This window comes from Dreissena polymorpha, chromosome 10, assembly GCF_020536995.1.
Source record: "Dreissena polymorpha isolate Duluth1 chromosome 10, UMN_Dpol_1.0, whole genome shotgun sequence".
NCBI lineage: Eukaryota > Metazoa > Mollusca > Bivalvia > Myida > Dreissenidae > Dreissena > Dreissena polymorpha.
Window position 1 is genome coordinate 34,919,962 of NC_068364.1, and position 129,408 is coordinate 35,049,369.

General features: G+C 34.2%; 1 protein-coding gene across 1 annotated transcript; it reads right to left on the reverse strand.

The window, feature by feature from the left end:
• Positions 1–3,515: 3,515 nt before the first annotated feature.
• Positions 3,516–80,237, reverse strand: LOC127849039 (collagen alpha-6(VI) chain-like). The gene is made up of 16 exons (XM_052381763.1): positions 79,875–80,237; positions 21,041–21,129; positions 20,167–20,190; positions 18,417–18,986; positions 18,076–18,108; positions 17,123–17,363; positions 15,445–15,611; positions 14,755–14,907; positions 13,236–13,301; positions 11,677–11,703; positions 9,044–9,625; positions 8,500–8,754; positions 6,777–6,803; positions 5,366–5,549; positions 4,223–4,418; positions 3,516–3,701 (listed from the first exon to the last, which is right to left on the reverse strand). Exons 2-16 carry the CDS (start codon positions 21,114–21,116, stop codon positions 3,516–3,518), a joined length of 2,787 nt encoding a protein of 928 aa, XP_052237723.1. The 5' UTR covers positions 21,117–21,129; positions 79,875–80,237.
• Between the last annotated feature and the right edge of the window lie 49,171 nt (positions 80,238–129,408).

Below are 129,408 nucleotides of genomic sequence, written 5' to 3' on the forward strand. Positions count from 1 at the left end.
AACAAAACACCACTTTATTTCAACAAGGTCGCTTCAATGACTGTTCTGGATGTTACCAGATTTGTTTTACCATCCGTTATCAAAACAGCAACATTTGGAATGTTGGCTATGTCGCCATTTTCTTCTGCAATGTTCATTGTCATTCCCTCAGAGCCGCTGTCGTGTTTGTGTTACCGTACTGGGATGTTATCAATAGCCATCAGACCTTCTACGTTCGATTTGTAAGAATCTAACGAGAACCTCAGCTATGGTTTGCTATTGAATGTGTCAAATCCGACTCGGTCGATCAGGAAGTTATGTCGTACTCTTTGACGAGAGCTTTCACGAACGTTTCCATGTCGCGGAAATCGATATAACCCATACTCGAAGAAGAATCAAGAAAGAAAAGTCTATGTTGGGGTAACTCCGTCACAAGCTGGAACGGATTACAGAATTCTTAAAATGGCGTTTTGTTATGCGAAACTAACACGTTCAAATAAAAACCATAATCGATTGAAATATGTTTTGATTCAAAGTGATGTCCAGACCTTTTTCATAAATAGGTGCACGTAGATAAACTTTAACACTGTTTGATTTTTGCGTAGTGCTTCATATTTTTGAAAACACAATGAATACTTCGAAGAATGGAATTTGAAGTTTGTGTGCTGTGTTGTTAGTACGTGTATGTTTGTATTGTCTTGTAACAAAACAAGTGTACAGCAAAATAAATATGCACATACAAACTGTCGCAATCAATACAATTAAGTTTACCACTATACTTTTACGACCCTCAACAACCGTTTGAAGACTTACCTGCTATTACCCTGTTAAATAAAAAGTACTTTCGAGTCTGAGGGTCTTGACTGATGTTTTACAATACAGTGACTAAATACATACGTCAGAAAAAAACAAACAACGTTAATTATTCAACTAATATTACAACAGAAGCGTATGCATGCATGTTTGAAGTCGATGCTTACGACGATAATGAACATAATTCTGATGATATTGATGATGATGACGAAGTTACACATGAACATAAAGACAAACCATGATGATTATGATGAGTAGAGAAAAGTTATTGTTATATCAAAATTAATAAATTTCTAATAACATTCAAACAAACAGCGTAAATAAAACGTAACATGTCATGTTTGGTCGTACGAATGCGTACACACCTTTTAATTGTCAGTAAAATAATACATCATACAATTTTAATAATATTACATATGTGTTTACATTGTTAACATTACATTTCTGGCAAGTTTATAATGCAGCAAAAATAAAGTAAACCGTATTGCATTAATAGTGTATATCACATTCAAATTTCACATAAATATAACAAGAAAGCGTAAAAGGTAAAATGAATAAAAAATGCTTTTATTCTAACTTAATGTTTTCACTTACCTTTGCATGAGCACGCAATACAACAAAATTACTTTTATAAATATAATTATATAAAATATAGCGATAGGTTTGAAATAAAGCATTAAATCACAGTAATATACTAGTATAAATTGCCGCTAGTGTATACTTATGCGGAAAGGAGAGCAAGTAAACGTATAGATACCGGCGAGATGTGGAAACGTTAATTTTATCAGCATCGCCTCGGTTGTTTGCTCAGCCCCTGAAAAAAATATATTGTACAGGAATATCTTGCGTGCAATTTCAAACCGGTTATGAGAACATGAGTTAAATTGACCGTTTCAATGCTGTAAACCGGTTAAAGCCATATGCTTAACATTGACCGTTCCAAATACATATTGTATGAGAATGTGTTTGCGCGCGCATTCCGACCGGTTTAAAGAAAATGAGTTAAATTGACCGTTTCAAGGTTGTAAACCGGTTTAAGCCAAATGCTTAACATTAAACCGGCTCAAGCAAATATATTCATAGTACATGACAAAACAATTATATACAGTTCTTAAACAAGCAAATAAAGAAATTCCTATTTGATATGGATAGCTTGGTTGTGTGCGTATCCAACTTGAAAAGTTCATGGTTTTCTGCGTCGTCATTGTTATATTCCGTAATAAACTGAAAGTGCAAATCAACAGAATACAAGAAACCTTAAACTAATTACGATGTCTTGTTTTATTTGATGTACCTATGTTTATTACTTATCATTCGAGAGTAAAAACATTTAACAATAATTGAAAATTCAAATTTTGTCTAAAAAACACAACACAAGTAAACTTGCTGCGTGTTTCTCAGATGTTGGAAGGTGTTGCTATGATGCGATTTAAGAGAAAGGAGTGAACCGTACATACATTAATATTCCTCATAGCGGTTACTCTCCTTTGTTGTAAAACGTTCTTTTTATTTCCTTTTGATTATTTGTACGATTATTGTACAAATTACTAGTATTAATTTTAAATTGCTGGTGAAAATATATCTTAAGGCAGTGGCACTTGGAAGAAATACAAAAGCACAAATGCATACATGCATAATATACAAACCGTTTTGATGGGTTCTTGTACGAACTTCTATCGAACATTGTATTTTAGATTGATTTTTTTTCTAGACTCAAACTCTGGAATAATGATTTTTAATAAGATAACATACTTGTCATGGTAGTTTGTTTCGCCGTCGTTCTAACGCCTTGTTCCGTCGTTATAGCGGGCGTGGGTTGTTTCGTAGTGGCTTGTTTCGTCGTACCAGCGGGAGTGGGTTGTTTTGTAGTGGCTTGTTTCGTCGTTACAGCGGGTGTGGCTTGTTTCGTAGTGGCTTGTTTCGTCGTTACAGCGGGCGTAGGTTGTTTGGTAGTGGCTTGTTTCGTCGTTACAGCGGGCGTTGGTTGTTTAGTAGTGGCCTGTTTCTTCGTTACAGCGGGCGTGGGTTGTTTCGTAGTGGCTTGTTTCGTCGTTACAGCGGGCGTGGGTTGTTTCGTAGTGGCTTGTTTCGTCGTGGGTTGTTTCGTCGTTATAGCGGGCGTGGCTCTTTCTGGGCGCCTAGTAGCTTCGGACGTCATTACTTTCAAAGGGTCCGGCTGGCGTGACCGCGTTCTTACTAGAAATACAATACACAGATTGCATCCATCATAACACCGAATACAGAAACGATTGCACTTAAATAATAAACAGTCGAAACAAATGTCAGACGTTCAGCAAAACAAAGCAACGTTCAAGTGGAAAAGATACGATGTGTGCATACATTAAAGGAAAGAATACATTGCTGATTACCCTTATATATAACGTATTCCATATAACCATATAAAGTAACGAACATAAAGTCAAAACACGTCGTTATACCTGTTTGCGTTTTCCTATTTTACTCAAGATTTAGCACTTGCCATCCAAATCAAAGATATTTATGCATCAGCTTCCATTATTTTTTATTTGCCCTTCAAATGCGGCGACACTAGAACCCACGTTTATAATGTATTACATTGTGTCTTAGGTATTTTACATAATTGAAAAAGCAATTCGGCGCTTACTTGAATGAATAACTAGCGAATGGAAAAGAAATCATAACCGTTTTTGTTTTCTGAAGTGTGATATTCCTATCTTAAACAACTATTTGAAGTAGATGGCAGTCTACGTACACGCTCGAATTTTTGTTTGCAGATCCGCCTCGGCGTCATTCAGCATCCAAACGTTGTCGTAATTCATGACGTTAGCCTGCTTCGATGCCAGATTTACAAGCTCTGACTTGTCCTTCATGCCAATGCCAAGAGCAAAGACCTCAATCTCGTCCTCGACTAGTCGTCGCTTTGCTTCTATCTGTTTTAGTATAAATATGTTTTGTGTGAGGCACTGCAATTTGGCATTGTATACTGGGCAATAGCAATTTGCTTCGGTCATTTTCCGATGTATTTTTGTTAAGTCTTGAATCTGTCAACTTACAAAATTAACATAAATTAATGCCCTACGAATAATAATGATTTGATAGTATTGTCCGTTATACGTGAATTTATTTCGGGTTAAACGTTAGATCCTTCGGCAAGTAAATTCAGCAATTCTTATTGTAACTCTATGGAACGTGTCGAACAAACAATTTGTAAACGAAACAAGTTTCACTTACATTAACGTAAATTGTGTATAAAAAGTAGCCGTTTTTAACTGTACAACATGGTATGGTTACGAAAGCATTATTATCATTGAATTGTACGAAGCTTGTTGTTTCTACCAAAGTACGTCTAATGGATGACTCAAATCGAAACTGTGAATCTAAACGGAGTATAGACCATAACGTGTTTGGACAATGACGATAAGTTCCACCAAAATTACAAGCGCATTCTCACCAAGAACTCGTTGTTTTCATTGGAAGCCTGGTTGGTCAAAAAAACCGCGGCTGCAGGAATGTCATCTCGGCGTCCGTGCATTGGCGTAAGCATTTGGCGCACAAGGCCTAGAGCCGCGGAGGCGTCTGCGGTTGCGGACCTTTGATCTATCGTAAGTCCATCAATTTCTTTCTGTATCAGCTCAATGGAAGTATACCTAAAATATAAATTTGTTATATTGCACAATGCTTTTGTAATATCGTAAATAACATTTACAAAATTTGAATCACCTTTAGTGTTGTATAATGTCAATTTACCGTTTCCTAGCTTTAACCTTTTTACGCTCAGCGTGTGGATTAAATGTATTGGTGTTTACTGTACTCAAGGCAAAGGAAACTCGTCTTAAATAAAATACTATCAATTTCTAACATGAATTTCGCTACAAATAATGCTTCTGCAGTTTCATAATATCAATTCTTTTGATAAAGGTTTGAAGTTTCCAATCATATACTGGTTGATATGAAACAGATTTTCTAAAATAAAATATTGAAAAACAGCACGTTATGGTTTATATTAAACAAAAGTAACGAACACAGTTGTTAATTGTTTTTACAAAACAGCACAAACTGGCTGATATGAAACATAATTTCTAAAACAGTTCTAAATATGTAATAACAAACCGCACGTACTGGTTGATATGAAACAGAAGTTATAAAAAAACGTTATAAAAATCTTAAAACAAGGTATTGGTTGATAAGAAACAGAAGTTCTAAGCACAGTAAAAAAGTTTTAAACATGCACGTATTGATAAAAAAGGATTTCTAAAATAAAAATGCCACAAACAGCACGAACTGGTTGACATGAAACAGAAGTTGTCAAAAATGTGCTAAAAAGATCTTAAAAAAACAACACCTAATGGTTGATATAAAACAGAATTTCTAAAAACGTCTGACAAGATCTTAAATAAATAGCACGTGCTATGAATCATAAGTTCTAAAAACTGTTTTAAAAAGTTTTTAAATAAACAGCACGTACTAGCTGATATGAAACAGAAATTCTAAAAAAAGTTCTAACAAAGTTAATTAAAACCAACAACAGTCCAAACTGGTTGATAAAAAAAGAAGCTTTTTTAAAAATTGAAAAAGGTATTAAAACAGCACATACTGATTGATATGAAATAGAAGTTCTGGGTCAACACCGTAGAAGATCATGCCAAGCTGAACTTTGCCCGATTCAACATCGGTGGTTGCAACGATGTTCTTGAGGAACTCTTGAACGACTGCAAACTCGCCCTGGGACACACGGTCCGATAAATGAATGGCAATAACCAGGTCAGCGGCATTGCTGTCTGAAATGTTATGGAAGAGTGAAACGTGATCATAATCGCTGATCTTCACATAGAAAGTTCTGATTTGATGTCGTGATGACATTTCCTCTTTGTCTGATTTTTGACGTCAATATAAATTGTTTTTTTGTTGAGTAAAACATGATAATCGCTTATCTTCATGGAGAAATAGGTGACAAATTTTTGTTTAAAAATAATTGACAAAACATAAATATTGCGTTTACCAACTACTAAAAACCATTAAGAATATACAAAATATTCTAACATGATTATCGCTAATCGTCATAGAAACAAACCAAGAACGAAATCATTTACACCGATTATGACATGATGCTCGCTAATATCCATAGAGACATGTAAGACGAAGCACAAAAATACATATTCCTAAGGCAATAATTTAACAAGGATATTAATAAGATGATGTTCGCTGATCTTTTTGAATACAATTAACAAAATATGCGTTATCAGATCTCGCCATATACAATTAGGAATGAAACAAAGATTGTAGCATGATGCTGTACTGTGATCTTAATACAATGTTAACAAAGAACACATTCGAGTTTGGAGACGGTGAATAATATACTGAATGAATTTATATTTGTCGGCATAAAATTTATTGGTTTAAATTTTGTTTCACATACACGGAATTCATGTATTTCTTTTTTGAGGAGACAAATTCGCATGAGTCCTTTTAAAATTATTTTGTTTTAAATTCTTTTATCAACGAACTCAATGGACAATGCTCAAAATAACAAAAGCACCGCATAGCGGGTGCCAACGCTAGGCTGTGGGTGCAGTTTTGAATAAATGAAAGCTTGTCAGAAGTGACCTTGACCATTGATCTAGTGACCCAAAAATGGGTGTGGCGTGTAGAACTCTTCAAGGTGCATCTACATATGAAGTTTTGAAGTTGTATGTGGCAGCACTTTGAATTTAGAGCCTATGTTAAGGTTTTAGCACGACGCGGACGGCGGACGACGAGCTGGCTATGACTACCTCGGGTTTTCTCCGAAAAAAACTGAGCTCAAAAATTTTTTTTTAGTAATTAGGAATGTAATTTAAGATTCGAACTTGATACTCGCCGATCCTCATATAGAACAACAGCATATTTGTTAACACTGGTTTAAACAGTAAACCCTTTTTTACGGGAAAGTATAGACGATACATATTATAGTTCGTTTTAAACACGTCTAAACCTTAAACATTAAACAAGTATTTCTGTTCACTCACCTGATAGCGGGATCGCTGGCAAAAATGCTGAAATATATTCATAAAGTGAATAGAGACAAAGTTCATATAAAAACCATTCAATTTACAAAATTTATTTATTCAAAAGATAACACATTTTTATATTTTGTTCTATAATCAACATTTATATATATTTTAATACATTTTAACATAAATAACATAAGTTTGTATATTTACGAGTTATATATTATAATGTTAAAAAACTGTAAAGCTGAACACAACAGAAAGAGATGTAAATGTAAAGAAAACGAGCACATGTACATAAATCTAGAAAAATAAATTCAAATTTAAAGTAAATATTTTACTAAAAAAATATCATATGTACCTTTTCATTTATTACAAACTATAGACAATAGACTATTACGATACGGGACGATATACACTACAGACAAACAGGAATACAAAACGTTTCGTGGACACATGCAAACTTTGGCACGCAAACACATTCACATACACAGCAGAAACAAACGAAGTTTATGTTTCAACAACGATACGCGTTGGTGTATGAGTGTTGCCTTACATGCACACATGAGCGAAGATATGCCCTCCTATAGATAAAAAGCACGCGTTTTTTTAATTAAAATTCTTGCAATGCACCTGAATGAAATTTACATATTATGAGGACTTCAGTGTCTACTGCCACCACAAAGATATTTAAGTACGTGTCTGTGTTAATGAAATTTCAGTTTAAGAATGGTAAATTGTAGACAGTTTTGAGACACAGTTCGTACGTGTATTTTCTCAGGTAGTTTTCGAAAAACCACACACATAATAGTGGTTCACTTTCCATGCAATACCCCATACGTTTTCAGTGGAAAATGTTCAAGAATGAGTAGGCTGCAATATACGACGAATCGTAGAGTACCAGCATTCCTACCTTCATGAAATTAATAAACCAACGAACGCTGATACTTTTTTGGAATAAAATGCTGAATTGCCCATCTATTTATTAAAGACTTTCAATTTCCAAGTTGTGAGTGGAACTGTCTTGTGTAGGTTCCGAAGTATTCGGACGAAACCCAGCTCGTCCGGTATGGCGACCAAACTCACAATACAGGCCTTTGGACACAAGTGATAACGAAGACTATTCCGCATCTCCTAAATGGAGCACAAAACAAACGATACGTCCGGCTCGTTGGCTACGAATGTATAAGTTTATGTGATAGAACTGCGCATTCGGCTGCAATCTGTTACGACCGTAGTGTATCTCAGTATTCCTGCCTAAGTAAATTAATATACCCACATAAATTGGTACTTTGTTGCAGTAAATGCTGCAGTTTCAGCCAAAAGTATAATACAGTAAATTTAATATTCGATTTGTGTGTGGTCTTGTGTTGTTAGGGTACCAAAGTACAAAGATGAAACTAACCCTGTCCTGTTCGGCGACAAAAGACCAAGCTCACATGCGCAGGAAGTGCGAATTGAAGGTGAGAAGCAAATCTATACTATCTTAAGATATCTTGATTATATCATACATTTTGTACCTATTAGGAATACATGTAATGAAATCGTGCATGAGATAAAAAATGGCTGAAGTTAAGATCCGCTAAGCATTTTAATCTGTACTACTTTGTTATAACTATTTTGGAACCATTCCATGTGCAAGAAGGAAATAAGTACATAATGCAGAAGTATTTGTCAAACTGATGCGATAAGAAACAATCGGAAGTCCATTGTTTCATTTTTCATTCCGAAAATGACTTACTCAATTCCGGAATAACGTTTGTTACATCTGGAGCTCTGGTTGAAGTAGATGGTTGTTGACGTCTTGATGTTGATAGTGTGACAAACTCCGCAATTGTATTCGATTTCTTTGTTATAGCTTTTGCTTTTGTAACGCCCGCAGAGGGTTTTGGTGTCTTTGTTGGCTTTGGTGGTTTCGTTTGCTTAGCAGTTCCTTTTGGGTTCTTGTCATTGTTATCTTTTGTATCCGTTGATGACGGAATCGCTAACTTCTCAACTAAATTGTATGAAGTTGTGTCAAGATTCTTGGAAATATAATTATATTGCATATCGTGCGAAAGAAGTGGTCAAATAAAAATATGTACATTAAATATTTGATTATCGATGATTCAGTTAAAGTTAAATTTTTAATTCAATTGTTTTTGAAGAGTTCGTTTAAATGATCAAAGTTATATGTTTGATGAAATGATCTTTATGATGTGCGTTTAAAATCATGCGAGGAACATTTCTACAAAATGATAAGTAATTTGTAATAATTTGTAATATTTTATTTTAAATTATCTTACATATTTTGAATGACTCTTTTAATTTTCTCTGCAAATCCCCCGACGTTGTGAGATCATCGTATGTTTTTCCCATAAATGAATGTTTATTGACCGGCTCAGTGGCCAATGAACTGATTTCCGCAGCATCGGCACCGTTGATGCCAACGGCAAAAATCGTATTATTCTTCGTCTTCATACCAACAGACCTCTGTGACAAAGAACGGGCGTCTTCGTCCGACTTTCCGTCCGATATGATCAGTAAGAGGTTTGGTACGTCCTTTCTGTCGCCTTCGGACTCTAGAAGAACGGTTGTCTCCAGCGTATTAAGCAGTTGCATGAATTCCACGCCTTTTGATCTGTATTGCTTAGGGTTGACATTCTTTAATGCCTTTTGCAGTTTTTTGCTATCGGTATGATCTTTCAATTTTATATTCACTGTTGTAGATTTCCCGAATGTTACTAATGCAACTCTAACCGCTCCAGAGTCAATGTCTAATTTGTCTGTTATGTCTTTCAATAGAGCCTGTAGATGCTTCTTTACATATTTAAGTTTTGTGTCATGTCGGACATGAACGGCTATAACAAGATCTACCTCTTCGCTGTCTGAAAATACAATAGCATTGCGACATTCTTTTAGATTCTGCTTTTTAGATGTTTCTAAGAATGAATGAAACTAAAATATTGATTTACATGTTAGCTCTTATTTTAACAACAAAGAAATTGTTCATGCTTGTGCATCTAGAAACTGCAAGAATAACGCAAATATCACGACAATGTTTCGTTTTAATAAAACACAAAATGCATGTCAATGAGTCTTATATTTTGACACATAAATACTTATATTTTTTTAATGAAATCACAGGCATTTGAGGCGGAATTTATATTAAATAAAAATGTCCGGGCCGATCAACTTACAAAACGATCTGATTTTTCTGCTTAGTTTTGAATAAACAGATTTTGATCTTAACATATCCCGATAAGTGTTTACACTGTCGACAGAATCGTCTCCAAACCTACGCCTGATAAGAATACTTTCTTTGTCATTTTCAAGATTTTGTCCTACAACTATCTGATAAAGCACGATATCACTAGCATTTAGTTGATCTAGTTCAAATCCCAATTGATCTTCGTCCGCTTGCTTTGATGTCTCATCTCGAATAAGGACAATTGCGTTCGGATTTTCGTCAATGTCACCGTTTTCTGGCAAGAATAAAGTCTCTCTTACGAATTTCAAGGCGTTCGGCAAGTTCGACTTCTTAGTCTTCTTCGGCTTTACTTTCTTAAAAACTTTCCCCAGTTTCCTCCGGGAAAAACGGGTTAAGTTGTAGACAGTTTCTGATTGATTATGATACAAAACTAACCCGAATTTAGATGTATCCTCGTCGGCTTTAAAAACCATGTTTGTCAAGAATTTCATAAGATATTTTTTAAATTCTTTTTTCTTCGTCCTTTTTGACGTATGTATAAGGAACACCACATCCGCTCTATCGCTTGCTAAAATATGTGGTAATGTGACGAAAATCATACGTTTGAATACAGCGTATAAAACATCTTTTAAATGCAGATGCATTCATGCCAATTTTTGTATTGAGAGATGGAGATAAAATAGAGGTACCATGGTTTAGATACATAAGCACGATAGTAGTGTTCACAATTCAGAAAAATAAGCTTATCGTACTAATATTTTCGAAATAGACTCATAAGTATATGAGGAATTACTAAAGAAGTACAGCGCTTGTATTGACATAGAACGATGAGCACTGAGTAGGAAATTGTAAAATTGTGAGATGATTCTGGTTGAAGGTTTTAAACAGATGGAATTTTTGGGAATACGTGTTAAGAGATGCATGTTGTGAGGGAAATGTTTTCCGGAAAGTATAATACGGTATCATTTACTAGCATTCAAAAGGATATACTGTAAATGTTGTTGAGGTCGCCTTTTTCTCGAGAAAACGAATGTTTAAATAAATACATGTTTAAGGGGAGACGTCACAAACATGCTTTCATTTATTCACAAGTGTATGGCAGAATGTATGGCTATATCGGAACGTCATGCTATGCAAGAATGAACAATGAACAAAACGTTCATTACAATAGAGATTTACACTTAACAAAGTCATGAGCTTTAATTTAGCTGAACACTATATCTGCAACATAAAAATACACATTTAAACACAACATATGGTACTAAGATTTATGTAAATGTCAAATGCATGAGTCGGTTGAACGTTTAGGCTTCTCAAAACATAAGATTTGTTATAATAAGTCATTGTTATTATCTTTCAAGAGATGCCTATATTTAAAAATATTTAAAAAGGTAAACTTTGCATAAATCTTAGTAACTTTCCATGACAACCAATTTTTTTTAAAATAAATATCGTGAGGCTCATACATAACATAAAAGACATCAATGACATTTATAAACAGTGACGTGTTAATGTTGCTTTACGAAAAAATGTACTTGGCTAAAATAATTTTTTAAGACTTTACGACTCGAAATCTAAGAAATGTATGTAGGCTTTACGAATAATCTAACCAATATTATGTTGATATGATTGTTGCTGGTTCTTGTTTTTACCCGAAATTGCTAAAGTTTCATTTACTGACAAAAACACATTAAATGGGCCAAACAAAAACCATGCACAGTAACTCACTTGCAGTTGTCATAGGTGTTGTTGTTTCTGAAAGATGATATGATTTATTTTTACACGTGTCTCTCTTTCATTTTCTTATTTTCCCCTCTACACAAATAATGAATCATTTTGTAACTACTTTAAGCTACGATTTCAATAAAGTCTACGACATTCATTTGTTTAATTTACAGAACTGTCATTTAGAAGCATTCTTCTTTTGAAGATGTTTCAACTTTCAGCTTCTATGTCAAGTAACCATAAGGGTAATGATGGATGCAAAAATGATTTTAAAATCCATTTACCGATTTAATTAGCCCCCCCCCCCCCCTTTAATTCATTCTTACGTAAAACGTATACAGCGCATGTTCAGAAAAATGGAGGTTGGCATGTGCTAGAAATGTTCTGACGGGAGGAGACAAATAACATAAAGACAGGTTATTTAATATTCTAATGTCTTTCTATTTGCTCTATATTTTAGTTTTGTTACTGATATTGCAACTTTAAGTCGTTATAGGTCTCCTCGTCATCGTTGTCTGTTTGCTAAACCACAAAAATCTTTGCTATTATTATCTTGTCAAGGTAATCATTCGGGTTAAAACTCTCGTTGTTTTCTGTATACATTTCTCTAATGTTTCGCCTGTTAAAAATGCAAGTTATGAATGCATTATTATGCATTCAATAATATTTACCTTCACCCATATTCTAAATATATAAAGTATACATACATATAAGCCGATGGATTATTTGAAGGGTATGGCTTGTATTAAAAAGCGTGATTTGTTTATACAGCGACATTGATAAGAAAGTGAATGTTATATACACTATGCAAAACATGTTTAGCAACATAAAGCTCTGGATCTTATTCGAAGGCGTATAATTGGGTAGATCTTGATCCAAAAATACCCATACATAATTTTATTATATTTGAATATGGTCACAATTATCGTATGTGTTAAACCACACATTCTTTCTCTATTGTACATTCGTTCGAAAAATGCGGAATTTCTTTAATGTTATGTCTGAGGCATTCAGTTAAAAAACGGCAATACGTTCGATACGGTTGCTAAACGTACTTTGAATAGCGTATATGGTTTTGCCACACGTAATGCACTTCTATTTAGAGATTCCATAAAGAGATATTCAATTTAGAGATATTCAATTTAAGGATATTCCATTTAGAGAGATTCCATAATAGAAATATTCCATTATATATATACTTATTTTGAGATATTCTATTAAGAAATATTTTACTTACAAATATTTCATCCCATTTAAAGTTATTCCATTTTTAAAGTGTCCATTTTGATATATTTTTTTAGAGATATTCTATTAAGGTATATCATATTGAGATATATTCTATTAAGATATATTCTATTAAGAGGTATTCCATTTAGAGATATTCCATTTAAAGATATTCCATTAAAAGATATTCCATTTTGAGATATTGTCCAAAGAAAGCTTCATAAATCCAATTCTTAAACAATCATATACGGATGCAATTCAATGACGTTGCATGATGTGAGCAAAACCATTGTTCACCATGGTTTCAGTACATACAGAATCATGAACACGGCTCTTACCAAAAGCTGGAATGGTCAATGAAGTTTGTTCAGCTGGAATAACGACGGGAAAGCCTTCTGTTCGCACTGAAATAAAAGGAGAAGGCATTTTTTAAACCATGATTTAAATAAAAACAAAACTTGTACAGCGTTAACGGAAATAAAAAAACGTGTATCGTTGTGTATTTATTCACATTTAAACCGTGCGACAAAGCTGTCATTAAATACTTTGACTAGAGTTTGATGTCTTTTAGAGTTTAAAAGTAAATACTATATCTTATATATTGAAAGGGTGTGACATTTTTTACCAAACCGATGCTAAAGGTTATGGTAACTACACATCATAGAATCACCTATTTAGTTCTGTGTTTTATATTTACTCACCTAATATTGTTTTCAGACTTTAAGGTATTGCAGTACATGTATTATGATTTAAAAACAGCAATGTGCCATTCAAGCAGAAATGAGTAAAAAGTATGTGTGTTTTAACTGGAAACATGAATTTAAACAAAAACAACAAACATACATGGATTGTCAGTATCATTTTGACCAGAAATGCCAGAAATACTATTTGCACGATATCTTTCTATACTATTAAAGTTGAATAGTCTAGGCACTAATAATTTTAAACATCAACCACAAAAGTAAATGCACGGTCAACTTACGAGAAATTTTAGGCAAAACTGTTTACTTATCTTATTTGTGGCGTCTGCGTTTAAGGAAGACGAGTTTTATTTTTAAACGATAAACATCAAGTGATTGTTAATCCAAACTTTTTAAATGTTTTAATCGTAAATGTTTTTATAAGTAACCGGTGCGCTGTTCTTGCCTTTCAAGTGAATCCTGCATCTATTGTTATATCCAGCGTCAGTTTGTTTGACAAAATGACTCCTCACTTTAGAACTATGAACAAAGTCCTCCAACACTTTTCTAAACATTCAAAAGATTACGTGTATTTTTTTAAGGAATTATTCGGTTATTGTAGCCTTACGGTGTCTAAACCAGATCGTGACCTTGACCTGTATTCACCAAACAATCTTAGTCTTAAGTCTTAGAATAAAGAATATCTTTTAAATTTGGCTATTCACAATTTGCTTTAATGTTGAGTCAAACTTAGCGTAAACTGTCCATATCAACATCAGTCTTCATGCAGAACATTCTGTTAAGGTCATTCTCACCAATTGTAGCGTGTATACATTCATACGCTGAACGTAGTTGAGTTGATTACAGGTCTATTCTTTATTCTGAGAATGGGTTGGTGAATACGGGCCATGATATTTGTTCACTCACGTGCAACAAAGCTGTCATAGAGCGCCCTGACCTGCTCTTTGATTACTCACGTGCAACAAAGCTGTCACATACTGTCGTGACCTGATCTTTGATAACTCGCGTACAACAAAGCTGTCACAAAATGTCTTGACCCGATCTTTGATAACTCACGTGTAACAAAGCTGTCATATAGCGTCCTGATCTAATCTTTGATTACTCAAGTGCAACAAAGCACTCATAGAGCGACCTGATCTGATCATTGATTACTTACGTGCAACAAAGCTGTCATATAGCGTCATGGCTTGGTCTTTGAGATACTTTGTATCGTTGACCAGCACAGTGAAGCCAGATGAGGAAGCTACGCTTGTCATCTCCTCAGCGTATGAAACATTCACTCCAACCACGAATACGGCCGCACCGGCAGCTGGAAAGATAAAATACTATTGAAAAGTGTTTGTTCACCAGTTTTGTAATGGGATCGTGGACCTTTGAATTGAGACAACTCGAGTCGTTTTGCTAAAACTGGGACATTGGTTTTCCAAACATGCAGATCAGGATTACAACCATAAAGGATGTCATAGAAACGAAAACAATTAGGAATGGACTTCTTGAATCAAAGGATCTGCGGGTGTTGCTGACTTTTTTCTTAATTCTGTCACAGTCATTTTCGTTGGTTTTTCACAAACAAAACATCCTAGCTTGTCGGACTTTACTGTTAATGAGCTTTTCAACAGACCAAATTAAATGCTATGTATCGATTACTTATGTCATTATTCCGTTTAAACGATAATATTTTGAAATTACTTGTATATGTGAATAAGAAGTATACCCAAACGTTTCCCGGAGTATGGCTTCCTTTAAGATTATTTTTGGTACTTTTCAGAATTCTTAAAAGTACCCCGGGTACTTTTTAGCCAAAAACGACAATTGTATCAATTATTATCATCAAGATAGACTGTACCTTTAGCCTTCTCGACAGCTGTTATGGTTCCTCCCACGTCTTCGTTCGAGTTTGCGTCCGTTATGAGAATAATCAGATTTGGTACCTCAGCCCTGTCGCCTCTAGATTCCGTAAACAACGAAGTCCTGACTGTATCAAAGCCAGAAGCGAAGTTTGCCGGCTTGGACCTAGAAAATAAAAATATGAGCCCTAAAACAAACCCAGTTTTATATGTTATTCGACTTCTTGGATCAAGAAAGCCAAAGGATGCTTTCTCAAACAAAATCAGTTGACAGTGATATATGACTTCTTGAATCCCGGAAAGAGTACGTCCACCAAAAGCCATACGAAGCGATTGAACTGTTTGGATCGAGAAACCAGATGAATGCGCTCACACAACAAAGTGAGCTAGGAGAAAGGTTTGTCTGCTTGAATCTAGAACACTCACTAAACGCCATCTTAAACAAAGACAGTGTGAAGCAATGTTTAATTCTTAGATCTAGACACCAAAAGATTCCCCGCTAAAACAAAGCCATTCAGAAGCGATATTTGAATTATTTGATCAAGAAACCAAACGAATGCGCCCCCAAAGGCACATAGAGAAATGTTTGTCTAAAATGATCTAGAATTCAACACTAATGTTGGAACAATGTGTGTCTGCTTTGTTCTATGCACAAAAGTATTGTTTCTACACCAATGATCAGTATAAAGCGATATTTTTCCTTTAGGCATTAGATAACCAAAGATTGAAACATTGTCAAAAGCCATTTAGAAGCGCTATTTGCCTTCTATGATATATAAAACTAAAGAGTGATTTAAAGACAGTACTGCGGTCAATAAGGCAGCATGATTCCGAGGGTCGTCAACTTAAACTGTACTCGTGTGAGATTTTAAATATCAACAGGTTAAATAAGTGAGACAAACATATGCAATTATATTCAAATTTTCGAAATTCAGGTTTATACGTGGACGTCGACTATTGTCAATTATACACTTGTGTTTTGTGTTTCATGAGCCACGTTGACTATAACTATTTTCTGAAGACAATAAGATACAAATTCACATGAGTTGTAATTATAACGTTCCTAAATTTCAGAAACATAAACCCTGAATATATTATTATAACAAGCATACCTAATGTTATGTAATTTTCTCAATTATTTGTACGTGGATTCGTCCATGCAGATGTTTCAAATGTTAGCAAATGCTCAACTAGCTGAGCTTAAACATTTTTACAATAAGTCAGCGATGAAATATTTAAAAACAAAAGCTTTTGCAAAGACGTTACTTATAAGCCATTACTGCTTATCCATAGACATGGCAGCGACGACAGTGGCTAATTTCAAAGGAAAATAATTTTAAAAAAACGTAAATGCCCAGAACTTATACCGTAAAAACATTTTAATTGGTTGGAATTAAATGTCGAAGTTGTTTAATGAATATATTTGCTCACACGTTAATTCGTGCATTTCGTAAATTGGAAAACAAAATTTGTGTCGGTCCTTTCCGATGTATTTTTGCTTAATTGGTTTAATTAACAGTTGGAAAACGGAAATTAAACATTCGTCACAACTTTCGTTGAGTAAAACAGTTAATAAGGGACACACTCATGGTACTCGTATAATGCAGCCTCAGGCGCAGAAAGACCTAATAAACTTCGAAATACACAGGCACACACACGGTGTTTTAAAAAACAAACCTGTAAGTGTAGCTGATCTTGTCGATTGCTTCGAACACTTCCTCTTGACCGCTATGGGCGTTGAGGTCAAATAGTACAGTGCCCTTTTTTCTCAAAATAGCCGCACCGACTTTGACTTTATCGCCATCTAGACCAGAATACTGGAGGACGGATTTCATGAATCCCAAGATCTGATCATGCGCTGTTGACGTCATCGTATGTGAGAAATGGAGGAGAAAAGCGACGTCTAGCGACTCTGTTCCTGAAAATAATACACCAGCGTTCTGGGAAAACTAGGCTCAATGCATGTGCACATGCTAATACATCCGGGACGACACTTTCCGCTCGAATGGATCTTTCATTCAATGATTACTCTTCTAAACAAAAGTAATTCTAGTCTGGGCGGAATGTGTCGTCCTTGATTAGCCTATGTGGAATAAAAAGCATAATCTGGGATGTAACTCTACGCACATTAATTTAGCCCAGTTTTACCAGAGCGAGACTCAATTGAACGTGAGTGTGTAGGTGAAGGTATTGAATTTCAACTTTTCAACTTAATTAAATAATGTATAAGCGCATACTTTTCATGCAAAGAAGTTTTGCATTAAATGTTGATCATTATATTTTATAGTATCAAATAAACATTTTAACATAAAATCGAATGCATTCATATTTTTTTTAATGAAATGGTCCATTATACACTATTTGCTTTGCTTTGCGACTAATTGACAAAACAAACATCAACAAGTATTTTAAACATATGCTGATAAAACTGTGTGTCATTAGAATAATACATTAAAAACAATAAAAGACATATGTGTTTACTTATTATGAACCATCACTTGTCGCGAACAGATAAGATACAGATAACAAGTTTACAAAGTGCTATGTTTTCACGGCTGGTAATGGACATTGCGCACGTTATTTAATAAGCCAGTTCAATACCGGTTTAGGAATGTAAAAAATTAACATACCTGTCGCAGGGACATTATAGGCCTGTTCCGCCCCTGTGTTAAAAAAACGCAAAATATATACTTTAAAGATAAAAAAGATTAAATATACAAGGAAAAAATAATATATAATGAAAAACTGATATATGAACGTAATTAAAAAAATCTCATATCGTGTGAAAGAAACCCTATTGAGAATAGGCATTATTGAGAAAAGCAATACTTATAATTTGACATGATTTCTATGAATATTTTAGAAAATTTAATTTTTATAATAAAAGTATCATAATAGCAAATTTACCAGACGTAAATTGCATCATACTCAGAACTACGCCTGAACATTCATTGCAAAAAAGAGTACTTACAGTCAAAAATCTGTACAAATAAAACATCCTTCAAAATGTCAAATTCGGAAAACGACGTCACTTGAAACGAATGATCTATGGTCGGTTTGCTAGCGAGTTGATTTAATTCATTTGTGCCATCTTCGTCGAGATTCACGCCAATTACAAAAATAGTTGATCGAGCGACCTTCAACGCATCCGATTCTTGCAATGTCCGAAAACTGTTCCTGTCAGACGCCCCGGTCATAATAAGAACAATAACGTTTGGTACATCCGGTCTATCTTGGCGGAGAATCTGAGAGCGAACTTTTCCCAAGGCGTCTGCAGTGTTCCGTTCTCCCTCCTCGAATTCGGAAATGTACACGGCGTTCACCATTTCACTTTTGTTCGAATAGTCGTCAAGGTCAAACACGACTTTTGGATGTGTGCTGTACGTGATAAAAGCGGCTTTGACCGCTCCAGAATCGACATCAGCGTTGTCGAGGAAACCGGCTATGAATGCTTTAACAACGATCTCATCTTCCGCTGTTTCGTTGTTGAACGCAGAAGTGTCCACAACAAATACGATGTCTACTGGATTGGAGCCAATATCTACAAACCACACGTTATACTATTGATATTAAAGCATGACATATTAATGTCAACATTTGAACTACTTAATTTTCTATATAAATATATCATTGCCAATAATTTTACTGATATAGTATTTGTAATGTTTATATATTTGATATAATTCACATTTAATAAATATTACATTGTTTCACCTATTTCAAAAATCTGTATGATAACATGAAGAGACGAGAACATATTTTGTTAAACATTTAACAATTTGGTACACTTCATTTTTTCATGCATTAAGATTTTATAAATTGGGAATTGTTATCGACTTTGATGGCGAGGTCAATTAAACAAAGACGCGTTGTTTGAATACACAATTAAGAATACTTTAAAGGAGTGAATTTCTTGGAGGCATGCGATTATTCCAAAAATAATGATACTATATTGTTTCTACACGGTTAATCACGAACATTAATATTGATAGTTAAGTTTATTCAAAAGGTCAAATCATGCTATTCGATATTTAGACTACACGAAAGACATATATACAAGACATTAAAACCACGTGTGTACAAAACATTCACTAACAAAGGCGTAATACACAAAAATCATTTCCAGTTAACTAATAACAAAACAAGATCAAAGATCCAAATAAGAAATATATTTATCTGTAAATGACACGCTTTGTGAACCAAATTAATAATTGCCTGTTTAATTTATAAAATTTATGTTAAAAAAGGTTTTTATGCAAGTGCAGCTGAAGTTTCACTTTGTGTATACATGTGTATTTGATTTCCGGCCTGTTTTTGTTTGTTGAAGTTTCACTTTGTGTATACATGTGTATTTGATTTCCGGCCTGTTTTTGTTTGTTGAAGTTTCACTTTGTGTATACATGTGTATTTGATTTCCGGCCTGTTTTTGTTTGTTGAAGTTTTACTTTAAGTACATATATGATGTATGTACTCCTGTGTGAGGCAGTAATGTCTTACCTAAATGTCATCAAATGCGGACAGTGCTCAGCTGCAAACTTACTTGAAAATAGACCGTGCATACACCACTTTAGATTTACTCGTTAATTGTTGTTCAACGTTTGATAATGTGACAAACAAACACAATTAACGCCAAACACTACAACACAAACGATTGAACGCTACACGTTGTTTTAGACAAATTATAGTAACACTGTTACATAGGTTAGGGAGGGATATCTTACCAGAATATTCGGGAAATCCGGGCGCTGTAACGATGCCATATATCGATAATTCAATCATAGAAACAAGCGCCAACCCTCAGTTAGCGCAAAACGAAAGCACGACGGCAGTGGTTTTGTCAAAGAAACGGTAATTGGGACGCTGAATATTACAATGTTAACTTTGTTTAAACGAAAACAGCAAATATTTGTCAGCGCAACAAATCGATACAAAATCATCGAAGCGATTATCGTAACTGAAAGAAAATATGTAGCTTGAAATAATCTAAATTATCCATGTTGAATGTGAAATGAATGAAAATACACTGAAAAGGTATGATAATGGGTTTCATGAACTGAAATTATTAAAACAACATCAATTTAGTTAAAGAAGTGTATGAACGGTTAGTAATATACCAAAGCAAGTGATCGAGCATGAAAGCAAGGTGTTTGTCTATAAATATTCTATAATAAAGATGTATGCTGAAATTTCAAGAAGAACATATAACGCAACGTGTGTATCTGACAAGTCATAGTCAATAATCAACATAAATTAATATGTAGTTCGTTATTAAAAATAATTCTGAACTGCGAAGCCGTCATTTTAAATATTAATAAATAATCAAAACAAAATTAAGCAATATTCATGTGAAAAATAACATTTATATGGAGTTTTTTTTATTTATTTGAAAAATATAACAATTTTAAAATAAATATATAGCCATCACTTTTACTTAAAAAAAAGTCTTCGTATGGTACTTTTTGTTAACATTTTGAAAAACATGGCTAATCAACTACTGAAATATAACGCATTTTAAATCCAAATAGTTTTCTGGGCGAAATATTACGATATCTCGAAAATTATTTCTCCTACAAAGAATCACAACATCGAACTCACCACGTTGAGCATCTATGACGTCACTCAGCAATGCAACCATGACGACGGCTACGACCAACCAAGTTCGTCCGCCCATCTTGTCAAAATTGCTGGAAAAAGAGACACAGTACTTAAAATCATTGATATTCGTTGACATAATATTTCGTTGTGTTTCGAGAATTATTTTTTCGTGGACAAGTAAATTCGCGGATTAATTTTTTTATTAAAAAAGAGGTCTTTGCATCGGTCATTTTCCGATGTGATTTGTTAAAATTTGATGATCAGTCAACCAAGGAAATAAAATAAAATAAATGTCCCAAGATTAATAATAATTTTCGAGTACGACTTTGTATGCTCGATAATTCCAAAAAAGGAGAGAAACTATATAAACATTTCTTTCGTTTCAATCCTTTTCTTTTACTGATTGTAGTGTGCATGATTGATTGAAATAAATATGTTTACACTTATTCAACGGACGGTTGCAAACGATGATGCTGACGGTAAGGTTTAAATCTAGGACTTGAATTTAATTTATACGGAATTATTTGTAATTTAGATGAACATTAAACAAGAGGGCAATAGGACCTAAGGCTTTGGCCTGATATTTCATAGAACTGAACTGTTATAAACAACGCTATAAGACATCGAAATACCAGCTCAACTAAGAAACTTAGCATTTAGGCTTTGTTATGATTTGCGTTGATTGATTGATTTTTTTGTTCGTCTGTTCTTACGAGTGCGCAATAATGCTATTGTAATGCATAACATTATGTATTATAACAATATCGGCAGATATTTACTTTTGTACTTTTCGTTCAACACTTTATCAATTCAGCGCTTATTAATGCTTATTCTAAATACGATCATGTTCTTGATGTTAAACGGTGTCTGTGTTACATGTATCACGTTGCACGAAAATCTTTACTGCAGACTGGAGGACTTGAAAGGCAAGTCTACCTTTGCGCAAAGGGATCCAGCATGTCCATCGGAATGATAGACAAGAAGATTTTATTTTGATACGGTGAGAAGTTTTATGACACATTTATTGTTTTCAGCACAGTAATAATTCCCGAGCGTATACATTATAGAACCATTTGTACACATGTCCGTGAAGCATTCACATGATGATGGTAATATTAACGGGCCATTGACACGCGCAAACAGTGTCGGAGATGTTATCAACCTTTGATAACTGACCACTACGCGATGTTATCAAACTAATGTATTTTACAGAGTGCCCACAAGTAAAATAGCAGAAAAATAAAAGATTGAGTATCACATGTTCAACTGTATGAAACAAAAGCGAATACAACATCAAATACAGATGGTGCGTGTGACTCAACGCTTTGCGACTGGCCAATTCAGCGAGCAGACAGATCATATATGAGCAACAGACGAATGACATCTGTTAAACTTTTATGACATATATTAAAGTGATATTATGGGCATTTTTCACTGAATTGAGCTGAAAAGAATTAACAGGTCAAAAGATTAAGTTAAAATGTGGATACTGACCAATTATCTGAAACTCATCTTGCTCCCAGTTGTTTATAAAAATATATTTTATATTCGATATTTTACGTGACTCACCCAGTCCTGTAAGCCGAAATGATCCGTAAAACAAAATTGTGTCTTTGTGTCGTATAAACGAATCGGCACTAAAACTAACTTTCAAATGCATTATTTTTCTCTTTCCGGGATATTGTTTTAGTATGTTTATGCTGCATTAACAAATGTAAGTGTATATGAAGTGAACACACCAAAAATAAACAACGGTTGCGATAGACACCTATACACTGTTAGATGCCCATAATATCACTTTAACCTCTAATATTCAATTGAATGAAAAAGTTATTATCTTCCTACCTGATAATAATACAAAACTATATGATAATTCGAAACTAGAAAGATTGGTTTGTTTTATTATACGGTGGTAAATTTCAACAAAATTAAACTCAGCCCAAACCCTTACATATTCGAGCGTTTAAGTTCAACACGTATATAAATATGGTAAATATAATCGTTATCTCTTCCTTCCTTTCAGACGAAATAGTATTTCCTCAATACAAAAATTATAACAGAACCACATTGTGGAATCTTATCATTTAATATCAAGAGATGGAAGTCATCATTAAGAATCTTCGATACACATCGAATCTCAATTCATAGCTTCATAGAAAAGTTTCATTTCAATTAAATGGTTACGTTTTGAGGTTATCTCCGACACTCAAAAGTTTCAACATGTTCCACTTAGATAACTCTTGTAGCATGTGATAGCATCAATGAGATTTATGATTGCGTACCTGTATAAATCTTGGTGTTAATGTGTTTATCGTGCATTGGTATCGACATTGGTATGGGGATTAACTGGAATTAGATAGTTATCGAATATATAGCATCACTTTAATTTTCGCTAATAATAATGGTTTTACAGTGCGCGCAATACAAAGCATCGACAACATCAATTACAAACATGAAAATATTAAACAAAAAAACAACAACCAAGCATTGACCATACGGTTGGTATTCACCCGGCTTAGTTTGGAAATCTTAACCCATTTATGCCTGGTGGACTCTCCCATCCTTCTAAATTGGATCAATTTATTTCCAAAATTAGGGATGTCTAGTATATTTATTTCTATATTTAGAATATTTCTTACAGAAATTCCTTTAAGCAAACAGCGCAGACCTTGATGAGACGCCTCATAATGCGCCGTCTCATCTGTGTCTACGCTGTTTGCCAAGGCCTTTTTCTAGACGTTATGCATAAATGGGTCAAGTGAATTAAACGTTTCTAGAAAAAAACAAAATGTTTACTGCTTACACAAAAAATAGTTTTTTAATATAAGCAAGAAAATAAAACAAAACAAAGAAGCTCTTTTTAAATAATTTATGGAAACTGCATGCACATAATTAAGCCAAAATAAGGCCCAAACCAAATATATGTTTTATCGACAGTTTTATAAGGTTTAGAATTCTGATGTATTTGCAGCTTACATTGCGACCACGTATGTAACATATTTTGACATAAATATTCCACGAAAACAGCTCCAGGCATCCCACTAACCCGTATGCAATAACAACAAATATATGTGAACTCCTTAATTACAAACATTACTCAGTTACAATGGTATCGTAGCAAACAGACATGCAGAAGGTTTTATTTCGTGTATGAGTAAATAAAAATGTTGTGGTTCGTGTCGGTTCTGTGAAAGTGACTGTGTCAATAGTTTAATGCATAGCTGCTTTAAATAAAAGTGACATAGAAAATCCATGTTTGTCATTTTTTTCTGAACAAATAGAATATTGCAAACAGAAGTGTAATCGACCTGGAAAAAGTGTTACTGTAAATTCGCAAGATGATAGAAATAACTATGCTTTGCACGATGGTATTGTGATAAATACCATGTAATAATATAATTATGGTGTAAAATGTTCTTAGCGTATCAGTAACAACATATTTATATATATATAAAACAAAGTATCTATTAGCCTTGTTGTATTTAAACAAAAACGCTGTATTTATTTTTATATCTAGATGGTATTAAAACATCTGAAAATAAAAAATGGCCGCTGATGAAGACAAAAAATAAATACAGCGCTTTTGTTTATTTATAACAAAGACAAATCAATGACAGTTTTTATTCTGGGAAAAATTACAGGAGTTTGCTTGTTTGCTCAAAAGTACAAAAACGTATTCAACGTTCTGAGATTTTCTTGGACTAGGTAGTCTTGCTTAATTAATGATGGATGTTTGACAAGTGTAATTTCGTCGTGCGTTCCTCTTTCACGTCTGGAATGTTGGTACATTATGTTTTCACTTCTGTTTATGTCACTATTTCATTGCAAGGTAAGGTTGCATTTGTATAATATTAAGACCTTACCATGAAACTAGTGTAAACTAGTGCATGCACAATTATGTAGTAGAAGTTTTCTGAAACAGCTTCACGTCTAGCGCTCGCTCGACATTTTTATTAACGTGTACATATTGATAATGATCTTTAGAAAATATAGTAGACAAGTTATTAATATTCAATACGAAGTGAGAACAGTTTGTATATGCATTGCCAGAAAAGCAAACTATTGATATTAGTCAGAATAAGTATAAAAAAATGGGAGCATATCAGCTCGGGTTTAATTATATCTAACGCACAAGTACACCAAAAATAATTAACGTGTCGACTGAACGTCAGCATTTCTGAGCCAATGTTCGAAGATATCTTCAAGGGTGAGTAAGAATCTTCAGTGTGTATGAATGCTAAGCGAATAATTCTAGAAAACACAATTAATCTGTTTAATGTAAAATAAGTGGAGAACACATGCATATTTTTTTCTCAGCATTTGCTGTGATGAAGTGCATCTCAAATTGCACACACATGGAATAATGTCACAAATTCAAAGTTAACAAGAAACAACACGTTTTCTAATTGTATATTTCGATATAATTAAAATATTCAAACCGATTAATGTTAAGCAACAAAGATGAGTGTCAGTTTATATTTTACTAGTTATGCCGCAAACTAAACATAATTGTTCGATAATATACATATTTGGCTTTAAAGCACATTTACCCTCAAAATCAACGACAAGTTCGTTCAATATTTCGAAAAAATAAAATTATCACAGACAAAACCAATGTTCCGTTTAGCAATATTCAAAATTTCAACGTAGATTCTGAGTATTTATGTTACTTTAAAATAAAGATTTGTTTCCACAAAAAGCATAATTGGTAAATAATTTTTTTTAAGTTTTATTATACTAATAAAATGTATAGCGTACCATACGTAAATTTCCGGTGCGTATTTCATACAAAAACTTCAATGGTTCAAGTCCCTCGCCAAAAATGTCAATGGCAATTTCAAAGTTCATTGCGCCTGACATGCGACGGTAATTTAATGCACATCTGCTAAATCGTTCAAGCATTTTGGCACACGAGCAATAATTGAATGCCTCATTGCAAGATTAAGAACAGTTAAACATTAAGAAAGTTATGCAATTTATTATGGACGATGGTATTGGTGCTTGGTTTGTGCTCATGTCAAAATATTTCAAAATTCGAACAAGTGTGTATATTTTCAAAATGCAACAAATAATTGCCACATTTAATTTAAGTATTGTAAACAAATTTCTATAAACAAAAGACCAGCAGATGACTTCAAAGATATCAGTCTTTAAAATGTGTCTCGAAGCTCAATATTTCTATATGTAATCAATTCCATTTACAAAACGAGAGATTCGGTTCGATAGCAGAGCGTTGATTGCGATTACATTAAAAATTTTGATATATGCTGGTGATGAATCAGAATGTATACTGGCTTTGCAATCGGAACAATTTCGCTCCAATTCGTCTAAGCGATAGGTTTAAGCGTTCTTGATAACACTCATTCACAATGTCTCGATAAGAATGGCTTTTAAGAGAATAACGAATATATGCAGTGCGTGTGTGCGTATAACTTCTTGTTGGAGGTGTTTTGTGTTAATATTTTTGAAGAAAACGGACGTACAGAAACAAATTAAATACTTGTAAACATTTTCATTTTATATCACCTTCCATGTAGTGTAGTACATGATTGGTTGGGTGCATTTTATATTGATATTTTGGGAAGACGAAGGTCATTATATTGTGCATGATTATATACAAAGATAACATAAACATGTAGCACATTACTTGGCCAATTATTGCAGAATATCTTACACAGAAATTGCATCGCAATTGCTCATAGCAAATGAGGTAAATTGTCCAGACGTGCATTATGTTTGTGCTACTTTTTTTCATGTCGCACTAATGTGTTTCCCGTCTCATATTTCGCTTTCTTTTTTATTTGTGAGCGAAGTTCGCAAATAATTCAGAAGCAATTTTGCAAATCAGTATGGGCTTAGCTACGGTAGGAACCGTAATCCGTGACTGCTGTGTGGATAACTCCAGTAAACTTAAGCAGACGATGAATTCTAAAAGCGTCTGCTTTAACCACCGCATCTACCTGTTCTCACTGGTACAGTACATAGAGTGTATTTAACAACTTGTAAGACAACGTTGGCCAGTTTAGTGTTTATCATTAAAATTGGTACATATTGGCTGCTTTCAGGGAAAACTGGGCTTAATGCATGTCAAATAAGATTAGCCGGTGCACACTGATTAGCTGTATCAATGATTTGGGAAAAAAAACCACACATCTCGACCTGTTTTTAAGACATACTCTTTATAAATTTGAGTGATCATTCAAACTTGCGATATAAAAAGCTATAACATAATTTTGAAAACTGAGTTGCGTCTAAGATTATACAACAGCGAACAAATTCAGTGCCTTCAGCGCTTTGATTATTAAATGCGAATGTATAAGTCAATGAAACCTGTTCATTTGACGTATGTCGGACCGTATTTGGTACAAAAACGAATATGGTACATTTGTACCATATTCGGCCGAATATGGTACAAATGTACCATACTCGGACCGAAGATGGTACAATTTTCGACCGAATATGGTACAAAAATTGTACCATATTCGGTTGGAATAAGTTTTTCTATGCTCGCCAAAACGTATTTGGTACATACCAAAAAAACTCATAAAAATGAAAATGGCCTACGTATATGGTACATAAATTATGTATTTCTTAATAAATGAAATAGTCTGCCGATGTGTAAACTTTTTTTCAAACTCAAATACATTGTATTAACCTAATATTGGAAGTGACAAAAGTATCATCATCATCATCATCATCATCATCATCATCATCATCATCATCATCATCATCATCGTCGTCGTCGTCGTCGTCGTCGTAACTAGCAGTAACAGAAACAGCTAACCTAACCACACTTTACATGGATTTTGCTGGTTGTGTAACTGTTTCGCCGGCTAGCTCAGTCGGTTGCGCGTCAGATTGGCACGCAGGCGGCCTGGGTTCGATTCCCGGGCGGGCCAGATACTTTCGTTGAGATCATTAATTGCAATTTTCAATTTTTTAAAACTTTTTTTTTCGAAAGTGTATTTTCACCAAAATCCGATTTAAGAGATTTTGAGCTCTTTTAAATGAATATATCTCTCCAAAAATAAGGATGTTTGACTGGCTGCTTTAGACAGGTGTGACTGTATTCCTAAACATTACTTTGTAAAGTTGATTTGTCGTTCCGACGTCATATTGCTGAGAAGCCGACAAAGCTTTGAAGTTTCCGATTTTTTCTTTGATAACGTGCCGCTTTAAAAAGGCGGGAATTTTGCACACGAGTCTTACTCAGAAGTCAGTAACCATATTTGACTTGGCGGTCGGCAAGAAAAGTTGTGATTTTCGACTAGAAAGAATTGAAATCCAAACTTTCTTCAAACTTCAAAAGAATTCTTGACAGTAAGTACTGTACATAATTTTAATTTTCAGTTGTCTTAATATGCATTGATGTTTTAACATGCATTGATTTTTATGTTTTATGCCCCCCCCCCCTCAGAGTGCATTTGCAGTTGTCCGTCCGTCTATCCAATTGTCCGTGGCATTCCTTCCGGGTGCGTAACTCCTAAACTGCTAAAATATTTAAGCTACAGTCATTTTTTCGAAAGTGTATTTTCCACCAAAATCAGATCGAGCTCCTGTAATCTGTAGATTTGAACATTTTAAATTTTATGGAGTTTATAGGTCTTTGACCTTCGAACCCTGCCTAGTCGTGACTTCTGGTGAGCGACCTAGGCCCCCAGGGCCCCTTCTTTATATCCCTTCCATCCACGTAGCATTGGTTTCTACAGACCGTTTGTCCGTTGACCGCCATAAGTTTGCCCGCTATTTTTCCCCTGAATTTGAATTCGGTTGGATTTCAATGAAACTTTACATGAAGTACTTGCTACTTTCATTGCGCATATTGCCCGGAAGTTCGGATTGTAAATTTTAGCGGAGCTATCAGACGAGTGATTTTAGCTCAGCTCATGTCGTGAGACATTCGTTTTCGACACGCGGTGTTCAATACAAGCTCTATTAACTAATGAAGTATAAATGTATAATAACTTATTATATTATTTCAGATGAAGGAAGCAATTAGGAGAAAAAGGAAGCAATTAGGGTGCTTGCCCAGGTCGATAGATGTTTAAACGGATCGTTCGATGTCCCTGTGAAGAAACGGACACCTGAAGAGAATAATTGTTTGGCCATGATTAGAAAACGTAAGGACTTCGAGCTTGGTGACCGGGGTTCTTTATTGTGTGGCGGAAAGCAAGTCCTTGTGAAAGAAGATCTTCCTAGATTTGTTGAGAAGATGTTCATGGAAAACAAAGGATGTGGAGCAAGGGTTATTTACAACAAACTGAAAGTAAATTACACGGGGTTCTCGGAACAAGCTATCCTTGAAATACTGTACAATAGCAAGTATTACCATGAGAAGTATCCGAGATTTACAAACAAGCCAAAGCCAAAGACAATTACAGAAGAGGAACCAGGCAAAAGATGGCAGATTGACATAATTAACATGAAAAATCAAAGTGTTAGCTACAAGGGGTCCACATACAGTTATATTCTACAAGTCGTGGACGTTTATTCTAGGTACGTTATGCCAAAACCCCTGAAAACGAAGAGTTCGCGTGAAGTTGCAAAGGCATTAGAGGACGTGTTGATGGTTAACCTTGCCCCTGACATCATCCAATGTGACAACGGACTGGAATTTAAAGGCCCTAGTATGAAACTTTTGTTGAACAAGTACAACATCAAAATGATCAATAGTAGGCCGTATCATCCTCAATCACAGGGCAAGTGTGAAAGGTCAAACAGTGTTATAAAGGCCAAGATTCTATTTGCAACAAAAAGTAAACGTGGATTTAACTGGGTCGAAGGGCTTCAAGATTTAGCCTATGCCATAAACACAAGTTTCAAACGAGTTCTTGGGGGTCTCACGCCCTTTGAAGCCTACTACGGAAGAAGTCATGTTTTTACCAAAGAACGTCATAGTTCTCGTGAAATAAAGAAAACCATACGGCGAGCAAATAAAAAGGCTTACAGGTCGCTGTTGAAAAACGCAACTTCCCCAAGCAAGTACAAAGTAGGAGAGACAGTATTAATTCGCTATCCCTTTCGAAAATCCAGGGTGCCAACCAAAAGATATGTTATCGAAGGCAAGGTAGAAAAAGTAAAACGAAATGGTGTTTATATCGTGTCATTTCAAGTACCGAACAAACCCGAACTTGGATTCGTAAGCAAATCGGTTGGGGTCGAAAACATGACTAGCCTAACTGTTGCGTTAGAGAAACAACGAAAAATTAAAAAACATTCATTAAAACAGAACCGCTCAGAGAAACAAAATCACAGAACTAAGTACTATCATGTTTTAACACACCATGAAAATCTGCAGTTGTTGGATGGGGTGAATATTGCCATGGACCCAAATCCGGATGGAAATTGTCAATTTGCTGCTATATCGCATCAACTTGGTAAAATTGGTATATACAAAGACGTAGATGCTTTACGTAAGGAAGCAGTCCATCACATTGTAGAAAACAGATATTTCTATGAAACTTTTGTCTATGATGAAACATTTGATGAATACGTTAAGAATATGTCTAAGAATGGGACATACGGCGACAACCTCACGCTCATTGCACTTATGAGAGAATATAATTTGCAGTGCCTGGTAGTTTCTACCCGAGGACTAGAACACTCATCAATTGTGTCAGCAGATGGAAAGTTCGATGGTGATGTTGGAACAATTGCATTGGGGTATTTCCCAGAAGGATTTGGCATGCATTACGTTAGTATCCGTATCAATCAACGCGTGTACAAGGACATAATATCACGCTTAGAACAGTCGTATGACAACGGTGACTCTGGCGACAGCGCTGCGTCTGGCGACAACGCTGCGTCAGGCGACAACGCTGCGTCTGGCGACAACGGTGACTCTGGCGACAACGGTGACTCCGGCGACACCGCTGCGTCTGGCGACAACACTGCATCTGGCGACAACGCTGCGTCTGGCGACAACGGTGACTCTTGCGACAACGGTGACTCCGGCGACAACGGTGACTCCAGCGACAACGGTGACTCTGGCGACAACGGTGACTCCGGCGACACCGCTGCGTCTGGCGACAACACTGCATCTGGCGACAACGCTGCGTCTGGCGACAACGGTGACTCTTGCGACAACGGTGACTCCGGCGACAACGGTGACTCCAGCGACAACGGTGACTCCGGCGACAACGGTGACTCCGGCGACAACGCTGCGTCTGGCGACAACGGTGACTCCGGCGACAACGCTGCGTCTGGCGACAACACTGCATCTGGCGACAACGCTGCGTCTGGCGACAACGGTGACTCTTGCGACAACGGTGACTCCGGCGACAACGGTGACTCCAGCGACAACGGTGACTCTGGCGACAACGGTGACTCCGGCGACACCGCTGCGTCTGGCGACAACACTGCATCTGGCGACAACGCTGCGTCTGGCGACAACGGTGACTCTTGCGACAACGGTGACTCCGGCGACAACGGTGACTCCAGCGACAACGGTGACTCCGGCGACAACGGTGACTCCGGCGACAACGCTGCGTCTGGCGACAACGGTGACTCCGGCGACAACGCTGCGTCTGGCGACAACACTGCATCTGGCGACAACGCTGCGTCTGGCGACAACGGTGACTCTTGCGACAACGGTGACTCCGGCGACAACGGTGACTCCAGCGACAACGGTGACTCCGGCGACAACGGTGACTCCGGTGACAACACTGCGTCTGGCGACAACGGTGACTCCGGCGACAACGGTGACTCTGGCGACAACGGTGACGTCTCTGTGTGTTCAGCCCTGAAAGAGCTTCAAGATATGATAAACAATAGGAGGGCACAGAAGCGAACGACTTTTCCATTTCTGATGTTACCACTTCACATTCAAGTTGAAATTTTTAAGTTCTGCATACAATCAAACCCGTCAATCCAGTTTGTGTTGGCGAAGGTCGGCAAACCCTTTAGAGATTTAATAAGGTCAATGAGTTTGCAAACACCTAGAATTTACATTCGGCCGGATATTGGACTAGATACTAGTAACAGAAATCCTGTTAGCGTTCGTTTCCTATTAACAAGAGCGGGCAGAAACAGCGGTCTTATTTCGGCAATAAAAGAAATCATCAAGGGGCCAAAATGGGCAAACGCATGGCTGCGTTTGCGTGTTAGTGGAATCGGTTGGTATGATATCATAGATGTCATGTACAGACATTACAGGTGAAATATACATGTATATCGGTGTTTGGAAACCTGTTATGTTATTTTTGTGATTGATGATTATGTTCTTCTACCGGAAATTTGTTGTCATTTGCTCATTTACTGGTAACTTTTTACGAAGCACATTTGGGATATTTTGGCTGCTACTAAAATGAATGTATATATGTATATTATGTCTTGTCAAAATGCTACAGTTGGATTAAAATTTAAATGCTGTTCTATGTTCTTCAATATTACTTTGAAAAATCCTGTCAGTATACCAATAAATGAAAAAAGTACAAGTTTGTTGAATCTCTTGAATGAAACAAATTATAAAATACAAAATGTAAAATGAATATGTGATGATGATGATGACAAAACATTTGTGATGATGATGATGGTAAAAAAATTGTGATGATGATGGTGGTGGTGATGATGATGACAGTGGTTATGATGATTGGGGTTTGATGATTGTGGTGATGATGATGATGATGATGATGATAATGATGATGATGATGATGATAACAAACGTTTTGGGATGATGATGACAGCGATGTTTATCGGACGATGATGATGGTTATAATGATGATGATAAGTTTTTAGATGATGATGACGGCGATGTTTATCGGCCGACGATGATGATAATGATGATGATGATAACAAAATATTTGTGATGATGATGATGGCGATGTTTATTGGCCGATGATGATGATGATATTCTCATCGTCGTCATCATCATCACAACATCCTCATTATCGACCGAAAACATCGCTGTCATTATCATCACAAAAAAAACTTTTGTGATCACCATTACGATCATGATAATGGATATGATGATGTTGGTTTTGATGGTGATGATGATGGTGGTGTTGGTAAAGATAACAACGATGATGATCATTGGGGTGTTGATAATTGATGTGATGATGATGATGATGATGATGATGATGATGATGATGATGATGATGATGATGAGATAACGATGATGATGATGATGATGATGATGATGAGATAACGATGATGATGATGATGATGATTACGATGATGAGTGTGTATCATATTCGGAACGAATGTGGTACATTTTTCATCCGAATATGGTACAAGTTTGTACCATATTCGGTCAGGCATTTTACCCCAAAACTGCAGATACGTATATGGTACAATTAGACAGTTGTACCATATTCGGCCGAATATGGAACAAACTTGTACATATTCGTTTTTGTACCAAATACGGTCCGACAGACGTATGTATATCAGTGTATAACATTTAAAAAAAGAATGCACACTTTTAAAACTGTCCTACATTTACATAAATGAATGAAGAAAGTTAACCTGTTAATTTCTTCACAATAAACCAGAATACCAACACCATTTGATAATCGTATGTCAAGGTATTATGTACATACCTACCTAAAACAAGAAACCGTTGGAGACGGGTGATGCTCCCCAAATGTGTTTTGTCACAATATTGCGCTAAATATTCAGATAAAAAGAAACGTCTTTAGGGCACAGTAGTTGGGGGGACAATAATTTTTTTATAGAAAATTTCAAAAGGCCACTACTCTGTGAAAAATCATCCGATCAGAACCCGCTGATAATATGCACATCTCCTCTTGGTAGTGAAGCTTCCCATAAAGTTTCATTGAATTCCGGTCATTAGTTGCTAAGAAATAGCCCGGACAAAAATTGGGCACGGACGGAAAGACAGACAGACGCACACACGGACAGACGAAGCGGCGACTATATGCTTCCCCCAAAATAAATTTTGGGGGAGCATAATAAAATAAGGACCAATCGTCCTTATTACCGACAGACGGACAGACCGACAGTGTAAACGCACTATAATCATATGTTTTTCGCAGCGGCAAAGTTAACGAATTAATTTATTGTGTCTTGTTCTGTGAAAATTTGGCGTGCGTAAAGTATCGTCCCAGATAAGCCTGTGCAGTCCGCACAGGCTAATCAGGGACGACACTTTCCGCTTCGATTGTATTTTTCGTTTAAAGGAAGTTCCTTTTTACCGACACTCTATTTTAAGCGAAAAGTGTCGTCCCTGATTAGCCTGTGCGGACTGCACAGGCTTATCTGAGACGACACTTTACGCACATGCATTTTGCCCAGTTTTCTTAGAACGCGAAACAATGTTTTGTTAAACGTTTCCCTTAACTCGAGCATAAACAATTCAATTATAACTATTAAACAATATTGTTTTAGGCATTCATTACACAAGCATTGAATTCAGTTATCGTCAAACTCACGAAAATACCATGAAACCGTTAAAGCCAAGTTATGGCGCATAATCGCCTTTTTGCATAGGTATTATGGTAATCATTTGCTAAAAATAGGACCCAGCACGTTTGAGAACTGTTTTGCCAAAACATAGCAGGTACTTAGCAAAAACAACACACAATTTATGATTGCAGTTAAAGTATAGATCGTTCAGCGCAATTCTCAAACAGGTAATTGTGACATAGAGAGTTCAAGAATTGTATGGGATTGCATTAATATAACGATTGCCCATGTTCGGCATGATAATACAATTTTACGAATTTTAGCATAATCATAAACTATTGACTTTGTTAAAATGTATGCTTTCTTTGTCAATTTTGGCTTTTTGCCTTCTGGATGTATTGTTTAATAAACTGTTAACTGTTAACGGACCATTCACACAAGCAAACGGCGTTGAAGGTGTATTCAATCCTTTAATTACTGACCACTTTGCGATGTTATTGAACTAATGTGTTTCACAGAGTTTTCACAAGACAGAAAGCAACTTTATAAAAATGTCAGTATCACAACATTAACAAAATACCACAAACTTCGCCAAGAAATATTCCGCATGGGTCTAAAAGATAAGCTTTTGGTCAAATCAGCAAGAGCTTTAATCATATGACTGTGACATGTTTGCCTCTAATTTGCACTAATAAAATGGAAAAGTAAGGGTCTGAAAATAATGAACAGCAATCTACTTCAATAAAACCAGAAAAAACCCAGCTAGCTTGATTCTACGGTGGCAAATTTCAACGGCATTTACAGTTTGTTAACCTAATCTTTACCCTTTTCATAGTCCATTCGAGCTTTAAAGGTTCCGTAGAGCAGTAAGAAGCATAAAATCTTTAAGACGGCAATAATATAGCAATCCCAGGAACCAGAGGGGGTTAACCCAAGTGTAAGTTAAGATGTTAAAACGTCGAAAAATACCTGACTCGGCTTTGACGTCGCCATCTTGATTATCACGTGATTATCCCATCTGGGAGCCACATAGTGGGCTCTTATCATTTAATGGCAAGCATCATTACGAATCTTCAACATCCAGCGGATCACGATGTATCTGAATCCATAGCTTCGTAGTTAAATTTTATTTCAATTAAGTGGTTATGTTTCGAGGTTATCTCTGACACTTTAAAGTTTCAAAATGTTCCACTTAGATATAACTATGTAGCATGTGATAGCATCAATGAGATTTATTCTAACGTACCTATCTAAGCCTTGCTGTAAATGTGTTTGTCGTGTATTGGTATCGACATGCGTTTTGGAATTAACTAGAACTATATATGTATAGAAAATACATCTTAGTCGTGTTAGTTTCTCAAAGAAATAACAACATTTTATTCAACAATTATATGTTGTTGTTTTTGTTAAATCAACAGTTTAAATCGAACAATCTGGCTTCACTATATGACTTAATGACCATAAAATCATTATTATTTATGGAATATTATTTTTGTTGAATTTGTGGTTTAAATGATCCATGAATTTAACACACAAACATCGGTAAATGAAAGATAGAAATGCCTCATTTTTTGCAAAATAAGAATTCCGCGATTTACATGTAAATTTTTGGAAAGACGACTAATTTATGCCGACGAATATAAATGATTAAACAGTATAAAAATAGTATTTTGTGTATAATTTTAAATAAAATGCGTGTTTAGCGCTGAAATGAAAAAAATAATATTTACAAAAAGTAAGGTATAAAGTAAAAAAGTCATCCTAGCGTTGATAAAGGGCTGACATTCATCTTGCTAATACGGGATAACTAAACATCAGATGAAATTAAAGTGAATCGTGAAATTCAACATTTACAATTAAGATTTACTAGTTTAAAACATGACTATATGAAGGACTTATCACGAAAAGTATATACATTTTAGGAATTATACTTTTGGTAGGTACGGACCAACACATCTAAAATCGACGATTCCATAAAATGTTATGACATACAAAACTAAAATCCGCATTGACGCAATCACTTTTAAAAATGTTGACGCGTCGCTTGGTAAACGCATAGAGGCATGCAAATGTAAGCGCATGGGTGCATCTGAGAAAACTGCGCTTCATGCATGTGCGTAAAGTGTCATCCCAGATGAGCCTGTACAGTCAGCACAGGCTTATAAGGGACGACACTTTCCGCCTTAATTTGATTTTCGGTAAGGAGGGACTTCCTTGACACTAAAAATACCATTTTCTTATCAACTCTTACGTGTAAAATAATTTTCAACTTCAGTCATAATGTTTAACATGTGTTTAGCATTTACATTTTTTTGTTAACAATATGTTCAAATACTGTTTTAACGCTATGAATACACATTATTACATTAAATATATACAGTTTATATATAAACAAATACTGCCTATTACACTGCAAAGTTATTTTACTCATTTCGAATCATTTACATGTTTTATTATGTGAGCGAACATCCGCCTGGATCAAAAGATAAAAGTTTTAGTTTAAACAAAGATAATTGTAGTCTTGGATTGATAATATATTTCACCGATAAAAGTATCAAATTTAAGATTGCATCGTTTCATGCCTGTAAATCAATCCGCGTACATATCTGTCTAACCACAATTCATAGATATGGATCACATAAATCGCATTGCTTTGCACGTATGCACTCATTGTACGCACATACATGTATGCACGCAGGTTAAACTCGACTTTTCGACGAAAATCCGAGCTATACTACTCATCTATATGTCGGCATCGGAGCCGGGTATTGCTCTAGAGCAAGCTATACTACTCATCCATATGTCGGCATCGGAGCCGGGTACTGCTCCAGAGCAACATCTTCATATCACAGTTTTTACTGAGGCGACTCAATTGAAGCATCACACATGTGTTCGGAGTCATTGAATGAGGTCACTGACAAAGTTTCATACCTATGATCCTCAATTTAACAGAATTATTCCTAATGTTTGCACTTAAAAATGTGGTTAAGGGTAAAAAACAACTTCTCAAAATCACTTTTTGTACGATAGGTATTGTATTTAAACTTCAAACATGTGTTCGGGGTCATTGTTATGGGTCACTGACCAAGTTTCATAACTGACACAATTATTTACCCCATTCCGAACGTAAAATTTGGTAATGATAAACGTGCAACTTTTAATTATCTATGTTTTACTATATGTATTAAATTTGAATGAAGGTGTTGTCCCAGAATTGTGTACGTATGTAGATTAGAGGAAGGCTTTTCTTTCAAACTTAATTAAAAACAACTTTATTCATGTGTAGAACTTTGAAAATCTAGAGTCCTGGCATGTCACATTTATTATTTTGATTTATACAATTTCAGCTTTTTGTTTGCATATTGGGTATAACAACTACAGACAGTCAACAGCCATTATGTATAAGCGGTCATTACATAAGGAAACTGTAAATTATGCTATCAAAGCGGAAGAATAGACGAGTCAATTATGCTATCAAAGCGGAAGAATAGACGAGTCAATTATGCTATCAAAGCGGAAGAATAGACGAGTCAATTATGCTATCAAAGCGGAAGAATAGACGAGTCAATTATGCTATCAAAGCGGAAGAATAGACGAGTCAATTATGCTATCAAAGCGGAAGAATAGACGAGTCAATTATGCTATCAAAGCGGAAGAATAGACGAGTCAATTATGCTATCAAAGCGGAAGAATAGACGAGTCAATTATGCTATCAAAGCGGAAGAATAGACGAGTCAATTATGCTATCAAAGCGGAAGAATAGACGAGTCCTCTGTCCTGGGACGGCTCTTGTTAAAAGCGTGCTGGGAAATGTGTCTTCTGCTAAAATGTCATCTGCTGAATTTCTAAAATTAGCATTTTCTTCGATTTATTTTCAAAGAATACTATCAGAATAGCAAACAGTTTGGATCCTGATGAGACGCCACGTTCTGTGGGGTCTCATCTGGATCCAAACTGTTTGCAAAGGCCTTCAAAATTCGGTTACAGCACTGAAAGGGTTAAAGACTTCATGAGTCATAGAAACATAAGTTTAAAATGCCGGAAATACAATATTAACGCAAGCTGTGAAAAGTTTTTAGTAGAACAACTATGAAAAAGAAGACGTATTTTTCAGGATAGAATAAACAAATCGAAACAATGGATTTATATTATTTGCATTGTCAATTTCATTACGGTGGTCCCATTTGTATGAAATCATTTCATTTATCATTGATGCCGCGTTGTACATACTGTTCCGTGTTGTACAGACAAATTGGTGACTGGCAGTAAATAAAAAACTAGTGGATAGTAACAATGACTCTTCTGATTCTATGTTCTTTATTCAACCACAGTCGTGAATGTCTCCAAGACCCGTACATTTGGCTCAATATTTCCCCCATTTTTTGTAATGCAACCACACATGCGAAACTAGTTTTGTTCATTTATCCTCTTGTCTAAGATACAACATCGGAACTCTAATTAGAAAATATGAGTTTCTACATTTCACAATGGTGAGAACTGAGGACAAATGTTTATACAAACGTGTGCATGTTTGATGCATGTTTACACCTTCGTCGTACATGCGTTCATGAAATGAACCATGCATGCATGCAACGTATAGAAACTCGCCGAATTTTCGCCTAACACGAGTCTTTTCATTGGAACAACAGCAATGCTTACATAAATATTATGCATGGCTAGAGATATTTAAACACTAAATAGTTTCTTATCGACGATACCGCTTATTCTATTGTTAGCTTATCGGCTCTGCATATATTGTTTAAACATAATTTTCACATTCAAAGAGATGCTGGCTTATCGTTATCCTGGGAATTTTTTACTCGTATTGATATATAGTCTTTTGTGTTTGTAAAGTTTTTGTAGTTCTGTTTTGCATTGTAAATTTCTTTCCATCAAAAGTCAGACGTTTCGTCTTCGTCATGACCAACATTAAAAACGTAACAATTTCATGATTATTGTTTCTCTAGTAAACGAAATCGAACAATTATCAAAACATCACCATTAATGCATCCGTAACATATTCATTAAGCAACACAAAAAACACGTTTAACCGAAACTGAATGCATGCGTGCGTTACGTAAAAGATACCCATCCGGTCGAGTGCATTCTGATAGCATTATGGCAATATATATATTATATTCACAAACGGTAATTTAAACAACAAACTAGTCGAACATGCAGATATTATTAAAACATAAAGCTCTCATCAATATTGCTGTTTGTACATATACTTTCATAATCGCCAAACGATGTATGACCTCATACGGATATTTCTGGTGACCCGTGCAGCTTTTTCAGTCCAATGGTGTATATTACGTTCCAATGCCATATGATACACTTCAACACCGTTATTTCGAACACCGATAATCCGAAGGCACCGTTATTTCGAAGTATTTTTCGGGTCCCGATTTTGGTTCTTCTTTGTTTAATGTAAAATTGTATTGTTAATCCGAACTTCGTTAAACCGAGGAAATCGTTTATTCGAAGTGATTTTGTCGGTCCCAACAATATAATTCGCACCTAATTATCAATTTTTAATCCGAAGTCAAAACTGCAAAATACTGATCGTAATTTCACACCTTTGTCGTGGCGCGTCAAAAGCCGATAATTACATCTTTGTCGTCTGCGCGAACGCCGGTGTTCAGAGAGACATCGCGTATTATTTAAAAAAGATGTTTATTCATTTCCGAAAATGTATTCATATGTTTGTATGTCTGATAATTTGTGCTATTCGTTATATTTTATATACTTTAATTATACTTTGTTTCAAATTGTAAGATTACATTTTGTTATAACCCATACGTTGTTATATATAGACACATGACAATATTGTGTATTATATTTCATGTATTTAGACGATGTACATTTGTATAAGTCTTAATAAACTGTCTGTTCTGTTCTGTCATATTTTATATGTTCTGAAATTAGAGAAAAATAAAAACTAGAAAAAGAATCGTTTTATTTTTCCGTTTGTTACAAGTAGAATTTATTGCTATCTGACTTGTTTACGTTTTTAAGTGAGCGTGTAACCGAACAATGCGAATTCCACAACGTTTTACTATAACAGAATCAAAGAAGTCTTCTGTATAATGTTTATTTCGAATTATCGTTAATCCGAAGTTTTTTTAACGGTCCCGACGACTTCGAAATAACGGTGTTGAAGTGTAGTAAAATTGCAATGGTGTGCATACGGAAATTTAACACGGGGACGTCACGTGAGGTATAACATTATTAAACATGGTAGGGTTGTGTAAAACGATGTTGCACAGCAACTTTATCGCGTAAGACACGTGTATTGACACCCAAATACCCATAAGTGCAATGCATATATTTAAATCAATTAGCGAGGTTTAATATTTTACAATGCATATGAAAACAAAACATATGAAACCGAAGACATCATCTTAACATCTTACATGGCTTTCACGAATGGTACATAGATCGACATAAAACTGCCACGGAAACACCCTAAGATAGCTCACATTCTAGAATGCCATACACAAATTCAACTGCAAAATATATGTGAACTCCCGCATTACAAAGATAATTATATAGTTTGGATTGGAGGAATGCCACACAACGAGGGAGTCAGCACAGGGACTTATTTCTTGTATACGAGATAGTATGTACTTAATGAATGTAGTTTTTCGTTTTTGTTCTGTGAAAAAGCATTTTCTCAAAGTTTGGTGAATTGCTGTTTTAAACTCAAACGACTGAAAATTCATGCATGTCATATTTCGGAACAAAAGCGATGCCATAATACAATTGTAGTCGACCTGGAACAATTGTAACTGTAAATTCGATAAAACATAATATAAAATTAATATGCAATGCAAGATGGTATTGTGATTACCATTTATTTATTTTTTACAAATTTATTTAAGCTCGATTGCATCGAAAGCCTAAGGCTTATATCTTACTCTCGAGTCCGTTTCCTGTGCCTAGAACCTGTAATTGGTGTCTTTGCGGGAGATCTAAAGAACGCTCCCACGGTGGGGATCGAACCCGTGACCTCACGGTCGCTAGGCGGACACCATATTTTATCTATTACCATTTATTTATATATGTAGTCATGACGTCAAATGTTATTGGTTTATCACAGTATTAAAAATATCACGATTGCCCGAAGTCAGTTTTGATATCTCTGTTATATTATTTTATTATTGAAATTAATCTGTAATAAGACCACGATGAATTATATATAAAAACAGTACTCAAAACATATATGTATTCTATGTAAACTTGAGTAAAGATTGTTTTGAAAATATTCATGCACAATCATAAGTAAACATGGATGATTTAAACCTTTGGAAATTCTCCTCGCACTCACACATGCAGATATGGGATAATTACAGCTGCCGGCGTATAACAAAGAATAATGATTGACATCTTTTATTCTGGGAAAGTTATAGAATCTTGCTTTTTTTCTCAGCAGTACGATGACCTATCCCAAGGTTTGGGTTTTCACTTAGGATGTCTAGCCTGATTTATTTTGGATGTTTGACAGGTGTAATTTCGTCGCGTTTTTCACGTCTGGAATGTCAATACATTACGCATACCCGTCTATTTCCACGTGCCTTAAGAATAACGTACATTGCCTCTATTGCCACGTGTCTTACGTCTAGGTAACTTAGCTGTTACAGGGTTCATGTTTAACGGAGTTTTCAGGGGTTTACACACGGGCTGGACAGATTGTAAACACATTGTTAAGAACTTTATTTTTGCAAATATCTCAAGTTAATAAAGTACATTTTTAAAAATCTTTAGTGCATGAAAGATCGTTTTTCTTTCAGTGTGTGCCTATATCTTAAGATTTAAGAATATATCATTTAATACGTATGGAGTCGGTGCCAAAATTTCACGTTACGTGCTGCATACCAAATGAATGCTGTCCACATCAAATGTTCGGCCGAGAATACAGGCTTATTAAATAAAGTGATTCTGGTGTATTTCAAATTTCCATAAGCAGCATAAAAAAGACGTTTATGCACTAGTTGAAATTTTCAATATCAATATCGAATCAAATCAATACTCAATTTGTATTGAGAACAATTTGTACATGGATCACCGAGAACAAAACATTCAAATTACCGACAGAACAAAGTAGACACTTGAAATTGTTAGATATTATTTATATTCCATTCACAAATCCTATTAAAAAAGAACACCAAACAATAATGAATGCCGTCGAATTTCTTTTAGGCTTTATAAGCAAATGTTCAACGATAGGAAGGATGAGAATCTTATTTGAGTGTCAATGCTCAACAATGTGTCAGGCAAAAACTAATTTCAATTGTAATGGTTAAATTAGTGGAGAACACATGCAGGATCGTTTCTCCAATTTGGCTGTGATAACGTTCATCTAAAGTTGTGCATACATGAAATAAAGTAAAATTTTCTAAAAGCAGACAAATTAGTTATAAAGTTATATTGTTCGGGTTACTTAAAAAAATAAAAACGACGAATGATATATACAAAGATTCAAATTAGTTTTAGGATATTTACTTTACTAGTGGCATGCTTATTGATATTTTGTTTCGATAATATACATATTTTCCTATAATAAACATAATTTTGCCAAAAATAGAATTAATGATACACAATTAAGATTTATCATACTTACAAAATAAAGGGTGTATCACAGATTAACATTCAATGCGTAATTAATGCCAAAACTTCAATTAATTGTTCCGCTACCTCAACCAAAATGTCACTGGCAATTTAGCAGTTCATTTCTTCTAACATGAACACGGTAATTTAATGCACGTCTGTCTTAGCGATCAAGTGTTTTGGCACGCGAGAGCACGAATTGCATGCCTTATTACATAAAGCAGCAAAAAAATTCTGTCAGTGATGCAATTCATTTTGGAAACTGGCATTTGGTGCGTAATTTACGCTGATGTCTAAAAATTTCAAAATTAGTAAACGTTTGCATATTTTTAAAGTGCACATGCTTTTGTCATATGTAATTGAAGTATTAGTGAAAATTATATATGTTTTTATTTATATTGTGTGTTTTTTTCAAAGTCGAATTAATACATTTTATACCACTTCATGTCGACAAACATCACACATTTCAGAAGTTAGGTAACAATGAAAATTCCCCTTGACAGTATCATTCAAATTAGAAATTACTATTTCAATATACCAATACGTGCATTATGCTTTCTTTGCATTGACCATGTATCAATAAGGGGGCTACACAAAGGTAATGAAGATAACAATATAGTATCCGTCTTGTGCGAGATGAGAAAGAGGGCACAACTTGCAGTGAAAAATATGTTAGACTTTGTTTTGTATGGCTTTTTATTATATTACTATTTTAAACATTTACTTAACAAAGGCTTCATAAATTGAGCAAATTCAAGACATAAGTTACAATATCAGGTAAGAAAATTATTGTTACCATCCGCTAATGTTTTATTTAATTTCAGTATCGCATTGCCTAATGGCAGTGCTATAAGGCAGCACACACAGCACAATACTAAAGAACAAATCATCGAGCTGCGGTAAGACACTCGGAATGGTCAATGCTAAGAATGGTGGATTTCTCTCCGCCAGTCATAGGACACACTTCTTCGTTAACGTTAAAACGTTTAACAAATGGTATTCTTGTGCAGCCTGTTTGACCAGATAGTAATATACATTTATTTAATTTTCAAAAGCATGCATAAACAAGACGGACACCTTAAGATATATTCGTAAAAGCAGAAAACAACAACAAAATACATGCTTTTTTGCTCTCTTAACAAAACATTCACTTGGCTGTGCGTTCGTTTTACTAGTTGTTCGATGTATTTTATGGTTATATTTCTGAAGACAACGGAAGCACGTAATACACAAACTAAAAATACATTGATTATTTTTCGTTGTATTACACTTTCCATTTGGTGCGTGCGGTAAATCATTAGGAGGGTGCATTTTATATTTAAAGTACAAGTCGACAAGTGTAAACATATTTGGCATAATAAGAGATAACATAAAAACGCGACAAAATACTTTGCCAAACATTACAGAACATCTTACACACACATTGCATCGCAAATGCTCAACGTAAATGATGTAGATTATCCAGACGTGCATTATGGTTGCGCAAATTTTGTCATATCGCATTTATGTGTTTGAACTTACATATAAAGCTTTTGTTTAACAGAAGACGAATGTTCTGTTTAAGGAACTTGTTAATGTAACGATATGTTTAATACCAAATGCGCTTGCCAATCAATCCCCTAGAAACCAGTTCCCTAATGTTCATAATCGTATGCCATCTGATTCTCTAGATTCCGTACGGAAACAAAACGATCCAAGGGCCGATTGTCCTTGTGACCGACAGACGGAAAGACGGACTCCTATACTCCTTTGTATTTAATAGGGTGCATTATTAACTTATTAAAGGGACCTTTTCACGTTTTGGTAAATTGACAACAATAAAAATAATTGTTTCAGATTCGCAAATTTTTCTTTTACTTATGTTATTTGTGAGGAAACAGTAATACTGAACATTTACCATGCTCTAAAATACCCTGCAGCTTTTGACGATTTAAAACCCTAAGCCTAAAGCGTTGCAACGCGAAACGATTTAATAATTTTGGAAAGTTCTGTTGTTGTGGTTATATTTTGTGACACTTCGAGGTTTGGTTATAAAGTTTTATTCTTGTTTTTTTTTTACTGGAGCTTTTAAGATCCAATGTTACATGTGTCAATATAAGCATTTAATCACAAACTTCAATACATGCAAAATTCTGTGAAAAGGTCCCTTTAATACATTTATCGTTCAGTTTTTACCTAAGCCCCACTGAAGCTATCCAATAAAATAACTATATAAAAAGAATGTTAAGGGCTTTCAATACAAAAACGTTCAAAGCAATTATCATAGAACTCACGTTAATACCCGTCAACATTTATAGCCAAGTTATGACGCAGAAACGTCTGTTTTGCAAAGACATTGTGGTATTCATTAGCTAAAAATAGGACCGAGCAAGTCTGGGAACTGTAATTGCATAAACACACTAGACACTTAAAAAAACTAAAATAAACGATTGCAGTTATATTATAGACTGTTCAAAGGGACCTTTTTACGTTTGAGTAAATTGACAAAATTGAAAAACAATATTTCAGATTTCTTGATTTTCGTTGTAGTTTTGATATTTGTTATTAAAATTTAATCCTAAACATTTACCATGCCCCAAAATATCCATTATGTGCATATTTTTTACGATTTAAAAACTTGAAAATTATAAAGCGTTAGAAACGCAAAACGATTGAATAATTTGGAGATATCTGTTGGTATCGTTATATTTTGAGAAATGACATGTATTGCTTATATAAAATAGTCAATTCACTAAATGAGCATGGATAACCGAGTGGTTTAAGTGTTAAGAGTTTTACGTTAAGAGTCAGTTGAGCGGGCGTAGCTAAGGATTCCTTTTTTTCTTTAATTTTATTCCTGTTTTTTTAATTGAGCTATTCGGTTCCAAAGTTAACATTTATCGATTTCAAGCATTTAATGACAGACTTCATTATATGCAAAAATCTGCGGAAAGGTCCGTTCAACGTAATTTGCAAACAGGTCATGAGGAAATGTAGACAGTGTCTCCTAGCATTGTACAACATTATACTTGCATTACTTAATAAAGCCATTATGGTCCCTGATCAGCTGGTATTAACGAGTGCGCAAATGGGAATAAATTATACCGTCAGATAAAATATATGGGCCGTGCTCTGTGAAAAGGGGGTTTAATGCATGTGCGCAGTGTCAACCCAGATTAGCCTGTGCAGTCCGCACAGGCTAATCAAGGACTACACCTACGACTTTTATAATTTTCTGTTTAAAGAAAGACTCTTCTTAGAAATCATCAAGTTAAGGCGAAAAGTGTCCTCCCTGATGAGCCTGTGCGGACTGCATAGGCTAATCTGGGACGACACTTTACGCAAATGCATTAAACCCTTTTTCACAGAGCACGACTCGTATTGATTTAGTTAACAAATAATGATAACGTCGACGGGTTACAAAATGAGGGTTTATATTTCAGGAGGGTAACGATTATCTGCCAAAAACAACCAATCAATATCCGATAAGCTGTTAAATAAATCGTGAAAATCGTTACAAACGGATTGTGTCCGTCAAAAGAACTGAAAAGTGTGTATTATCACATAAATTCATGATACTAAACGAACGTGAAAAACGTTTAAAAAAACATAATAATATTTTTATAGTTTTTTTCGTATAACTTAAACAAGATTATCGCAGATTTTAGAATAGAACTAATATGTTGAATTGATAAAAATAATTTTTGTGACAGACGGTCGGACGGACTGATAGACGGACGGATGGGATGACAGACGGACGGACTGACGTATAAAGTAAATTTCGCGGGGTATTAAAAAAACACTAACAGCGTACTTAAACTACGCGTAAACGTTGCACAAAGAGAAACAAACACAAATATTGAACATCACACAATTAAATATGTACTCTTGATTTCCAGAATAAAAATGTTTCTGAACAAAGTTGGGTTGTGTTAAGTTTCAGACGATAGATCATTTGAAAAAAAAACACGGTCGAACCTTTGTGTTAGTTTGAGTTATCAAAATTAATGCGCTATAAAACTAAAAATGATTGAAAACACGACGCGATATTTAAAATAAATTAATGAAAGAACATCAAGAATGCTTTATATATAGGAATTTATTTATGTACTTTCTTTCACACAAAAATTCAAGCAAATCCTGGTTTCTTTCATTTTGTATGAAAACTAATCGTTTACAGATGTAACACAGTCGGTTTCCGGCTTTATAGCGCGCAGAGAGTTCATTCCAGCGCAAAAACCCAAACATATTGGCCATTAAAATCGGGTGGTCGTAATAAATCCGAATGTTTTGAGATTTGCAATACAATTATGACTTCTGTTTTAATAATAATGGCATTCGTGGATCCTAAAAAAATGTTAAAAATAATGTAAAGATGTGTTATGCGATTGTATGAATGACAGCAATTATATATATTTTTAAATTCGATTATCCTAAGGTTGGGGGCTTAAATTGGTTTTATTATATTTAGTGGCATTGATGTCCAATATGCTTTCGTTCAGAACAAAAATCTGTTTTCATAATTTTCATTTTAAAGTCAATTTTTTGTGTTTAACGGATTTTTGAGTGAAATTGGCCAGAGAAGGCAGGATATTATGTTGTATATTATAGACTTTCAAATGTTACAGCATAGGGACATTCATCGATGACGTCTTGTTGTTTTCGTTGTTGTTGTCATGTTTTTGCTGTTGTTGTGACGTTTGTGTTGAGACACTGATGTTGTGATGTTTTTTTGTGTGGTTTTATTTGTTTTGATGTTGTTGTCGTGTTGTTGTTGTAATGTTGTTTTTGTCATGTTATCGTGTTGTATGTAAGTTTCGAACCTTTTTCATATCCACAGGCATTGCAGAAATAAGAAAGTCTTATCATAAACATCAATAAAATTTAATAAAACCTATGTTCAACTTTGATTCCAAAAAAATAAATTAGCAAAGTAAAATTACTCATTTGTAAACATCCAACAATACATCATGTTTGATGCAAAAATGTGTAAATATCAATTAAAATCACGAATGAGGAAACTATAACAGAACAACTTATAAAAACAAAATTGTAGGACATATAAAATTGCTAATTAAAAGAAACCATCACATGTTTGTGTGCTTTCTAGGCTGTATACATGTACATCGTCGTAAATAACTTTCCTGAATTTAAACCTCATTATGCATTATTGAGTGATGATCAGGAAGAATTAAGATTCTTTAAAAACAAGAAATACTAAACAAAATGCCGAATTTGCCCCTCTCTCAAATACATCCTAAACACATCTGGCATTGTTAAACCTTTCATGTAAAACGTTTCGTAATTCTGACGCATTCACTTAAATCAACGTTACTTTATGAAAACGTGCATTGTTAATTATTTTGATTAGATGCGCATTACTAAATCGAATTAACATTCCATGTTTTTTTTATCATTTTTGTAATGAATCTATATGTTCCGTCTAGCATTTCCTTGAAATATTTCAAACAATATATTGTATCTTTATAAATTAATTCACGTCTTGTAATTGATAACCGTTGAACAAAAACGTCTCAGTTTATTAAAATGAGTCTCTTTTAGAGACAGGTGGGCTTAATTAATGTGCGTAATCTGCCAACCCAGATTAGCCTGTGCAATCTCAATAATATCGAAACAATTAAACCAAAACCATTGAAATAATTATGAAAGCACTAAATATAATTATGATAACGTAGTGTCATTCCTGCGAAATTATTTAAATAGATGTACCGTTTCAAAATAAATTACTACATGTAGTATCAGGCTTTCATGCCGCTTATTCATCTATTTATGAAAAGTTAAAAGATTTTTACCTCAACATTTAACCATTCCTTTGTCTAAATCCAGCTAATATGTTATTAAAGCTATATAAATGATATCACTTTATAACTCATAAATTAAACGTTAGCGCTACGACTATTGCATCTCTTTGATAGAAACCTTGTTTTGCGAGCGTTCATTCGTTTTCTCATGATCCCTTTACACATATTCACTCATGATTTTTTACCGATAATAATAATAAGTTCGATTAAAGAAAAAATAAAATTAGCCTGAAGACCGACGAGATCAAACATCATTATAATAAATAACAATATCGTACTATAAATTTATCTGATGGCGACCTGGCTTTTTTATATCCTTGAATTATGTACAGAACGCGAGGTTAGATTCAGGAACAACAGATGCAAGTATTTTAGTAAAAAACAAATTTAGTTTCCATCATGCAAAATTATCAGTAGAAATTTATGTATATGTTTCTTATAACTCTTATAAGTCGAAATAAAATTCCGAATTTCTCGCTCAGTGACATTATTATGCATAAGCATGCAGCGTCATTGATGTATAATAATGACTGGTAAAACTTAAAATTGAGTGAAAATAAGACGTTATAATTATTGTCATCAACGGCACCACTAGCCCACTATATCAAAACGGATTGAGTTCAATACGCCAGTAATTCATAAGAAATATTGTCAAATTTATTAATAAGTTTATTTAATAAATTCATTAAAAACGAACAACATACGTTCGCATACTTACTTTCATACCTCATTCGTTTATATTAGCTTAACAAATGTTTGATTCGCTTTCCATTCAATTAAATCATATTCTTCTGTGTACATTGAAGCACGAACTCTTAAACTATGCCCCACCGATATTTCAAGTGTATTTTGCAAACTAGGCATATTTCAACTTGTGGTTTTGAAACAGACAAAAGAGTATTCAAACCACACACATTAATCATGTTTGATAAGAGTGATTCACCGTGATTTACATAAAAAACAACAACTTTTACACCAGTTTCATCCGTTACCAACCAGACGATGTGCATGTTTAATTAAAGTAATCATGATTTCAGCTTCTCTGTTTTATGCATTTGAAGTCTTATTTGCATTGCATCTAGTAGCTAGCAGCTTATTATTTTTCAGTTGAATAAAATTAGTTTTTGTTTAAATGTGTTAGTTTTGTCGCCAACACATTGTATTACATCACCTGTGTTTTTTCTGTGTGTTTATACGGTGTAAGTGGTGGTCAAACGATTTCTATAAAAGCTGTACGGAAAATGAGACACAGATATGTTCAACATTAAACGTAATTTTGTTGAAAAATAAATGCTTACTATACAGAAAAATACGATTGTCTTGATAAGGAATTCGTTTAAGCCTATGTATTTACAATAAAAATATCGATTAACATCACATTGGATTGCGTTCAAGAAACCATATGTGTCAAGAATTCTATGATTTTCGTTTTTTTTATTCTTGTAAAGGGACATTCTGTCAAACGGCATATATTTCAGTATTTGAGTCACTCCATTTGTTTCGTATAGTTACGCAAGTGATACATATCTGACTCAACGTTTGAGGATTCTCGTGGTAGGTGGGAAAACAACAATTTCAGACAATAAAATAACAAATAACAACTCCATGAGTAACCCAATAATTGCTTCATTGGCATTGTTTTCTCAAAGGTAGATTACTTTTATTACCACCATCGTTATTAAGCTTCTGTTTTAAGTTAATTCGACTTAGATGAATAGATAACTAGGGAATACGATTCATATGTGTAAATGCGCATGTTTTATGCATAATAAAAAGGGATTTTACCGAACTTTCCATTCGCATATATCGAATGGAATACAGTGGTCGTCCCAGACGTGGTGGTGGTGGTGGCGGTGGTGTGGGAGTTAATGTTATAGCGAGATGGGATTTCTTCATTTTAATGTTAACTGCATTCACAAAGTCAATTGAGTATTCATAGTTGTGGCAAGATTTTATTTAATGTACAAAACCCATAAACACCGCTTAAATAATGTGTTATTGCGATTCACTTTGTTTTTAGTTGGTCGCGTTAGCGGCCAGCTAAATTTACAGAGCATATTTTGCAAATCAGTATGTGCTTAGAAGCCTTAAGTACGGTAATAACAACAACTCACTATGCAAGGGACGATTACCGCTGCCTGTCTGCAGCAGACGACAAATGATTCTGCTCTAGCAGTGAGTGTATATACTCTCTAGCAGTGAATTTATATACCAGCTTGTAAGTCGACATTGGCCAGTCTAGTGTTTATCATTGAAATCTATACATATTGGCTGCTTTCAGCGAAAACGGTGCTTAATGCACGTCAAATAAGATTAGCCTGTGCACACTGATTAGCCTGTGCAATGCGCACAAGTTAATCAAGGACGACAACAGCGAACAACTGCAGTGCCTTCAGCGCTTTGATTATATTTGTCATTGCATAGGAAAAAAAGATGCTTCGATTTTTTTTTCAAAATTTCCTGAATCGTTCTGATTTTCTTCATATATTTTTATCAAAACTATTAAGATCAAACGGTTTAATGCGAAGAATGAAAGCAAATAACCAACACAAAATCAAGTTTATGCATTTCAATAAAATTTCATACAAAAACAATAAAGATAACGAAGCTGGATAAAGATAAGAGTAAAACTTCTTACAGCAAAAATGATGAGACGTTAGAACTAGCTATATGTAATTAAAGGAACTCGTTATCTTAATAAGTGTTTTCTACCCGGTATAATTACTAATTACTAACAAGAGGGATATTTCGTCGATGAGAACTTTGCTGAATGTAAACCTCAGTATGCTATTACAGAGCAATGTTTCGACGCTCGGGAACAATCACGATTCTGTTAGGAACCAATATAATTTTCTTGAATTCCGAAGTTGCTCCCTCTTTAGCTTATCTTTTAACGACATGTGATATTATTTAATTGAACCTCGCTCTTAGAAAACTTGGCTTAATGCATGTGCTTAAAGTGTCGTCCAAGATTAGACTGTGCATTCCGAATGGGAGACATTTTACGCACATTCATTTAGTCCGGTTGTCCCAGAACGAGGAACCATTGAACTTTGAAGATTTAAGTCTGTATATGTATATTTCATGCATTCAAAGTCGTATTATCATGGTATCGACTGTTAGATATAATAGTCAGGAGCTAGACAAAGTTAAAAATTAACATTATTTAGTTGTGTAGTTTTGTTTTTCTTACGGGGTGTTTATTTGTAACAAAAATAGTATAATTATAACATAACTCGTGTTGTGCTTTGTGTCTGTAGTTGTTAATTGTTCAAATGGATTATCGATAACTAAACGAGCTATGAGAAAAATGTGTTACATACATTTCATCGTATAAATGACTGTCATTATAAAAAAACATAATACGAAAAAAATAAGCTAATAATAACACGCTAAGAAATTGTTTAAGCCTACGTGTTGTTTTAAGTTAAAATGTAGGCGAAACAACAATTTCCAAACTTTGACTTAACAATTTAGATTTGTTGGTTGTAATACTTCAGAAACGGACTATATGTCAAGATTGCATCCAAGTTTTATTCAGCTAACCCATTTATGCCTAGTGGACTCTCCAATTATTCTAAATAGGATCAATTTATTTCCAAAATTAGGTATGTCTAGTATATGTATTTCTATATTTAGAATATTTCTTACGTAAATTCCTTTTAGCAAACAGCGCAGACCCTGATGAGACGCCGCATCATGCGGCGTCTCATCTGGGTCTACGCTGTTTGGAAAGGCATTTTTTCTAGACGCTGTGCATAAATGGGTGAACATGATATTCTGTGAGTCTTAGTGTTATAAATAACTGACTCAGCGTTTCAGTTTTCTCATCGTATATGTGCTTACACAAAAACTTCTGACAATAACATATAGCAACTCTATGAGTAATCCCACCATTGCTGCATTGGCCTTTTTATCTTAAATGGGTCGTTACTTTTATTGCCAATAACATTAATACTCTTCATTTTTAACAGATTACGTACATTCTACTAAGATTATTAGATCACTAGTGAATACGATTTATATGTGTGAATGTACAGGTGCAATGGATAATAAACGGGATTTTACAAAAAAGATAATAATGATCCATTATCCGTTTATTAGTATCGTTTAGAATACAGTGATGGATGTGAATAGGTTAAGGTCTAAAACATTTTTACAATTAACTGTTAACGAGAAGTTGGAAAACAATGTTTTTCATTATGAAGTGACCGGCATTAATATCTGTGAATAGATGTTATTTAATGTACACAAACAACGTAAATAAAGCTAAAGATATTCTTTTTCGATATGTATTTGTATGTTTGAACGTTTTGGAAAATAGATACTCTATTGTACTTTTTAAAATATTTTTTATCATTCGGATGTTAAACTCTTATTACTTTTTCCCAAAACTGCCAATATCGGACAATTTATAAACATTACCTCTTACGCATTTTAAGTTCAATTCATCTCCAAAAACAATTAAGTAACAGTTAAGATAACAGTAAAACTTCTCTAAGAACAAAATTATGAGACGTTAAATAGCTAATTAAACGAACTCGTTATCTTTATACGTGCCTTCTACGCGGTATAATTGTTAATAAATATCAACAGGGAAATTTCGTTTATTTCAACTTGGCTGAATCTAAACCTAATTATGCTGTTAACGAGCGAACTTTTAAACGCCCCCGTAATCATGATCTGTACAGATTACATATACTCATCTAGAATTCCAAAACCGCCTTTCTTTAAAATTTTATATCCCCTAACGTTATCTGACATTCTTAAGGAACATTCATTTAAAGCATTGTATAATAACGTATGCCTAAATTTTGTTTAGACTTGGTCAAAATGTTTACACTCTATAGACCAAGTTGGAATCTGGGTAAAGTGCGTCCAAAACAACACACCAAGCTTATTACGTCAAAGTTTGAAAAAAAAAAACGTATTTCAGTCTAAAAGCCTCGTAAGGCTCAATAATGCTTGAATCAAGTCTGAATATTAACCCTCACAATAACGAACTAAAGTGAAATGCGTCCCTAAATTAGGTCTGTATGTCACGAGGTCAAGTGTTCGACAATTGCTGATTCTTGAACTTATGAGAGCGCTTCATCATCGCCTTCATGTTGAAATAAATATAAGTGTTGCATTCTGGTGAATAGTAATGTGCGATGTGAGCATATCAACTTCAAGTATAACTTTACTCTGAGATGATATTTTTATATTAAGCAGTTATCAAAAATATGTCAAGGACTTTTTACATATTAAAATATCGCCTCACATGTAAAGGCGTGTGTATTTAGTTTATTGTTCATCTAAGTAAGCAAATTTGTTAAAGAACCTTTGTTAGAGATAAGGAAATTTTTACTCTCCGAATATCTATTACATATCAAACAAGTGATGGATAAACATGCAAAATATTTAAAATATTATTATTGTGTCTATAAATAATATGCGTACGCCTATGAATTGTAATAAATTTTTCTTTTATAATATCTTTACAAATTAATGCTTTATTTGCGTCGAATTTTATCTCGCTACATTCCTTTTCGTACATTGAAACAATCACTCTTAAAAAAGCACTCCGCTATTCTAAATGAATTTTGCAAACTAGGCATATTTCAACCTTTGGTTTTAGGAACAATCGAGAACACCGGTATTCAAAGAACAAATTAAAATCAGGTTTGATGAGAGTGAGCCACCGTGAATTTACAAAAAAAAAATTGAAACGAAGATTTGAGTCTCTCTCTTTTATGCATTTCAAGTCGGATTTATATTATATAGATTGTAATCTTGTAGCTCGAAGCTAATTGATGTAGAGATGAAAACAATAAGGTTTTGTTTAGGGTTTATTGGTTTTGGTGCCTTCACATTATATTTCATCACCTGTGTTTTTTGTGTAATTTATAACTGTGTTAGTGCTCAATCAATTTCAAATAAACCTTAACAGAACTGATAGAAATGTTTTCTCAACATCAACATTCCTTTTATTTAAAATAAATCCTAACGATAAGGAAACACAAATTCTGATTGCATTCTAGAAACTACCGTTGGAGTTCCGTTCCATGGGAAAATCTAAACTTTACATACTTTTATTCTTTTCAAATATTCTTAATCGGTCTTATTGTTTCTTATCTAACTACATTTTTCTCTTAATTGCTAAGATCAAACGATTTATAACAAATGCAAAGAAAAAATTGGTACGAGCCCAACAAAACATCAAGTTTTATGCATTTTAAATTTCATACAAAACAATTATGGTCACCAAGTTAAATCTGATAAAACCCTTGTTGCCACTCTAAATGCCTCTGGATCAATTGTGTTATAACTTGGTTAAAATCGTTATTTTCTATTGGAAAAGTCGCAATTTTGGTAAGCTGCATCAACAAAACGATAACTAAGGCAAAGCCATTCAACATGGTAGATTCGATCTTGATTTAATAAAAAAAAGATGGTAAGATTGTTCATTCTGACAAACTCAATGCTTAGTTTGATACTTGATACCACGTGTGTCCGAAAACTTTTTCTACCAGGCCTAGACTTCGACAAATGTTGTTTCTTTAACTCATATGCGCTCTTCAGGACAATCTTAGCCCTCTTGATGGCATAAGTACATGTTTCATCATGCCAACAAAAGGATTGATTGCTAAAACGATTTATTTCACACTTTAACGGCATAAAAGTGCTGTTTTCCAGTTGATGTTAGATTGTTATAAATAGTAAACATATTTAGTTCAAGTGTTAATTTATTCGGAGATTGTATTCATATACATACAGAAATTATCAAAACTTCTTCAAAATGATTTAAACATGCTAGGATTTCGTCTCACAAGTCAAGGCGTGTGTCCGTGTGTATTTGAGAGTTTATTTACAGGTCGACCCTGCGTCTTCACTACGTCATGAAGTAACGACCTACCCCTGTGATCTTTCAGGAGAAAAAAGCTAATTTTGAGCAAAATTATGTCAAATTTTCACCTGCTGTCCGGGTATTTGCCAAAGAAGTTTTTTATCCAAATAAAACAGTGCACGATTGCCAATGAGACCTACCTTAATGAAGGGGTGTGTCCATCTTCTCATACTAGTGTCTATGCAAGCCTACTTTTTCGTACAAGATCTTGGTTACAGACTAAGTAATTGACGTATATTTTCATATATTAAACTATTTAACAAGTCATAGATAAACACGACTGTTAGATATAATAGTCAGGAGCTAGACAAAGTTAAAAATTAACATTATTTAGTTGTGTAGTTTTGTTTTTCTTACGGGGTGTTTATTTGTAACAAAAATAGTATAATTATAACATAACTCGTGTTGTGCTTTGTGTCTGTAGTTGTTAATTGTTCAAATGGATTATCGATAACTAAACGAGCTATGAGAAAAATGTGTTACATACATTTCATCGTATAAATGACTGTCATTATAAAAAAACATAATACGAAAAAAATAAGCTAATAATAACACGCTAAGAAATTGTTTAAGCCTACGTGTTGTTTTAAGTTAAAATGTAGGCGAAACAACAATTTCCAAACTTTGACTTAACAATTTAGATTTGTTGGTTGTAATACTTCAGAAACGGACTATATGTCAAGATTGCATCCAAGTTTTATTCAGCTAACCCATTTATGCCTAGTGGACTCTCCAATTATTCTAAATAGGATCAATTTATTTCCAAAATTAGGTATGTCTAGTATATGTATTTCTATATTTAGAATATTTCTTACGTAAATTCCTTTTAGCAAACAGCGCAGACCCTGATGAGACGCCGCATCATGCGGCGTCTCATCTGGGTCTACGCTGTTTGGAAAGGCATTTTTTCTAGGACGCTGTGCATAAATGGGTGAAAATGATATTCTGTGAGTCTTAGTGTTATAAATAACTGACTCAGCGTTTCAGTTTTCTCATCGTATATGTGCTTACACAAAAACTTCTGACAATAACATATAGCAACTCTATGAGTAATCCCACCATTGCTGCATTGGCCTTTTTATCTTAAATGGGTCGTTACTTTTATTGCCAATAACATTAATACTCTTCATTTTTAACAGATTACGTACATTCTACTAAGATTATTAGATCACTAGTGAATACGATTTATATGTGTGAATGTACAGGTGCAATGGATAATAAACGGGATTTTACAAAAAAGATAATAATGATCCATTATCCGTTTATTAGTATCGTTTAGAATACAGTGATGGATGTGAATAGGTTAAGGTCTAAAACATTTTTACAATTAACTGTTAACGAGAAGTTGGAAAACAATGTTTTTCATTATGAAGTGACCGGCATTAATATCTGTGAATAGATGTTATTTAATGTACACAAACAACGTAAATAAAGCTAAAGATATTCTTTTTCGATATGTATTTGTATGTTTGAATGTTTTGGAAAATAGATACTCTATTGTACTTTTTAAAATATTTTTTATCATTCGGATGTTAAACTCTTATTACTTTTTCCCAAAACTGCCAATATCGGACAATTTATAAACATTACCTCTTACGCATTTTAAGTTCAATTCATCTCCAAAAACAATTAAGTAACAGTTAAGATAACAGTAAAACTTCTCTAAGAACAAAATTATGAGACGTTAAATAGCTAATTAAACGAACTCGTTATCTTTATACGTGCCTTCTACGCGGTATAATTGTTAATAAATATCAACAGGGAAATTTCGTTTATTTCAACTTGGCTGAATCTAAACCTAATTATGCTGTTAACGAGCGAGCTTTTAAACGCCCCCGTAATCATGATCTGTACAGATTACATATACTCATCTAGAATTCCAAAACCGCCCTTCTTTTAAATTTTATATCCCCTAACGTTATCTGACATTCTTAAGGCAGCTAGACAAAGTTTAAAATTAAAGCATTGTTTTATAACGTATGCCTAAATTTTGTTTAGACTTGGTCAAAATGTTTACACTCTATAGGCCAAGTTGGAATCAGGGTAAAGTGCGTCCAAAAACAACACACCAAGCTTATTACGTCAAAGTTTGAAAAAAACATATTTCAGTCTAAAAGCCTCGTAAGGCTCAATAATGCTTGAATCAAGTCTGAATATTAACCCTAACAATAACGAACTAAAGTGAAATGCGTCCCAAAATTAGGTCTGTATGTCACAAGGTCAAGTGTTCGACAATTGCTGATTCTTAAACTTATGAGAGCGCTTCATCATCGCCTTCTTGTTGAAATAAATATAAGTGTTGCTTTCTGGTGAATAGTAATGTGCGATGTAAGCATATCAACTTCAAGTATAACTTTACTCTGAGATGATATTTATATATTAAGAAATTATCAAAAATATGTCAAGGACTTTTTACATATTAAAATATCGCCTCACAGGTAATTTAGTTTATTGTTCATCTAAGTAAGCAAATTTGTTAAAGAACCTTTGTTAGGGATTAGGAAATTTTTACTCTCCGAATAACTGTTACATATCATACAAGTGATGGATAAACAGGCAAAATATTTAAAATATTATTATTGTGTCTATAAATAATATGCGTACGCCTATGAATTGTAATTAATTTTTCGTTTATAATATCTTTACAAATTTATGCTTTATTTGCGTCGAATTTTATCTCGCTACATTCCTTTTCGTAAATTGAAACAATCACTGTAAAAAAAGCACTCCGCTATTCTAAATGAATTTTGCAAACTAGACATATTTCAACCTTTGGTTTTAGGAACAACCGAGAACACCGGTATTCAAATAACACATTAATCAGGTTTGATGAGAGTGAGCCACCGTGAATTTACACAAAAAAAACGCGTATAATTGAAACGAAGATTTGAGTCTCTCTCTTTTATGCATTTCAAGTCGGATTTATATAATATAAATTGTAATCTTGTAGCTCAAAGCTTATTTATGTAGAGATGAAAACAATTAGGTTTTGTTTAGGGTTTATTGGTTTTGGTGCCTTCACATTATATTTCATCACCTGTGTTTTTGTGTAATTTATAACTGTGTTAGTGCTCAATCAATTTCAAATAAACCTTATTGGAACTGATAGAAATGTTTTCTCAACATCAACATTCCTTTTATTTAAAATAAATACTAACGATAAAGAAACAAAAATTTTGATTGCATTCTAGAAACTACCTTTGGAGTTCCGTTCCATGGGAAAATCTAAACTTTACATACTTTTATTCTTTTCAAATATTCTTAATCGGTCTTATTGTTTCTTATCTAACTACATTTTTCTCTTAATTGGTAAGATCAAACAATTTATAACAAATGCAAAGAAAAAATTGGTACGAGCCCAACAAAATATAAAGTTTTATGCATTTTAAATTTCATACAAAACACTTATGGTCACCAAGTTAAATCTGATAAAACCCTTGTTGCCACTCTAAATGCCTCTGGATCAATTGTGTTATAACTTGGTTAAAATCGTAATTTTCTATCGGAAAAGTCGCAATTTTGGTAAGCTGCATCAACAAAACGATCACTAAGGCAAAGCCATTCAACATGGTAGATTCGATCTTGATTTAATAAAAAAGATGGTAAGATTGTTCATTCTGACAAAATCAATGCTAACCCTTTCAGTGCGGGAACCGAATTTTGAAGGCCTTTGCAAACAGTTTGGATCCAGATGAGACGCCACAGAACGTGACGTCTCATCAGGATCCAAACTGTTTGCTATTCTGATAATATTCTATGAAAAAAATCGAAGAAAATGCTAATTTTAGAAATTCGGCAGAAGACATTTTAGCAGACGACAAATTTCCCAGCATGCAAAGTGCTAAGTTTGATACTTGATACCACGTGTGTCCGAAAACTTTTCCACCAGGCCTAGTCTTCGACAAATGCTGTTTCTTTAACTCATATGAGCTCTTCAGGACGATCTTAGCCCTGATGGCATAAGTACATGTTTCATCATGCCAACAAGTGGATTGATTGCTAAAACAATTTATTTCACACTTTAACGGCATAAAAGTACTGTTTCCCAGTTGACGTTAGATTGTAATAAATAGTAAACATATTCAGTTCAAGTGTTAATTTATTCGGAGATTGTATTTATATATACAGAAGTTATCAAAACTTCTTCAAAATGATTTAAACATGCTAGGATTTCGTCTCACAAGTCAAGGCGTGTGTCCGTGTGTATTTGAGAGTTTATTTACAGGTCGACCCTGCGTCTTCACTACGTCATGAAGTAACGACCTAGCCATGTGATCTTTCAGGAGAAAATATTTAATTTTGAGCAAAATTATGTCAAATTTTCACCGGCTGTCCGGGTATTAGCAAAGAAGTTTTTATCCAAATAAAACAGTGCACGATTGCCAATGGCCAATGAAACCTTTCTTAATGAAGGGGTGTGTCCATCTTCTCATACTAGTGTCTATGCAAGCCTACCTTTTCGTACAAGACCTTGGTTACAGACTAAGAAATTGACGTATATTTTTCATATATTAAACTATTAAACAAGTCATAGATAAACACGTAAATTATCTTATGGCAAATATATAATGAAAAGAAACATACAGTGCATTATTCAAATTCATCCATAGAATCGGCAATACGTGTATATATATTACGATACGGATACATCTCCTTTACCAACTTTGTATACATGCATTGCTATTTTTAAACGTTGAAACATTTATAGAAAATGTTATCATTCCTGTAATATACCCTGCTAATGGATTATAAATCAACATAAACGATATCAATTCATAAGACATAAATCAAACGTTGGCAATACAACTTCTATTTAACTGATAAAGTTCAAACAGATTTCACATTGATAGCAAAAATGCTTTTCGAGCATTCGTTTTCTCATGATCCCATGAAAAGGAAGAAAGCCTGAAGACTGAAGAGATAAAACATCGTATTAATAAATAATAGTATCATACTATTAATTTAAATGTGGTGACCTTTCTATTCAATATTCTTGAATTATATATATCTAGAGCGCGAGGTAGGGTACAGGCACATTATGTATAATCAGGGCAGATAGCATTTTCAGTTGTGTGAAAATAAGACTTACAAGGCTTGATTCAGGCAAACATTTACAGAAAGACGGATGGTATTATATTAAGCGCAGTGAAAATACCGTTTATGCCTAGCGTCTAGAAAAAAGTCCTTGGCAAACAGCGTATACCCTGATGAGACGCCGCATCAGGGTCTGTGCTGTTTGCTTAAAGGCATTTTTGTAAGAAATATTCTAAATATAGAAATAAATATACTAGGCATCCCTAATTTTGGAAATAAATTGATCCAATTTAGAAGGATGGGAGAGTCCACTAGGCATAAATGGGTTAAAGCTGAATAAGACATTACCACCACACCATCTCAAATATTATAAAGTTCACTACAGCAGTGGGGTATAACGTCTTTTAAAGCGAACGTCAATGTTATTTCGTAAATGTATGTATCTATTCATAAAATTATATATTGCGATATAATCCTTTATTGTCGTTTATTATTCGTTAGTGTTGATATTGTATAAAGAACATTTATATATCTTATAATAATATTATACAAAACACTATACTTATTTATTGTCATTTATTTTTTGTTTATGATTGCTGTTAATAAATGTTTTATCTATGTTATAATCAATCTAATTATGTTCTTTTGTGTACGTTTTAAGACGTTCTCTTAAATTGTTCCCCGCTCATACATTCACAATCTATTTTGCAATCTTGGAACATTTTAACCTGCTGTTTTGAAACAGATAATCATTAGCCATGTATGCTAAAATGAGTCACCGTAAATGAACAAAATACAACGACTTTTACACCAGTATCATCTCTTATCGATCAGAATCTAAGAGTATTTTATTGACTTAATGAAGATTTCATTATCTGTGTTTTATGCATTTAAAATCGTGTTTCACATCGTATCCCTTCTTGAATCTAGGAGCTTGAAGCTAGACATTGTTTAACATAAACATTAGTCGTTGCGTTTTGTTTTCTTTTGCACCTGAACCATATGTTGAATTGCATCCAAGAAACAAATTTTGCACCTGAATTACTCAAAGGTTTACCGACAAAATATCAGCCCATATGTGACTTCTGATAAAGGATGGTAAGGTATCTATCTTCCAATTAAGACATGAAGATCAATAAATGTTCCATTTAAAACGTGAGGCATTAATTAATCAATCTTTAAATTAGGACATGAAGCAATAATCATTAAATGTTCCATTCTAGACATGAGGCAATAATTAATCAATCTTACATTTGAGACATGAAGCAAATATTAATCAATATTCCATTTAAGACATGAGAAAACAATTAATAAATCTTCCATTTTGGAAATGACGCAATAATCAATCAAGCTTCCACTTAAGACATGATGCAATAATTGATCAATCTTCCATTTAAGACACGAAACAATAATTAATAAATAATCCGTTTAAGACGCGAGGCAATAATTAATCAATCTTCCATTTAAGGCATGACGCAACAATTAATCACTCTTCCATATAAGACATAAAGCAATAATAAATCGACCTTCGATTTAAGACATGAAGCAATAATTAATCAATCTTCCATTTTAGACATGACGCAATAATCAATCAAGCTTCCATTTATGACATGAAGGAATAATTAATCACTCTTCCATTTAAGACACGAAGCAATAATTAATAAATGTTTCGTTTTGGGCATGAAACAATAAATAATCAATTTTCTAATTAAGACATGAAACAATACTTAATTAATCTTCCATTAAAGACTTGCTACAATAATTAACTCATTTATGCCTAGTGGACTCTCCCATCCTTCTAAATTGGATTAATGTATTTAAAAAAATAGGGATGTTAAGTATATCTATTGCTATATTTAGAATATTTCTTACAGAAATTCCTTTAAGCAAACAGTGCAGACCCTGATGGGACGCCGCATCATGCGGCGTCTCATCTGGGTCTACGCTGTTTTCCAATGCCTTTTTTGTGGACGTTAGGCATAAATGGGTTAATCAATCTTCAATTTAGGACATGGGCCACTAGTTAATTATAATACTGTTTACAATTATAATCGGACATTTTGTTTAAGAGTGTTCGCTTTTTGTTTCTGTACATGGGCCTTCCGTCAAATCGACTCTATGTCAATCTTTTACTTAATGAATTCGTTTCGTAAAATATAAAAGTGACACGAGGCTGACTCAACATTTCAAGATTCACACGAATGGTGAAAAAACAACAACGTTTTCTGACGATAAAATAACATAGTAACGCCATGAGAAATCCTTTAATTGCTGCATTGGCAACTTCATATACACGGGTCGTTACTTTTATTGCCACTTACTTTATACTGTTTCTTTTTACTGATTAGCTAAATCCATCTAAGAATATATGATTAAAAGGGAAACGGTATTTTATGTGTGAATGCGCACGTGCACTTTAGGATGAAGAGGGGAGGTTACAGCAATCATACATACAACTATCCGTTTAAACGTATCGCTAATATAACAGTACTGAAAATAATAAGGATTATGCTGATTGTTGTTATTATAATACTGAGAATGAAGATGATTTTGACGAGTGCAATCATGATGATGATAATGATGATGACGACGACGACGACGACAGGAGTATCAACTTCTCATTATGATCATAATAAGGATACTGATCTTAACCCTTTGCATGCTGGGATTTGTCGTCTGCTAAAATGTCGTCTGCTGAATTTCTAAAATTAGCATTTTCTTCGATTTTTTTTCAAAGAATACTATCAGAATAGCAAACAGTTTGGATCCAGCTGAGACGCCACAGAATGCCTTCAAAATTCGGTTCCAGCACTGAAAGAGTTACTTAAAGCCGATGGACAAGATAAGAATGAAGAGGAGAGGGGGATATATTTGTAAGATTTCTACGATCCTCCAACGGAGCTAGCCGATCAGTATCTCGATAGCGTCCACAGATGTCTCTCTATGAAAGGTATAATTATTTGCGTAACAAAACATTGAACTGAACGTAGCCCCAAAAACTAAAGATTGTTGTTACAAAAATAACTTTAATAATGTGAGGAATACAAACGTGATTATTTTGTATTGGCAGTTAATAATCGAAATACAGTTTGCATAAGAAGAATACAGCTAAAGAATTCAAGAACAAATAAGTTAACTAAAATAATAACGTGAACTTATTTACGAAAGCAGTAACCCCCCCCCCCCCCCAACCCCCCAACAAAAAAGAAAACCAAAACACGCACACACAGACAAATGCGTTTTCGGGTATTGCAGAAGACTTCTGGCACAATTCATTAAATAGCAATAAAAATAACCGGTAATGATCAAATCTATCGAATAAATTAAATTACGCCATACAAGTAATTTAGGTATTTGATAACCTAGCATTACCAATCAATGTAACGTATATCGCTTTTTGACAGTATAGTGTTATTGAATATAATTCCGAAATTCCGAACTTAAGTGTTTTTTTTTCTTTTCGAACCTTAGACTTTTACCTTAAGGTTGTTCTATATTACCATTAACTGAAAGTTATTATGGGAAACGTTCAGGAATAACAAGTTTGAGCATTTTTTTCAATTTAATTTTTTTACATAAATTCGTATTTAAAACATTTTGTTGAAATGGCATACAGAATATCGCGTGAAAGGTAAAAAAGTAACAAGGTGTCTGTCATTCATAGTGTATTCAGCCCATAGGCACAAACTGATGATCAATTATGGATGTTGGTTTCTGCTGAGCTTGCGTTTTCTCGTACTGTTATATTAGATATAATCAAGGGGTGGCATTACACGGACACTAAAACTGGCGCCGATTAAGGTAATTAAACATTGAAAAGCCTTCCAGAAACCCTCAAATATGAGCCAAGAATGTGGTCCGGGTTATCAAGATGTAAAAAAGCCTGATGCGAAATTAAAAACGCAGCTGTCGGGTTTATGTTAGCATGTTTGAATGCACCTGTTGCTACTTATATGCAATAAAAAAAGAAGCAGTTTCCATGAAAATCGTAGGTGTGTTGAAGACAAATTAAACGTTATGCCGGAATTTTGTTGTAACAGGCTTAGTTTGACCATTTCTTTTCTACACATAAAAGGCAAGATTCTTAATATGTAGTTACCCGAAACTCTAGCAACATTATAAAGAGAAAAATTACTTTCCGTTAGTCTTTCGTGTGAATAAAGCGATCAATCGCCTATGCAATACATGCAGGGGATGGTTTCAAGTTTAGAGTTTCGTTTGACTTGAGGCATCTCTTGTTGACAATAATACCTAAACGCAAACCGAGCCTAATACTTCAGTTAACTTGCGACATTGGGAATGGGATCATTAATCATGTTACGAACAAAGCCAGATAACACGAATAATCAAATAGAATAGACTGGTTACAATGTTATTAACAAAGCCAGATAACACGAATGATCAAATAGAATAGACTGGTTACAATGTTATTAGTTATTTATAGTACTTGTGGAAGTGGATTCGGAGTATTTTCCAGTGAAGAACATTAATTTGTTTTACAATAAGATAACACATAATATACCAAATACGATAAGACGTGTTACAACTAACATGGGTATTAATTAGATGTTTTCGTAAAGATATCAGTAATATTCAAATATCCAACTGTTAAATCTACATCATCGCATAGGTAGGTCTCCGTAATTTTACGATAGGAATCAAATATCTGGCAATAAGGTACAAGTTTATCATAACAAGCGAGAAATAACCATATAACCTTTGCTGCTTTGCATTCTGAAATTAAAGTTAATACGAAACAGATAACATGTTAATGCATTTCAAAAACGAGCTCTGATGTGATAAAATGTCGGTTGTTATGGCTCCGGTGTTGATTTTTATTATATTTAATGAAAACGCTCCACATTTCTTATAAGAGATGAATATTTGTCATTATTTATGGTGTAAAATCTCGTATATTCGTCGGCATAAAATTTCGTGGTGTTTCAAAAAAATATTTTTTTTCGCAGATGCGTAAATTCGTCGTTTTCTCATTTTGAAAACAAAATAGCGCCCGTCATTGTCCGATGGATTTGTGTTTAACTCGGGGATCGGTCAACCAAAAAAAATTAACAACAAATTATCGCCCACAAATTATAATAAAAGTACAGTATTAGCAAAATGAAAATTCAGAAACAGTATCCAGAAACGTGTGTGCGAAAATTAGATGTGATTTTCCAGACGGTTCTTACACCGAATAAATGTTATGCAATCTTTATATTTACAAGCTATGAGTATACGGTCTGTAATTGTTTCAACCACATGGACAACATAGGACTTTTGTTCGCTTTCGTTCGCTTTCGTAAAAATAAAAATCTTTAGGTCAATAATTAATTCTTCTTTTTTGAAAGGGTAGGCTTTTTTGTCTCGTAAAAAGCAAAATTTTTAGTTCAATGACTATTTCTTTTCTTTTTGATAGGCCAATGTTGCAATGTTGGGTAGGCGCTTTTTGTTGTTGTTGATTTTTTTTCAAGAAATGCTTTCACAAGTGAACCTAGCTATCGAAAAAGGAATGCATGGTGTACATATCATACAGATTTACAGATCATAGAACTCACTGCGGGCAGTGAAATATTGGCGAAAAATAAAAGTTCAGCCATAAAGAATCGCAAAAGTGTACTTATAACAGGTTCAAAATGGCCACGTTCGAGGGCTCATTACTCAGGGACGTATTGGTCACTGGGAATGAACAAGTTGTTTGCAAATATTTAATTCTTTGTGATGACATATTTTAAGTTTCAATTCAATAGCTGGAGAAATGACGAAGTTTGCTCCCTACATGTATACCACGTAATGCGGAAAGACCGAACGACCAACAAACAAACCAACCGACAACGTATCTCGTATATACCCTCTATCAAACTTCGTTTACGCGAGTATTAATAACATAACAAAACAATCAGGTTTTGGAACTAGGTTTCCAATATTTACATCTGTTCTCACGCAATAACTTAAATCCATATATCCGCTCATGAGACCGCTGTGGTGCTTTCCTCTTCTTTTAATGTGTACACAAGTATAATGTCTATAAATTGCTGTATTTGTTATGTCATTAATTACCACTTATGTGAAATATTTATGGCTTTTTAACAGGTTTCACATGAACAATTATTTGGCAACAGTATGTTTCTAATCACGGGGTGTTTCATATAATAATACGTATCACGTATCTTTAATTGATGTATAAATGAAATTCTATAGGTGTCGCTGTGACAAGAAAATCCATTGTTATGCAACTGTAAAGGTACTTTAGTAAAATATGCAACTCGCTACCATATCGTTATTTCGAGACATGTTTGCTGTGTTCACAATTGTGGATATCCTATCTTGGATAACGAGTCTTCGTGTGTTTCTGTGTGAACTGTTTTATTTTTATATGTTGTATTGTGTGACATTATGAGAGATTGACATCAAGTTAAATGAAGTTTAAAGCAGCAAACGGCTAATGTGTGAATGAGTGGCCCAGTAAGTGGGGGATGAGTGAATGAGACAGAGAATCTGTCATTAGTTTAGTCAGTCAGTAGGTGAATGTGCTAGAGAGCCAGTCGCGTAAGGTAGAAACAGTTTGCACGTCCCATAATGCATTGCATTGGCCTTTCACACGTCCGTGACCACAGCTTTATTTAGTGTTTCTGTTAAATGTCGTACTGTACATATTGTGTCTTGTTCTGATAAAATTGGGCTTAATGCATGTGCGTAAATGAATGTGCGTAAAGTGTCATCCCAGATTAGCCCGTGCAGTCCGCACAAGCTAATCAGGGACGACACTTTCCGCTTTTATGGTATTTTTAGTTTCAAGGAAGTCCCTCCTTACCGAAAATCAAGTTAAGGCAAAAAGTGTCGTCCCTGATGAGCCTGTGCGGACTGCATAGGCTAATCTGGGATTACACTTAACGCACATTCATTAAGCCCAGTTTTCTCAGAACAAGGCTCATATGGTCTTGTGTTGTCGAGGCAAAGGCTGTTTGGTTTGAGCCTCGTTCTGAGAAAACTTATGGGTTTACTGCGAAAAGAGTCGTCTCTGATTAGCCTGTGCAAGTCCGCACTGAACAGACTAATCAGGGAAGACACTTTCCGCTTTTATGGTACTTTTCTTTTTTATGAAGTCTCTTCGCAGCCTTACGTCCATTAAGGTGGAAAGTTCCGTCCTTATTAGCCTGTAATGGCATGCAATTAATCGTAGGATTTTTAAGATATGCAATTAAGCGTAGGATTTTGAAGATATGCAATTAAGCGTAGGATTTTGAAGATGTACACTTTTTAAAATACCTATTAATAATAACCGCTCAAACTTGTGCATTTGTTGTATTTGTATTGTACACTTTTAAAAATACCTATTAATAATTACCGTTCACACTTTTGCATTTGTTGTATTTGTATTGTACGATTTAAGCAGTTTTCAATGTGTCACACTTTTGACTACTTTTATCAATACAATCATGTAACTCTTGTTTTGGTCTATAACCTTTATTATTATCAATGTGTTTTATTCAACAATTCACACTTCGACACATGCTTAATTAACTCAACTAAAAATGAAGGCCTGCCCCCCTCCTACATATCATTTTCAAACTCAGAGTTTTATTAGTAGGGTAAAAAATCACTTTATCTTACTACAAACGCCAAATAAGCATATCACAATTCAAATGAGCCAAAGGTTAATGCAAATCATAATATTAACGCCGTTTTATTCGCTTATCTTGTCACTTTATCTGATATTATCGCATATCGCACGTTTCATATGTCATGCGGAACTGACATAAATGATGTTACCAAGAGCATCATAAATTTAAAGTTTGTGATTTATGTCTATTAATGTACATAAATTGTGATCACCGTTTTTCTGTTATTTTCTGTACTTTATACTTGAAAGAATACACCATTTTAAGGAACTTGGTCACATATTTTTGTAAAATACTTTCAATCAGCGTTGATGTGTTCATTTAAGTGCTTTATTTAATCAGCATTATTGTGTTCAGTCAAATACTTTAAATCAGCCCCGTTGTGTTCAGTCGAAGACGTTATTTAAGCAGCATTGTTTTGTTCAGTCAAATACTTTAAATCAGCCTCACTGCGTTCATTTAAGTGCTCTATTTAATCAGTATTATTGTGTTGAGTCAAATACTTTTAATCAGCCTTGTTGTGTTCAGTCGAAGGCGTTATTTAAACAGCATTGTTATGTTCAGTCAAATGCGCTATTTAATCAGCCTTTTTGTGGTTAGGCAAACGTCTTATTGATTGTAGTTTTGTGTTCAGCCAAATGCGTTATTTTACTTATTTATTGTAGTTTGGTGTTAAGCCAAATGCGTTATTTATTGTAGTTTTGTATTCAGTTTAATGCATTATTTATTGTAGTTTTGTGTTCAGCCATATGCGTTACTTATTCAGCCTTGTTTGTCTCTGGGGAAGGAACGGTGTAAGCATAGTTTTTTAATTGTTCTCATTATGGTGTGTTCAATCATTGTCGACGTCACATAGGTAAGTCAAAAATGAGGAAAATTGTGATACAAATATAATACAAATTAAGTAGACTGAAATCCGTGTATGTGGCACATTATAAGCGTAAATCAATCTGATGTGAGTCTGATACAGGTGGCAATCGGTACCACGTGTTCATGGTTAATAAACCAAACAACAGGCAATCCTTAATGTGAAATTTCTCTCCCAGTGTTCGTCTAATGTTCACCTGGGAACTCGATGAAAAAGAGGTCAACGACTGAAGCATTTTGATTTGGATTCATTTTTTTGTAATTTCCGTGTAACATTATCGCTCCGGTTGCTGCAGATATTGTACCCTGACATGCGAATGTACCCACACACGAATCACGTTGATTTAACACCACATTAACTCGCCAGCATCATGTTTCAATGACCCAACGACTAACGTATGCTGTAAGACTTTCGCGGTTATAAAGACTTTTGTAGCCACAGGCAATTTCTTTTAAGCGTTAATTTTAAGGTGTTTTTTTTCATCCACAATACTTGAAGAATAAAAAACAGTCGGGTCGCAACGCATGACCACTTAAGTCTTTAATAAAATGATGTTATTTTATATAATATAAATAATTTCGTTCACGGATCTACTGAAATTTATTTAAATGATGCAAGTAAATGACCCTTAACCCATCCATGCCTAGCGTCTAGAAAAAAGGCCTTGTCATGATGCGGCGTCTCATCAGGGTCTGTGCTGTTTGCTTGAAGGAATTTTCTGTAAGACATATTCTAAATATTCATTGAAAACGTGTGCCTTATATGAATGATTGGTAACACCCCAATTGTCCAACACGTTTTCTTTAGTTTGTTTCAGTTAACAAAACACTGACCGAAATAAACATAAATCAAGCCACGGTACTCCTTCTGACAACATAATTGCTTCCACACGTGTTTTACCGATTTCAGTCTACCGGCTACTATGTGCATGTCATTATTGTAACGCCGTAACACACTCGAAGGTTACATCCTTCCTAATATACCCGCTTCTTGTCACTCTAAGTAATAGCATGTCTTATTATATTTTATTGACTCTTTGTCGGAATTCAAAATTTAGAAAGACTATAATACATAAGAACACGTGTTTTCTTCTCTTGTTTAAACAAGAAGACTTCAATATCTTACTAAGGATGATAAAACCCGCTTCATTTTCCCTAAGTTAATATGCAGACCTTAAATATAATCACGCCGTCTGGTGTCAACTTTGGACGTTTATTAAACATAAACAGTATTTATTACGTATATGCATGCTTAAAGGGGCCTTTTCACAGATTTTGGCATTTTTTTTAACTTATTCATTAAATGCTTTATATTGATAAATGTAAACATTGGATCATAAAAAGCTCCAGTAAAAAATCAAGAAAAAAATTAAAAAAAGGAAAAGAACATTGCCCGGAGCAGGTTTCGAACCAGTGACCCCTGAAGTCCTGCCAGAGTCCTGAAGTAAAAACGCTTCAGCCTACTGAGCTATTCCGCCGAGTACACATTCTTGACGTATTTTATACCTTATATAAGCAATCTTCGTAGTTTCACAAAATTTAACGACAAAAACAGAACTCTCCAAATTATTCAATCGTTTCGCGTTGCAACGCTTTATAATTTTTAGGTTTTAAAATCGTCAAATGATGCATATAATGGCTATATTAGAGCATGGTTAATGTTCAGTATTACTGTTTCCTCACAAATATCATAACTAAAACGAAAACTTACGAATCTGAAACAACTTTTTTCAATTTTGTCAATTTACCAAAGCGTGAAAAGATCTCTTTAAATCAACGTTTAATTAAAACTCGTGAAATGGTTGTCTCACAGACCATATATGGTAGGTTTGTGAACACACTAGTGACCACAAGTGACATTAACGATTTAATAGGTCGTATTGTGTTTGATTTGTGTGCCAAGTAAGACACAAATACAAAATAAAACGTTTATATTGATGAAATCTTTAAAATGTGTAAACATGTAACTCGTCACAGAGTAAAATTAAAATTTGAACGTATCATTTTTATTAACGACTTATTGTCTAATTAAATACAGCGTATGCGTTCACGATAAATCTGCAGCTGAGGTGACACAGTTGGCGGAAGTCAACAGTAAGTATTATATTATGAAAAATAGTATAATTGCGTTTTATATTTTGAAAATAGTGTATAAGTTAAGGTAAATAATTACAAAAATAAACAACCTAAAGTAAAAAAAGTAAAAATAACAATAATGTTTTCGTTATACCTATCGGCTATTTGTTGTCCTTTTATGTTACAAAAACTGCCTTCCTTCAGATGACGTGAATCAAGTTAAATCATTATAGTTATGCTTAGCGCTGTTTTGTATGTAGTGACCTGTATTTTATTGGCTATTGGGCAATGAAGCCTGTATGTTATTGGCCACAGGGAAATAGCCATAGAGTATTTGCAATCGGGCACTCAAGTAATATCACTCTCCTGATAATCATTCCGCAGTTTTCATTGTGCTAAATTGAGCACATGTCGTCATGGAATATTCGTAAATGAAGTTTGTAAACAAATTCAGATTTGAATATAAAAGCATTCATATGGTCGATGTCGATTGGCCTGTCCTGGAGAGCAAAAAATTAAATGTTTTATTTTCAATGTATAAAAGGTATAATTATAATTATATTAATACGTTTTTTTCCACGCAATTTAAATGCAACGTAGTGTAACAAAAGCATTACACTGACGCCCTGTTTAATTATTCAACTATTAAACGATTTAACAGAACGCAGACTATAAATCGACTTTGGTTGCATACTGAAATATGATGCTTCAATTTAATATGCTCATGTAACAAGTAAAAACAAAATTGTGGCACGTTTGGCAATGCTTTGAAAGACGATGATTTATGATTTCATCTCCCATTGCGATTATATAAAGAACATTTCAATTAAATAATTGTAAAGACATAATAAAAGTGACAATTAATAATGAAATGCATAACGAATAATACTGTGACGCTGTATTGTAACTATTTGGCGCACAATTTCACTCCATAAAAAAAAATTAATAAATGTGAAAAATATAATTAATAACCTAAATTTGAAAAGGATGCTCGGTGTGTTGTATTTATTTGGCGCAATATTTCACTCCATAAATAGCATTAATAAGTGCATTTTATGACTTGATATTTAATTGAAAATGATTCTAGCTAACTTATCAGTTTGAAAAACTCGAACAAGTTTTTTTTTATTAATGCCAAAACCATTGAAGTCAGACTTGAAAAACATCACAATTCGAATCACAGTCTAAACTTTCGACAAAAACACAATGTAATCAAAGACAATTTTACGTAGTATAACATATGCACATACAGAACAAAAAAAAACGCCACATTATAAACAAGAACTATTGTTCAAAGCGTTAATTCTTCATTTAAAAGTAATGAACTCCTTATATTTGAATATTCATCATTGAGACTAAATCTTATTTAGTCATACTTTGCAGGCTATATTTACAAAATGAATCCGGCTCTCAAAATTGAGGGATATATTTTTTTTCTCATAACATTACCAATTTAAAAAAAAAAATGTAAAAAAGAAGACGCAGCATTTCCTGTTTCTAATAGCGTTACATAGCAGCCTTGTATCCGAGGGATGCATTCGCTGCGGTTAAAGTGCTGATCTTGCACATTTCCCTGCAATATTCATCGATTGTTTATCCTTACGTCTGCCCTTCCGTGATAAATACGCAACATTTACCATTAATTTCCAGAAAATTGCATTCACTTTTCTTTTGCTATTAGTAATCTGAGAAAGAGCAATAATGCAGGAAAGTCAAGTTTTATGAAACGCAAACCTTTATCCGACAGTTTTAATTATAAAAAGGGGTATACCTGTGCTAAAAAGCTTGCCACCGATAAAGGTTTATGGCAGAGGATGTTGATACAGACCCTGTACGCATATGGTTTTTTCTCACCATTTTGGAACTGGGGCCGAGAGCCTTTGGATTGGAAAAAAAAATCGCGTGGTTAATTGCTTAAACATCGAAAATAACAGTATTGTGAATAAATTGACTAATGTTTAATTTATAGAGCTTCGTGGGAGATGACCTAAATGTTGATACTTATCTGTATTTATTTATTAACTTTGTAACCTTCAATTGGGAGTTTTTGGATCCCATTATATTACTTTTTCCATAGGGAATGGGTTCCCATACAGGCATCAAATTTGATATAAATACACTGGCATATGAGTAGTTTTATTTTAATATATTATGTTGTGGATATAGATATATGGAGTAGCTATACAAAAACGTTACACAGCTTTAGATTGCTAACTAGCAAAGTTATATCGAGTACTATATGCTGTTATCAAAACTCATTGAAATACCATTGAATAAAACAAGCTCATTACGCATTACCAGACATGTTCACATATCACGCATACAAAACGTATTCATCTATTTAACCCGTTGATGCCTAGTGGACTCTTCCATCCTTCAAAATTGGATCAATTGATTTCCAAAACTAGGGATGTCTAGTATATTTATTTCTATATTTAGAATATTTCTTACATTAATTCCTTTAAGCAAAAAGCGCAGACCCTTATGAGAAGCCTTGGCTGCATTATGCCATTTTCTAGACGCTAGGCATACATGGGTTAAAATGTACTAAAACACCGTTTCAAATACAATTGTTTCTTTAAAGCTCTAAAATAAGAAATTAACATCAACATCGCTGTAAAAAATGAACGTATGCTTTTGACAACACACTCAAACAGGTCAAGCATTTTATCTGACAATCAGAAAATGTGTCCGCATATGATTTAGGCATCCAACTATCGCACAATTATGGAAAATATACTTAACCAAATTTAAAATATCATATATAATGCAATCAATTGGAACAGCAAAAATTAAAACGTAACAATTTAAAATTGAATGTTTGCACACTCAATAGAAAAATGTTGTTTGTTCAATTGTTAGAAGTTTTGCATAATGAAATTTTAGCAATGCATTATTGTAGTGCCATTATTATGCAGTGGAAAAAGTTTACACAAAGCGGAATAGCATGTCATTCATTAGTTCAAAAACATTAATGGATATTCACAGTCCGCGGTGTGTTTAAACTGTAAAAATTCAATATTGTGAAAAGAATCGTTCTTATCCGATAGCAAGTCTGTAACATTCCTTTTGATGTTATAATTAACCGCTTTTTTATTCCAAGACGGCAAACACTGCAGCATAAACTAAAACATACTTACAGGTTTGTCCTGATTGCATCGACATAATCAGATTATCTAAATGCCATTAATTGAAGCATGTGCCAAACGTTATCGCGATATGATAAACGGTGCAATGCATACAGTACAAGCACGCCTGAAATATGTATTAGAAAATGCAAAACCGAAAAATCCGAGACGAGTATTACAAAACGAATTTCATGAGTCATTGTCTGATGAAGCCGACACGGCTGTCTATCTTTTTATACCAACACGTAATGCCTTTAATTATTGCCTCTCCTCCTTTGAGCAATCCTAAATAGTTTTTATTATTGCCATTACCCGTTCGAGCAGGACTCAATACTTTAAATGATTTAATGGTCTAATTGTTTATTATATTGTAGGCATTTTTCAGTTTAAGGTAAATTATATACAAGGCGTGGGCCCTCTATATATTTCCAGAGGTATGACGCAACAAAGTACTGTAAAATCATGTAATGCAATATTCGTCGGCATGCAATTGTGTGGTTAACCCATTGAAGCCTAGTGGACTCTCCCATCCTTCTAAATTGGATCAATTTATTTCCAAAATTAGGGATGTCTAGTTTATTTTTTTTCTATATTTAGAATTTTTCTTACAGAAATTCCTTTACGCAAACAGCGCAGACACAGATGAGACGCCTTATCATGCGGCGTCTCATCTGGGTCTACGCTGTTTGCCAAGGCCTTTTTCTAGACGCTTTGCATACATGGTTTAAAAACAAGATTTGTTCGTGGACACGTTATATTGTTGATCACTGATTTCGGAAACAATTAGGAGTTAACATCGGTCTTTTCCCTTTGTCTTGAAAAATAGTGATGTTTCTATTAAGGCGGAATATAGTGTTTGTTTCCACTCACATGACCGACCAAAATTATTTGTGTTTTCGCTAAATTATTTTTTAAAATATAATTCGTATTCCCAAAATTAGCTTGAAGTAAATCAACAGTTGGATTGCATTTATATTTAGAGGATTTCTATTATTGAGCAATCTTTAGTAAATTTATTCGAAGAACTTGTTATTTTTACGAACATAAGTTTTATTTACCTACCTTTCCCGCTTATTGTGTAGATGTTAGTAGAAACCCACAGTTTGTTTTACCATGTAGTTTACTTTTTGTGACAATGGCAACAGGTGCCCTAACTGCATGAATAATAACAAATAAGAAATACCTTTTAATGCCAACATCATAATATCATGAAAAAAAAACGCCATTAGTTAGAAATCGAATTAACATTAAGCCTCTTTTTTAATAAGGAAACGAAATAACATTCTTGATAGAAACAATTTTAGTTAAGCACGGTGAAGTTTAGGAAAGAAATAAGACACATATGAACATATGTGAGGCACATGAAACGTTTAACAGTTGTCTTCACTAAAAGTATTTATTCTCCTAACTGCATAAAGATGTCATCATTGAAAGTGAATTTTTAAATCTTAAGCAAACATCAAACGGAAATCAAAATTCAAAAGTTACACGCAGTATAATGGGTCAAAAATTAAGTTAGAAATGTATATTCACGTGAGACATCCATTCTCATTGGTCCATATAAGTTGACAAATGTTTCTTTGTTTTGCCTTGCACATCCGCAGTCACGTGATGGAAACTGAAGTGCAGTACATGAACGATTTACTGAGGGAATTGAGCCCCGATTTTTACGATGGTACAGCACGAAGCATTCGCCTGTGAAATACTTGAATCGACACCACAAGTTGAATATTTGAGACGTCGGACAATTTAAATATGATTTATGAATGTGTGCATTATCTATTCAATTGCCGGGTTCCTAGAGTCGTTTATGTGTTGTTAATTTAGTTATTACAGGCATTTGGTAATGTCATGATGCAGCACAGTTTTTATCAAATTGATTGAATTTAATAATTGCATTGGGGGGGGGGTATATTTGCTTAACAATAAACAAAATGAGTATACCATTATTGTTATTATGGAGTTGTTTTTATAACAATCTATTAAGAAGCAATTACCATCATGTACCATAAAATTATCGATCTACGATATGATTTAAACTTGTTCTACTTCATAGCAATATTGAATAAACGTTCATTTAAGTTTAAGTGATCCAATCTGTTTATTGCCCTGTATAGCCCACCCGAAGGTCACAGGTTCGTTCCCCACTGTGGGAGCGTTCTTTAGATCTCCCCCATAGACACCAAGGAAACGGACTCGAGAGCGTTTCAAATAAGCCTTAGGCTTTCCGTGCAACCGAGCTTAAACTAATAGGTTAAAAATGTATTTATAAATGACAACATTGGAATAAAGTCTGTATTATAAAGGATTTTTTTCTTTTTCATTGTTTACTTTTAATATTCTTATGATGTCTTCAAATGAAGTTTCCCACTAATTTCAACGCGGCTTCATAACTAATATTATTCGTGAACAGCACATTGCAAAGGCAAAGACTAGACACACGAAGCGATACTTGATCTTTTTCTTGACAGTCGCGGCGACGCAGGATATATTTAACACGACATATCGCTTTTTTGGCTACCTACACAAGGGCGATATATCGTGTTAAATATATCGTGCGTTGCCGCAACTGTCAAGAAAAATATCAAATTTAGCCGCGACTGTCAAGAAAAATATCGTGCGTCGCCGCGATTGTCAAGAAAAACATCAAGTGTCGCTTCGTGTGTCTAGTGTCGCCCTTGACGAAAGAAGTGCGAGATTATAGATGGCACTATCCGGATTCCGTATAATACAGATATGCATAGCATGATGATTTGTGTAATTATTTAACGTTTCCAGAATAAAGCACGATCGTCTTATTGTATTTTCACACCGAAAGTGTGTGTTTTGTTTTATTTATGTAAAAAAAGTTTCAGAATACTAAATAGCAATGCGTCATTTTCCACCAGATAACTTAATACGCGGCGGAAAATAGATCTCTGCAAAACAGTTAATCGCAGACAAGTGCAATCATATAAAAGATCACATTAAGTGTGATGCTATCAAATTCCGCAAATTATAATGTCGTTGCGTTATTATTATCTCGAGACGATCGCAATATTTGAGATTTCGTGCAGCAATTTATAGCGTTTCCACGCAGTAGGTGGACAGTAAACGGCATCATAGATTGGCAACAATCGCCGCTGCAGAACTAGATTGCATCATTGTTTGCATATTGTGACAACGTATTTGATTGCTAAAACCTTATTTCCAAGAAAACAAGATTCACTCGAACAAAAATGACATTCCTATGCATATGAGGCGCATTCTGGGAAAACGGGGCTTAATGCATGGGCATTCAGTGTCGTTCCAGTTTAGCCTGTTCGCACAGGTACGACACTTTCCGCTTTTGTGAAATTTGCGTTCAAAGGAAGTATCTTCGAAGCAAAAATTCAGTGTTGGCGGAAAGTGCCTTCACTGATTAAACTTTGCGGAGCTCACATACGACTTTTTACGCACATGCATTAAGCTCAGTTTTCCCAGCGGGCGACTTGATTGCAGCAGTGTTTGCATACAGCGACAATCTATAATCAAAACGCTGAAGGCACTGAAGTTGTTCGCTGTTGTCGTCCTTGATTAGCTTGTGCGCATTGCACAGGCTAATCAATGTGCACAGGCTTATCTTATTTGACATGCATTAAGCCCCGTTTTCCCTGAAAGCAGCCAATATGTACAGATTTCAATGGTAAACACTAGACTGGCCAATGTCGTCTTTCAAGCTGGTAAATACACTCACTGCAGTAGTAGATGCAGACGCTCCTAAGCATTCGTCGTATGCAGGCAGCGGTAATCGTTCCTAGCATAGTATGTTACGGTTCTTAGCGTAGCTAAGGCGTCTAAGCACATACTGATTTGCAAAACATGCTCTGTAAATTTTGTCGTCAGCTAACGCTCACAACCAAAAATGCTGACACCTCATGTCGGAGAAAACGAGATTCACGCGAATAATAATGGTATTCCTATACATGAAGTTACATTTTTAACTCGTTAATACTTATCTATGACAAAATTGTTGTAATCATACTAATACGTGCTTACAAAAGTTAAAAGAGATTGTGTATAGTGTGTCCGATGTTTTTTGAAAGATTGTTTTAGGTATAGTAATACAAATTTAATGTATGATCATTTATTTATTTGTGTACATTATTTGTTATATACATATGTTATTACAGGCCTGTCAACGTGGATGTGCATTAGAAATGTCCCGTAAGTCAGCAATGTTATCTTATCTTTAAATAAATAAAAAATAATCATATGTCCTTTCTTAGACTCTTTTCGAATATTCGTGAAAGAAAAATCATTCATTTTTTTAAGACGACTGTGATTTAGTGATTCAGAAAAAAATCCCATTGCCGGGCAGACTGTTTAATGATCTCATTCAACATCCCTACGGTCATCAAAATGTGACAAAATGTATCGTATCTATTACCCTTTAATCAAACCACTTAATATGTCACAGATTATTCCAGTAGCGTAAGCGTTAAGCCTCTTCGTTTTTTGTTGCATTAACACGCATTAGATGTTAGGCAACAGGAAATTTTAAGCCATCCTTGGCTATCTTAGTAATCATCACAGTCGTTAAAAACGACTTAATACATTGCTAATGCAAGTGAACAAAATGTAAAATTGAAATACCTAAGGGAAGAGTGACACACTGATTTTGAACCAATGCTTATGACACCAAGACGGTTTTGTACACCATTTGTGCATATATTTAACAGTATATAAATATGTCAATAAAGAATACCATTAAACGATTGGATTCACTTAAAGAACGTGTGTTTGTTGGTATTTAATACAACGCAAAACGTAATAATTCAATCTCCTATAAAAAGTCCGATACAAATAAAGTACACATGATCTGGATACTGATACAAATCATTATTATTTTAGAGGAAAACTATTTCTTACTGTATGTTTAAAATTCGTATTCATTTATTTTATTTACAAACCGAACATTTAAACAATTGCATTAGAAATGAGTAACACAAGTACGCATTACGCCGTCAAAAATTGCGAATGTCATGTATTTGCAAATTTATATGACACTTATGTTTTTGTGTCAGGGATTGCAGTAGATTTTGAAAACCATGAGTCAAAATAACCCAAGGTCTCAAAATTATGAGGGGTCAAAATAAAAAAGATTATGGTCAAAATACTGAAGAAACTTGAAATGTTCTTAAATGCATGTTTCAGGTTTTGTAATAGCTTATTTATCATAATAATGAATAAAAAACACAAATGCTTTATTATTCCCATAAAAAGATTATTTATGGTCCTTTTTTCAAGTTTGATTGTGGAAAACAGATGTGTCAAAATGATGCAGGCTATATTTTTTGCAGGAGTCAAAAATGAGAAAATTAAAACATGCTTGCATCAAAATACAGGATTCTGTTTCATTCAAAATCACTGTTAGTGATTCTTTTTTTTAAATATATTTAGTTTGTTTGTATTAATGTTACTTCTTACCTTAATAAATAACCACTGTTAATCCTGAATTGTTCTGCTACTTTGGCAACGTAGTATCCATTCACAAAATGAATAAAAGCTTTCACATATGGTAAGCGCACTAATATTTGGTCAAAGTCAAAGTCAAATTCCAAAGAATGTAAATGCTAACACAATCGCACACGAGAACAGTAAAATTAAAACGTTCAAAAGTAAATCTATCAACCGATTGACATCAATATTTTAATACCTAGATTATTACATAGGCTGCACGCGCGAACAGACAGACAGCGGTAGAATCAGCTAGTTAGGTCAACTTACAACTAACTAACACGACTCTAAGTTTAAAACTGAATGAGTGGTGAAACCAAACCAGCGTTCGGTGTCTCGCATAGCACGCGAAGTGACTGACGATGAGGTAAAGTTTACAAACTACATCGTCAGCTGAAACGATTGTGTTAATGTTGAAAATAATTGCGCCTAGTGTAATCGCTTCTTTCCGCTACAGCGGCGGAACGAAAAGTTATGTCAAAGTGCATGTCAATGATTTATTATTATTGTTATTTTATTTTAATTGAAATATATTTATGCGCGTTACTTATTCTGAGATCATCATCATAAGTTGCGCAAATAGTGTAAAAAAAACCTCCTACCTTTTTAAAAACAGTGGCTAAACAAATAACACTATTTAAATGTTTTTATTTAATTATTATGAAATTAATATAAAACAAATCTTATCGTGCGCAGAAATTGCAAACAAAAGCTTATCACTGTAATAAAATTGTTGACCAAAATTTACCATATTAATTCAAAAACATTTGTCAAATAAGGTTAAGGTATGATTAGCAAGATACACAAGTTTAAACGCACTACCCTTTAGAAATAATAACAGTTAAACTAACTATTGTGATGATGCTTTTTAAAGACATTTTACATGGGAATGTCCAAACATCGTTCTGCATTTCCTTGAAGAGAGTATCAGCGCACTTGAATGAAAGCGAGTATATACTTATTACTTATTTCTCAAATAAAACGAATCAAGTAATATCCACACAATGACAAGCTTACAAACAACATTTAACACACGTCAAACGGTTCGTTTAATTCAAAACAAAGCTATATGTTTTCTTAACTTAAGCTAACGTTTTTATTTAATGAAGCATTACAGGTTTTACTTAAAAGCCTCGCGCTCGTTAAACAAGTGTAGACAATTTCTCAAAACGATCATAATTTTCGTATGTAAACTGAATACACAAAATTCATCTGGAAATATGCGTTGCAACCCGTTTAAGTCATGATTTAAACGCACGGGGTTTGTTCCGCAGGAAACTGCATACTAGACTTTGAATGAAGCAATTACTTCGGATGGTATACATGGCGGTACAGCTTCAAAATGGTTGACCTGTAACGGTTTATGCTATCAACTTTTATATATTACACATGCGTATAATATATTATGTCGAATATTTCAATAGGTTTTAATTACGCTAATGCGATATAAAATGATACTAACTTACATGTTTTCGTTTTTTTCTTTTCACATCAACTTTTATCAGAACATTTTACGTCTTACCATTTTTTTAATTTCCCATCATAACATGGTTCGTGATCTTATGTTTGTTATAATCCAGCCGCAGTTATCTGATTGATTAAATGGGGCATTACAGTTGTCACTTTAAAGCGTCCTAATGTTTTAAATTGTGTAGACGCTGTTGTAAAACGATCATAACTTTAGTAATAAATAACCTGTATCCACTAAGTGTGGGGGCACCAATGTGTTGCAAATGAGTATATCATTAATTAGCCATAGAGAAAACTGGGCTTAATGCAAGTGCGGTGTCGTCCCAGATGAGCCTCAGTGCGTTCGTCATAGGCTAATCAGGGAGGACATTTTCCGCAGGCACTGGATTTCATTAAGACTTTCTTAGCCTGTGCACGCACATGAGTTAAGCCCCATTTTCAAAGAGCCAAAATCAAATTTTAGTAATTGAACTGTATCCACAAAGTATGTGTGCACCTTTCTGTGGCAAACAAGATTAATTACACACGCTCTGCCATTTACTGTTTCTTTGTCATAAGATTTTGCCCACTGTACTTTGCCTTTACATATTGCAATTACCTAGATGAAACGTGGATACATTTTCAGATTTAATATCAGTCAATTGACCTGGCACAACTTTTGCAATCAATCATTGTGGGTTACGAAAATATCTTCTTTGGTCTATGATAAATTCTGGGCAAAGTATGAGGTACGGCAAGCCTTAAACCGGTTTCAACCTAGAATGCGTTGACTTGACCGTTCCGAGGCGGTGATTCAGGTTTTGGTCAATTCATGTTTCGGTTATAGTTGGTTTTCTGCATAAATCAAGTGTATAGGAAGAATATTTATTTCCTGATATGCTTTCTGGAGGTTCAGTGATTGCCACAGACACTCAGCATTAGTTACAACCCCCCTTTCCCAGCTGCTACCCCCTCGCTAAACTCCCAAATTTTCATTTGTTATACAAAATAAAAAGACAAAAAGTTAGTCGAATTTATTTTATTTTGTTTAACTAAAATATATATATATATATATATATATATATATATATAATATATATAATTTGTCGACTTATTTTTTTTTCATTACAATAGAACTCGCATTCAATTCTTCATTTCGTTTTCTTAACAAAAGTAGTTTAGTTGATACAAAGAGGGTCGAATGAAATAAAGGAACAGGTATATCATTCGTATTATTGCCCATACACGCTTTTAAATTAAATAGGAAAACTTTTTTTTTTGTTTTGATCATATGTTCCTATGAAAAAAAAATAAAATATACAAATCAATTGTGTCCGCTTGTATTTATTTGAACATGCAGTTTGCTCTAAGTTTTGTTTAAAAAGCACGGCCAAATTAAACCATTAATCAAGCAAAATTCTTGCGTTTTACAACGCAATTTCTCGCCAAATATGTTACCGAGTTCATACACGCAGCCGGTAAAATTAACTCACGGAGACTCTTTGTTGCTATCAGTTCGTTGATTCCGACGAAGGGTCAGTGGCAAAGAGGACTGAATTAAATGCTTTTGCTTAGAGTGACCAGCAGCTTCTGGTATATTGGGGAAGATGTAACCTTCGTGAGTGTAACGCTTTGAAGCCATATATATGACCTTTGACCTTGACGGATGACCTTAACCTTTCACCACTCAAAATGTGCAGCTCAATGAGATACACATGCATGCCAAATATCAAGTTGCTATCTACAATATTGCACAAGTAATGACCAATGTTAAAGTTTTCGGACGGACGGACGGACTGACGGACAGTTCAAAAACTATATGCCACCCTTTAGGGGCATAAAAATACATACATAAGTCTTCTTACCTTATAAAAATATTCTTAATATGTTAACTCAACTTTAAACTAAGTATGCATGACGTCTCTACTTATCTTCAAATTACAAACAAACAGTCAGGATGTAAATATTATGGGCTGACTGTTACAAGAAATTAACAATGCGGATCAAATATTTTACCGAAATAAGAATGTGTGTTTGCTTCTCTTGTTGTACAAAAATCATTCGAGATTTTAATCATGGGTGTTCATTTTCATTAATTAAATATGAAGCGTATGCAATATTCCCAAGTCCTATGGTGTCAACTTTAGACATTTATTAAACATAAACGTTATTTATCACGTACATGCCTACTTAAATCAACGTTAATTAAAAGTTTCATTCATTCAATTGTTGTCTCACTGGCCATTTAGTGTCGGTTCGTAAAAACACCACTAAACATTAATCTCATGAACTATTTTAAGGTTCATATTGCGTAGTATTGGTAGGCTATTAAAGTGTGAAATAAGACACAAATACAAAACTTGTTACATTAATGAAGCCGAAAAAAAAACACCATGTAAACATGCAAATCATAATTGAGTGAAACAAAATATAAACGTATCAGTTTTATTTTATTAATTATTGTTTACTTTATACTCACAGCGTTTGCGTCAACGATAAATCTACAGCTTAGTTAAGAAAGTTGACGGTAGGCAACAGTTTTCGGAAGTCGGATTTTAAGAAATGAAAAATGCTGGAATGCTTTTTGCTTTTTGTCAGATTACGGAAGTCTTACAATAGGAATTCCAAATGTAAACGCCAACGTCTTTTTGCCCTTTAAGATTTATTTTAAAGGCATGTTCCAGCGTTTGGATCACGTGCCTAAATGTCTGCATTAAGTGCATGTCTCCTTTAATATGAAAATAATTGTGCTAATTACAAGCAAACAGTTTAAATGGGAATAAACAAATTTACGTTATTGCTGCCATATGTGAAAAAAGAACTTACTATACGTTGCTACTTAAGTAAACGACATAAGTCTAGGAATCCCAAAAACACAGAACACATGAATGTATACGTTTTTTATTGAATTAGTGTTGTCTCTAAGTGTTTTGCGACTTTATTCAGGTGCAATTCGGCTATTCCTTTTTGTTTTAACATTTCATAAGGGGATGCGAATGGCATGCAAATGGGCGTGTCATGGAATGCGAGGACATGGTGTTTTCATCTATTTCTTGTCTTTTTGTTACAAAAATTAACAAACTTCAAATGAAGTAACCCACGTTATATGAATATTTTATGTTAAGCTCTTTGTTGCATATTGTGACCAGTATTATACTGGCAATTTTGTACTTGCATGTATTGCATTGGCAATAGGATAATGACCTTTAATGTATTGACTATTAGAAAATGACCTGCAAATGTATTGCTCATTGAAAAGTGCTTGTATTGTATTTGCAATTAGGCAATGATCTGTAAAGTATTGGCGATTAGGCTCTACAATAATATTTCTCTGTTGATAGTGTTTCTGGAATTCCATTTTCCAAAATGTACCAAAATCCGATATGACATATTCGCAAATGAGTTGTGTACATAAATTCAAAGTTGAATAAGAAACCATTGACCTATTATTATTTTACTAATATGGCCGATGTCGGTCGGCCTGTGGACAGCATACGTTTTAATTTGTCACTTTTACTGCAAGAAAGTTACAATTATAATTATAGTAATATGGTGTTTTTTCAACGACACTCCAATTCAGCGTTTTACTAAAAAAAGAAAAACACTAACACATTATTTGATCCGTTAAATCATTTATGCCTAGCGTCTAGAAAAAAGGCACTGGCAAACAGCGTTGACCCAGATGAGACGCCGCATGATGCGGCGTCTCATCAGGGTCTGCGCTGTTTGCTTAAAGGACATTTCTGTAAGAAATATTCTAAATACAGAAATAAATATACTAGACATCCCTAATTTTGGAAATAAATTGATCCAATTTAGAAGGATGTGAGAGTCCACTAGGCTTAAATTATTAAACTATTAAGCGATTTAACAGACCACAAACTGTAAATCGACTGTGTTTGCATATTGTAATATAATGCTGAAAACATGATAATGCTTATAGTACAAGTAAGCACACCAATTCAGCACGTTTGGCAAAGGTTTGTGACGATAAACAGACGTAGTCTTTTAAAATATAATATCCTAGTGCAATTAAATAAATTTCATTTCAATAACAATAATTGTAGAGACATAATAAACGCGGCAATACATAAATAAATACCTATTGCATTTACAAGGCGCAATATGTCACTCAATAAAAAACATGAATAATTGTACGTATTATAATGTGAAATTTAAGTATAAATGCAAAACGATTAACACCGCTACGCTATTTCGTTTTCATAATCCACAGTTTGCACTCCATAAACAACATTAATAATTTTATATATTTTAATTTTAAATATTTTATCATGAAATGCATACAAAATAAGGCGGCGGCGCATTTTTTGGCATGTATAAGGCGCTATAGTTTACATAATAAACACCATTAATAATTGTGCATATTTTGTTTTGAAATTTAATTTTTAAGGATAATGTCTGACTCATCAATTTGAAAAGCTCAAAGTAGTGAAAAAACTTCAAATCTGACTTCATCGCCTATACTAATGACGAAAATCAATGTGGTAAAATACAATTTAAGCATGTTAGTTTAAACATATTAATATTAGCTCGATCGCATCGAAAGCCTATGGCTAAGTTGAAACGGTCTTTAGTCCGTATCTTAAGACCCAGTACTTGGTGTCTTTTAGAGTGATCAAACGATTGAACCAATAACCTCCCGACCTTCAAGCATACCTAGCATATTCAAAGACTGCTTTCAGTCTTCATTTAACAGTATACACTAATTGCATGTGGGAAACGACAATCATCATTTAGACTAAAGCGTCTTGAGTCATATACTGTTTGGTATATACATATAATGAAGTCCACTACATATATACTGGAACATTATGTTTCGCCTAACCGTTCGCAAAAAGTTACAAGGGGTGAAAACTTCGAATTTCCTGTTTCTGATAGCGTACCAGATATACTCGTCTCAGAGGTTTACATTTCCTGCTGTTCAAATGCAGATCTTGCACATTGCCCTGTGAAACCCGTTAAGTGTTGATCCCCAACGTCTATCCTGCTGGGATTAATACGCACCATTAAATTAAATATTATTGCAATAACTCATCTTTTTGCTTGTAATGTATTTGTAATCCAAGACACAGGAAAATGAATAAAAGTCAAATTTCTAGGAACATTACGATTACATTACTAACAACTGAGTCAGAATGGACTAGAATGTGAATATTAAGTATTTGAAATGAGCACCGTAATGATGCACCGCTTGGGTTAGGTCTTATCCAACATGACGTCGGAAATTGCAACGCAGAATTATAGATACTTAATTTAACATCTTCCTAAAAACGATGAATATATGTTTACAAAGCTAATCGTGATTCTAATTTTGGAAAATTGCCGCAAAAGCATGAGTTTCTTATTATTTCCGAACATACTGGAATTGTTTTCACTAATGAAACAAATATTCACACAGGATAAAGTGCGTTTTTTACAAATTTTATTGCACTTTTCTTCTATACCTAATATTAATTACGCGATAAATGGCAATAAAAAATATATTGTAAAGAACGTGTTGATAAGACGATCACGTGCGGAACCCCACATCGTAGGCTGTGCTTCTGAACGAGCAGACGTTATATAACAACGAACTGTTATTTGTTTAGGCATCAAATTACATAGCACTGATTAAAACATAAATATTATATGAGAAATAAAGCCCTAACATGTTGTTTGTTTCGACTTACATCGAAAAATCTCATAAGGATATGTAGTTCGACGAAATAACATGCTAAGACATAGGTCTGGAAAAAGAATTTGTGTTATGTAAAATTTGCTTGTACTCAAGAACAATTAAAGCTAATCACGGTAAAATATAGCAAAGAAATAAGACGCATATCAACATATGTGAGGCACTTGAAACGTTTAACAGTTGTCTTCACTTAAACTAATCATTCTTCCAACTGCTTAAAGATGTCATCATTTATAGTGAATGTTAAAATCTTAAGCAAACATCAAACGGAAATCAAAATGAAAAAGTTACACGCAATGTAATTGGTAATTTATTCAGTTGAAAATGTATGTTCACGTGAAACATGCATTCTCATAGGTCCATAAGTATAAGTAGACAAATGTTTCTTAGTTTTCCCTTGAGCATCCGCAATCACGTGATAAAAACTGCAGTGCAGTACATGAACGATTTCCTGAGGGAATGATTATAAGCCCCGATGCTATTACACAAAGCATTCGCCTGTAAAATACTTGACACCGCAAGTTATGTAAGCGTATTTGAGACGTCGGACAATTTAAATATGATTTATGACTTTGTCTCCTCAATTGCCGGGGTCCTAGAGTCGTTTATGTGTTGTATATGCAGTTATTACAGGCATTTGGTAATGTCATGACTTCATGGTTTGTTAACTTCCATTTTTACGGTTTTTATCAAATTGATTGATATGAATTTGTTCACTATGAGAGATTTGCTAAAACATATACAAACTCAGTATTCCATAATTGTTATTATGTAGATTTGAACTCTTGAATTATTTCGCATGACACGCTGTCCAATGACTGTGAACATAATTAATGTACAGAGTCATTTAAAAATCTCACAATAAATGACATAGTTATGGCCCGGACAAGCTCATTTATGGCCATTTTTCACTATTGAACTCCAAGTGTGACCTTGACCTTGAAGATATCGACGTTATTCTTTCGCATGACACATTGTCCAATGATTGTGAACAAATGTACCAAGTAATTTTAAAATCTCACAATTAATGACATAGTTATGGCCCGGACAAGATCATTTACGGCCATTTGTGACCTTTGAACTCACAGTGTGACCTTTACCTTGGAGATATCGACGTAAATCGTTCGCGCGACACACCATCCAATAATGGTGAACACATGTGCCAAATGATTATAAAATCTCACAATGAATGACATAGTTATGGCCCGAACAAGCTCATTTATGGCCATTTTCGACCTTCGAACTCAAAGTTTGACCTTAACCTTGGAGATATCAACGTAATTCTTTCGCGCGACACACCGGCCAATGGTGCTGAACAAATGTGCCAAATGATTTTAAAATCTCACAATGAATGACATAGTTATTGCCCGGACAAGCTCATTTATGGCCATTTTTGATCTTTGAACTCAAAGTGTGACCTTGACATTGGAGATATCGACGTAATTCTTTCGCGTGACATACTGTCCAATGATGGTGAACAAATTATCCAAATGATTTTAAAATCTCACAATAAATGATAAAGTTATGGCCCGGACATGCATTTGACCTTTCTTTGAACTCAAAGTGTGACCTTGACCTTGGAGATATCGACGAAATTCTTTCGTGCGACACACCGTGCATTGATGGTAAACACATTTGTCAAATGATTTTTAAATCTCACAATAAATGATAAAGTTATGGCCCGGACATGCATTTGACCTTTGAACTCCAAAAGTGACCTTGACCTTTGAGATGTTGATGTATTTTTCTCACACGAAACACCGTCCCATGATGGTGAACAAATGTACCAAGTTATTTCAAAATCTAACGATAAATGACATAGTAATGGTCCGGACAAACTTTCGGTTTAAAACACACTAAGTGACCCTGTGACCTAGTTTTTGACACGGCATGACCCATCTTTAAAATTGAACTATACATCATCTAGATACAACTTGTGACCAAGTTTGGTGAAGATCGGATGAAATTTCGGAACAGACAGACAGACCGACAGACCGACCGACCGACCGACCGACAAAGTAACTCCTATATAGCCCCCATTACCAATGTTAATGGGGGTATAATTACTTTAATGTAATATAAAAGTAACAATCTATGATATGTTTCAAACTTTGTCTTCTTCACAGCATACGTGTAAAGCATTCTGGTAAGTTTAACCCTTTGCCTGCTGGGAAATTTGTCGTCTGCTAAAATGTCGTGTGCTGAATTTCTAAAATTAGCATTTTCTTCGATTTTTTTTTAAAGAATACTTTCAGAATAGCAAACAGTTTGGATCCAAGTGAGACGCCTATGAACGTGGCGTCTAATCTGGATCCAAACTGTTTGCAAAGGTCTTCAAAATTCGGTTCCAGCACTGAAAGAGTTAAGCCATCAATCAGTCTACAGCCCATTATAGAACTCGCGAATTTATTAATTAATAACAACATGGAATTATATATATATGTCATTCTTGATCAAATATGCTTTGTTCGTTCGTTTACTGTAAATTTTCTAATACTATTTCAAATTAAGTTTCCAACAAATTTCAACGCAGCTTCATCACATATATTATTCGTGAACAGCACATTGCAAAGCTTTCGACATGTAAGTCAATGGTTAACCACATAATGGGCCTTAAATATTGCCACAATATTCGTAAATTTTGTGGGTAAATCACAAACATATTTAATTAATAGAGTTTTCACAGCGTGACGCTGCAATTTTAACAGGTGAAACGTTAGCATAAATCCAGTGGCACGTTCGTTTATTAAAGTGAAAGCATATAGGCAAAACGAAGACGCCTTGTAAATTTGAGGGGTTTCGTGTACATAATACATAAACGCAGTTTTTAGTTCATTTCACATTTGCATATGTATGCATTTCTGTGCCACCTTGCACCGAAACTTCGTCACGCCTTACACGCTGAAAACAAACTAACCGACATACTGAACGATCACAGGTTTGAATGACCTGGTACAGTTTATTAAGTTTAGGTACATGTGTTAGTAAGCAGAAACAATATAAAGTATCAAGTAGCCTCGCTCTGGGAAAACAGGGCTAAGTGCAAGTTCGTAAACTGTCTTCCTAGATAAGCCTGTGCAGTCCGCACGGGCTGAATAGGAACAACACTTTCCGCCTTTATGGAATGTTCGTGTAAAGTACCATTTTTTCGGAGCGAGACTGCTATACAAGACAAAACATACAAACGACAACACAAGACAAAACATACATCAACTATTAAAACAGAGCTCGCAGTCTTGGAGCTGGCATAACTATTGCCACGACCAAAAACTTCCCAAATTGTTAAATCCCTTAATAGTTTAGAGAAGATTTTTGTATTCGACGATACGTTTGTCATGTAACAAATAGGAAATACATAAAAAAAAACTGGTAAAGAATGTCTAATTCATAACAATTTTATATGAAAACATGAAAAACGGACTTTATGCATGTGCGCAAAGTGTCGTCCCAGATAAGCCTCGTCCCAGATTAGCCTTTGCAGTCATCACAGGCTAATTAGGGACGACACTTTCTGCTTTTACAAATTTTGTCTTTAAATAACGTCCCTTTTGGAAGGAAATTCAGTCTAGGCGGAAAGTTTCGTCCCTGATTATTCTGTGCGGACTGCGCAGGCTAATCTGTGACTCAATTTAACGCTCATGAATTAAGCCCCATTTTCACAAAACGTGGTTCAAAATATATAATAAACCTTTATAAAAGAGTTAGGCATGATGATTTGTACAATTATTTCACGATTTGAGAATTATTCACAATTGTATCAATTTACTGAAAATCTGTGTTCTTTTATATATTTTAAAACAGTTGTCAGATAACAATGTATCATTTTCCGCCACATAACTTAATACTCATCGGAAAAAAAGTTCTATGTAAAAAAGTAAATCACAAGCAAGTTCAATCCTATAAAAGATGACATAAAGTGTGATGCTATCAAACGCAGCCAATTATAATGTCGCTATATGTTTATAATTTCTAGATGATCGCTTTGGGAAATTGCGATTTTGTGCATAGCAGTTGCAAGCAAAATGTGCGCAGTAAACTGCACCATGGCTTGGCAACAGATACTTTGGCAGAACTAGATTGGCCGAATTGTTTGCATACTGTGACAACGTATATAAGATTGCTGACACCTCATGTCTGATAAAACCAGATTCACACGAATACTAAGAGCATTCCTTTACATATGAGGCGAATTCTGGGAAAGCGGGGTTTAATGCGTATTCGTTTCGTGTAGTCAAGATTAGCCTGTGCATTCCGCACATGCATTAAGCCCAGTTTTCCCAGAACGCGCTTGTCAGCCGAATTTTTTATACAGTGACGAAGTATAACACTGGCCTGTGTCAGACGTCAGAGAAAACAAGATTCAAACGAAACTAAATTCCTATGAATGCACATTGTTTTCTTGCGATTACTAATTCCTTAGTATATGAGTGTAATCATTATAATGGAAGCGTTCAAACTTACATAACTTTAACAGCATGTTTTGTTTATTCCATCCGTTCTTTTGTATTTCAATAAGTAACAATGTAATGAATGGACATCTATGTATGTTAAATTGTTATGAACATTTGTTTTCACAAGCCTTTCAATGTTAACATGCATCTTAAATTTTAAGTAATTCACCAATAATTCTTTAAGTGTGTACATTTTATTAAGTCTTAATTTCGGGGCACACTTCCTCTTCTCAGATTCTTCGCAAAGATAGCAATAGGGTTTTAAGACGACAGAGAAACATGTTTCAGAAACATTCCCATTGCTGAGCGGTCTGTTTAAATATCTTATATAACATCTCTACGGCCATATAAATGTGACAACAGTATTGTTTCTATTACCGTTAATCAGCACACTAAATATGTCAGAGATAATTCCAGTCAGAATTGAACCACATCGTTTTTTGTTTCATTGACACGCTTTACATGTTAGACAATACGAAATTGCAGCCCATCCTTAAATATTTTAGTATTCAATTTGATCGTTAAAAACGACTTTATAAATTGCTAATGCGAGTGAACAAGATATCAAGTTTAAATATCTAAGAAGCAAATAACACAATGATTTAAAACCATGACCTTAGGCCCCAAGACTGTTTTATAGATCATCTTTGCACACATTTTACAGTGGATTTAGTCGTCGCTTATGTAGACAATAAAACGATCGCATTCACTTAATGCACGTTGGTGCAGTCTATTCAACGCTAAACGTAAACATTAACATAGCTATAAAAAGCTCTATAAAATAAAAGTGCACACGCTATCGAATCTTGACATTTTTGTTGGATAAAAACAATCGATTATTGTTTCTTTAACAGCCTTATTAATGTACTTAAGTGACAAACGTTACATTAAAACATTGGATTCGAAACGTATAACAAACGCGCACGAGTCGTCGCCGTAAGAAAATGCGGAGTGCACAGGCTAATAAATGAATTATTTGTGTAAGGTCTTACCTTTACAAATCACCACAATAAATCCTGAATTATTCTGCTAATTCAACAGCGTGGTATCCATTCACAAAATGAATAAAATCATCCAGATACGGAGTGCGCAATAATTCTTAGCTAAATTTCAAAGTCAAAATCCACAGAATATGAACTCGCAATCACAAATGATGGAAACTCAAATAACAAAAGTATCTGAATAAATCTATCAACCAAACGGCATCAATGTTTTAAATCCTAATCTGCGTCTAATTTATCATTAAATTGGGTGCACGCGACGCACAGACAGACAGACAGACAGCGGTAGAATCAGCTAGTTAGGCAAACTAACTAACACTACTCTGGGTTTTAATCTGAAAGAGTGGTGAAAACCGACGCAGCGTTCGGTGTCTCGCATAGCACGAGAAATGACTGACGATGAGGTAAAGTTTACAATCTACATCGTCAGCTGAAACGCGTATGTGAACGTTAATAATCATTGCGCTTTATGTTAATGCATTATTTCCGCTACAATGGCGCGACGCAATATTATTTTGAACAGTAAGTAAAAAAAATGAAATCTAATTTTATCAAAGCACTTTTTTCGACAACAGCGGCGGAGCAAAATGTTATTTCCAAGTGCATGTAAACGATGTATTATTATTATTGATTTACTTAAATTGAGATCAGTTGCGTTAATATTGTTAACCGTGTTAATCCTCTTCTTTTCAATAGCAGTGGCTAAACAAATTGTACTATCTTAAATGTATTTATCAAGTATAATGTAATAAATATATAAATTTTTTTGAATATAATTTGGTTACATTGCGAAGAAATTGCAAACAGGTGCCCTTCACATACTAGTATATGAACAATCACTGCCCAAAATTGACAACACTGTAAAACGGTGACCTAAATTGTAATTGACTGAATGCATTTGTGTGTTTTGATGAATCTTTCCCCATAACAGTGACTCTAATAAAAAAAGTGATTCAGCTGCTTTATTCATTATCATTTTCCGAACATGTTTTGTTATTATGAGTTAACACTACGAGTTTAAACGCACTACTTTTTGGAAAAACTAGTCGTGCAACAAATTTCGTGATGGTGAGGCTGCAATTAACCCATTTATGCCCAGTGGACTCTCCCATCCTTCTAAATTGGATCAATTTATTTCCAAAATTAGGGGTGTCAAGTATATTTATTTCTATATTTAGAATATTTCATAAAGAAATTCATTTAAGCAAACAGCGCAGACCCAGATGAGACGCCGCATTATGCGGCATCTCATCTGGGTCTACGCTGTTTGCCAAGACCTTTTTTCTAGACGCTAGGCAAAAATGGGTTAAATAACATATATTAATTAATACATCACCATAATAACTTTATGTATGTAAGTGTTATGTATGTAAATGACAAGACATTTTGACAGAATACATTTGTTAAAACTGTGAAATGTTTCTTTCACCAAGTAACTTTGGAAATAAAGAGCTTTGTGTCACATAATTAATTTTTGATTATGATACACATTGTTTTATGTTTTTTTGTAACATTGACACACCTGCAAAAATAAATGTGCTAACTTTATACTGTGTACTTGATTAATTATCTTACCAATTCATGTAAGGACGCTAGGCATAAATGGGTTAAGTTGGATGGTATATAGGGTGGTTCAATTTAAGAAATGAATACATCAACTGGTTGATCTGTAACTGTTGATACAATTCATTATTATATGTATTGAATGCATTGACTGTGTAATGTGGTATGTTTCATTTTGTGAAATAACTCTAATGCGATACAAAAACACAACTTTTTTATAATAGTTTTTTCCCTTATCATTAAAATGTCCATGATCTAATGTTGGTTAAAATGAACCCGCAGTTATCTGATGTATTCAATGAAGCATTACTGTTGTCACTTTAAAGCGTCCAACTGACATTGTGTAGATGATTTAAAACGAAAATAATTTGTAAAAAAAAAACCGTATCCACAAAGTATGTGTGTACCTATCTGTGGGAAACCAGGTAGGTCATTAATTACACGCGCTATAGAGTTTACTGTTTCTTTGTCATAAGGTTTTTGCACATTAGACTGAGCCTTTACATATTGGAATTTCCTAGATGAAAGGCAGATACAGTTTCAGACTTTATATCAGCCGATTGACCTGCCTCAACTTTTGCAATCAATCATTTTACGAAACGAAATGTATATGATAACATTGATGTTTTCTGTTTTTCTCATCGACTGCTGATTAATTTTCCAATATATCGACTTAGGTATTGAAAACAAAAACAATGTTCAAACCAGCATCTACAGTTAATATTAGATTAGAATGTAATACCACTGCTACAACAGTGGCTACAACTGTTGACACACACAGACAGACAGACAGACAGACAGACAGACAGACAGACAGACAGACAGACAGACAGACAGACAGACAGACAGACAGACAGACAGACAGACAGACAGACAGACAGACAGACAGACAGACAGACAGACAGACAGACAGACAGACAGACAGACAGACAGACAGACAGACAGACAGACAGACAGACAGACAGACAGACAGACAGACAGACAGACAGACAGACAGACAGACAGACAGACAGACAGACAGACAGACAGACAGACAGACAGACAGACAGACAGACAGACAGACAGACAGACAGACAGACAGACAGACAGACAGACAGACAGACAGACAGACAGACAGACAGACAGACAGACAGACAGACAGACAGACAGACAGACAGACAGACAGACAGACAGACAGACAGACAGACAGACAGACAGACAGACAGACAGACAGACAGACAGACAGACAGACAGACAGACAGACAGACAGTTTATTTCCATCCAATAAGGCATTTAAGCCCACGAGGACATATATACAAGTGTTGACGAACAGTGTAGACTAGAATACAAAATTTTAACAAAAGTTGTAGTTGTATGTTTCCAACATTTGGAGAAGATCACTTTGAGAACAATATTTCAAAAAAACATACATGCAAGATAATTCTGAAACGTTTTCTAAGCATTTAACCAATCTATTTTAAACTATTATACAATATGTTCTTATTTTAGAGGTTTTTCAATCAACTACTTTGGGTAGTATAGCTGCCTATATTTATTTTTTGTCCTTGTACCGATTACTAGATGATATTCTATTAACAATTTAGAAACATAGAAATTGGTTTTTAAAATGTAGCATACATTTATCCTGATTTGTTTCGTACTATCAAATATCATCATATAACCATGATAGTATGTTGTTTAAAAGAAGCCTTTTAGGGCTGTATTCTAAACATATACATCGATTTAACAAACAATGACAAAAGAGTAGTAATATATACACATTTACATAAATATGCCATATTACACCACTTTATCCTGCATTAAATGGTTTCTCTACATCGACCTCTTCGGATATGTTTATAAATTTAGTTCAATTTTACTATTACGAAAAAACAAGTAAAATAACCAATCGCAAAGAACCTTTAAATACAAAAATATAATATAGTTTAATCATTTAACTTGTATGAATTATATATCTATCACAGAGGGTATTCTAAGATCTATGGAATTAACATTAAGAGTGCCATAGATATATATACCTGATGCCGTTCATACTGATCAGCTACTGCTTATATTGCTGCTACTACTGCTAATGTTATTTCTACTGATAAAATATTTAGTTTACTACTAGAGACTTGGTATAACCACAACAAACGGGAAACTGGTTTGTGGATGTTTTGAGCAAACAACATACCAGAAACGTTTTAATGATGATTTTTCAAATTGAAATGGCCCTGACCGTATATGAGTCTGATCTAATTAATAAGTATTATAAATATGCATGCATCTGAAAGTTGCAATTAATGTTTTAAAAGAGAACCACGATATTCGATAATATCGAATTCCTTTTCATTATCGCAATTTTCCAAGTTAAAGTGTTTTCATTTTTTAATGTGATTGTTATTATTAAATTATTGTCAAGATCCAATTTACCCGGCTATTCGTAATGAAATTCATAATGAAAAACACGATGTGTTTGTGAAACACTATGTCCCCCACTCGTCCCATATATTTGACCTTTGACCTTGAAGAATGACATCGACCTTTCACCGCTCAAAATGTGCAGCTCCATGAGATACACATGCATGCCAACTATGAAGTTGCAAAAATTATGGCAAATGTTTGACGCAAACAAAAAAAACAACAACAACAAACAGACAGGGCAAAAACTATATGTCCCCCAGTATAGACTGGGGGACATAATAACCGCAACGCAAAAAGTTGTATTTAGAACTCGCAATAACTAGCCCATAAATGGCATTATTAATTGCGCATATTTTAATTTGAAATTTAATTTGACAAGGATGCTTGCTGACTCGTCAATGTGAAAACCGCGAAAAAAGTCGTTCGTAAAGGCCTGGTCTGGGAAAACTGTGATTAATGCATTATACAGAGGCTAATCAGAGGCGACACTTTCGCCTAAACTGGATTTTTTTAATATAAAAATGAACAACAACGAAGCATTCCATAAAATCAGAAAGTTTCGTCCCTGTGCGCACGTTCATGCATTAAGAGCTGTTTTCCCAGAACGCGGCTCTATTAAAGTCAGAAGTGCAAAACATCAAAACATCCATCATAGTCTAGACTTGTGACGAAAATACAATTTGGATACCGATCGTTTACATAAATGTATAACATATGCACATACGAAGCAATACTAGAAAAAACAACATTTCAAGATTATAAAAAATGTTTTAAAAGCTGTCATTCTCCATTAAAATTAATGTAACATACGTGTACGAGCGTATTCCTTAAATACCATCGACCCTTTAGACGAAATCATATATTTACGCGAACACGCAAATTCGTTATTTTTTATTATGGAAACCGTGAGGATTTTACGTCAGCCATTTTCCGATGTGAGTTTGCACCCGGAATCAGCGAAAAGTAATATTCCACGCATACTTATGATTTTACAGTAGGCCAATTTGAACCCTTGAGCAGCACTTAACAAAATAGCGTGCTCAGCGAAATGTAGTGGGCATATTTCGCAAAATCGGCAAAAAAGACACCCAGAGCATTTTATTAACAATACATTTGAAATATATTTCCCCAAAATGATGGTAAAAAAGATGAATATATGCTTACACAGCTTTACGGGATGCTAGTTTAGGACTTTGTTATTTTTACGAAAATTCGGAAATTGCTTTCAGAAATGAAACAAATATTCACGCATGCTTTATAGCTTCGTCTTTACCTTTTTCATGCCGTTTTATTCCAAGTTTAGAGATTAATTACCCGATAAATCGCGATGTAACATATACGTATATTTAGAATTTTAGATCATATCACGATAAGACGATCACGTGGGGAATCCCACATCGCGAGCGTGATCTCTGGGAACGAATAACAGTTAAAGCAGCATGGCTGTAATTTATATTAGGCACGAAATACATAACACTGATTAAAAACATAACGTTGGAATGGGTAGTAAATAAGAAAAGAAGTTGTTTTATTTCGACTAACATCGCCAAATTACATATGATAATTATGTAGGTCAACCAAACAATTTTTTACAATAAAAAAGATATTGTTAGCCGTAAAACTGTTGTGTGCTTTCTGTTTCCAGTAACCAGAACGACCATTATTTCTGTTGCTATCCCTACAATATATTCTCAAATTAATTTGCTTTCGCAAAATTAACGTGTTCATATAAAACAGATGTGTTGCATCGTTACTTAGAATACTCATACGATTGTCATTGTTTAAGTACAGTAGTTTGCATAACTTGTGAATGGTCAGTTAATGAAAATAGGTTTGGTCGACCTAGCTCTTCAATTTGATTGGCGATATAAGTGGAGCAAAGCAACTTTTTAGTTGTTCGCTTGCGAACAACTTATTTGAATGTTGTGCGTTGAAAGTCGGTCTGCTCTTAACTACGCTAAGAACGATAACCGTTGCTATTCATAATCTGAGGCTATTAATAGATGCTGATAAAGAAGTATAGTGGGATGTTGTGTAACCTCGTTAAGAGTGCAGCTGCTACAGCGGGGTTAAATTTGATATGCCTGGAAAACATTCTTTTGTTCTCAACAGACAGCGGCAATCTTTTGTATTCACGGGTGCTAACAACGCAATAGTAGAAAGTTAAGTTTGTTTACATTCACAGTTCTCAATTAATAAAAGGTTGAACATGAGTTCACCAATTACTACAGGTACACTATAGACAACAACACAAATGCTATATACTCGCTAGACTTTGAAATAAAGTTTGCAATTTAAGTTTCTAAATAATTAAGTTAAAATAGAAGTTTAACTATTGTGTTTGTTAACTTGTAAGTCGCATATTCACCGCATGAAATGCTAGTTATCATTGTCAAACCACACATTAGTGTAAGTAGATAACAATTATACTACGGGAGTGCACATCATAATAATGTCCTCACGTGCCTTATTATGAGTGTATTTCTTCACCATCGAAATAAATCGTATTTTAATATTTGATTTACGCGCAGTTTTCTTTCTACACATTTAAATCACACTTTCATAGCCGAGTCATGCGAAAATGGGTCTTATGCGTTTCGGCCAGCGTATCTTAAGCGAAACTGTGCATTTGCGCAGTCTTTTCAGAGGCGATGCTTTTCACTATAAAACCACCCAATGTATTATGGTCTCATTATGTATCTCCTGACCAGACTGAACATACAGAGAGTAGTCCGGAATTCATTACACTGAATAGTGATACATCCTTCGCTCTTAGCACAGCCACAATGCTGTAGCCAAAGTTAAGAGGATTAATCTCGAATCAGCCTATGAAATATTCGAATATATTCATGCGTGTCTGCTGGCGTTATGTTAAAGTCATTTAAGGTGGAAAGCTGGGTGAAACAGTTACGCCGAAAAAGCGCATTAGTGCTCTATATCCATGTTAGGTCAGAGTTGTTGACACCGCGTGAACTGCTATGGAAACAAGTAATGCATAAACAACAAAGTACGGGTCAACAGGGCTGTCTGTATGACTGCCAAATTCGCGAGTAAAAAGTATTGCTCGCAGATTTATTTTTTATTTATTTTCATCAATTATCTTATGTATATTTAGAATTTGTACATGGTGTCAAAAATCAAAAGTTTTGTACAGGGAATAATTATAATATTCTTAGTAAGATAGGTATTCGATATTCCAACAATATTCATTTAATATGATGGTGCTGGCATATTGTCTTTATATTCAGTTCTCATTACCATGTTCATCATACTTTCTATGCTTTCTGAACTTCAAAAAAGGGCCATGTTGTTGTAATTTTGTCTAAGTTATCTCTATAAAATAAATAGGATGAAAACAAAGTGCACACACATCTGAACCCGTGAGTTAAGACACCCTTTCCATAAATTTGAATGGCTTGTTTTGATTAAAACTTGAGATTAATTTTGAAAAATGAGTTGCGTCTTAAATTATTCAATAGCGAACAACTCCGGTGCCTTCAGCGCTTTGAATTACTCTGTATTTGATTCTTTCTACAATTGCATCACATGCCCGAACTGCGGTTATAATAATGTAATAATGAATAACTTGCATCGACTACTGAGTAACAGCACGATATTATGCGACTGACAAGATCGCGGTTTCGACAGGCATTGTCATAAAGTACGGCGTCATAAGTGATACGTTCCTTACAAAACGAAATTACAGACTTGATACCAAGAGTTTAAAGTTTAACACGCTGAAATGGAAGAAATGTGTAAACCACATATGGCGAGACACTTAAAACGTTTAACAGTTGTTATCACTTAAACTAATCATTCTACCAACTGCTACAAAATGTCATCATGTGAAGTCAATATTGTATTATTGAGCAAATATACTATGGAAATAAATGTTTAAATGTTACAGGCATTCTGATTGGTCAATATTTAAGTTAAAGATTTATTTTCATATGTAACAATAATTTTTTCTGGTTAATATAATAAGATGGAATATACTGTATTGTTTATCTTGCGTTTTAGCAATGAAGCGCTAAAAACTTAACTGAAGTAAATGAGCGATTTACTGAGGGAATTAAGCCTCGATGTTTGCACTCATATTATGTGAAGCATTCGCTTGTAAAATACTTTCGGCGACATCACGATTTGAATAAACGAAATTAAGACGCAGAACGGTTTAAATATGAGTTATGAATGTGTGCATTATCTTTTCAAGAGTGAATTATGTGTTGTAAATGCAGTTATTACAGGCCTTCATGACACAACTTCGTGGTTTGTTAACTTCCATTTCCACAGATTTTATCAACTTCATTAAATTGAATAATTTGATAGGAAGGTCTGCATTTGCTTCAAATAAAATAAAACTGAATAAACCATAAATGTTATTTTAGAGATTTAAATAGTCATCTATTAAGAACATTTAGTAAACATTACCATAGCGTACAATAAAATTATGCAATATGTATATTGCCATATAAAGGCCACCCAAATTTCATTACATTTGACAAAATGTTATTAAATGATTTCTAAAAAAGTTGTGTTATAATTGACAACGGCTTGTTACATAATGTATTGCACAAAATATTTTTTGTTCGTTAACTTAACATTTTCTCATACTGTCTTCACTTAAAGTTTCACACTTATCTCAATGTAGCATCATCACCAATATAGATCGAGAAGAGCAGATTGCAAAAGCTTCAAAATATAATTTAATGTATCTACCAAATTTGGCTTAAATTTTGCGGATAAATCACACACATATTGAATTAATTCAGTTTTCACAGTGTTGTCCTGCAATATTAACTGATGAAACGTTTACATAAATCCCGTGATATGCATTGAAGTGCATATAAGCGAAGGCGTATAGAAAAAAAGAGAAGACGCCTTGTGGATATGTGGGTTGCATTTAAATAATGCATCAATGCAGTCTTAGGTTAGCGACATTCTACATTTGCATATGTATGCAGTTCTGTTGGGCCTTTCATCAACATTTTGTAATGGATTAACCCATTCATGCCTAGAGTACTCTCCCATCCTTCTAAATTGGATAAATTTATTTCCAAAATTAGGGATGTCTAGTATATTTATTTCTATATTTAGAATATTTCTTACAGAAATTCCTTTAAGCAAACAGCGCAGACCCTGATGAGACGCCGCATTATGTTTGCCAAGGCCTTTTTCTAGACGCTAGGCATAAATGGGTTAAAGAAGCAAATCACTGACACATTGTTTGATCCGTTAACTATTCGGCGATTTAACAGACCACAAACTATAAATCGACTGTGTTTGCATCTTTAAATATGATGCTGAAAACATGAACATGCTTATAGTACAAGTAAGCACACCAATTCAGCACGTTTGGAAAGATTTTGTGATGATAAACAGACGTAGTTTAAAAAAATATAATTTCTTAAGTGCGATGACATAAATAACATTTCAAATACAACATAATTGTAACGTCATAATAAACGCGACAATATAATTATTAAATGCATATTGCATTAGCAAGGCGCAATATTTAACTCAATAAAAAAATTAATAATTGTGCGTATTATAATGTGAAATTTAATTATAAATGCATAACGATTAATACCGCTACGCTATTTAGTTTTTATAATGCGCAGTAATTCGAACTATAAACAACATTTATAATTATTCATATTTTAATTTAAAATATTTTATTATGAAATGCATAACAAATAATGCCGCGGCGCTTTTTTTGCATTTATAAGGCGCAATAGTTTACGTAATAAACACCATTAATAATTGTGAATGTTTTGATTTGAAATTTAATTTGAAAGAATTATTACTGACTCATCAATTCGAAACCTCAAAGTAGTATTTCATAAATTTCTGAACAATCTTAGTCACAAGTGCAAAAAATCAAAGCTGACATCGCCGCTTATACATATGGCGAAAACCAATGTGGTACAAGACAATTCAAATCCATTTAGCATATTAGTTTAAACCTATTCACATAAGCTCAATTACATCGTTAGCCTACGGCTTAGTTAAAACGCTCTCGTGTCCGTTTCTTGGGAATAGAACCAGTACGTGGTGTCTTTGTGAGAGATCAAATGAACGCTACCACGCTGGAGATTGAACCCATGACCTCCCGACCTTCAAGCATATTTACATACAGCTTTCATTCTTCATTTAAAAATTTATACTTATGACATGTGAGGAACGACAATCATCATTTCGACTAAATCGTCTTTAGTTATATTCTTTATGGTATTTAGAGAAAATGAAGCCGACTAAAATGTACTGGAACATATACTGGAACCTAACCGTTACCGATTTCAAAAAGTTGCAAAAAATGAAGTCTTAGAATTTCCTGTTTCTGATAGCGTAACAGATATACTAGTCTCAGAGGTTTACATTTCCTGCTGTTCAAATGCAGATCTTGCACATTGCCCTGTGAAACCCGTTAAGTGTTGATCCCCCACGTCTATCCTGCTGGGATTAATATGCACCATTAAATTAAATATTATTGCAATAACTCATCTTTTTGCTTGTAATGTATTAGTAATCTAAGACACAGGAAAATGAATAAAAGTCAAATTTCTAGGAACATTACGATTACATTACTAACAACTGAGTCAGAATGGACTAGAATGTGAATATTAAGTATTTGAAATGAGCACCGTAATGATGCACCGCTTGGGTTAGGTCTTATCCAACATGACGTCGGAAATTGCACCGAAGAATTATATATATTTAATTTCACGTCGTCCCCAAAACGATGAATATATGCCTGCAAAGCTTAACGTGATTCTAGTTTAGGAAAAGTGCCGGAAAAGCATCAGTTTGTTCTTATTCCCGAACATACTGGAATTGTTTTCATTAATGGAACAAATATTCACACAAGCTTAAGCGCTTTTTTCTTTAAGTTTTATTGCAGTTTTCTTCCAAACTTAATATTAATTACTCTATAAATGGCAATAAAAAATATTAAGGTAAAGAACGTATCGAAAGGACGATCATTGCGGAACCCTACAGCGTAAACTTTTTCCTTTGAACGAGGAGCAGTTATAGAGCAATGAACTGTTATTTGTTGAGACATCAAATACATACCACTGATTAAAAAATAAATATGGCATGTGAAATTAAGCACAAACATGTTGTTTGTTTCGACTTATATCGCACAATTGCATAAAGATAGATAGTTCGACGAAATAACATGTTCAGACGTAAATTTGGAAAAAAAGAGTTATTGTTATATTAATGCGTAAACATGTTGTTCGTTTTCCGTGTCCACTAAGATGACCGACCCGAATTATTTGTGTTTTCTCTCAATCACGTTTGACAAATTTAATTTGTATTTGCAAAATTAACTTGTACTAAAACAGACGGGATGAATTGATATTTTTTAATTACTATCAATGAACATACTTTGTTAAAAGAAATCGAAAAAACTGTTTTAACTTAACGAACACACATTTGATCTAAATACCTACCCCGTTTGTTGTGGCGATGTTAGTAAAAACACGTAGTTTATTGTTTTACGAAGTTGTTTTCTTCTTGTGAAAATGGCATCAGGTTCCCAAACTGCATAAGTAATGATAATACCATATAATTTGTTATGCAAAAACATCATGATATCATTAAACAATGGATGTGTTTGTCAGAAACACAATGCCCCCTTTTGCGCCGCTTTAAAGCCATATATTTGACCTTTTACCTTGAAGGATGACCTTGAACATTCATAATGTGCAGCTCCATGAGATACACATGCATGCCAAATATCAAGTTGCTATCTTCAATATTGCAAAGGTTATGACCAAGGTTAAAGTTTAGTGACAGACACATAGGCACACAGACACACAGACAGACGGGCCAAAACAATATACACCCGATCATTCGATCCGGGGGCATAAAGACACCATTAGTTAGAAATCGAAAAAACGTTAAGCCCTTTTTTTATAGAAATTGGAAACGAAATAACGTACTTGATAAAAACAATTTAATTTAAGCACGGTAAAATATAGGACATAAATAAGACACATTTGAACATATGCGAGACACTTGAAACGTTGTACAGTTGTCTTCACTTAAACGAATCATTCTTCCAACTGCTTAAAGATGCCATCATTTAAAGTAAATGTTTAAATCTTAAGCAAACATCAAACGGAAATCAAAAGTCAAAAATTACACGCAGTATAATTGGCGATTAATAACGTTTGAAATGTATGTTCACGTGAAACATGCATTCTCATAGGTCCTTATAAGTACACAAATGCTTCGTTGTTTTGCCTTGCACATCAGAAATCACGCGATGAAAACTTAAGTGCAGTACATGAACGATATACAGAGGGCATTACGCCTCGATGTCTACAGTGCTATTATACGAAGTATTCGCTTGTAAAATATTTGAATCGACAGCACTAGTTGCATAAGCGTATTTGAGACGTCGGACAATTTAAATATGATTTATGAATGAGGGCATTATCTCTTCCATTGCCGGGTTCTTAGAGTCGTTGATGTGTTGTAAATGTAGTTATTACTGGCCTTTGGTAATGTCATGATACAGCTTCATGGTTTGTTAACTTCCATTTTTACAGTTTTTATCAAATTGATTTATTTTTTCACGAGGAGAGATTTGCTAAAACATATCCACACTCAGTATTTCATTATTGTTAATATGTACATTTTATAATATTCTATTAAGAAAAAAAATACCATAATGTAACATAAAATTATCGATCTAAGATATTTTCAAACTGAGTCTACTTCACAGCATTATTGTAAAAGCTTTCTTGTAAGTTTAAGTCATCCAATCTGTTTTTACAGCCTACGCGAATTTATTTATAATTGACAACATGGGATTAAATACATGTCATCCTTTATCAAAGATGCTTTGTTCGTTTACTGTAAATGTTCTAATACTATTTCAAATGAATGTTCTCACACATTTTAACGCAGCTTCATCACATATATTATTCGCTAACAGCACATTGGAAAGGCTTTAAAATGTAAGTCATTAGTTCACCACCTAATGGGCTTTAATGTTCCCACAATATTCGTGAATTATGCGGGTAAATCACAAATATATTCAATTAATTGAGTTTGCAGTCTTTAGTTAGAGACATTTCACATTTGCATCTGCATGCATTTCTGTGCCACATTGCACCGAAACTTTGTCACGCCTTAAACGCTGAAATCAAACTAATCGACATACTGAACCATCACACGGTTGAATGACTTGTTACAGTTTATTAAGTTTAGAGACATTTGTTAGTAAGTAACAACAATATTAAATATCAATAAGTCGCGCTCTGGGAACAACGGGCTTAGTGCAAGTGCGTAAACTGTCGTCCCAGAAAAGCATTTGCAGTCCGCACAGGCTTATTAGGAACGACCTTTAACGCCTATATAGAATGTTGGTGTAAAGGGGGTCTTTTTTAAGCGAAAACCTAGTCTGAGCGGAAAGTGTCGTCCCTGATAAGCATGTTCGGACAGAACAGGTTAATCTGGCACGACACTTTACACATACGAGTCCCATTTTCTCGAAGCGAGGCTGATATAAAAGACAAAACATACATACAACAACAAAACACAACACAAGACAATACATAGATCAATTATTAAAAACAAAGATCACAATCTTGGAACTGGCATTATTATTTCCACAACCAAAAGCTATAACAATTGTAAAATCCTTTAGTGGGTTTGTAGAAGATCTTTGTATTTGACGATACGTCATTTTGTCATGTAGAAAAAGGGATATATAAGTTAAAAAACAAACTGGTCAAGAGCGTCTAATTGATTGCAATTGTATATGAAAAACTTGGAAAACGGGACTTGATGCATGTGCGTGAAGTGTCGTTCCAGGTTAGCCTTTGCAGTAAGCACAGACGGGACTTGATGAATGTGCGTGAAGTGTCGTTCCAGGTTAGCCTTTGCAGTAAGCACTGGTTAATCAGGAACAACACTTTTCGATTTTATAAAAAGAATATCGTTTAAAATGACGTCTCTTCTAGAAGAAATCAAGACTAGGCCGAGAGTTTCGTCCCTAATTAAAGTGTGCGGACTGTGCAGGCTTATATGTTACTAAATTTTACGCACGTGATTTAAGTCCCGTTTTCCCAGAGCGCGGATAAAAATATAAAAGATACACACATGCCTCAAAGTATCAATTAACTAAATATTTAGGTGTTCTTTTATATATGCTTAAACAGTTTTTTTTAGATAACAATGTATCATTTACCGCCAGATAATTTATTACGCGTCGGAAAAAAAGTTCTATGTAAAAAAGTAAATCACAGGCAAGTGCAATCCTATAAAAGATGACATTAAGTGTAATGCTATCAAACACAGTCAATTATAATGTCGCTATATGTTAATAATATCTAGATGATCGCTATGGACAATTGCGATTTTGTGCATAGCAGTTGCAAGCAAAATGTGCGCAGTAAACTGCACCATGGCTTGGCAACAGATACGTTGGCAGGACTAGATTTGCCAAATTGTTTGCATACTGTGACAACGTATATAAGATTGCTGACACCTCATGTCTGAGAAAACAGATTCACAAGAATACTTATGGCATTCCTTTACATATGAGGCGCATTCTGGGAAAACGGGGTTTAATGCATAAAGTGTCGTCTCAGATTAGCCTGTGCATACCGCACTTGAATTAAGCCCAGTTTTCCAAAAACGCGCTTGATTGCCGAATTGTTGTATATGGTGACGCAGTATAAAATTGCTGACCTTGGATCAGATGTCCGAGAAACCAATTTTCAAACGAATAATAATAAAATTCCTATGAATATACATTGTTTTCTCGCAACTACTAAGCGTTTAAACTTACGTAACGTAAACAGTTTTTTTTGTTTATTGCATCCATTCTTTTGTATTATAAGAAATAACAATCTAATGAAATAAAATTCATTTATGTGTTTTAAATTGTTTCGAGGAATTGTTGTTACTGGCCTTTCAATGTTTACATGCATTTGAAATTTAAAGTTGTTCACCAATAATTCTTTTACTTTTTAATAAGTTTTATTTTTGATTCACACTTTCCTTTATCATATTCTTCGCTAAGATTTGTTGAAAGATAACAATTGGGTTTTAAGACGACATACAAATATGATTCAGAAACATTCCCATTGCCGAGCGCACTGTTTAAATCTCGTATATAACATCTCTACGGCCATTACAATGTGACAACAGTATTGTTTCTATTACCGTTAATCAGCACAATTAATATGTCAGAGATAATTCCAGTCAGCGCTACAATTGAACCACATCGGTGTTGTTATTTTTTGCATTGATACGCATTAGATGTTAGACAATACGAAATTTCAGCCCATCCTTGGCTAATTTAGTATTCTATACGGTCGTTAAGATGACTTTATACATTCCGAATGCGAGTGAACAAGACATCAATTTTAAATATCTAAGTAGCAAATGACATAATGATTTTGAACCAAGACCTAAGGGCCCAAGAATGTTTTCTAGATCATCTTTGCACACATTTAACAGTGCATTTAGTCGTCGCTTACGAAGACTATAAAACGATTGCATTCGCCTAATGCACGTGGGCTTGTGCAGTCTATTCAACGTAAATATTAAAATAGCTATAAAAAGCCCGCTCAAATAAGAGTGCACACGATATTGGTACTGGACGTTTTTGTTGGATAATATCTATAGATTACTGTTTGTTTTACATTCGTATGTATTTATTCAAGTGACAAACGTGACATTAAAAAAATTGTATTGTTGTTTTAAGTCTTACCTTTACAAATCACCACAATAAATCCTGAATTCTTTTGCTAATTCAACAGCGTAGACCTCAGAGCTCCAGATAATTTTTTCAGCCGAGGGGTATTTCACTCATGAATTTTTTAATTGATGAGTAAAAATCAAAATCCGATAATTTTAAGGAGCACTTATGTTCAAATGACCTGAATTAATAATAAATTGTACATGTAGTGTTAACTTGCTATAGTTTTGTACACAATAAAGCAATAACTTTTATTTTATTTAATATACTGTCAATAAAAGGGCGTACAATTTTTTCTGGTGTTACTAATGACGATGTCGACTTAATAGAGATCGACCATTTATAACTGGCTCGCCATTAATTTTTGTTTTATTTACATGGCAATAAAACACAAACACATGCAGACGCTGCTGAACATGTCACAAAAAGAAAATCGCTTTCGGGACAGCGACTGCCGGTCAGGGCGGCACAGATCGTGACGGTCATATAAAAAACAAGCAAGCAGCAAGTTTTCGCATTACATAATGATTCTAGTGGATTCATTGATTGCAAACCGGATTTTAATATATCTAACAGTTTAAACATGTGCTAAGTCACGTTATCTGAATGGTAAGCGGGTGGTATCCGTAAAACTTGTTTATTACATATGTGTATTTCGGCTGCCATTTAAACAGTGCTTGAAGGGAAAAAGTGCCACACAAGAGATGAACTGATAGCAAGACTTATATGCTTGAAGTTGGGCGATTCGTTTTTTTTTTCGAATGTGATGTCAAATGTTTTCACCATAAGCGTATATCGATTCTCAACAATGCAGCGGAGAGTCCGTTTTGTCAACATCAGCCTTTATCGTGGGTCAAAAGTAAATGACACCGTTCTGACTGAGGAGTAAATTAGGTCGGGAACCACATTCTGTACATAGATAGTGATGTCACTACGTTTTTACTGGTGTGGACACAATGACGGGAACCAGTCATGATTACATAAACTTATATTCATGTATAAACGGCTAATACGCATTGAAATTGCACACGATACGTAATCCGAATTTAGCCAGGAGTTTTTTTACTCAACAAAATTTTAGGCCATGCGTATTTTCTTTTTTTTCATGCGTATTTTACGCAAATACGCATCTTATCTGGACCTCTGAGCGTAGTATCCATTCACAAAATGAATAAAATCATCCAGAAACGGATGCATTAAGTACATGTCTGCCTTAATATGGAAATAATTGTGCTAATTAAAAGCAAACAGTGTAAACGGGAATAAACACAATTAAGTAATTGCTGCTATATGTGAACAAACAACTTACTATAATTTGCTACTTAAGTAAACGATATAGGTCTAGGAATCCCAAAAACAGTTAACATGAATGTTTACGGTTTTTTCATAGAATCATTGTTTTCTCTAAGTGTATTGCGACTTAATACATGCTCAATTTTGCTGATCCATTCTGTTGTAACATTTCAACAGGGAATGCGACTGATATTCCCAAATATCAAATGGATGTGTCATGGAATGCGAAGACATGGCGTTTTCATCTATTTCTTCTCTTTGTGTTGCAAAAATTTACTCACTTCAAATAAAGAAACCCACGTTATTTATATTTAATGTTAACGTCTTTGTTGTATATTGTGGCCAGTGTTGTATTGGCAATTTTGCAATTACATGTATTCTATTGGCAATTTGGAAATGGCCTTAAATGTATTGGCTTTTAAAAAATGACATGCATTGTATTGCTCATGGGAAATAGCTTGTATTGTATTTGCAATTAGGGAATGATCTGTAACGTATTGGCGATTAGGCTCTACAATAATATTTCTCCGTTGATAGGGTTTCTGGAATTCCATTTTCCAAAATGAACCAACATCTGATATGACATATTCGCAAATAAGATGTGTACATAAATTCAACGTTGAATAAGAAACCATTGACATATTATTTTTTTACTGATATGGCTAATATCGGTCGGCCTGTTACGGACAGAATACGTTTTAATTTTTCATGTTTACTTCAAGACATTTTCAATTATAATTATATTAAGGTGGTGAGTTTTTCAACGACATTCCAATTCAGCATAATATTAAAAAAGCTTAACACTGACAAATCTATAAAGCGATTTAACAGACCACACAATCAATCGATTGTGTTTGCATATTGAAATATGATGCTGAAAACATAAACATGCTTATAATACAAGTAAGCACACTAATTCAGCACGTTTGGCAAGCTTTTGTGATGATAAACAGACGTGGCCTCTTATAATATAATTTCCTAGTGCTATTACATAAATCACATTTGATTAAAAAATGTGTAGACATGAAAAACATGGCAATTCATAATGAAATGTATATTGCATTTACTATGCGCAATATTTCACTCATTGACAATAAAAACATTAATAATTGTGCATATAATAATGTGAAATTTAAGTGTAAATGCATAACGATTAATACCGCTACGCTATTGTTTATTTATAATGCGCAGTATTTCACTCCATAAACAACTTTTATAATTTAGCACGATATTATGCGACTGACAAGCACGCGGTTTCGACAGGCATTGCCATAAAATACGGCGACATAAGTGATACGTTGCTTACAAAACGAAATTACAGACTTGATACCAACAGTTTAAAGTTTAACACTGTGAAATGGAAGAAAGATGTACTCCACATGTGGAAATAGGCGAGACACTTAAAACGTTTAACAGTTGTCATCACTTTAACTAATCATTCTACCAACTGCTACAAGATGTCATCATGTAAAGTCAATATTGTATTATTGAGCAAATATACTATGGAAATCAATGTTTAAATGTTACAGGCATTCTGATTGGTCAATTTTTAAGTTGGTGATTTATTTTCATATTAACAATAATTTTAATTGGTTAATATAATAAGATGGAATATACTGTATTGTTTTATCTTGCGTTTCAGCAATGTCGCGATAAAAACTTAACTGAAGTAAATGAGCGATTTACTGAGGGAATTAAGCCTCATATTATGTGAAGCATTCGCCTGTAAAATACTTTCAGCGACATCACGATTTGAATAAGCGAAATTAAGACGCAGAACAGTTTAAATATGAGTTATGACTGTGTGCATTATCTTTTCAATTGCCGGGGTTGAAGAGTGAATTATGTGTTGTTAATGTAGTTATTACAGGCCTTTGGGAATGTCATGACACAACTTCATGGTTTGTTAACTTGCATTTCTACAGATTTTATCAACGTCATTGAATTGAATAATTTGATGGGAACGTTTACATTTGCTTCAAATAAAATAAAATGAATAAACCGTAAGTGTTATTTTAGAGGTTTTATTAACCATCTATTAAGAACATTTAGAAGGAATTACCATAGCGTACAATAAAATGATGCAATATGTCTATTGCCATATAAAGGCCACCCAAATTTCATTACATTTGACAACATGTTATTAAATAATTTCTAAAAAAGTTGTGTTATAATTGAAAACAGCTTGTTACATTATGTATTACACTCTTTTTTTTTGTTCGTTTACTTAACATTTTCTCATACTGTCGTCACTCAAAGTTTCACACTAATCTCAATGTAGCATCATCACCAATATAGATCGAGAAGAGCAGATTGCAAAAGCTTCAAAATGTAATTTAATGTATCTACTACAAAATTTGGCTTAAATTTTGCGGATAAATCACACACATATTGAATTAATTCAGTTTGCACAGTGTTGTCCTGCAATATTAACTGATGAAACGCTAACATAAATCCCGTGATATGCATTGAAGTGCATTAAAGTTAAGTCGTGTAGGAAAAAAAGAAGACGCCTTGTGGATATGTGGGTTGCATTTAAATAATGCATCATGCAGCTTTAGGTTCGCGACATTTCACATTTGCATATGTATGCAGTTCTGTTGGGCCTTTCATCAACATTTTGAAATTGATTAAACGATGGAAAAAAACATCGGGACTATCACAGAGTAGAATAAACCGATGCAGTTTCTTTAGATAAAGGACATATGTCAGTAAAATACCAAATATGAGCCTCGTTCTGGTAAACCGGTGTTAAATACATGTGCGTAAAGTATCGTACCAGATTAGCCTGTGTAGTCCGTTAGTGTTACTTGAATTTGACGACGACATCGCGAATAAAGAAACTATCGTAACTTAATTTTTTACTATTTTATTCAAGGCAATTTAATTTACAAACCTCGTTCTGAAAACACCGGACTTGATGCATGTACGTAAAATATCGTCCTAGATTAGCTTGTGCAGTCAGCACTGGCTAATCAGGGACGACACTTTCCACTTTCCATGGGATTTTTCGCTAAAGGAAGTCTTTTCTAAACGAAAAAGCAGTCTAGGCGGAAAGTGTCGCCCATGATAAGCCTGTGCAATCCGCGCAAACTCATCAGTGACGACGCTTTTGTGCATAGACTGAATTTTCGTTTAGAAGAGATTCTCTTAAAAGGAAAAATTCCAATAAAGCGGATAAAGTAACGTCCTTGATTAGCCTGTGTGGACTTCACAGGCTAATCTGGGACGACTTTGTACGCACATACATAAAGGCTTAGCCAGGTTATCCCAAAGCGATGAGCATATAAGACTATTGCATGATTTTTGTGCATTTTTCACAATTAAACCATTTTAAATGGTCTCATTGTTTTAATTGACCGAATATGCAGATTGTCTTTTATTTATCTTAAAAAGTTTAAAATATATAATAACAAGGTGTCATTTTACAGAAGTTAACTTAATACGGGTCTGTAAATAAATACTGCAAAAAAGTAAATAACCGACATTACGTCGCTATGTGATATGTTAATATCACGAGATGATCGCAATCGAAAATTAAGATTTCGCGCAGCAATGCATAGCAATTGCACACAATTTGTGCTCAGTAAACTGCATCATAGATCGGCAACAATTACCATGGCATAATGAGATTGCCGAATTGTTTGCATACTGTGACAATGTATAAGATTGCTTGTCAGAGAAAACAAGATTCGCAAGAATAATAATGACGTTCATGTACATATAAGCTCCAGGAAAACGGGGCTAAATGCATGGGCGTGAGGTGTTGTTCAAGATGAGCCTGTTTAACAAACAAATGTTAATCAGGGACAATACTTTCCGTTTTTATGGCATATTTCGTTTAAAAAGGTATAGTCTAAACAATATCTAGTGTACGTGGAAAGTGTTGTACCTCATTAGAGTGTGTTGCCTGCACAGGCTAACACGGGCCGTTAATGTACGAAGATGCATTAAACCTCTTTTTCCCAGAGCGAGGCTCTAACCATCGTTTTCTCGTGACTTATTCGTGATTCTTTTATTGTAATCATACTAGTGCAAGCGTTCAAAGTAACATAACGTTTACAGTATTTTTGTTGTGTCCGATTTTAAGAGTTTGTTGTATTTTTAGCAATAACTATTTACTGAATGAAAAACCATTTATCTTTTATTTCAATGCGTTATAATTATTTCTTATTTCAGGCATTTTTATACGCGTATGTGCATTGTAAATTTTAAGTTATTCAGCAATAAATCTTATATATATATACATATATATATATATATATTTGTTAAATATTATTTTTTAGGTCACACGCCTTTTTTATATTCTTCTTGAAGATTTTTAAAACTAAAAAATAATATCGTTTTTTTAAAGATGACTGAATCGTGATTCAGAAACATTCCCCTTGTCGGGCGAACTGTTTAAATCTTCTTTTCAACATCTCTTCGGCCATAACAATGTTTCAAAAGTATTGTTTCTATAACCCTTTAATCAACGCACTTAATATGTCACAGATAATTCCAGTGGCATTAGCATAATTTAAACCACATATTTTTTGTTGCATTGACACGCACTAGAAGTTAGACTATACGAAATTTCAAGCCATCCTCGGCTATTTTTGTTCCCACTTCGGTAGTTAAAAACGTCTTAAAACATCGCTAATGCAAGTGAACAAGATATCAGATTAAACTATCTTATAACAAGTGTCACACTGATTTTTAACCAATGCGTAAGGCCCAAATAATGTTTTATGTATCATTTTTGCATATATTTAACAGTTTATAAAGACATCGGTAAAGAAGGCCATTAAACGATTGCAAACACTTAACACACGTTTTTTTTTTGTATTTTAAACAACGTAAAACGTAATCATTAAACCTGCTATACAAATTCCGATAAAATAAAAGTGCACTTGATTTCGATTACTTTTAAAATCTTTTGGGACACATACTATTTGCTTACTGTTAGCTGATTAATTTTACTGGCAAACCGGACATATAAAATTGTGTATTAGAAATGTGTGACCAAAGTACACTGGTCGTCGAAAGACAAAGCATCTCTCTCTGGGACAACGGAGTGTAAATACTGAGTCTTGTTCTGAGAAAACTGGGCATAATGCATGTGCGTAGTGTGTCATCCCAGATTGGCCTGTGTAGTCAGCACAGGCTAATCAGGGACGACACTTTCCGCTTTTATGGTATTTTTCGTTTTAAGGAAGTCTCTTCTACACGAAAATCCAGTTAAGCCGGAAAAGGTCGTCCCTGATTAGCCTGTGCAGACTGCACTGGTTAATCTGGGGCGACACTTTACGCACATGCATTATGCCCAGTTTTCTCAGAACACGACTCAAAAGTACACTGGTCGTCAAAAGACAATACATCTTGCTCTGGGACAACGGAGCGTAAATAATGTACATAAAGTATCGTCCCAGATTAGCCTGTGTAGTCTGCACAGGCTTATCAGGGACGACCCTTTCCGCCTAGACTGGATTTTCTTGAGTAGACAATACCTTCAAAAGAAACATTCCATAAAAGCGCAATGTATCGTCCTCAATTAGCCACTTCGGACTGAACAGGCTAATCTGGGACGACAATTTATATATATAGTGTTTTGTTTAATTAAAAATTCTTACCTTTAGAATCACCACAGTTAATCCCGATTTCTTCTGCTAATTTAACAGCGTAGTATCCATTCGAAAAATAAATAAAAGCTTCCAGAAATTTGGCTAACAATCCAAAGTTAAAATCCACAGATTAGGGCTTTGAATGCAATCACCAAAGACGAAAATTAAATTAAAAATTCAGATATCAACTCTGCACACGACGCACTGACAGACACACGGCGACACAATCAGTTAGTCAGGCAAACTAACTAACACGACTCTGGGTTTAAATCTGAAAATGTGGTGACAGCAAGCCAGCTTTCGGTGTCTCGCATTGCACGCGAATTGACTTAAGAATAGTTTAAGTATAATACATCGTCAGCTGAAACGAGTGGGTTGACGTTAACAATAATTGCGCTAAGTGTAATCGCACTTCTTTCCGCTACAGCGGCGGAACAAAATGTTATTTCTAACGATTTCGATTTATTTGCAAATAAATATAATAGTATTATCATTATTTTATTATAAATGCAATTGAAATTCTATTTTCTATTTAACTTAGTGCATGTAAATAAATTATTCTTTTTTACTTTATTTGAATAGAAAGTAAATTTGATATTACACTTAACACATTTTTGCCTAGCGTCTAGAAAAAAGGCCTTGGCAAACAGCGTAGACCCAGATGAGACGCCGCGTGATGCGGTGTCTCATCAGGCTCTGCGCTGTTTGCTAAAAGGAATTTCTGTAAGAAATATTCTAAATATAGAAATAAATATACTAGACATCTCTAATTTTGGAAATAAATTGATCCAATTTAGAAGGATGGGAGAGTCCAATGGGCATAAATGGGTTAAACATAAATTGCGCAAATAGTGTTGGTCCTTTTCTTTTCAACACCATTTGCTAAACAAATTGTACTTTGTAAAAAAGAATTATTAAATTATTACGAAATACACATGATATATTTCTGAACATAGTTTGGTCATGCTGCGCATAAATTGCAAACAACCTTGGCTATGCTGAAGGTGAAACAACCGCTCGGCACTTTCATTAGATTGGCTGACGAAAATTGAAACCACATTATAACAGTGATTTGAATTGAAATTTTTGTTTTGATGCATAGAAAGTTTGAGCTCATTGGGATTTTATTAATTGTATGCTTAATACGGTTGTGCTATTTATAAACATTTGCCGAAATTATTTTTTTCTGACGAGTGAATATTTTAAGTTGTAACGCATGTCTCGTTGAAAAACAAAAAAGTCGTTCAACACATTTTGGTATCGGTGATTTTACGTAACATTTAAATGACGTATTACTAAAAACTAATTGCACAAATAAAACGAAACAATGAATACTCACTCAGTGATAAGCTTGCGTACATCATGTCAGAAACGTTTAAAAATGTGCTTCATTTAAAATAAAGCTGTTAAGCTGTCGTTTGTATTTAATGAAGCATTGAATTTTTCACTTATAGCCATTGCGCTCTTTGAACAAGGTTTCACGATGTCTCAAAACGATAATTATTTTAGCCATAAAAATAAATCCGAAAAGTGCATCTGCATATATATGTTGCAAACCGATAACATCGTTATAAAAGCCTCGTTCTGGGGAAACTTTTGCTTAATGTATGTGCGAAGTGTCATCCGAGATTAGTCTGTGCAATGCGCACAGGCTAATATGAGTTTACAGTGTTCGCTTGTATGAAATGTATCGTTTAAAGGTGGTCTCTATTAAAACATATTCCAGTGAAGGCGGAAAGTGTCGTCCCAGATTAGCCTGTGCGGACCGCACAGGCTTATCTTGGCATACACTTTGCGCATATGAATTAAGCCCAGTTTTCAAAAAACGCGACCCAATAAGGTTTTATTTTCATATCTGCATACTAGAAAGTGACTGTACATCCTATAACTACACCGGATTGTATACAGGCGGTGCAGTTTTTAAATTGAATACATCAACTGGCTACTTTGTCACTTTGAATGCAAATATATTTATATCATATGTTACGATAGCTTGGAATGTGTTGTATGAAAAGTGTTATCTCTTTGTACTAACGCTAATGCGATATAAAAGAATCATGCTAATTGCTTACATGTTTTATTGTATGTTTTACCTTTCATATCCACCTTTTAATCAGCACATTTTTACGTTTAATTTTTATTTCCCATCATTAAAAGGCTCAGGAGCTCGTGTTTGTTAAAATCAACCCCGATCTATCTTTTTATTAAATGAAGCATTGTAGTTTTCACTTAAAAGCCTCTTAGTATTGGAAATAGTGCGGACGATGTTGTTAAACGATCATAAATATTTCAGTGATGTAACATATCCATACAGTATGCGAGCTCATATCTATGAAAAACCGGTTGGGGTCATTAATTAAGCGCGTACTAAGATTGCCTTTTCTTTCTCACTAGGTTTCTGAGCACTGGAATGTGACTATACATACTATAATTTTTTGGCTGAATTGAGGATTCAGTTTCAGGATAAACAAGACTTTTGCCAAGCATTAAAAGTCCCCTACCGGCTCCACCTTTGTCAGGAATTTCATCATTTTTTGAATATTTTATTTTTTTGTTTCCATAGCAACCACAATTTGTGATATAGGAACACAATGAAATGACGTGCATAATGTCCACATTGCCATCTATCCATGTTCCAAGTTTCATGAAAAAATATTAAGAACTTTTAAAGTTATCGCAGGATCCAGAAAAAAACACCATTTTCAGCACTATTTCTAGTCTATTTGTTGCCATAGTAACCACAATTTTTGACGTAGGAACAAAATGAAATAACGTACATATTGTCCATATTGCCATCTATCCATGTTGCAAAATTCAGGAAAAATTATTCAGAACTTTTAAAGTTATCGCAGGATCGAGAAAAAACACCATTTTCAGCACTATTTCTAGTCTATTTGTTGCCATAGCAACCACAATTTTTGACGTAGGAACAAAATAAAATAACGTGCATAATTCCCACGTTGCCATCTATTTATGTTCCAAGTTTCATGAAAAAATATTCAGAACATTTAAAGTTATCGCAGGATCCAGAAAAAATCACCATTTTCAGCACTATTTCTAGTCTATTTGTTGCCATAGCAACCACAATTTTTGACGTAGGAACAAAATAAAATGACGTGCAAAATGTCCATACTGCCATCTATCCATGTTGCAAGTTTCAGGAAAAAATATTTATAACTTTTAAAGTTATCGCAGGATCCAGAAAAAACACCATTTTCAGCACTATTTCTAGTCTATTTGTTGCCATAGCAACCACAATTTTTGACGTAGGAACAAAATTAAATAACGTGCATAATGTCCATACTGCCATCTATCCATGTTGCAAGTTTCATGAAAAAATATTAAAAACTTTAAAAGTAATCGCAGGATCCAGAAAAAAACACCATTTTCAGCACTATTTCTAGTCTATTTGTAGCCATAGCAACCACAATTTTTGACGTAGGAACAAAATGAAATGACGTACATAATGTCCATATTGCCATCTATCCATGTTGCAAGTTTCATGAAAAATATTCAGAACTTTTAAAGTTATCGCAGGATCCAGAAAAAAACACCATTTTCAGCACTATTTCTAGTCTATTTGTTGCCATAGAAACCACAATTTTTGACGTAGGAACAAAATAAAATGACGTGCATAATGCCCACATTGCCATCTATCCATGTTGCAAGTTTCATGAAAAAATATTCAGAACTTTTAAAGTTATCGCAGGATCCATAAAAGTGTGACGGACGGACGGACGGAGACAAAACCATAAGTCCCCTCCGGTGAAACCGGTAGGGGACTAATAACAGCCAATTGACTTTCAACAATTTTTGCATTCAATCAAAGAGAGATAACAATAATATAGAGTTTGGTTTGTGATTGATTTTGGGCTAAGTGTGAGGTTCGGCGATCCATTGAACCGGTTTATGTGAGGTTCGGCTAGCCATTAAAGCGGTTTTTGTGAGGTTCAACTAGCCATTAAACCGGTTTGTGTGAGGTTAGGCGAGCCATTAAACCGGTAAATGTGATGTACGGCTAGCCATTAAAGCGAATTGTCTGAGGTTCGTCTAGTTATTAAACCAGTTTCTTTGAAGTTTGGCTAGGCATTAAACCGGTTTACGTGAGGTTCGGCTAGCCATTAAAGCGGATTCCCTGTGGTTCGTCTAGCCATAAAACCAGTTTGTGTGAGGTTTGGCTAGCCATTAAACCGGTTTGTGTGTGAGGTTCGGCTAACCATTAAACCGGTTTGTGTGAGGTTCGGCTAGCCATTAAGCCGGTTTGTGGGAGGTTCGGCAAGCCATTAAACCGGTTTGTGTGAGGTTTGGCTAGGCATTAAACCGGTTTGTGTGTGAGGTTCGGCTAACCATTAAACCGGTTTGTGTGAGGTTCGGCTAGCCATTAAGCCGGTTTGTGGGAGGTTCGGCAAGCCATTAAACCGGTTTATGTAAGGTTCGGTTAGCCATTAAACCGGTTTATGTGAGGTTCGGATAGCCATTAAACCGGTTTATGCGAGGTTCGGCTAGCCATTAAACCGGTTAATGTGAGGTTCGGCTAGCAATTAAACCGGTTTATGTGAGGTTCGGCTAGCCATTGAACCGGTTTTAACCCCAAGGCTTCACATCGACCGTTCCACTACGTTTAAATAGAACACCAACTGTTAAAGTCAAATAATTACCGGCACATAATATTGGAGCTATAATTCGTACAAATAATTACTTATAGCATTCACATTGTTGCTATTAAACAGCATTACAAAACATTTTTGTAAGATTCACTTCGGACGGCTAATTATACTGCCTTTTGGCTCTATAGCCTACCTTTCGGCTACAATCATGTTTTTCTGCTAAAAAGCAATTTTTTATCAAGTGACCTGAACGGTCATTAATCATTTGAACCATTGACGATGGCACATTTTTAAGTTAAACGCCATTTCTTTTTTAAAACATCTTACAGCTGAAGAACACGTGCATTTCTATTGTTAAACGCGTAGAAACTTGTGTAACCTTAGCAATTATAAACATTGTGAAACACCTCTACGAGAGTTGGGATATGTCTTATTTAGTACGATATGCCTTTTTAGGATGCACGTGAAGTAATGCGAAACAACACGTAACACCACTTAGGAACAAACTTCAGGCACAAACACGCGCACAGAAGCCCATGCGCACGCAGGCAGGAACTCACAAACACACACACATACACAAAAAAGGCTAGGATCACGGACGCCTTGGAACGGTTAATGCAAAGCAGTGTATCAATAAATATCAATTGCCAAAAACAAATTGAAATAATTATTGCTGACGGTTAAATGGCAATCGCAATGCTTTGTTGTAAGCATTTTTGAGCACTTTGTTAATTACACTTCAAATTGTTTTCACCGTTCTAAGATCACTTTGCAGTATTTGACCCACGAGCTTTCATCAAAAGCCAACACAAAGCCGCTGATGTTTCTGTGTATTTAACAGGTGCTGTAATTTCTAAATTTCATAGACGACATCATTTTGAAATTGTCCGTATCGTAGCTTCTTACTTTAACTCTGTCAGATCTTATCTCACATTTCCTAGCGATTGCAAAAACAGTATTGTGTAATATAAGAGTATCGTCCATTCTTTTATTTTCAGTATTTGTCTAGAAAAAATATATGTTTTTCCAAAAATTTCACGCAAGCATACGTATGCGGAAACAAAGTTACTTGGTTTTCAATATTTATCAGTGTTTTATTATAACTTGTGTATAGCTTAAAGCTGTATAAGAGTTGAAAACGTCTTCGAGCTTAAACTATTTTAGAAAGTTAATTATATGATTTTTAATAAAAGTGCCCCACACCTTTGGTGTGATCCGTTTATACAAACCAACATAAAACAAAAGGCCATGGTGATCCTATAGCGCTCAGCTGAGGTCAAGATTGTTATTTCTCAGTTTTTTTTCTGTTTATGTGTGGGCAACATAGTAAAAATGCAATAATTGAAAGTTCGTCAACATATGGGTACTTAAATTAAACTTCAGCTGTCTGTTTTTATTAAATGAAGCATTAAATCTTCTCACTTTAAATGTTCCAAACTATTTTAAAATAACAATTTAAGTAATCAAACTGTTTCCAAGGAGATCATCTGCACATGTCAATTGCAAACCAGTTAGGAACTAGAAACTATTAAGTAAACCTCGCAGTGAAATACTCCCTTTCTTTGAACTCGAGAGAACGCTATTGGGTTGTAAGAAACACTCTTTCGATTTTGCGGTAACATGTCACATAGTTAAAGGTCATGGGTTGCTGTATTATCATGCAGATTGTGATTTGTTTAAGTCAACAGGGCACATATTCACAAAGCTACGTATGGAAATCTTAATTTAAGTTGCACTTAAAGGAAAAATTCAGATAATTTTTCTTTAAGAAATCGGATGTTTACTCCTTACAAATGATTACACTTTTACTCACTGTAGTTATATTGTATTGTTTTAAGCATAAATATATTAAAATACCTAAAAATTACACAAGAAGAAACTTAAAGCATTTCATGGAATTTAAATAATTTTCTAATGTTTACCCTAAAGAACTTTGTGTATACGGGCCCAGACCATATGTCACGGTAGCGGGAGATGTCTATGTAAAAATCTTTTGACGCGATATATACATAATGCTTATACAGTAGTCATGTAAATTGGTTAGATGGTTATTAACGGAATCGATGAACTACCATCGATTTTTAGGACAAGGACAAAAGGTCATACGTCAATGTTTATCACGTTATCTAAATTATTATTTTGCCTTAATTATATCAATTAGGAAAAAGTACGCAGTATCTTTAAGCGTAACATTTCTGACAGTTCATAAAGGGAAGGCAGAACAAGAGCACCGCCTTGCGGGTGCAGACCGCTCATCTTTTTTTTTTTTAAAGGTGAATGGACCTATCTCAATACTTCAATAAAAAAGATGGAGGGGTGCGATGGAGAGGAGTGTATAGTGTCGGTATGCAAAAATATTTTTTTTTTTTTTTTTAGGGGGGGGGGGATTCTTGTGTGGGATAGTTGGACGGTCTTTCAAAAATAAAATAATATTTTTTTATGCATGTTTTTTTTTTTGGGGGGGGGGGGGGGGGTCGGGGGGTCGGGTATAGTGTGAGGGTGTGGTCATTTATAAGATGATCTTTCAAAAATAAGAAATAAATGAAAAATTAAAACTACTTTCTTTCGGGGGAGGGGGGTTCTGGGGGGTGGGGTCAAGGTCATTAAAAGGTCAAGGTAAAATTCAACTTGCCAGGTACAGTACCCTCATGATAGTATGAAATATTTTGAAGTTTGAAAGCAATAGCCTTGATACTTTAGAAGAAAAGTGGATGTAAACACAAAATTTAACCATATATTCAAAGTTACTAGTCAAAAAAGGGCCATAATTCCGTCAAAATGACAACCAGAGTTATGGGACTTGTCCTGTACAGTCCCCTTATGATAGTTTGCGAGTGTTCCAAGTCTGAAAGTAATAGCTATGATACTTTAGAAGTAAAGTGGACCAAAACACAACACTTAACGAAAGTTTCAATTTGCTAAGTATAAAGGGGCCATAATTCTGTCAAAATGCCAGTCAAAGTTACATAACTTTGCCTGCTCAGTCCCCTTATGATAGTTTATAAGTATGAAAGCAATAGCTTTGATACTTTAGGAATAGAGTGGACCTAAACACAAAACTTAACCAAATTTTCAATTTCTAAGTATAAAAAGGGAAAATAAATCTGTCAAAATGCATGCCAGAGTTATCTAACATTGCATGCCCAGTCCCCTCATGATAGTAAGTAAGTGTACCAAGTTTGTATGCAATAGCTTTGATACTTTATGAGAGAAGTGGACCTAAACAAAAAACTTAACCGGACGCCGACGCCGACGCCGACGCCGACGCCGACACAGACGCCGACGCCAAGGTGATGACAATAGCTCATATTTTTTTTTCGAAAAATAGATGAGCTAAAAAATGTTATTCAACGCTATACTGTTTTCCTTTCAACTCATTTCAAGTCTCTTGCAATAAGATAACAACAAGACATAATACATAGCAAGGGATGCAATTAAATTCATATCATACACAAAGCTTTTGAAAACAACATGTATGACTACAACAAAGAAACACATATATACTCAATCTTACATACATCACTTGACAAACATTCCAAAGTTTGTTAAGTTCAACCCAAAGTTTTCTGTTTAATTAATGAAGCTTTTTTCTATTAAAAGCCACCCATTCTTTAAACATGTTCAGAATCTGTTACGAACCGATCCTTATTCAGTATTGCAACTGTTTACACAACACATCTGCACATTTCTTTTGCCAAAGCGGCTTGGTCATTAAACATGTTAAGATGATGTTACGAACTTATCGTTGTTCAGTATTGCAACTGTTTACACGACCCATCCGCACATTTCGTTTTACCAACGCGGCTTGGCCATTAATTAGACGCGCACCAAAGTTGTCACGTTCTTTTTATATCGCTAGAACGCGCTTTGACTTACAATATGTAATATGAATAATGGATATAGACAGAAACGCAGGATCCTTTTGATCTTAAGGTCAATATAGATCGGGGTCAAGGTCACAGGGGATTTTGCATGGAATTCCTTTCCGCATGATACACGACGCCTTGTCCTATGCTCGTGAAACTTGGTATATTGGCCATCGAGAAGAAATACAGATTCCTTTGAATTTGATTTTGAATTCAGATGGTTCTGTCAATGGTACAGGACATTGTGACATGAAATCATTATGCGTGTACATGCGATCATGCAAATTGTCACTATGATCGGATGACCCCTTTTAGTTTTGAGGTCAACTTGTTAAAGGCCGAGGGCACAGAGGCTGGTAAAATGAAATTCGTTTCCACGCTATATATAGACACAGCTTTAACCTACGATCCTGCAAACTGATATTACGAAACGTTTGGAGGAAATATTCCTATTTATTTTGAAATCAAGATGTCAATGCCAAATGGGATTGTAAAATTGGCGCGCGATATGATTCTGTGTTGATTGTGAGTGTTCTTTTATTTTCAAATCATTTCTATGTATGCATGAACAAAGTCTCCTGCTTTAAATAAGAATGGACATATGCACAAATACGTAACATCAACGTTACTCATACATTCAATTTTGCAAAATACATGTAAAACATCAACACAAAAGCAGTCGATTATCGGCTTGCAATCACCAATTTAACCAACGTTTAAAAATGTATCCAATTAAATTAAACTAAAGCTATCTGTTTTTTTTAATTAAGCACTACATGTGTTCAAGTAAAAGCCTTCTACCTTTTGAAATGTTGCAAAACGATCGTTATTTAGCAATAAAACTCTATCCACAAAGTTTATGTGCATATTCCTTTGGAAAACTGGTCATTAATTAACCGCGCAGTAAAATTTCCTCGTTCTTTGTCATTACAGGTTACTGCACACAACACTGACTTTACATGCTGCAATTATCTAGGATGTAACGTGGATACAGTTTCAGACTAAATATTAGCTGGTTGACCTGGCACAGTTATTGCAATAAATCATAGAAAGTAACGAATATATTGTGCCTAGGTACAATATCATACACGTGGCTTTTGGTTACATTATCTCGTTATAATATTACACAATATATAAATTACAAAATAGCATATGTTTATTATGTTCAAATATATATATATTTTGGTATTTAACAACAACAAAATATACGGGTTCACATTTTAAGTTAATATTACACTATTTTTAAATTGCACTGTCCATACTGTTGTTGCTACAATTGCTACCACATTTGCTTCCTGCGTTGCTACTAATTTTGCTACTACAGTTGCTACTATAATTGCTGCTACTGTTCTAGCAGCTAATGCTGTTGATGCTGTTATGCTGCTGTTATAACTAGTTCATGCTATTGTAACTGATTCACAAACACAAAGGGTAAACTATTCGTTGACTGACTTTTTAACGACCCGAGCATAAAAAATGTGTCAATGACTATGTGCTTATTGGACCTTATGAGAATCAGAATGTATAACGCATGTATCACTACACCGGCAATCGCGCGTATAACGTATGAAAAGCTCTTAATTGTAATTATGAAATCAAACACGCCCTTAAAACAAGGATAGTATCGCACTTCTTTTAACGATATTCATCTAAGTCTGTCAGATAAGGCATGGCGTATGCGTCTAGAATTAAGTTGCTGACCTTAAGCTTTTTTAAATTTCCGATGATGCGAGCTTGATGAGATCGCCTACCGATAATCAAATTTGATGACTATGACTTTGGAGGTGAAGCGTTGCCTTAACTCTCAGAAAAGGTTAAACCTTTTCAAACGAAATGATTTGTCAGTATGTCAATCATGATTTTCTCACGTACCAAACAATTATTATAATTGGATCGAAAAGATAGCGGCGTGTCGATGAAAAACAATTACGTCGATCGGTTTAAAGGTATAGATTTTATTTGGTTACATCAAAGAGTTTCTTGTCAAGGGCTGGTAAAGAAATCATAAAGATGACACAAACCTGAACACTTCCGAAAGACACAATGTCAGGATGCAATTCTATTGAATATGAATTCCTTGTTATGTCAGAATGTTAATTTAATACTGATACTGAAAATAGTCCAACAATAATTACCGGAAAATACTCAATGTAACAAAATATGTAGTCTGAAAATATAATTTATTGACATAAATTTACCAATAAAAGTCCATAAAGCATTTGTTTAAAATCCACGTACCAATATAGTCATGATATAACTCGTTTGCAATCATGACTTTATCAGCAATTTGTTGTAATGTTGCTAAGTATAACTGTTGTGATTAAATATTATTTCACCATATAATAATTTACACATATTATACATATATCCAGCAGTATTAGTCGGTGCATGTATTTAAGAGAATATGTATTTCCTACACTTTGTATTGCATGTACAGACAAGGAGTGTTTGTTGACTGAGTATTGAATACATCAAACTATACAACATTTTGCGTGAAATGTATTACAATCCTAATGACAAGAACACGACAAACGTTTAAATGTTCAGAAAACTACCAATGTATATATACATAACTGTTAATTCATGTTGACAACTACATGCATTCTAAGTGTTTTGCGCATAAGATTAGTATTAATCGACAAAACCATTACATGCACTTAAAAAGCAAACATCACGTTAAGATATTTTTACAATAAAATTACAGTATATATAAATGGAAATTCAATGAAGACGTATATACTGCGATTGTTTGCAAACCAAATGTAAAACCTTAGTAAGATTAACAAATGTATCACTCTTCTCCTCTTATCTGTGGTTTTATTAGTTTCATTTTACTTTACTTAGTTTGCACCGTCCTTTGGCTGAATAATATCATGTTTAATTAAACCTGCATTTTGTTTATCGCGATTTCACAGAATGAAGGTAATTTAGTGAAATATACCTGGGATTGAATTTCATAAAAGAAAGACCTAATTATCATGTTGGATACACACTTGGAGTAATACCAAATAATGCACTGAACAAACGAGTGTAATCGATGCATACAAGTATTTAGTACCAACGAAATGGCAAAATAGAAAAATCCGTTTAACGTCATCGCAGTGTTGAGCATAACGCACGTAATAGAATTTGTTATTATATATCCTGTGAATTGAGTTAAATATGAATGTATTTGCACGAATGTTTAAGTGACGCTTAAATAGGCATTTCTAAAAGGTTAGCAAAAACGTACATATTTACTTACACAGAAAACCATAACAAGAAATAATATAGTATTACAAAAAGCAAAAGAACAATGCAAGAATCGTAGGACCATTCAAGGAAACAAAAAACCAATGCAAGACGCAAATGAACATTGCAATAAGCAAAAGAAAATAAAAAGAAAAAAGAGAACATTGCAAACAGCAAAATATCATCATGAGAATTAAAAGATAATGGAAAAATTAAATAAAATATATCGCGAGAAGACGAACATTCCTGGCAGCAATCAAACATTGCATGAAGCATAGGAACATCGCATAAAGCAACAAAAAAACATTAGAAGAAAACCCTTGTAAGAAAGCGTATTGGCCGATATATGTCATATTTTTTCCATTAAAGGCCATCATCAGAAAGACCCCTAACAGGCTTCTTTACAATAAGTATGGTTCCACAAAAACAGATGGCTCAATTTATATAAAACGATCATTAAAGAAGCATTATTTTTTAGTACATGCTAATAGTTGAATATTTTGACCATTGCATGATTTCTTAATAAAAGCCACAACTGACGGCTAAATGACCTGCTAGTTTTCAAAAAAACACAATTGCACTACTTACTTTGAAATAAAAAACATATGGCGAGCGAATATAATATTTATCGAATTATTTATATTGAAAGTCATTTTAAACATACTAAACCGCTGAAGGCCAAACTTACGGGTGCGACAAGACACTCAAACAACCGTTTTTTTATCCATTGCGTATATAAAAAAGATTGATCAAATTGCGACTGACAGAGCTAAATAAATAGCAAATCAACACACTCCATCCGAAAATAAGTTAAACTTTTCCCTATAAACGGTCACGGCCATGAAAGAATTTAAGTTAAGAAATATAGACCAGAGCCAAAAGAATCAACTTTGAAAGAATCATTTTATAAAAGAGCATTTTCCATTTTTCTGTAGCAGAACAGTGAAATAAATTATTTGCAATTCAAATATAGGACTTTGTACATGCACATTTGAAACGGTGTTCGCCGTTCTCAGATCACATTGCTTTAGTTTACCCACGTTTTTTTTAGTCTATTTGCAACGCAAATAGGCTTTTGTAATACCGCATTTCAAAATCACAGGAGAACGGCTGTCCTTTTCCATGCCTTCCCTGATTTGAGCAGACGAAATAGATATTTAATAAAGTATTTCGTAATTCGTACAATTTTACATTTAGAAACTTTTTCTAACATATTCTTCCAAGAAAATTGCTGACACCATTTTGAGTGAATTTTTCTAAGACCGTTTTACGTAAAAAAACGTTCTTAGAAACTAAAACAATTTCGTTCGTGAAACAATTCTGTTATTGGCCATCTACGAAGCAAACTTAAAAGAATTACGTCCCTTGAAAACAAAGGGAGACAATTATATTTCTGCTTCATGCGAGGTAGGGCACTTTTATTGCTTGGCAATAGTCTTGTACTTCATAAAAAAATCTTTTTGATAGCCTTTTACATTTTCATTTAGAAAACTATTCCTTTAACATTAACTTCATCAGCCTTTAGTCAATTAAACTGAAGCTGATGTTTCTGTGTATTCAGCAGGTGCTCTAATGTATAAATTTCACAGATGAGATCTGTTTAAGACTGGTCGTATCTGTATATCTTGTTTCACTTTTAATAGCGAGTGCAAAACATTACTTCTAAATGGAAAGTGCCATCACATTCTTTGATTTGTATCATTTGTCCAGAAAAATACATATTTTATAACATCAACGTGCATTATTTATGTTTGCGCATCAAATATTTATGGATGGGCAATGTTATTACATGCAGAAATATTGACGCTCAAGATTTCTGGAAAAAATATATATTAGGTTTAAACATTAATACAACTATGAAACACGAGTCATTTTATATTGCTATTTTATTTTGCTTTATTTGCACCGTCTTTTGGCAGCATATTGGTTTGCTTAACACAACGTTCATTTATTTCATTTTCTTGACTAAGATTTTACAAAAAAGACGGTAATTGAGAAAAAAATATCTTTTGTGAAATGCCATGAAGAAGTTAGGGCTAATTATATTGTTACATGTACATACACAATTGGAATTACACCAAATGATGCATTGTACGAACATGTCAACTAATGTCATACATTCATTTAATTTTATACTACTTTCCATAATGTCTCTTAACAATTATCCTTACTGAAATACACACATTAGATATGTGTTATATATATCATTATTATATATATATATATATAAAAACGCTTTGATTAAATTTGCCGTAGCTTTCGACCTCTCGGTCTTTTTCAGCGGCATTTATTTGTGAAGCATATCATGTTTAGCAGAAGTGACGTTATACAGTCTAACCTGTCGATAAAGACCACTTAAGGGATTTGGTCGTTGTGGTGTTTGTTCACAGGTGGTTTTTATTCGCAGGGTCGATTGAAACTTTGCAAAACATGCTAGTAGGATTTTAACAGGTACCTTATCTATGCATGTGCTCTATTGCTTAAATGGTTGAATATTTATGCATGTCTAATGTCATAAAGGATTGAAAACACAGTTTTGATTTTATATTTAATATATCAATTTCCTTATGTTTGTATTATTTATTTCATTCAATATGCACTTGACTGACAAATTCCG

Excerpts from the sequence above, each read along its gene's own strand:
- LOC127849039 (XM_052381763.1), bottom strand. The coding sequence starts at position 21,116 with ATGGGCGGACGAACTTGGTTGGTCGTAGCCGTCGTCATGGTTGCATTG. Across the intron at positions 15,612-17,122 it reads AAGATCAGCTACACTTACAG|GTCCAAGCCGGCAAACTTCG; the intron begins GTTTGTTTTTTA and ends TTTATTTTCTAG. Across the intron at positions 3,702-4,222 it reads ATGAAAACAACGAGTTCTTG|ATAGAAGCAAAGCGACGACT; the intron begins GTGAGAATGCGC and ends ATACTAAAACAG.